The following is a 144,179-nucleotide window of genomic DNA, read 5'->3' as shown; positions in this document are numbered from 1 at the left end:
AGGCTTTACACAACGCCCTGGTTTTCTAAGACACCTTGTCTGAAGCACCCTACCAGAGAAACAAGTCCTTTAATCTGATCTTTAAATCTAGTTCTGTACTGAATATAATTTGTTTATGGATACAAAGCTTCCATTGAGGTTTTTAGAATGAAGCTTTGAATGTTGTCCCTTTGAATGTCTATCTTTAGATGTAATCATCCATAAGGACAAAAAGAAAAATCCTGGAAAAAAAAATCCATAATTTGAATAAAGTGATACATCTGATTAAATGAGTGTTGTCTTTTTTTAATAAAAAAACGCTCTTTAATAAATACAGAACTATTGCGTGCCTCCCTTTGTGTGTGTCAAAGTTGCTGTTTAAAAAAGGTTTTATAAAGGTGTTGGCTGTGTGATGATGACAGCAAAGCCATTGCTGTCATCATCTGCCCTCCTCCTAGGTTATGTTTTTCATTTGTTTGATTCATTTGGTTTGGGTTTTGGCTTTGAGCCGGTAACATGGTTTTGAGTTATTGAAGTATCAGCTGTTTTCAGCAGGTGACATTTTTCCAGTCGGGAACAAATTTTTCCGTTTATTTAGACACCACATGAGTGCAGCATTATTTCAAAATGTTATTAAAGTGAAAGATAATTAGGTGAACCAAGCCAAAAACATAATCTCCTTGGTGGAGGTAACTTAAATATTGACCGAAATCTAGCGGATGTGTTTTGTTGCCGTAACGCACCGTGATTGAGGAGTTGTTGTATGTGTGTTTTGGCAGGCAGCTGCTGTGCCCTCTTCCCAGCACTGCATGCCTGCTGCACTGAATCTTTTAGTGGTAAGGAGTACCAGACCAGACCAGCCTACTTTCACCCCTGCTTGTATCTCAAACACAAATTTGTATTTTCGGTTCTTAAATCTACTTTGTTGTTAGCAAGGATCAAGACCATTGTGTGGTTTTCTTTGACTGCTGGTTTATACACTCATGTCACCCATTAGCAAGCAGCATGAGCATTATTTTTAAGGCATATTGTTCGTGTTTAGAGTTTGTTCCTCACTCATTAGCGACCACCACAACCATTATCATTTAAGACATTTAAGTCACTCCTGCTTCCTGACAGTTTGTGGTTTAATCTATTGCAGGCTGGCAGGGCTAGATCAAAATGGGACGAGACCCAGCAGCTAATTATGCTCTTGTAGACCGACATTAAATCTGAGGCTTTGTCGAAACAAACACATTTAAGCAGATTACACTGGTGATAACGGCACTGAGATCATTTCCGGCTTTCTGTGTATGTGTGTCTCATTAAAATGTTATGAGAGCCTGTGTGGACATTTTAACTGTGGAGTTTGAACGCTATGCGCACAACTTTAAGATGGAAAGCCCAAAATGAGACAGAAAGCCAGGAGGAGGCCGGCTCTGCGTAGATGATCTGATGTGAGGAACTTGACCACCAACAAAAAGGAATCGATCTCAGACTGCTGGGTGGGCGAGTATTTCTCAGTCTGACGAATGACCCATCCAACACCCACTTTATAGTTGAGTGTCTGTTGTTTTTTCAAGGTGAGAAACCAGTGATGTATTGAGGATAGAAACACTAATGGTGCCTTCTAACAGGAAGTGGTTACGTTGTTGGTCTATATTTTGACAGCAGGGCGCTGTAGCTAATGGCTACATCAAAGCAGACCAGCCCTTAGCAGCACGAAAGGGTACAGCAAACCACCCTCTTATATACAGTGGTGTATAGTAACGAAGTAGAAATACTTCGTTACTGTACTTAAGTAGTTTTTTGGGATATATGTACTCTACTTTACTATTTATATTTTTGTTTACTTTTACTTTTACTTCACTACAATTTGCAAAGAAAACCGATACTTTTACTCCGATACATTTCCCCTGAAACCTTCGTTACTCGCTACAAAATCAAATCTATCTTCAGAAGAAAAAAAACACATCGGGGTATGTAGTGGAACACAGACTCCACCAAGCAGGTTTTGCGAATCACAATATTCTGCATTTTCCCTCTACATCCTCTAGTCCAGCGATCACAAACCTTTATGCGCCACGGACCGGTTACGTGACGACAATATTTTCACGGACCGGGTCCGACCTCGGGGAAACGTGAGCGGCTACACCCGACGTGTGTTCGTTATGTCCAGTCTACTCCTAACTAAATCTTTAGTCCAGTCTACTGCTTAATTTATAACCCACTGCACAAAGATAGGATGTTGGAATGGAAGCAGGTTTTCTTCCTTTTTTGCGATCTGGAGAATTATGATGATAAGTTCATAGTAGATGCAAAAGTATACAATAGTATACTATATTATGTTGAACATAATATATGTGGATGGATCACAGCCAACCCAGTTATTATCAACACAACTCCTTGTCCGGTCCTGGTGGCCATAGCACTTAAAAGAATACACTTCATAATTCTCAAAATTCTGACCCTTTGCTTTTTTATTAAAATCATGTACTTGTACTTTTACTTTCAATACTTAAGTACATTTTATATCAGAAAAATACTTTTGATACTTAAGTACAGAAAATATCAGATACTTTAAGACTTTTACTCAAGTAGTATTTTAATAGGTGACTTTTACTTTTACTGGAGTAATTTTCCAGTATGGTATCTTTACTTTTACTCAAGTACGGCTTTTGGGTACTTTATACACCACTGCTTATATATGGTGGGTTTAGCTCAAAGCACATCTTTCTCACCGGAGCTGCAAGCATGGCTGTAGATGCATAGACTTGTTTCTGATTCATGGATTATCCGATTGCATTCTCATGTCATTTACACATGCACATGCATCTTTTGTTTATAATATACCGTTTTAAGATACAGATTGCATGATAATCCGAGGTCTAAAAAAGGTCTTGGTGCATTTCATCAAAGCAGACATGTGGGCTTTAGTTCAGATTTCTTACATCAGTGTTTGAATGCAGATTGGCAGGGTTCAGTCAGTCCCATCAGGGCGGTATGTTTTTGCCACCACTGAGTGTATGAGAGCATGCTCAGGGGTTGTTGGGTGGAAAACATGGGTTTGGTTGAAAAAGAACTCCTACTGCTCTGAGCAGACTGCACTGGTGCCAGAAAGCACATTGACTGGTTGTACTGCCAAAAAAAACTCTTGTGAAGGCTATTCAGACCATGCACCCCCATGAACCACCACCACTGTGTTCTCCGGTCATGTCGACTGCGGTCTGGTTTGGGTGTTGGTCAGTGTTTTGGGGAATTCTGTTCACCAATAATATTTAACAAGCAGCATGGTAAAACCTGCCATAGATTTAAGCTCCAGTATTATTTTGTTGCACCATAGGATAAGAGGTGTCAATATAACAAATACATATTTTGGCTTGATTTGCTTTTAGGTGTTCCTGAACATCTGTGAATCCTCATTACATTACTTTGGTTCTAAATAAGTAGATACTAAATCAGGTTAGTTCTATGAGAAGATTTAGCTCTGTATTGTAGCTCCATATATTTACGGTTTAAAAGCGGTCTAGTTCACCACACGCGCCTGTGTAGTTGCTACTATTTTTGCGTGAGGGTGTGGATGCAGAAGGGTTGCATGGGGTATTTTTGTCTGTGAAGATGGACGACCGCGATCATGTTGTGGTCAGACTCTCTGATCGGAACAGACAGTTGCTCACTGTAGAAAAGAGAAAAGTAAAAAAATAACTGGAGAAAGGAAGACGTAAGAAGACCGGAAAAGAAAGTAGGTGGAGGAAAGGAGAGAAGAGAAAACTGCAACATTGTTTTAATAGTTTTATGAAGTTCCTTTTTTTCTTCGTGTTCCTTTTCATAAAAGGTTAAGAGCACGGTCATCAACATTACATAACACACCGTTAAACACCTTGAAGAAATGGCACATGTAAACAGCCAACTGCGCTGGTGACCAACGCTAAACACTAAGCCACATTTTGTAAATCATGCAGTATAATCATCTTTTCTCCATAAGCACTGACTTAGTGACTCACAGGTCAAACAAGACTTAAGCTCTATGAGGCTGTACTTAAATGTCCTCTGGTAAATGTGTTGAATGTGCTTCTCAGTGACCTGGTTGAGTTCTCTTTTAACAACAAGCCAGCCTCATGTCATACACAGCCTCACTGTGGTGTCTGATACAGTATCATTGTGGCAAACTCTACATTGGCCACAGGTTCCTATCTATTGTTCTCCAAACATAGAATATAAAGTGTGGCGGCTACTGTCGGAAAACCCCTTCTTTGTGCTTTCACCAATTCTTTGTGTTACGGAAAATCAAACAAGGTCAACAGACCTGCAGTGAGTTGACTGCACGAGAGCGTCTGTGTCTATTGAGGTTAAAGTAGAATTACTGTCAGATGGATGAAGATTAACTGATGGCTCACATGTTCCTGTAACAAATCAGAAATTGTTTTATACATTCCAGTACCAACAGGTACGATACTGTACGTCTCAGAGTCCGCCCTGCTCTTGTTTTGACCCCGTGCAGCAGAATACAATGCACGGAATCTTCAAATTTCCAAAATGCTCATTATTGGAATTCTAAATAAACTAAATAAATAATGGTTGGCTGTGTCAACAATTAGAGCCTCTCATATCTGGGTGAATATGATGGTCACGAGATTTGGACAAATTCAGGAAATCCTACTACTGGCTCTCTTTCTGACCCTCTCTAGGTGAACCATGCCTCTGGCCCAATAATGAGCTGGGATAGACTCACCTCTCCTGCATACTAAAGAGAATGGAGGGGTGAGGTTCTCTGAGGCAAAAAGGGTGGCATGGTGAGTTTATTTTATGTGTACCAGAGGACATACAAAAACATGCCAGTCATGTTTTCCTCACAGGAAAATAAAAAAAAAAGAATGTATCCATTGTTTTGCAGTAATATACTCACAAGCAGCCATTAAATGACTGGGCTAAACCAGAAAAAGAAAACATTAGTATGTTCAAAACGTATGTACTTTCCATAATTTCAAAGCTATATATAGAGTCCTGCCTCATGCACTGACGTAAATGTTTGGTTCTCAAACGTATTTACGTTCTTTTCCAAAGTGACCCCAAACCTCTTTAATATTTACACAAGGTTTCCGGCTAGCTTCTGACCCATTAAATTCATTAATTTATAATGAACAGGGTGTATATGTAATATCTGCAGTAAAGCCGACCGCTGCGATGTAGTAAATGTGGTTTGTGTGGCAAATGTGATGCTGAGCATTATAATGACAACAGCATCACAGCTGATACAATGCAACTGTGAGATCAGAGACCCGACAGTGTCTCACCGCGGGATCGGCAGTTCTCTTATTTTCTTTAATGGTCGATCACTGATGACTTTTCAGTGTGTGTCCTGTCAACACGTTGAAATGTATTCACATGCAGCCCAGGCATCCATGTGCTCGGTTCACAGTAACACCCCATTCAATGATTTACCTGCTGTGTTTGTGAGAACTGTTCAAAGTGAGGAGAAATGAAAAGGGAACTAAAATGGACTACATAGTCAAAATATCCAGAGAAATTGAAAACGGTTTCCCCATTTTCACTCTGCTGCAATCTGATTGGATAAACTTTGATAGTTTAGCTGAAAGCGTAAACCTTAAACTGACTTAAACCTGAAATTTATGATTTTTTGACCACATGGGATAACTTATTCAATCAGTTGTAGATAGATAGAAAGCAACATTTGCCTTCACAAGAACTCCTTTTTAATTGTTTACCTTCTGAGTCAGTCCAATATTTCCTCTCTTTTAGCTCACTTTGGGTCTCCACCAACTCCTGGGTACTATCTGGCTCTTCAGCTGCTAAATACTCCACTATTATTACTAGATAGTCTTCTCCTATAAGTGTCTGCCGTTTGGTGCTGAGCAGGGAGTGTACACTGGGATTATCAGACCTTTTTCACTGAAAAGGGCAACCAAAAATGTACAACAATAATCAATCAGTTTCTTTTCGGGTATTGGGAAAAACGCCTGTTAAAGAACAAATTACCTTTAACAGGTCATTGTTAACAGGTCAGTGCCTTAAAAGATTACCTTTTCTTAATTTCTTTCAACACAGTTTGGTGTTAAACTGCAGTACGTTTGCATCGTGCAGCAGCAATTTCCCTATAAATCAAGTCAGTTGTTAAACCTGTTACAGCTGTTAGCATGTGGCTACGGCAGCACACAGACAGAAAGGTGGTGGTTTTAGGGCAAAAGCACAACAGCAGCTGTGACCCAGCCCTCAGAAACCAAAGTGAGTGGGCTGAGCTTCCCACTTGTTTACATCTATCAGGCCAGTCCTAGAAGAAGAGGCTGAGAAAAGAGAAGATTTCATTACCAAGTGGTGGGTTTTCAGAGAAAGTCAGTTTTGCCAAATATGTTTTGCGAAATTGTTTTTTTCAGAAAACTCTTTCAAATATCCATTAAAGGATGCACTGCAAGGACTTTTACAGATATTATAGAAAAAACAATCATGATAAAAAAAAACTCAAAAGATTCTCCCTCAGGTTTCCTCAGTACTTTAATTGAAATACAGTATGTTTCCATTCCTTCCATTCCTGATGATCTCAATGTGTATGTTTTTTTCCCACAGACACATGACGTGTTGAGAATGACACTGCTGTTTTAAATGTGTTTCTAATAATATCACTCACACAGACACACACACACACACACACACACACACACCTACACACACTAAACTCTGGGCTCAGCCAGTGATTCCATCTATTTCCATCTTTACAAGCTCATAAACCCTTTGTAACCTTATTGCTGTCCGCAGCATCTTCATTTATTGTATCTGTTATTAAATACCCACACAGAGAGACAACGTATGCGGACAACTGTGTAAACTTAAAATAAACCGGGTCTGAAATAGCCCCACATTCGGCCTGATTGAAAACAAATGGATGTCAGAATTCCTGGCCACATTAAATGTTCATGACTGTCACAAAATAACCTTTCTACAGGGCTTGATGTTATATGTATTGAGTGTGCCAGTTACAGGCCGCCATGGATGAAACGAAAATTATTGTTATTTATGCAGCAAATGTTTGGCCCGAAACTTTCTCTGGGTTTGAAGTTAGAAACATAATGTTTTGCATTGTTTGACATATAAATGATGCGCTGCGTAAATATATTTGTGTTTAAGAGTTAAATTACTAGTCTTGACCCTCCTATTTGCAACATGCATGAATATGTGTGGCTGTCTGTGTGTGTGTATGATGATATTTTAAACAGCATCACTGTCTCAGTGGTTCAAAGTCCACTGCTTGTGGTAATAATACAGAAGGACAGAAGTGTGTGTGTGTGTGTGTGTGTGTGTGTGTGTGTGTGTGTGTGTGTGTGTGTGTGTGTGTGTGTGTGTGTGTGTGTGTGTGTGTGTGCGTGTGTGTGTGTGTGTGTGTGTGTGTGTGGCTGTGTGGTCAGTGACACATGACAGCAGACTCAACCACTTTCATGAATCTGCGCCCCAAAAAATGCACAACACCGTTAATGTCAACTTTATTTTTGTGAACTTTGAGATATTTGTCTTTGTTGTGTGTGCAAGCTTCCATGCTTTTGTGTGTGTGTGTGTGTGTGTGTGTGTGTGTGTGTGTGTATGTGTGTGTGTGTGTGTGTGTGTGTGTGTGTGTGTGTGTGTGTGTGTGTGTGTGTCATGCAGGTGTCATGCTTGTGTATTTTTGTTTGCAGTCATTCGTGTCCTCATTCCGTGCCGTGAGACATGACACAGCCTGCATGAGTAACATTTTATGAGGTGTTGTTTCATATTTTGTCGGTAAAATACATTATTTGGATCAAACTGAAGGATTTAATCTATTTAAAACTTCCTTCATGTAAAACAGATTCCCTAAAACATTCATAAATATATATAAAACATTTTTAAACTCAACAAAATGTTGAAGTTTAGACAACATTGTTTCTTTGCTTCTTTTCAATTACAAATATACTGAAAATAATAACGTTTCACATCCATCTTAGAAATCTGATTTGAAAATGGACCGACTAAACAGTAACACTTTCAATAATGAATTGGCCGTGTCAGATCACATGAAACATGTTTTATCATTGTTGGGTGGAAGATCGTTCAGATGGCTCCTCGGGTATTCGGCTCTTCTAAGGATCCGTAGTGGAGTGTGATGAACAACAGATTCAAGGTCCACTTCCTGCTCATGGTCGATCAGTATCAAAGCTGATCTTTAGGCTGTTCATCTTGCCTCGATGTGTGCCTGAAGAGCCTCATTGAATCCGACAAACTAAACAACCTGTTTTTAAATGCACGAGGATTCTCCCTGTTTTGATCTTCATGACCTCATTAACACTCAGTCACTTCATGCATCTTGGGCGGATAGGATAGCTATCTGATTTCAAAAAAGCTTTGTGTAAATGCATACACCTCCAGAGGTGGTTTGAGACGATATTCTAGCCAGATGTTGAAAAAAAGTGCAAATGCATCCGTCTGCCCAAGAAGCATACGTAATCTTTACTCCTCCCGTAGTTTTAACTGTGTCAGAGAGCAGTCTGTGGAAATATCCACTCGCTGTCTGGTTTTCATAATACATTCATGGTCTGTCTGCTCTGTCCTTGGGATAACGGCAGCTGAAGTTACAGATATCAACATACAGTATGTGTTAATGAAAGTGTCTTGAATCTCATCTGGATTTTTTATGTCACTGGAAAATGACAAATGTGAATGAGGCCCATGTTGCTGACTGTTCCATCCTCACTTCAGATTGTATCAGCTGTAACAACGAGAACTTCACTTGTGTTGTCCACAGAGCTGCATCCTGAAGTTGTGAGATCTATTGACCTACGACTTGCACGCCTTTGGCAAAGTAAAACACATCTTTTAAATTTAAATTTTTTATAAAATAAAGATAATAGCACTTAAATGGCACTTACTTATAGCACTTTGTGAAGAAATTGTACTTTCTTGATTCTTGTTGTTCTGAGTTTGTACTCATGCTTGAATGTACTTATTGTAAGTCGCTTTGGATAAAAGCATCAGCTAAATGAAATGTAATGTAATGTACAAACTGTGTTCACTTTACTACATCGGCCTTTTGAGCCTTCAATCTGAGGGAAACTTCCTGAGCAGTATTCAAAACTGTTACAGTGACCATTACACAAAGCATTAGAATAACAAACACTGCTGTTAAAAACTTGACTCACGTCAAACTAACCTGGCCAACTCAAAAAGTGCACTGCCATTACTTTGTAAAGCTAGATTAGATATAAAAGAGATAAATGGGGTTTTGTACAAGCCTGACTCTGACTCTTTTTTTTTTTTTGCTTTATGGTCTATTATACTCTAAAGGGGACAATCATTTAAGTAGAGTAATTTTCTCAAAGACTTCTATGTCATTAGAAAGAATGTAAGTTTATGGCACTTCTGCTTTGTCTTCACTTTTCAGAACCGGAGGTTGCCGCCTGGCTGCCATACAAACTGTTATAACGACTCCTCACTCTCCCAGTTGTCACAGGAGCTTGAAGACAAAACAGCATTGCATTCATCCGGAATAAGAAATTATGGTCTTGTATATAAATAAAAATATGCGTTGTGGCTTTGTGGATTCCATACCATAGTACAGTTAGGTTGAGGGTCGGCATTTTGGAATTTTCTACAAAAAGGAAACACAGCAGCTATAATCACGGCATGTAGGCGCAGAGGCACTCCATAGGTCCAGCGTAGCTCAACGTGGCCTCAAGAATGTGTGTGGTGACCAAAGAGGGCCTCCCTACACTTGTATGTGTGTGCATCATCCAAAAATAATGCAGGAAGTGAAGGAGCCATTGCCTTTCGACTTGCAAGTGACCTCATATAAACCTCATGTTTTCACTCACTTATGAGACCGGTTTCGCAAACATCCTGTGCTGCCAAACAGCTTTCAGGTTGGTGGAAATATGTACGGCTGAACCGCGATACGCTGAGCAAACCAGCGGAAAACACAGGAAATCAGACGAGCCTTTATGGGATTAAATTCTGCGAAATTGATAAAGGATTTGGTATCTGCAGATGGAGAGGCACAAAGAAGTAGACAGAAGGAGAACAAATGTATCAATCTTTGTTTTTGGAAGTGGTGCTGTGTTGCATGCCTGACTGGTGCTCACTTACACCCAGAGAGAAGGCAAATGTTAAATTGCACTTGTTTTATCTGCTACAGCTTATTTGCTCTGTAAATAATGTGTCCTGTGTACTCCTTTGAGAAAAAAATATATATAATTTATTTTTGCGTATCAGTCAACTTGTATATACTGTATATATATATATATATATATATATATATATATATATATATATATATATATATATATATATATATATATATATATATATATATATATGTATATATACCATATCTGGACTAAGGAAAATTCTGACAATAAATCGCAATCTAATAACAAGTCCAGGCTTCAGACTAGATAAGACCAACCCTCCAACTTACAGTAAGGACCCATGTCTACTGTAAAGCTAGCTGTTCTGGGAAATGGCTGTGAAACCCACTGATACAGCTGAGACTGGCTCAGCTGTGACCCCATTTACCCCAGACTGGTCTCTGTACTGTCCCATGGTTTGGGACGTTTATACATTTTCAGACCTGCTGTAAATGCATCAGTGAGGTTCATACACGCTTTGTCATTTACCACTGACCACCACAGTGCTGAGCTGTGCCTTCAACGACCAGTCAGCACATTTCTACCAGTATAACGGAAATGTGACGCCCACCAATGTGTTGACACATGTCTCTTAATGTATTTTGCTTTCATGTGCAACAAACATGTTTTTACAGCGTGAGCACATCTACATTCTAGCTATAGTTTTATAAATGACTGACGTGCCTTCACTATGGATGCTATGTACATCTCAGCCTGTGGTCAGCAGGGGGCAGGGTTGCGCCTTACTTTGCTTTAGGCAGGCCTTACGACCGAAGAGTGATTTACGGCATTAACGTTGCTATGCCATTGTTTTCCTAATTCTGCTGACCTACAGTTGCACTGGCTGCGGTCAGAAAGTCCCCAAATGACCTCCTACCGTCTATTCCTCACCACCTTTCCTTGACCTCGATTGAAATGTCAAGAAAAGTTAGGAACCTTCCAAAGCAGAAGGGACTTTTCGACAGCAGCATCGGTCTCATTTATTTGTCTTGGGGGTAAAATGAATCCACGTTAAATGAGTCTTGCTCATTAAAAATATTGTTTTAGTAGCTGAGTAACCGGGAAATAGATGTATGTGAGGTTAGAGTAATGTGGGTGTCTGTATGTGAGTAGCTTTCTTTTCCGGTGTGCCGTGTTCGTAAAGATTTGTTTTTTATGTCAACCATCAAAAGTTTTATTTTTGGATCCATGAACATTTCGGTTGTAATATTTTGCTATTGTGTAAAACTGTGAAAATGTTTTGGTAGATTAGAAAAAACGTTGAAGCACTTTGAACAAAATAAAGAGTTAAAACTGTAAGTTCATGCACTGAATGGCCATATACTAAAATCAGCAGTAAGCTAGGTTTTTAATTTTCGTTTACATGAGGCAACCTAGAAGTGTAGCAGTTATTGCTGATGTTTTATGTTGGTTAACTGAGCTAACAGAAATGTGGAAATAGACAAATAGATTGATTTTGAATTCTGCTGAGCAAGGCTAAACGAACATAAGTAAAGTTGTCCTGTCAAATGTATTTGTCCTGTTTGCAGAAACTATCTATTTGGTACCAGTCGGTGCTGTAACATAAAAATGTGATTTCTTTACATTAAATCTCTTTTCTGTAAGGATCTAGGACTCAATATTATTCTGCTTCAATCATAATGATGTACCCATTGTGATTAACTCTCCCTTCAATTGTGGTGGTTTAAAGTGAGCTAGTAACCCCAGTAAATACACTCCCCACATCCTGCCCATGTACACACATGTACATGTACGTGCACATGTATGTAACATGGGCATGTGCAAGTGTTAGCATATTATATGCTTGAGCATGGTCTTCCTGTGCATGTGTGAACATGTGATTACATGTTTACACATGTGTGTCCCAGCTCTAATTTGAGAGGTGTTTGGAGGAACTTCCTCTACATCTGCACTAATGCTAACGTGGCTCTCTGAGACTCCGGCCCTCATTGGACCAACCTACAGTAATTACAGACCACCAGGCAGAGGACTGGCACTCCCAGTCGGCTGGCCCAGCCAGGAGGCCCTGTTTCAGGGGGAGGAAGTGACCTTACATGGGCACTCTTCTGGATCTCTGGCCTGTATCTCTCCCCTTTGGTTCCCTGGAGCTGCTGACCCACAATAACCTCACTCTGTGAGTCTGTGAGCATACAGGCTGAGGTGATGGTGTGATTCTGGATTGAAAATGTGCTATTCATAAAACAGAAAAAGAAGTTGCAATGATTGAAGGAGTAGAGAAAAGAGGGTGCGAACAGTGCTGCCAACTCCATTGGCTCTGAAAAAATGTTAGTCTACATTTGAAAATCAATTGACAAATGGTTGGTCACTTTGATCAAATTTGGGCCTAATGTGAATTGTCTCCAGAGAGGGAATTTGGTAAATCACAGTCAGTTTGACTTGATTTTAACAACATACACAATTATGTTTGTTTTTAACACAATTTTTAACACAATTGTTTTCCACCAGATCAGTTTTGCAGTGCAGGATAAAGCAGGACTGATGTTGCTCAGGTGTTATTTTTACCCATGTAGGTAACAATTAAATGTGTCAGCCTTGGGACGAACATAAAAAACAAAAAGCCTGTCGGGTTCAGGTCTGGGTCGGTTACTACTAACAGACTCAGGTTGGGGTTTGAACAGAAAAATGCGCCCTTAGCCGCACTCTAGTGAACTTTTACAGACACAGTCACAAACATCTAAGCATGGCAGTACAGTTTTACAGTCTTGTTTTTTGCTGAGAAATAACTACCGGTTTGATTGTGGTGAAATAACGCAACCATTATGTAACACCTAACATCTCATTGGTATGAGTGCGAGAAGAAAAGACACAGTCCATCACACTGAGCTAAAGTTAGATTGTTTTGGCATCTTCCAAAATCTCAAACCTGGCCAGCAAGCTGGGCACGAGTGAACAAAAACAAAGTCAACTTTTCTACTCCCATCTGAAACTGAGAGAATCAACAGTATGAGAAGGAGAAGGAGTGAAGAGGGGGGAAAGATGGTGAAAGAGAAACAAAGGATGAATGAAAGAAAAACAGGAAAACACGGAGAGAAGGAACAGACAGTGATCTATTTTCTCGATGTTTAGGCCTCCACAGATGATGAGATGTTTTCCATTAACTGTAAATCCTTACCTTTGTTTATGTGAGCGGGCGGTTGTGATCCTGTGTCGTCAGCAGAGGTTTAGGTCAGACTCGGGGGAAGAGTTTCCTCCCAAAAATACTTAACTGGAACAACATTTTTTTTTAAGATGTCACTTCATGTTTTTGCTGGTTATTTTAACGAAATCAAAGGTAATTACATTACTTTGAATGCCATCATTATGTGAGAAATAGCATTTAGGACTGCTGCCAAAATGACTTTCCCAGACAAGTCTATTTTAAACTCCACAAGTCATTTTGAGGCCGTAGGTGTAAATCTTTCCCGGCAGTATAAAAAAAACTATTTAGAGAGTAAAAGAGAGCACAGTAATAAGAGAATGAACATTTATGAATCAGCTTTTCATCCCAAATACATTCAGTGTGCTTCATCCAGGACAATAATCTAAATGTTTCATGAGTTTATATGATTTTCCATCATTCATTATGTTTGTTGGCATTTGCTTTGCAATAGTTTTATACATTGATGTTAGAGCAATATGACATTTAGTAGCCATATGGATGATTAACATTACCTGCATTATCTATTGTAGTGATACAGTGAACGTTAGCCTCAGCTTGGGAGCTATTCAGCGAGGTGGTTGTTTGGCCATGAGCGTTGGTGCCATGCTATTGTTCTGGTGACGCATTAATCTGAAACTCCAATAGTAGGAAAAATGGCCCATTGCAGCGAAAGCCCTTAGCTACTTGTTGCATTCATGGGTTTGGTTGGTTAGGTTGAGGCACTAGGAGTGAGATAGCCCTGGTTGGGGTAAGAATATCAGTGTGAACCAATCAGAGGCAGAGTTGAGCGGGTCGTGTCTTTGGATAATGGGCTTCCGATCCACTGGGACATCTTTCAGACTACTGGGGTTTTGAAATAATATGCCGTCGCAAAAGTGGGCACTCCCCTGAGAGTTTTCAGTTAACCTACTGTTGCTAACAATATTTTATTTTTTTACACTACATATTATTATTTAACGAACAAAATAATGTGTTGATGTAAATTTACATTGTATGTTTATATGTTAGTTTCAGGGCTTCAGACCGTATATGATGTTTGGTGCTGACATACACAGCTAGTAGGGTCCCATGTATTTATAAAGTGTGTGTTGGACTAATATTAAATTCCTAATTTACACACTGAGATCTCACTAAGAAGACTTTCCTCTCGAGGGTCCATGCAGAGGTCCCTCAGGGCTGCCTGCAGAGGTTGACATGAGAGTATTCCACAGACGGAGAACTAAACATACACTGCGTAATGTCAGGTCTGAGTCTGGACCTGTGAACAGCCGGAGGAAAGTTTGGGTGGAGGCCACGCACATCTGCCCCCTACTACTACTGTGTGTGTGTGTGTGTGTGTGTGTGTGTGTGTGTGTGTGTGTGTGTGTGTGTGTGTGTGTGTGTGTGTGTGTGGTATTCTGGCTTCAGGACAAAGATGAAACCTCACACTTTATGCAGGTTGAGGTGAAGGTGATCTAACATTGTTATGTTTGAATGTTTAAGATCTGGTCTTCAAAAAAAGAAAAATCAAATTAAACACATCAAGTTACGGAGGAAGAATTAGAGTGTGTGCAAATAAGTTACCTATCAACAGTTATTAGTAATTTTCTCTACTTTCCATCACATTATTTCTGTTAATTGACAATTATGTCATGTTATGAACTGCTCCATGCAGTGCAGAGTGAGAGCTTTGCAGAGATCAGCTTCCTGCTTAACCCCAGACAGGTCACACTGTAATGGTGTTTATAGGACAAACTCAGCGTGTAAAAGTTTCATTAGAGGAAACACTGTCTTTTGTTGGTGGGTTTTAATGGGTTTTTTACATTTTATTTGTTGCTCTGCTGGCTTTACAAAGCTACCATTTTATTCACGATGGCTTTCTAGTTGGGCTTTGTTCAATTTCCTGAGCTTTAGCAAAGCTTGTAAAAAATCTGTTTTTAAGAGCTTGAGAAGAAACGAGGGAAAGGGAAAGAGAGAGGGAAATAGTGAGGTTGAAAAAGGGAGAAATGGATGGATCTCATTTGACACATTTCAGGTGCTGAGGCCAGTATGTTTGCAATAAAAGTGAACGTCGAGGTGGCGTGAGAGGAAACCACACAGGTCAGTGAGATTCGTCCTCAGGGCTCGTAGATGTCTGCATAACATTGACAATCCAAAGTAGGGCGACCAACTGACATTGTTACCTATAGCACCACGGCTGGCTGGTTAACTGGTTCTAAAAAGGCCATTCGCCACAGCAAAACAAAGTTTACAAGTTATCTTTGAAGTAATTATTTTATAATTTGACACTTATTGGTATGTTTTTTTGCCATATAACTCTCCACGTCATCCCAGGTCCAGCCTCTCCCTGCTGTCCTGCAGTAACCCTTCTCCCACCAGACATGCCCCGCCCACTTCTCAGCTGCTGCTCGTTTACTAAATTAGTCCTGCAGCATAAAGCCAACATTAACTTTTACTCAACTCTTCTGACGGTCTCTGTGTTGTGCATTGGGATTCAAGTCCGCTATGTGTACAATAGTGTTGTTATCTTACTTTATTTTCCTCTCTGCTGCTGTTGTAATCTAACATTTTACTGTTCCAGCTCATATTCTTTTATCAGACTATTCTGAAGCTCTGTTAAGTTTTGTGTTTTGAAATGGGTTCTTGAAGTGATGTGAATGTGAAGAAGAAAAAAACATTTGAAAGCAGTGCACTTATTGAGGTCTATCTATAGCATAGAATTTGCAGAGTATACACAAATAAGACAATATGTACTGCCTGTTTAAATTGAGTGAATAATTTAACAGAGCACTCTGCATGAAGTATTAAAGATGTGGAATTATAGATAGTTTGTATTTCATATAATCTACCACTAGATGGAGCTGTGTTTTTAGTTTTATATTGACGTTTTCATTTTCTCTTGATGGGAAAGCCTCATTCTTTTGGCCTTATACCCCATTTGCCACCAGAGGGGAGCATCTTCCTCTTCACAGACCTCAGTAACCTGCTCAAACAAATCATGTGGGTTGAATGGACATTGTTACTCAGAATGTATTGTCTAAAAAAACATTATTGGCAATAACTTCCCTTACTTTTGTCATGTTGCCGGTGTGAACATGAGTTTCTTCATGTGTAAAGTTCATGTCGTGTGAGCATACTTATTTTTTTTAACTTATTGGAGAAGTTTTATTGTCTTAGGTTTCCTCCGTCAGCCTTATCGTATGATTGTAAGTGCTGACGAAAGTGAGCCAAACATAGAATGTGAGATCAAATCCCAGATAGGGAAAAGGTTTGTGAGTATTTGTGATTTTATGCAAGGAAACACTAAAACAACAACTCAAACCTCTAAATATTTACCTTTTTCTCTCTTATTCTGTTAATCAGTGTTAATACAATCGCTAATCAGAAGGAGTATTCATGTTGTGATGCTTAAAACTTCTAAACACTGATGTTGAAATCATGGGTTTAAGGTCTAATATGTGAACATTTGAATTTAAGTATTTATGGCGTAGAGGGACTGGCAGAAATGCTGTCCACCACATGTATAACGAGGTGGAATAAGAGTTTACTATCAGATGTGTTTCATATGAAGAAACCTTTTTTCGTGAGCTTAGAATGAGCCCTTGTATCCACATTGAGAGCAGCTCCTCTTTACAGAGTGCTCTGTGTTTCACCGCCATGTTTCTATTCTTCAAAGGCAGCAATTTAAGGATCAAAAGTATAACATATAACAGTTTACACTCAAAGTGTATGCTCCTGATGGAGTCCTATTTCTCTCCCTAATGAAAAAAAGCACATTACTTTATTTAAAAACAAGAATAACATAAATATCTGCACCTATAATCTGTACTAATACACCTGTAAAGTGTCAAAGAAAGACACAGTTCCTCTGCTGGGGACTGAGGTAGCATTTGTATTATGAAAATAAGGAATATTTGAAACACTCGTGTATTGCACTGTACAGAAACACCAAACAAATAACTTCCAAAAAGGCTCCAGGTCACAATAGGCTAACTGAAAAGCATGAAGCATGAAATTCAAAATACCGAAATGCAAAAAAAAAGGATGCACAAATAACTTAGGTGACCTATTTTAGAATCAAAATGTTCAAAATGGTGCATTTCTTAAAGGGAGGAGTGAGTGGAGGGGTATTCAGTTGGTTGGCAAATGAGAAAAAAGTGTTTCCAACATTTTAGCTCGCTGTTGAGCACTTAAAATGTATCTTTTTTTCTATTTAATGCTTTGTGCACCACAGACCAAATTATTTTTGCCTGCATTGGATTGAGGTGGTTAGCACTGTCTTAGCTAGAAAGCACCGAAAATGGATGGATGGATTTATCCATGTGGCAGCAGAAGCCTCACAGGGCGGATATCTCTCACTGTCAACAATCAAGGAAGTACAGTGAGTGAGAATATCAGGGGCATTTTGAGTTCCAGTAAAAGAAACAAGGCAAACAAAAAATAGATGGACATAATGCATTAAGACAGATAACAAGACTAAGGGGGAGGACTTTCAGAAAAACAGAAAGTCACAGAGGCAGAAAGACAAAGAGAAAAAGAGAGCTGGAAGGGCAGAGCATCAGCCAAACAACAGAAAGGAAGAGATGAGTCAGAGACCGAGACACAAAGACGGCGAGTGAGAGTCGGCTGAGTTCGCTGGTGTGGTTCAACATGTTTCCTGTCAGTGATAATAATAGCGCTGTGTGTTCCTCTCTGCGAGAAGCGTGGGAGGAGGAGCAGCGATGTGACGACGTGGGACGGCCGCTTGTGGCTGTCACTACAGGGGAAACAGCAACATCCCCTTTCTCACACACACACACACATTTATTTTTATGCAACTTCTTTGGAATCCCAGAATGCTCAGTTTGTTTCCTGAATGCATCATTAGTCAATTAAAGGAGCACTACACAACATCGGTAGGGTTAAATGAACGTAAAGTAGTCTTCAAATGTATTAAATACGTTAAATCACACGTGTAAAGAACGGGTTTAGAACCAGTTTATATTCAGGCACCTGTGTTGGGAAGGCCAACGCAGAAGAAGAGGAGCCTTGCTTTTTATCGGCTGAAGGTGGTTACACTTGTAAAAAGTTTGCTGCGGTAGTTGACTAGCATGTCAAAAATGGGCAGGAGAGTATATAGTGTTATGGCATTGTTCTGCTTGGGCAGCTTCATTTAGGCTGGAGTGAAACCTGTTCTCTGAGGTAAACCAAACAATTGAATCAACCTGAAAAGTTGGTTCTCGGTCTGGTTCCAAGTGGCAGGTTCTTGCATTCTAGGCTGAGGTTAACAACGCTGAGGTTAATTTTTTTGCACATAACGTAAGCCGTGGTTCCAGATCGCTAAATCACCGCCTACATTATCCGATTTGTTTCAGTGATTCAAACAGAGAGGCCAAGTCCTGATGTCCCTTCCTGTCAGTGCAATCTCTCATCGTGCATTTATTTCATTGTTAAAAAAGCGTGATCATGGTGTTTATTTCCCACAATATAAGACAAATTGTTATCCCCTTCAGCAGTTGCTGGTTGAAATCTTTGGGATTTTAGTTAAACAACAATTACTTTGTTAAACTACAGACTGTACATAAGAAGTGAAAATAGTCATCAAGCTGTCACCCTTTGGTTTGTGGACTGCGGATCCAAAGTTCAGCATTTTGGCCATTGCATTCTTGTGTCGTGTATTTGTGGAACAAGACTTTCTTTTTTTGCTTGGTGAAAGACACAGAGGACCAATCAGGGTTTTGTAGGCAGGATTACACGGCTAGCTAGCCACAACTATGAAAAATAGCTGCAGAAAAAATGTCCACAGAAAACATAGCCACGGAAAAATAGTGTGGATGAATTGTAGGTTGACTTCAACAAAAAAATTACTTTGATTACTTAATCGAGTATTAGAAAGAAAGAAAGAAAGAAAGAAAGTATCCTTTATTAATCCCCTTGGGGAAATTCTTCTCTGCATTTGACCCATCCCTGGATAGGGAGCAGTGGGCAGCGCTGAGATGCGCCCGGGGAGCAGTTAGGGGTTGGTGTTGCTCCTAGCAACCGCTATTGCAGCTTCCGTGTCAACTGAGAATAGCCCTTCACAATAGTTCAGAATCAGAACCATTCATTGTCATGTATGTATTTGTCCTGGCAGGAGGTGCATAACATTTAACATTTAACAATGAACATTTAACAATAAACAGAGTGCAATAAGTGGGAGCATGAATATTTACAATTGAATCTACAGTAGAATATTCAATTTAAAATAAAGTGCATGGAATGTAAGTGTTATGTGAAAGTGACAAGTGTAATGATAAAGTGGCAAGTGTATTTAAATACGGAGGGATGTGCAGGGGAGTGGGAAATTGTCTGGGAGTGACAGAGTTGGTTGATATAATGAATAATTCACAAAAACAAGGCTGACTGGAACTTGATTTTATGCTGCTCTTGGAGCTACATATTGTATCTGTTGTACTATCTCTCTGAACTTTTTGTGTTTCAATTTTTTTTTGGGGGGGGGGAATATATATGCATATGCATAAGTTCACATGAACTTAAGATGGACGGATCGATAAAGACCTCAGTGGTCAGAATGTGACACAGCAGACATGTTTGCATAGTGTTCGAGCACAGGAAGTCAACAGTTCTGTGGTTACTTTTGTGCCGTATGTCTTCTTGTGTACATGGAAACACTCGTATTCAACCACACAAGAATACATATATCATCCTGTCTCTCCCCCACCCACAGAAATGACCTTCAGATAACTAGATTGGCATTAAATATACCTTGTTAAACGGATGCCGATGTCATCACTTCCAGCCGTGTCAAAATATTTTGAAACTGAGGATGATTTAAAAAAAATGATTATTAATGTTAGTTCAAAATGATGCTTACTCAAATATATTTAACTTCCCATTCAATTCTCAATGTTTCTTTCTTCAACATAATCTAGTTTAAAGACTTTGACAGAATTACAGTATGAGTTTATTTTGTGTTAAATTTAAGAATGGTTCAAACTGTCTTGACTGTGCAGCTACTCTATGAGCAAGTGTTCAGCCATATAAATTAATGACAACAGCCATAAAACATGTCAGCATTGAAATGGCAATCTCTGTAATAATTGTTCAAGATGTGACAAAAAAGCAACATGTACACGCACAGAACCAAGGTGGTTCATGTATGTCATGTATGTCATGTTCATGTATGTCCCGGTGGTGTTTAAATGTCAGAACTGGAAACCACGACTATTTACGTTTAACAGTTCTACCCTAGGAGGCCACAGAGAAGGACTTTCGGCCATGAAGATGGACTTTCGGTTGGCCTCAAGGAAGTTCTGGCAAACTATCCGATGGCTCAGCAAGGGAAAGCAGGGCCTACCCCAGGCTGCAACATGTCCCTTGGAGAGGCGCCTGAAGACTTGGGGGTGGTTGCACCCATATCCCTGGTGGAGGCCACTAAGGTAGTCGAAAAGTTCCTTGGTGGCAAGGTGCCAGGGGTGGATGAGATCCGCCCTGAGATGCTGAAGGCGCTGGACATTGTTGGGCTGTCTTGGCTGACACGCCTTTTCTGTGTCGCATGGGGGTCGGGAACAGTGCCCATGGACTGGCAGACCGGGGTGGTGGTTCCCATCTTCAAGAAGGGGGACCGAAGAGTGTGCTCGAACTATCACACTCAGCCTCCGGTTACGGTACGGTTACAGGGATGTGTAACTGAAATCCGCCGTTGTAAGGGTTTTCATGAAGGTTTTAGTGAAACGTTAGAATCGCTTAGTCATGTTAAGGAGCTTAAGGAAATATTAAAACTTACCTTTTTTTTTTTAATGTAAAACCAAACGCCTCTTCTCACAAGGGTTACTGTACTTTAGCAATTTAAATGAATTAAATCGACATTGTGGATGAGGAGATAGCACAGTTTTAGTTTTGAAAAAACACAATTCTCATTTTCGGGAGAAGAGAAAAAAGGGCGTCGGGTTTATAAGGTTAAGGTTTAGGCTACACAAGTACTTGGTTAGGTTTAATAAATGATCATTGTTTTGGTTAAAATAGGTTGTACTGACAATTAAGCCCTATTGAATCCATTATTGTTAACATTGAGAAATTGTAGAAGTTATCTGTCAAAGGGAATAAAAGGTAATCCATTTCAAACCTCTTGCAGCACAAACAACATGGGAGGACATAGTTATGAACTGTAAAAAAAATAAATAAAATAAAAAGCTTTTATAGTATCATTATATCAACAGATTTCTGTTAAATGCTTAAATAGTGAATTGTACCATGCACGAATAAACAAAGATGTACATAAATCATCATCATAGTGCACAAATACAACAACAATGAGAAACCTGAGCAGCTTCTCCACCCATCTGTTCTCCTACAGTACCTCTACATACCACCCACCTTCCCACGTACATCCACCACATGTTTGCACATACACCTCCACCTTTCTATCTCCCAGAGCCCCTTCTTCAGAAGAAAACTGCAACATGCAAATCAGTCATAGCATGGTTACTCCCACACAGAAATACATTTGGTTTTAATCGTTCCAAGCAACAATTTATTTGAATACTGTCATAAAGAAGCAGTACTCGCATCACGCCCCCAAGACTCCCATAACAGGTGTGTGGTTGACACCGACCTTAATCCCACTGCAGACGATTTAAACACTCAACGTGGGAAACTACATCAATTACTTTGTGCATTCAGAAGGTCGTAAACGCTAAATGGAGGAAAAGGGTGATCTGTGCTGAACGGATGACCATGACACCAAACCATCTGAGATGTGATGTAATCACATCTCAGATGGTTTATTTAACCAGAGGAGAGAAAAGATCGGGCTGTTTTACTGCAGTCAATAAGGGAACAGGATGGATGCACAAATTATGGAATAACAGTGATTGTACATTGTTACATAGGATTCGGACATGTGGGTTGCATTCAAAGTAATTAAAACAAATTACATTTGGGTTTGTGTATGGACTTTGTAATAGTTAAAGGCCAAGAACATATTGCGTCTGACTGATATATCTATTTATTTTTAAGACTTGGCAACCTTGAAAGGGGAACTCCACTGGAATTTACACATCGTAGTCTGTTTACAGGTCTGGAGGGGGATAACATTTAATTTAACGAGTGGGTTTCCGTAATACAGCAACAAAGCTTTGTTTACCTTTGCAATATGTTGGAAGTTTGAGATTCATCAAACTGCAATTAGGACTTGTCGTCTGCAGTTAAGAATGAGGAAAATGTGGCTAAAGAAAATATGAATTCACTCCCTGGTTTTTTTATTTCGCCCCAATAGTGTTCAAATTACTGTGCAACTAGAGATACAGGCAAAATATGTCAAAATAAACTGAAAACTGTGAGTCACTTGAGTCACTTTGGCCTTGATTGTAGTGATTTTTTTTTTCTTTTTAATGTAAAACACAATGTTGTGCTAACTTTGACATTCTTTAACCGTTTGGCACCAACAACATCATTTAAACTAATATCAGAAATGTCTATTTTTGATTGTTAGACCCTTGCATTATGGATTTGGATGAAAGGTTTTAAATGATTTATTAGACTGTTGGACTGCCAGACCAATGTGAAGGTAGAACATGATATTTTTAATCGTACCTGGATAATTAATTTATAAACTGACCTCAATAACAGAAGGAGTCCGATCAAATGATTAGCACAGACAATAACAAATCATTTTTCCTCAGGTGTATACAATTATTAATTTCAACAAAAAAACAAATATGTAAAAGGTCATTCACATCTTATCTTTCTTATTACCCTGTGACAGCTGTATATTATTATCTTTAACCGCTATGCAACACATGAACAAAAATATGCACATCACATTTAATAAAGTAGGATGTGTGTCTGTATTATGTTAGCATCAGCGACTAGATTGGAAATCTGGATTATTCATATATTTGCGGTAAAAACACAACACTCCTGTGTGTGAATACCTTAATAATGATTGACAACCCAGCCAAAAGTAGGTATGCTTGGAATGTCCCTGTGTGGGGACGAAAGTAGGCCCAAGTGTTCAGTCTTTCTTGCTTTCCCATAAAGGCTCGTTGCAGACACACAGCAGAGAGAGCTGTGCACCAAAGAGGGGGAAACTAAATAAAACTGAGAGGCTTGTGGGTTACCACTTTAATTCTGAGGTAGCGAGGTTCATATGGTGGAGTAGACTGGCAGACGTTACTGCAGAGCCGTAGGACATATAATGACTGGTTGTTATGCCATGTGCTGTGTCTACTCTGGTTGGTCCGGCTGGTTCTGTTGTGGAGCCGGGATGCTGTTTTTTTCCAAGTGGATGAACGAAAATGAAACCGTTCCAAAACCACAATATTTTACAAGGGTCGTCGGTAGAGCTCCCACAGAGCAAACAAGATAAGCCAAACCAGAACACGTGACGGGTAACTGCAGGGGAGATTCTTAGGTGTACTTTGCGCTTGCTTTTTAAATTTCTGTCCTTTTTTCATTGGTCCTAAAACAGCCGTGGTGACCATGCCGTATGGGCGTGTCCATGGTTTCCTCCAGAAGTCTCTGGCTTTCTGTTAAATCAAGCAGCTACATGAGAAAGGAGCTAAAACTCAGCAAGCCAGTATTTGCTCATCCAAGCCAAGGTATTTAAATCTCTCATTTTAGCTTGTTAGCAGTTAGGATTTTGTGTTTGTGTGAGTGAGTGAGTGAGTGAGTGAGTGTGTGAAAGAGAGAGAGAGAGAGAGAGAGAGAGAGAGAGAGAGAGGTAAATATGGTTTCAAGTCAATATTAGGGTTTGCTTGGCATCCGCAGCACAGTAGCTTGACTTTTTGTTTAAATCTTAGTGTTTTAGAAGATGGATATGTTTATCTTGTGGTAAAGTGATCCAATTTCTCCAAACCAGCACAAAGGCCAGAATAGACAGACGCCACACTCAGACGAGCTGCGGTGGGGAGAGTTCAGCTCCGTTCACTGTAGCTCCCTTGTGTGATTACTCCCTGTGCACTGACAAAGAAGTATCCTTCTCTGACTCTTCCTGTCAAATGACAGATGTTTTTATTCTACAGGGACAAAAATACCCCAAATGATACCCCATAAATGCTACTTAAAAGATGTGGAGACTGTCTTTCACACACACACACACACACACACACACACACACACACACACACACACACACACACACACACACACACACAAGCTGTTGACAACACAGGAGAGATGATTAAACATAGTTAAAAATGGGCCTGGATCCATGGATTCATGGTCGACGCAACCGGTTAAAGTTCTGAGGAATTTTTTAACCGGTTATGAAACCGGTCTCAATTTAATACTGATGCCTCTTTAGGACCTACATAAATACACAAGACCACCAAGATTGACTGTTTCTATATAGCTATTCTTAATGCTTGCCATCGGTGCCGCAAGGTGACATTACGCACAACATTACACAACATCATGCATTTATTGTTTTCTGAAAGGACAACACAAGACACACACACAAAAGTACATGCTGTTTAATTTCAGTTGGACTTCCACTGAAAAATTTAGATTCATGCTCCCTAGAGGATGAACCTCGCTGATTTTGAAAACTATCGTTTTGCATTGAGGTTTATTAGTCACCACACACACACACTTGGCGTACTACAGGATAACTATTGTGTGTGTGTGTGTGTGTGTGTGTATGTGTGTGTGTGTGTGTGTGTGTGTGTGTGTGTGTGTGTGTGCGTGTGCGTGTGTGTGCGTGTGTGTGTGTGTGTGTGTGTATGTGTGTGTGTTTGTTTGTGACATAATTGCTGACCAGATGTGAGAAGGAGTGGTCCGTCTCCACTGCAATGGGGAAGTTAGTCATGATGTTCTGGCTGCAGCCAGTGAAACTTGATCCCCGTATGTACAAAATGCTCTCACAGCTTTGTGGTATCTGGTGAGGATTCAAGTCACCTCAGTAACTAAATGGGACTAAGCAGGGTAATTCTAACAAGATAAAACAGTTAATGCAGCTGAGGAGTGCTGTTCGTCCACACTTCTTATTTGTATGCTCAATGGTTTGTATGTCAGCCTGTCTGTGTTTGTAAGAGCGCTGCAGTCACTGTCTCTTGTGGTTGAAGGGAGGGTGTCATGACACTATATACAGTAGCTCGGAAGCCACGGCAGGAAGTGAACCGGACAGAAGCCTGAAGCGCAGTTCTGCAGCCGGGCTCAAAACCACTGGTGACACCGGCAGACACAGAAGAGCTCCACAGTTGATGCAGCACTCCATGGGTGAGTTGAATTAAAATTAAAATTTAACAAGACTTCACCCAAGACGTGTGCCTTTTTATTTTCTGTTTGAATGGGTATAGCTGCAGGGCTTCTAGGTCTTCTCAAGCACTCGCTGTGTCAAGTCTTTCTTGTTGTAGTTCATATGTGTTTTTTGTTTTTGTTTTAATGGACCAATTCATGGATCCGGAGAGAAAAGCTAGACAACCAGTAAAGCTCGGTGGACATGTCAGTCCTGAACAAGGCTTTACTACAACTCCCCAAAAATGTGGCCGTTAGCTAACAATATGCCAACACTTAGCCTTCAATGTATGGCTGGCTAAACACACTCTTGTTTTGGTTGTATAACAGGTGATTTATTATTCACCATCAGACCATCTCAAGTGTTCTCATATCAAGTATCACTCAGAATACAGCTCCATGCACGTCACTTTGGCAGGCTAACCGGGAAGCGTTCTGTCATCCAATCCACGCTAATGTCCAAGCTCACCGACAGACCTGAAAGCCTTCATCAACATGGTTAATAACTTCAAAACAAATACAGTGGGATATTTATTTGATTTAATCGGCTGTCTTTATGCTGTTTGTGCTTGACTAAATGCGACAAAAAATAGACTTCAAGTGTAACAATTGATTGGGGATCTGTTAGCTTGGATTAAAAACCCAAACACAACAGGCCTACCCTGCCTTGCTATGGATGCCAACATAGGAATGGTCACTACAGAATGGGGTTTGGTTCCGATTATTTTATTTTTTTACACACATTTATCACACTGTGTTAAATATTGATATCACAAAATATCCTTGTTAAGATTCTGCCAAGCCCTTCTGAAGCGTCTCTCAAAGCAGCTTGTTTGTTTCCATGCTAAATAAACTATGCTGGTGGAAGCACTGGGGTCCCAGTTGTGTGTTGATCTGTTTTCCACTCTCTTTTTTTATTGAGTAGTTTGTGGTAAGAAGGTTATAAACTTCTGGTTCATATGGAGCCACGTAAAGCGAGTTAGAGTGCGGTGATGTCTGTGAGTTGGGCTCATTCTGTTGCTGTCTCTTTTAAAAATGGAAGTCATAGGCTTTGTGGCACGTAGACCCTTTTCTACATGTGAATATTATTAAGTGGTAAAATATTTACCCATTAAACCCTGCTGCGCCAATATAAAAGACTTCATTGCATCATGAACCCCAGTAGACAATACGAAAAAGCTTGAGCGTGTGAGTTACTGACAGTGTGTACCAAAATAATCTAACCTCTCAAGTCCACTTTCTGAGCTTTCAGCCACGTCAAACTGTGGAATTTCAGTCACATGATAAAAAGTAGTTGGGTACTGTATTTGGATGGGAATCATTAGCCTTGTCCCTGTTCATTCATGTTGGATGCGGTCAACTCAACTCCTGGGCAGTTAATGCTGTTTAGGTCTGGACAGTTTCCGTCCAGAATCTCTTCCGTGAAGTTAAGGTAACGTTGCAGCCTCATAATGAATGGCCAACAACAGTAAAGCATCTGGACATACCAACTGCTGATTATTTTTTTACCCTGTGTAGTGGTATCATAGTGTCAGTCATCCGCCAACCTGCATCCTCACGATCGACAACATGTTTCCCTAAATGTAAACATAGAGAAGCCGAGAAGAATGATGCTGTATTTCATTGAGGCGGGTTCTGTGTGCATCCTCCAGCTGAATCAGGTGCTTCTCGGTTCGAAGACAGCAAAGCAATGTCCTAGTCACAATAACAATGTATGCCTCTATGATGGCCCAATGTGACCTAGTGCACCTCAAAAGGCAAAACAAAATGATGTGTGTGCTACACATACCGGTAGGAAAAGAGAGGAGGAAGTAAAGAGGGACAGTAGCAGGCCAGGTGCAACAGAGAAGATCGATTAAAAGGAAGAAAACAAAAGAGAAACTGAGTTCAGTTCAGTCAGCAGGGCTCTGTCACCTCTAACGTTTTGTCACTCTGAGGTTCATATGTTGATGATTACTTTCTGTATTTTCACATTTCTGTTTGTTAAAATGCAAGACAGATTTGACAAAATGCTAACGAGTTTAACGGCTTTTAATGGACTGTTGTTTGAGGTTTGAGATTCTCAATGAGCAGCGATAGAGTGGAGAAGGGACACCAGCAGGGCCGCACAGCTAGCTTCTTTTCTGACAAACATAGGCCTTGTGGTTTCAGACTGGGCAGATGACTCGCTGTAACAGGAACCAGTAGTCCTCACTAATATGGTATATCATGTCACACCGTACACTCCATATGTGTGTTAACTGCAAATCTTCCTTGTGAGCTCATACTGTATAGACTCTGATATGAATCATGACTGAACATGTTTACCTTTATTAGTTTGATAGTAATAAATCATAGATAATGTGTAGCAGCCAAAGCATTTCCTGTGAGTAACCAGCAAACGTGCCGGTTTCACACTTAACAGTTGAATTGTCAGATAAATAAAGCCCGAGGTACTTTTGCTTCATCGATATCGGTAAAAATTTGCTGGTTGAGGCTTTGTTTCTGATTTTCATCTGAATGATAACCACTTCACTTTACTTGATGTATAAAAAAGAAGCTATAACGCCCAAATATGGGCCAGCACTTATTTACCAAATATGGAATTGTTTAATTGATGACTAGCAGATCAACCCCCTCCAGCTCCACACCAATCTTTACAAACTCTAACTGAATTTGAACAAGACGATTGGGCAGCAGCTTCTTCACACTGCCTCTCGATCAACCACCGTACACAAATGCACCACAGTGGCTTTTGTACACTTGCATTTGATCAGGTTGATTGTCAGCAACACAAGCTGTGAAACTGTCTGAGTAGTCGCTGATGATCTTTACCAGGTGTTACCGCTCACGACCACATGAGCTAGATACACAATGCAACCACACACAGCCGTGCGAACCTAATAAAGAAAGGTTACACATATCACAGACTTTCTTCTTTTTCTTCAAAGATCAGAGACACAAGCATATTCTGCAGTTCCCAACTGATTCACACTGTCATTTGAGAACTGTCAAGTGGAGAAGGAAGGACTTGTTTGGCTTTAAACTTGCAGTATTCTGTATGTAGTCTGTACGTCAAGTCTGGTTTCTGAAACAAAGGGCGCAGCGAGGCACAGCTGGAAATGAAAGGTTCAGTGATGTCGTCCTCCAACAGGATTCTCGCCGATTGGTAAGGCATCATGCTTGTTTGGGGGGGTAGTTGAAAGAAAAGAAGCATCATTTTAAATCAGATGATTTAACTGAGTTAAATTATCTTTCAAACATCTGAAAATTATTAAACGTAACACGTAATTAGTCGACTCATGATAGCGTCATCAATCCTCACAAGACAACCCCACATTGGATGAGGCTTCTAATCTTTATGTGGTTTAAAATTCTAACTTTAGTTTAACACTTCACAGTTTCAGCTAAGACAGTGGTTAGAGGTCTTGCAAAATAAGACTTTGCGCTGCTGCATTGTTCTTTGTCATTTAACAGACGTCCACTCACAATGTGCAAACGGCAAAAAAAAAACGATATGAATTCCATCACACACACACACACACACACACACACACACACACACACACACACACACACACACACACACACACACACACACCCAGTAAGCACAATGTCAAACTGGGTCAATTAAACAAACAGACTGGACTTGCTGTAGTCTTCTTCACACTGGCATTCTGCCTGGGATTCAGTTTAAGACCAATGGTCTGCCAGCCTCTTGACTGCATTCTCAGTTTTTTAGGATGTTTTGGATATTTATAAGTTTGTATATGCTTTTAAAATGTTGAGGGTAAGGTGTACATAAGATTATTTGATGCATATAAGGTAAGGCAAGCAGCAGTTGTCATTCACAGTGCTTAACACAAGACAGAAAGACAAGTATCTACAATATATAGAAAAAACACACAAGGCAATTTAAAGATGCACTTATAATAACAGGATTTAAAAGGATAAAATACAATAAAAATATCAGACTGGAACTAAAACAGAACTAAATGGATTAATACGTAGAATACAATTTCAGTGTCGTGCCGGACAGCAATAAGCAATTTAATTTGCCTTGATCGGACGGGATACCTGTCTGTCTAACCGACCTGTGAGCTCTCGCCACAAGCTGCTAATTTAACAGCTGTGAGCACTGATAATAGCCATGTTCAATGTTTCTATTCATAGTGGTTTTGGAGGGAGGCCTGAAGGGACTGGCTGACAGTGTTGCTGACTTTCTCAATATATTCTCATGCCTAACTCGTCAAATACCGACACTTGGTCAATGGCCCTACGCTTCAAACTACGACGCTCTACTAACCCCTCTAGCATCCGTTTTGGACAGTTTCGACGGGTGTCTTTTCAAAATAAACAGAAAGCCGAAGTACTCATTTCAGATTTCACGAGTTCTCCTGCAGCCTAACGCAGTTACGTTTCAGGTCATATTTGTGGCCACGTCAATGTGAGTGTGTGTGTGTGTGTGAGTGCGTGTGTGTGTGCAGGACCTCTGTATTGTTCCAGTCTTAAGGGATGGAAAGTCCCCCAGCTTCTTTCTCAGGTCCTCTGTGTCCGAGGCGTGCGAGTCGTGTGTGTGGTGGTGTGGGTTGTATCCGGCAGCCAATCACTTACGAGCTTTGAGGAAACAGGAAGGAACATGCTGCAGTCTGTTGACCAATGAGAAGTCAGGGCTTCAGGAGGAGGTGCCTTCAGGAAACCACTGGCAGAGTATCAGGGGTTCAGACCTCCAACAGACTTCCTTCAGACAGCAGACCAACGCGACTCATTGTCCCAACTTCCCGTCCATCTACTACTTCAATTTATTGTTCTCTTTCCAGTCACTCTGTTCACATTTACTTCAATCTTTTCTTGCATGCATCTGTATTCTTGTTCGTCCTTCCACATCTTGCCGGTCTAAACCCTCTAATCTTAACTCTGCATCTCTATCCACTCTGCCCTCTGTCCAACCGTGCATCTGTCCACTTAAAAAGTATGCTGGTAAACTGCGCCGTGCTGCCGCCGTCATGTCCGCCGACATGTTCGCCGCTCCATCCGTGAGGAAGAAGAAGTCATTTGCTCGGAGCTACAAGCCAAACGTCAGGATATGTATTCGAGAACAGAGGGATGTCATGTAAGTTCAATCTTCACTTCATCTTTTGTAGTCTCTGCTGTGCACTGGTTGTTACTTTATGTATGGATGTATTCCCAGAAAAGCCGACTGGAGGTTGTCCTTAACTGCCAGTTTCTGTCTCTCTCAGGGATGATAGCTTCTGGTTTCACATATCTGGCCTTTAGTGGTTCTTTGTTGTCAAGTTATATACATGGTGGGCTTTGCAAAACCACTCCGCTGGAGTTTTACGTCATCTGTATTAGTAATGGTTTGATTTGGTAAAGTTGTTTCCCCTTTACAAAAGTTCAATGAAGCAACTGAGGGATTTCCTGTCTTAACCTGTTGATTGGCATGGGAAACCTGTGAATTCTAGTTTGAGATTCCCCTCGGTGAAGTCATCTTTAAATTTGTTCACATCATCCTCGTGTGTGCTGCAGCTGTTGACCTAAATTGTTCATTTGATGGCTGCGGTTTCTAGTCTACAGTATTGAGAACCAGACCAGCCTTTTACTGCTTCATGGATCGTGGCTATCTGGATCGTGGACCATGCCTACTACTCATTATATGAATAATTTGTCATATTCATTGAATGTGCTGTAACTCTGTTACGTTGTTCATTCTGGTCACATGCCATCTATTGCTTCTGTCCATCCGGGGAGAGGGATCCTCCTCTGTTGCTCTCCCTCAGGTTTCTTCCTTTTTTCCCCATGAAAGGGTTTTCTCTATTTTTTCTCTATTTTTTTCTCTATTTCCTGATCCGATGTGAGGTCCTGGGACAGGGATGTCGTATGTGTACAGACTGTAAAGCCCTCCGAGGCACATTTTAATTTGTGATTTTGGGCTATACAAAATAAACTGAATTGAATTGAATTTTACAAAGTCAGGTGGTCAAAAGTAAACATGCACGCATTTTCTCACGACGCATCTGGAATAGTGGCATGCTGACAGCTTTCACTGGACATGAAACTTTGGTCAAAGCAGTGCTGAGCAATGTTCATTTCAAGCAGGCTGAAGAGCAGTGCCTGCACTGCAGCAACAGGGACACAAACTGTATTAGATACACTCCGCCAGGTTGGAGACAAGCACACACACACACACACACACACACACACACACACACACACACACACTGTATAGAAACTAAAATAAAAGGTTATGGTCAAGAAAAGTTGATTCTTTTTTTGTTCCAAAAAAAACTCAATGGGCGAATGGAGGAAACGGTTTGGTGGTATAGGCGCCATTGATACAGCTGCAGCAGAGCGGAAAGGCACAAACACAAAAAGAGAATTGAACCTGTGTACTTTTAGGACATTATTCTGAATGAGGCCTGATTCCAGGAGGCCACATTTGATATAACCACATTGCAAAATGTGTCATTACGCACACAAATAAGCTGTGCAGTTGGTCACATCCTCATTTTGTAGGTGCCAGATGTTAGTGGACACATTTCTGACTCGTCATAATTTTGTTCTGCCCTGTCTACTCCAAAGGGACCCTTTGCAAAGGGGTAATTGCATATTCAAAACTGGAATATCTAAACAAAGCCTGAGGCAGGCATCAGACGCAAATCAAGTCTGCCTGGTGGTTTTTCACTTCAAGGGCGCATTCATTTTATTTTCCAGTGAAGATAAGACGCCACGATGGGGCTCCAATCACGTCAGCTGTCAGTTGTTGCCACTGTAATTCCTCAGCAAGGTTCATTTATGGGAAATGATCTCATTCTCGACCCTTTGTGGGGGTGGGGGGAGGATGGGGGGGGAGGGGGGAGTCAGGACAAAATCTCAACGCTCTTTCCCTCTCGCATCCTGCCTCTTATTCTCTTCCTGCCTGTTTACAGATCTCTCTCTAATTTTTTGTCAGAGTATTTTTGTTATCTTTGTGTGTGTGTGTGTGTGTGTGTGTGTGTGTGTGTGTGTGTGTGTGTGTGTGTGTGTGTGTGTTTGTGTGTGTGTGTGTGTGTGTGTGTGTGTGTGTGTGTGTGTGTGTGTGTGTGTGTGTTTAAAGTCAAATTTAACTGTTTCTGTTTCTGTTCTGTTTTTGTTTTTTCGAGAGAGAACCAAAGGTTCCCAAACCCTGTCGGTCACTTGTTTAACGGTCCTCTGACCTTCACCAGGTAGAATTAATTCAGTCAAACGGCAGCGGCAGCATACAAACTAGAGGTACTGAAGGTTTTTGCAAATAAAGCCCAACACCAGAGTCACAATTTCAATTCTTCCAAAATTTTGCTGGCACAGATTGGCGGAATCTGTGTATGTTTCATGGTGTTATGACTGTTAATCAACCTACGTCGTCCTTTTCTTGTTTGATGAATTATCTGACTCATAACCACATGGCTGAGAGTATACCTGCAACAACAATGATAATTTTCAATACCATGGAAATATATATTTTTTTAAAGTAGATATTCAGATGTATCTTATGGGTTCCCCTCAATATCTTCACCGTGTGGCCTTTCTGTCACAGCGTTGTTCATCATCCATCTGGATGAATGAACCACAGTGAAAGAGCAACCACTGTAAACCTACTAGTCCCTTAGTTTCTATTCATGTGTTCAAAGTGGCAGTGAATGTGAAACTGAACGGCGGTGCAGGAACCGTTGTGGTTGGCCGTCGAGGGGGAACAGGAAGAAAGCGCACGCTCGGTAGGGGGTTTCTGTTTCCTCGGCAACACAGCAGTCTGTACTGCTTGCGCTCCAGCTCGGACAGCTGTTTACCTTCCACCTTTAGATCTGCTCGGGGGTTGTGTGATTTTGGCGTGTTGATTCGGTGAAGCAGTGGGGGCCCGATGATCAGCTTTCAGCCCTCAACACACACTTACACTAAAAGGGAATTGGTTAGACATGCACACACACACACGCACACACACACACACACACACACACACACACACACACACACACACACACACACACACACACACACACACACACACACACACTGTCAGCTGTGTGTCATCACAGATGTTAACCTGAAATGTATGCTTGGCCCATAAGCAATTAGACTTCAAATCACAATTAGACCTCTTTAATATACACACAGTTCGGAGATGCTAAGCACCGCTACTTCAGAGCTTTAAGCCGCACCCCGCAGACTCAATGGTGATGGATCAGTTGTTTGGCATGACATGTCAGACTTCGCAGGAATGTATATGCGTTCTGCAGTTTTCATGTTTTTAATGTCTATGCTGATGTTTCTCCATCACTTTTACAGATAGAAACTTTCTGAGTTTTTAAAATGTAGTTTTTTTATGATGTACTTCCAAAAAAAGTGCTAGAATCAGTTCAAATCGATTTCTGCAGACCTCTATTTACACATTTAAAATTGGAATTATGAATTGGAGTAAATTTAAATATTTTTTGTGATATGTTGGCTATATGTTGTTTTGGCTTTCCATCACACAGCTGGGTTTCTATTTCACTTTTTCTGGTCAATCAGTTCTTCCAATCCGGCCCTCCTCCTTCTTTGTAAGAGACAACGGACTTGTCACGGTTAAGATGAGGAGACACGTTCTTTAAAAGCCTTTTTTCAAAACATAATATCACTGGGTTGTAAAGTGTTTCGTTGCCTCCGTAGAGCTCTTGGGGACGGGACATCTCAGAATTTGAGGTTTCTGGAGTCTAGCAGCTTCCGTGATCTGGTCAGAAAAGCCCAGGAGGTTACGCTCTCATGTTGGTCACCCCCACAACACCCACAACACCTGTTCGTTATTGAACAGCTGTCATCGAAGCTTGCGCTTCTTCAGGTCTTGTTATTACATTTAACCAGTCGTTTCTGGACGTCTGCTCCACAGCCACATTACATTGAGTTAAAAATCTAAAAAATGAACGCCACTTTAGATCCCTGTTGAACCCCAGACATTGTGTATACTCTCTCTGCGTGTCCAGGGAGGAAATGTGTTTGAATGGGTCTGGTATGTGCTTCCCTTCCTGACAAACAGCTGCTCTCTGATTAGCATCTCTCGCTCACAAACTTCAGTTCAGGGTGGAGAACTTAAAAAAGAACAAAAATAATATTTGTGTGGGGAGAGGGTTCAAACCCTTAACATACTTTTACACTCTTCAAATAAAACATCAACAAACCAAACTGCAATTTAGATCAATGATTTTCAACCTGACCCTCAATGGGGTCAATCGTGAGATAATGCGAGATGAATAAAGATATTATAGACAGATGAGTGGCTCTAACGTTGTGGTATTATTTGCCTCAGAATATACTTTATTGAGTGTGTTTGTGTGATCAAAAATATCTATTCTGGAGGGTCTCGAACACAAACCTGATCCTTCTAAGAAAAGTAAATGCCCCACAGTTGAATGAGTCATTTCCTGCTGTTGCTGTTCCCTTCATGGAGTTTCTCAGCATATGCACAGTACTCTTGTAAAGAGAAGTAAATGTGACCCATGGAAAGTATAAGCTTTGCGTGCAGCAACTTCTCATGTTGGTGGCTTCATGATGCAGAGAGAGGAAATTGTTTGGGTAAAGAAAGACCCTACTGACAGAGAAAGGTTGTCTGTCACTGTTTCATTGAGCCTTTCCTCAAGTGGAGGAAGTGACCTCTTCTTACACATGGGCTTATTTGGGCAAACAAGAGTGAATCTACTGGATGTCAGTCACAGGGTTCCCTTTTCTGTTTCCATCCATCATTTTTTCCAAGCATTGTTTTTTTTTGGATCTTTTTCTGTGGGGTAAAAATAAAAGTTTTGCATGTTGACATTTGTTTAACACATCGTGCTCAACAGAGAATGTTCATTGAGATACTCAGTGCTTTTAGGACTTTTGTAAAATATATGTAGCTTTTTGTGAAATTACAACTTTACTTTTTATAATAGGAGAACTACCAGGACAACTGTTTTTAGACAAATGTGTTTCAGTTGAAGCACTGAAAGGGATTGAAAGATCAAAAAGCAGTTGAAGTTGAATTTCCCCAAAGCATTTGGAGTTTGAATTTAAAGGTTAAGTATGGAAACACTGAAAGCAGCTGAACTGTAAACAGTGGAAGACTCTGTAATGTAATCAAACCTCCTCCAGAGGTCCCTCCTGTGTATACCTGGGCAGATCTCTCTCCTCTGTGATGGAAAAGTTGCTGAGACGTAGACTTTCAGGCCACTTCCTATAGAAAACATGAAAGTGCCCGTTGCTTCTCTAGGACTTCAGGAAATCCTTATATCGATGATAAGCAGCTGGTGGACTTTGACCTCCTTCCCTTCTACCAAAATGAGGTTTACATTTATCTGTGTGTGTGTGTGTGTGTGTGTGTGTGTGTGTGTGTGTGTGTGTGTGTGTGTGTGTGTGTGTGTTGTGGCCTGTGTTCACTAGTTATCAGTCGCTAACCCACATGATAGCCTCTGCATATCTTGAAGTCCACACACACACACACACACACACACACACACACACACACACACACACACACACAGTTAAACCGGGGTCAAAAACAAGCAGCAGCTCCACCCTTGTGATTTACTGTGTCTTTCTGTTCCCACTCCCTCTCTCTGCACACACTACCATGTTTCTTATTTCGTTCTCCCTCTTTTTTAATTCTCAAATCCTGATGCAACATTGCACGTAGGGCTGGGCAGTATGGCCAAAAATTCATATCACGGTATTTTGAAAGATTCTGGCGGTTTCACGGTATATCACGGTATTTTTTTTCCAAATAAACACATTCATTTATTGACGCCGAAAAGGACCGCCATCGTAATTCACCACACGCTCGCGATTGGTACGTAGGGAGCTAATCTGGAGGGATTTAGGACCCAGGGGAATCCCTTGATACTAGTTGTGCATGCGCGGCCGTAACTACTATTGTCATTCTTCAGCAGGCAGCAACATTTAAAGTTTAAAGTCACAGATACTTGTACAGCCGTCTGAGCTACTTACGTCTCACGGATAGAAGTTGACTCAGGGTGTGCAAGAAATGGCATCGCCAAAATGCATGATGGGTAAAGCCCGCCCACTTTGCTGCACAGGAAAGGACTTCTTCCTGCACAAGAAAAGTCTTCCTGTGTGGGCGGTGTCATTTACCCAGCATGTCTTTTGCCGATGTCATTTCTTGCACACCATAAGTCAAGTGAGTTAACATATGACACAAGTAGCTCGGTCCGCTGCTCCTTCAGCTTCAAACTGTGAACATTAAATGTTATTACCTGACAAACAGCAGTGACTGGTATGATGGTATATGAAAAATTCATACCGTACGGAAAACTGAAACCGGCATTTGCACGTGTTTCTAACAACTCAAAATGAGAGTGTTTGGTGGCAATCTTTGGAGCAGGGTATAGAGAACATGTGCAACATTGCTTCTTTGCCAGCCAGACTTGGGGGAAATAAGTGGTCTGAGATGTTTCCATGATTTTGATTGCATATTCAGTATACAGTGCATGCTAAAGTTCAAAACAGAAAGAGTATTGTCATTGTCAGCCGGCCAGTCACCGCATGTCAATGTCACTTCACACGTGAAGCAGGTGTGGAGAAGGCAGATGTGTTTGAGTGCACTGAGTACCCAAACAACCTTCCCTGCAGATATTTATCAGAGCAAAAGGGAGTGGATTTTGGCAAGAAATCTGGGTAAATGTGGAGTTCCTCATTCCTGGGTTTTATACACAGACCCCTCCCTCTCTATCCTCTGAGGTCTATAGATGCCGTTGATAGACTGGAAGTAACACATAAACACATCACAGGATGAAGAACTTCACTTGAGATGTTTATTTTGATTACAGCTCTCTATGTCACACACACACACACACACACACACACACACACACACACACACACACACACACCTAGTACTGCAGCTTTGAACCCATGGTGTGTTTCCTGTCTAAACTTTCAATAATTGCAAATGTCTCAATAATTGCAAATGCACACAGAAAGACTCACAAATGCGAACAGAAAGATTTACAAATGTGTGTATGTGTGTTCATGTAGAAATTTGTGTAAATACGTAAGTACACTATCACCGTTCGAGTGTGTTTATGTGCCAAGGAGGGCGAGAGAGATCGAAATCAGCCTGACAGAGAGAGAGAGAGAGAGAGAGAGAGAGAGCGAGAGAGAGTGAGAGATCAGCCGGGACGGAGAAAGCATCAGAGAGTGAAATGAAAAGAGAGCGTGATCAGAGGAGGCAGAAAACCAGACAGACAGTTCCCGTCTCAGCGTTTGTTTTTTGATGAGATGCAACGGTGAACCCAGTGAGGACAGAGAGTAAAGGAGTCTGATTGGTCTCCTGCATGGATCTACTGCCGGCGTTAGTATCCGCAGTGTTGGCCTCCACAGTCAGCCGGTTGAGGGAGAGCGCTGCCATTCAGAGCATCAGCAAGAGGCTCAACAGGAGGTAGGCAACACCTGAAGGAAAAAGAAAAAAAGGGACGTCCTCAATTGCAATCGCTTGAGTTGTTTTTTTACTCAACATTTAACGATCAGCTGTTTCCGCTGTCAGGCGCCTAACCTGCATTTCTTTAAGATTTCAAAGTTTGCTTAAAATTTGCTTGACAATTATTGTAAGATAGGGCATACTTTAAGGTTTTGACTTCTTTCTCTTATTTTAATCAAATATATGTAGCTTAGCTGGTTTCGGGGACAGAGTGGTTGCGGGTTCGAATCCCCTCTGGATCTTCAAATGTCTTGTTTTTCTCATTTTCTCCTGACAATGTTGTGCAACTCCTGAGCTGATGGCCTTAAACTGTTCGATCTGTCACGCGGTGACATAATAATAATAATAATAATAATAATAATAATAACAACCGCTCCCGTCTTCTCCTCTCTGGCAGAACCATGTCGTCTCAAGAGATGTGCTGGCCGGTGCCGATGCCGGCCATCGGGGCTCAGAACCTCCTCACCATGCCAGGAGGAGTTTCCACTTCGGGATATCTCCACAAGAAGGGAGGCAGCCAGTTCAGCCTCATGAAATGTGAGCTCACAATAACACGATCAAGTGTGGGTGGACAGAACAAGCAGTGCGTCCGAGAGTATGTTGTAATCTCCAATAATTGTGATGCCTGCTTTCTGTCTCACAGGGCCACTGCGGTACATCATCATCCACAAGGGCTGCGTGTACTACTTTAAGACCAGTACCTCTGCTGCTCCACAGGGGGCGTTCTCTCTCAACGGCTACAACAGGTTGGTGCAAGTCTGCTGAGAGTCCACCGTCAGTAATTTATAGTTTTTCAGCATATTGTGTAAGTGGTTACCGCTGTATACCTGTATACAAGTCTCCACAACATCAATACTCGTAATATCCTTTTATTTGTTTTATGTGACTGTACATACATACTATATTGAATTCATATCAAATGAGCTTGGCTTGAGTTGAAGTGCATTCACACGCACAAAGAGTTTCAGGCGTGAGCTTGTGGGTGTGTTTGCGTTCAGATGTGAAGGATTCAGGCAGGGCTGTTATCCGAAGCGCTTTAAACATTTTTGTCTGAGCATAACACATTCCTCCTCTTCTACAGGGTGATGAGAGCAGCAGAGGAGACAACGTCCAGCAATGTGTTTCCCTTTAAGATTGTCCACTTCAGTAAGAAACACAGGACGTGGCTTTTATCTGCAGCCAGCGAGGACGAGAGGAGGGTGAGAACAACTGCACATTTACTCACACAGTATGAGAATCATTTTAAACTGCCCACAGTAGCTCTTAGGCCTTGAATTATTGAAGCGAGTTGTAGCCATACATCAGCCGTTATTGGCTCATAGAGTGTACAGCGGCAAAGGTCACTAACTGTCCTCTCATCTGTGAAAATAATCTTTATACTATGTATTGATATTTCTTTTACAGAAATGGATGCGACACCTGCGGAGGGAGATAGATCACTATAACGAGAGAAAAGAGTCCCATATTCCGAGGTAATGGCACACTGTAGACTCTAAGTGTCACACTGTGATACAGAAAGTTGTTTTATTTGTTTGTTTGTTTGTTTGTTTAAATTCATAACACATAATGTTATAAGGGACATTAGCAGCTCATTAAATAGCTTTCCATCATATTGTCTGTGCTGCCCAGGGAGCCTTATGAAAACAAAGTCAAGTGTTCTCCCCTTATACCATAGCTAAAATCTTTTTTATTCAAAGTTTCCGCAATTTGACAGAAATCTGTTTTGAAAAACTTGTTTTATACGATATGATGCCAACATGTATTATAATAGCTGAACCAGCCTTCATAAAGTAGTTCAACATTAATGAATTACATGTTAGCTTTTGGCTAGTTGATGTTAGCTAGCTGATGTTGGAAGCTCAGATAACTAGCTACCTCAAAAACTAGCTTACAGCAATGGCGGCTGGTTTGAAGGAGAAGATGGGCTCATGTGAAAAAGCTGTCATCTTTAACTTTAATTCGATGTCCCAACCTTTTTCTGAATATCACATGCTCATGATAACATTTTCTTTGTCGCCACAGTGACTCAGATTCAGATGCAGAGAGTTTCTACGGCACGATTGAGAAGCCCATGGACATCAAACACCACGTCGATAAAGCAGAAGATGGTGAGACCATCGAAACGACTGCATGCATTGATGTGCGCGTTGTACTTGTGTGTCATTACACTGTGTTCTTCTGTTCTTCCTGAGTGTAGAATATGGAGAGGATGATGACGATGACGATGAGGACGACTATCTGGAGCCAGACAGTGACTGTTCGTCGACGTCGACCTCTTCAGGTCGACCCGCGGGTCCGCCCCCCTCCTACCCCCCCTCCCCCGGTGCCGGTATCATTCCATCTCCGTCAAGACTCCAGTCCAGGTTTCCCCAAAGGCCCGCCTCCTCCCATCCCGCCGCTACACAGGATCCCGACCAGCCCGCTCCCCAAAAAACCCCCGTTCTCTGTCCCCCCTTCCCTCATACTGAAGGACCCTCACAAGGGCACGCCCCCTCTTCTCCCATTCGCCCCCCACCTGCACAAGTCCGTGTCTCCCACCCCCCCGCCTACTCCTCCCCCCAACGCAAACAGAGCGTTCCAGTGCAGGGCGACATCCGTTGGGGGGCCTGGGAACAACAAGAGAGACTGGAGGCCTCTGCCGGCCATGTCAGTCCAATCCCCCGCCACTCTGCCTATCTGTGACCAATTAGAGACCAGGATGGTCTTAAATGGCCCCGCCCACTGCTCCCTTAATGCTGCAGGGGGTCAATCAAAAGGCAACAACCACCACGGGGTGATGAGCAACCACCGCAGCAAGCCGAGCCTACCTCCTCAGTATAACATCGGAGGGTCCTACCTCAGACCTGTGATGTCAGACTCCCTGTCCTTCAGCAAGACGTCCTCCAGTCACCCACCACTGCCGGGGCCCCCTCCACTCTCTCCTCTACTTAAACCTGGACTTCATAACAAGCCAGTGATACCCAAACCACCTCCGCCAACAGCCAAACCCCCGCTGCCTGCAGCCAAGTCCAAGCCGCCGGGATCCCCGCTGCAGTAAGTTGGACTCAAATGCACAAAACACAGAATTATTTCCAGAAGGTTGGTCAGGTTGAAGCTACCACACTAAAGCGCATTTCTCCTCCAGAAGAGCATCTCCGGACGGACAGAGCTTCCGTTCGTCGGGAGACGAGACGCCCACAGAGTTCAGGAGGAAACGAGACTCGGACAAGTCTGATGACGACTACGAGAACGTAAGAGAGACCGACGTGATGTCACAACTGACAATGAATGACCTGCAGGCCGCTCAATCACTGTGTGTGTGTGTGTGTGTGTGTGTGTGTGTGTGTGTGTGTGTGTGTGTGTGCATGTGCGTGTGTGTGTGTGTTATCTCATATCGGCATATATCTCAATATCAAGATCTCAATGGACCTTCTTTGAGCCAGCATCAGTGCTCCAATGCATGTTTAACCAGGTGTTTCTTTCTATCTGCAGATGCAGCTGCCAGACTCTGTGTTCATTGATACGACTGAAACCAGCTTCATAGAAATGTAAGACATTTATTTTGCAATGTAGAAGTGAAATCAAAAATATCCCTTCAGTGGGTCACAGCTCTGCTGCTTTGCAAAGCATTTCTGCCATCTAGTGCTTTGTTTCATTTGTTATTTATGAAGCACATGTGCCGCCACATTAGTTGCTAAATTGTTCTATCGTTCTTATTTGCAGCATTAGTTCACCACAGATCAGACCAATAATGTCATTTGAAATAAGAGACACAATACGTAAAGCTTATCTGAAATGACGTGTTAGCGGCATGTGTCTCTATCGATAACCTGTAACCTGACATGATGTGTGTACCCACAGGTTGTTCAGAGAGCGCGCCGTCCCTCCACAGGACGGACTGTACTGCATCCGAAACTCAGGAACCAAAACATCAAAGGTAAAAAATTATAATACAACGCTACAGTCAGCGACTTTACAAAAATCACAATATGATAAGTTACTAGATATGGATGGGACTTCTCTCAACCACGTAAACAATGTGGGCTTTATTATGTAATAGCTTTAGATAAATCTACTAATGAGGGGAAATCAAGATAAGACAAAATCAGCGATATGCAATAATCCAATATTTGTTAGTCGGACCTTCTCAGTCTAAGGTCATACAGTTTATACAAAATGGGACTACAGGTTGGCAGAATCAAGACATTTTATGTTCTGATATCTTATATCTTAATAATTAAAGTCAGTGTTACTAATAGGAAATTTAAGTCAAAACATAACCGGATCCTGACAACTAATAAACTCTTTCTGGTGTGTTTCCCAGGTGCTGGTGGTGTGGGATGTCAGTATAGACAAAGCCAGGAACTACCGACTGTTTGAAGAGGTGAGCCCTGCTGTTAGCCCGCTGTTATATTAATATGATTATAATCTTGTTCTGTGCAGAGTTGAGGCAGAACGACGACGGAGCCTTTTGAAGTATTAAAGTATTCTGTTCGCTGTGGGTGTGTTTTTTGCCAGGAGGACTGTATGTTTCTGGACAACGAAGCCACCTTCCCCACTCTGTCGGCTGTGATCGAACACTACTACAGCCATCCTCTTCCTCACCACGGTTCGCTCTGCCTGCAGCAGCCCTACACACGCCTCTGATCAACGCTGTCAAGCCAAAGGGGAGCAGAGAGTCGGGGCCTTCTCTGCAAGTGAAATCCGTCTCCGTCAACCAGCGGGAACGTGGAGATAAACTCACTCACACAGATGAAATAACTGCCACAGTATATCAGAACAGATCGTGCCTCTCACTGTTCAGTGGGACAGACCTGCTGCTGCACCAGAGTACGCCATAAAGCTTCATGTTAAACAGCAACCACAGTAACCGTATTAGAATTCTGACTATTGAGGTAATTATTAGAAGAAGAAAAAACTTTAGCAATCAACAGTTAAAGAAACATTATTTACCTTACTTTAACACTCACTATACTCTTATCTTAACACAGCAGCCTAATCCTCACGACAAAGACAAACTTGTGCTGGATTTCTTTTCCAGAATACGCAGCTTGGTTGCTCCGGACACCTGCTCTGTTTCTGAAACATTTCTGCTGCTTCATGCAAAGTGGAGAATCTGTGTCATCGGGAAAGTGTATTATGATAGAGATGAAGTACAATCCAGGAGCCAGTGTGATTGTCCTCAAGGGGGCGCTGGGACACCATATGGCAAGAAGAAGAAAAAATCCATCCGGCTTCATGTGGGAAGTGGTTTTACCTGCGGTGCCTTTGGGCCTGTCCCGTTGTGCGACTTGTGGAGAAGTCAAGTCCCTGTTTGTGTGACGCATTATCAACTGCCAAAAGCGTGTTGATGTGACACAGCGATACCATTTCGCCACTGGGGACAAAACACGGTTTCATTTCATTTTTACAAAAAGGACAACAATTTAGGTAGAATCCATCAATAAGCATTACTGTTACATTCAAATGACAGTGAAAGACAAACTAACATTTAGAAATTTAGAATCATCTATGTGTCTGTGTGTATATATATACATACATATATATATATATATATATATATATATATATATATATATATATATATATATATATAGACACATAGATGATTAATATATATATATATATATATATCCAGAAAGACCATAGTATCCATGAAACTACTACATAAAAAATAACAACAAATCCATATAAAAAGAAGAATATTAAGAAATATATTACTCAACCCAAAAAATGAAGACATAACATTCTTTTTGAGGTCACATTGACTTTTGAACCCGAATTCGAATCAGTTAACCTACTGTAATTTTCAAAAGGATGTTGGTGACACATTTGTAACACACTTGTAATTCCCATCTGGAATGGCCGACAAGAAAGGAGTAGATTGTTCTGAGGGAGGTCATCTCTGACTATGAGATTGTGAATGTTTCAACCTGATTGTATACAATGCGTGGAGAATATTTTGAACACAGGATTTGAAGATTTGGATCAGAATTCCAAAAATGTCAGTCCAATCTCTTTTAATTATTTTCCCAAAGGAGAGTAGTTTGTAAGGCAGAGGATGCTTACATTATCTGAATCATTCCTTCAGACAAGAATAATGTTCAGGCTGAATCCAACATGTCATGAGGAACTCTTTTTTATTCTGTTTATTATTGACATTATTGATATTTATTGAGTGTGCAAAACACATGCACCAAGTCCAAAAACTGTAATTGCGATTTTCGCATCCCAGGGTCTTGTAATGCTTCAATATGTTGTACTTTTTCTTGCAAGTCCTTGGAGGGCAGAAGACATCTCAACTATTTACAAGAAACCTGAATATAAATGGTGCAAATTGTTGGATTGATCATGAAGAAATGTATTTGTATTCATTCTTAACTGCTAAAATGTTGACATTCTGCAAATACAGTTTGTTCAGCACTGACTTTAATGCTGTAAATCACTATATTTATATGTAAATGCTGTAAGTACTGTAAAAAAAAACATGTAAAAATGTAAATATATTGTTTTCTACAGATATATATATTAGAGTGTATGAAGGATTACTCGGAGCCTCCTGTCCATTTTTTATTTGTGTATCTCAATGTTGAGATTGCAGCTTCCTGCGTGTCCTGAAAGTGCCAGGTTTGAGCTTCATAATGCACATAGACCGCAGACTGATCTTGAGTAAGACTCCACTAGTAACTTGTCTAATGATCGAGGGTCCTCGGCTGGCCTCAGATGCCCACCTGCTGGGACTGGCGATGGTCTTTGAAGTCGATACACTGCTGTTGCAAAGCGGATTACGAGAAGCAGGCTCACGATATGGCCTTGCACTTCAGGTCTTGATCAGTGGCAGAAAAAGAAACAGTACAAACACGAAAAGATGTAGAAAAAGATGTTGTATGTTTTGAAATGACATTTGGGTAACACATGGTTAATACACAATACAAACATGGCAATGTGGCTACACGGTGGGCCTGGTCTTGAATTGTCCAAGTTTTATGACTTGATCTGGTCAGGGTCTTCTTGACATTTGTTTAGAAAGGAGAGAGGGAGGTGAGAGAGAGGTCGTGTGTGTGTGTGTGTGTGTGTGTGTGTGTGTGTGTGTGTGTGTGTGTGTGTGTGTGTGTGTGTGTGTGTGTGTGTGTGTGTGTGTGTGTGTGATGAAAGGCCTCAGTTAATCCTTGAGGTGTCTTCACATCCTGTTGTTGACGTTATCTTGTCTTGAGATATTTTTCTTCGGGCTGTGGAACGTCACGTTTGTCACCTTTTACTGCTTAAAGTGTAAGAGTAGCATCTGGTCTGTGGGAAGAGTCTCTGAGAGAGTTTATTCAAAATTCCACTGCAGTGATGAAGCCGTTCTGAGACACCAGGCTGTCTCTGCAGATCTTCTCTCAATGGTTGAATCTGGGCAGCTTGATCCAATCTGGCGACAGCAGTGTATGGACATGTGAAGACACATTTCCTCTCATAAAACCAAAACATAGTGGGAAACGATACTGACAGTAAAGCATAAATCATACATTTGGGCGGCTTGTCCAGGTGTGATCCGTGTGTGGCTTCCTCTCCGCTTCATTCTGGCGCAGTAAAATCACACTGGGATCATTGCAGACCCCTGTGACCGGAAAGCAATACCCATACTAATACACTATTTATTATGCCCGAAATGTATTCAGTACGTCCCAACACTTAGGCAAATGGAAATGCAGAATGTATAAAATACCAGGATGTCTTACTACATCCGGTCGCAATTATGCAAACCAGCAGAATGCTTTTCAGGCCATTCTTGCTCTGCAGAACAGATATATAAGCAAGAGGGTCAAAGTTCAAGGTGCCATGTTATGACAAAGTACTACGTCAAACATTGATGCATGCAAGAGTACAGACTTTTTAAGGGCAGCTGCAGTATGTACTGAAAGTACATTGAAATATTTCTGTAGCTGTGTTCCAAATTGTGTACTTTTTCTAACGAAGAATTGTTGCGGCTGTTTTTTCCTCCAAAATCTGCCTCAAAGTACAGGCGATGAGTCCTTTCCCAACTCAAAAAACAAAGTTGGCAAACTAAACAATCATGAAATGTGTGCATCATCAAAAGCATTTTCAAACAGAATTTTTTGTTTTGAAAAGAGAAAAAGCTTGGATGAGCGAGGATGAGGACTAACTGAATGGTTGGGTAAATGCACGTCTTCACTGGTAGAATAGAAACACACTGTCACTGAAAACATACTGACATGAAGACAAACAATCAGAAGATTGTAATTGAAAAAACATCCGAATGCAAAACAATTCTTATATACTTATATTAGAAGTGCATAGTGAAAAAAGAATTAGGTGAGTTACATTAAACATTTTTCTTTTACTCTTATTTACCTTTTTTTTGTAGAACTTTCACAGTGCCAAGACAACTATTTCTTAAATACAAGGGATTCAATGCCACCGAGTCAAATTCCGTGTATGTGCAACGTACTTGACATTAAACAATTCTGATTCTGATTCTGATCTTTCCTTTTTTTAAGTTCAGACTTTGTTTTCAATTGCCAAATTGTATTTTGTAATGCCACAAACTAAAGTCAGTGTCCTGGCTGCATACATAAGACCACCTCCACGGGGAGCAGCTGGAAGCCGAGGATAACCTCAGAGAGATGGATGTTCCATGGTGTCTGAATTGGCATGAGGCAAGAAAACGCAACAGCCAATAAATACCAGAAGGGCCATGTTCGGCATGTTCTCACACTGCTGTGAGAACATGCAGCCAAGGAACTTGACTTCAGTTCCTTGGCTCTTGCTTCATTGAGAAGTTGCTGCAGGCCGAGAAGATGCCAGATTGTGGAACCGGCTTTGAGTGTCGCTGTCTGTGGTGCTGAACGGCACTTTTGAAGCCACAGAGATCCGAGCAGGCTTCCACACTGATCCCAATGAAACGAATGAGCAGATTAGCGCGCTGAATATGTCCATTAATTAAACTTTGTGGATGTATAAGCATCCTTGCTTTCTATGCTTGTTTATTATTCTGACAATATGTTTCTGTTTTATTCCACCTCCACTGTGCTCTTTGGTACTGACTTCTTGTTTTTCTTCTTTTTTGATCTACTCATCATTTAAGTGAAATGCATTACTTTATATACTTCAATGCTACGGCACCAATCATTGTAATCATTTTTTTACAAGGTTAAGGCTCATTTTGGAAAAGATGAATCAGTGATATTAAGTCCCCAGCAGAATCTCGTTTCCCTTCTCTGCCGCCGTCTCGAAGGGCTAAGTAGAGGAAATACAAATCCCCCCTCCCCACAGAGAGATAAAGAAGCTCCCCCTTTGGGCACAACCATCTTCAGAAACCTGGCCCTGATCTGGGCGTGATTAAATATCCGCTTGCAGCCAGTAGCGAGAGCCCCCGCAGCTACCCGGTGAGATGAGGATAAAGCTGTTTGGTCTGGAGAAGTGTTGATATCTGTTGGCTGTGTGCAGTTCTCTGTCTTGAAAGTGTCGCTTCACTGCTGGATTTGAACATGATGAGCTAAAACCCTGCCAGGCCTGGTTTTATAATCCATCTGCAGCCGAGTTCCTTCGTTCTTCTTTTTGTTCTCCTTTTGTATCAGACGGCTTGTTGTTTTATATAACCAGCCATCAAGCTGCTGTTTCATTGCACATGCTGGACACTTACTCAAACTTGTTCTCTGCCCTCCTGCTGGGAGCCGCAAGGGTATTACAAAATTAACTGTTTCCAAGTTCTTATGTGTAAAGCCTTGATGCCAATATATGTTACAATGGTGCTTTGCAAAGACAGCATCACCTTGGTGACTATAGTCCTGATGTAGGAACATTGTCATCTAGTAAATAACTAGGATGCAACATAGAAAACCAAATTATTCTCTTTCTGATCCCAGATGACACTGCCACAAATTACAGTTGAACATGCATGTGACACGGAGCCATCTGGTACTGTAAATGTTCATCTTTGGTTGTGTGCAGGTTGATTCTATGCAGTGGCATCTAGCTGCCATCTTTAATTAGAGCCTTTTGACAGTGCACACACATCATTAGCTTCTCTAAAGCAACCATTCAGCTTGCAGTCACCACAGACTGGTAGGTCACAGTGGCATGCCTTCAAACTCATGGACTTAATACATTAAACTGGGCTTTCTAAATTGGATTTCATTGCCTCCGTTTTACCTTTGGCAACACACGCCCACGCACGTGCTGATTTTGTTCTGAGCACCCAATCAATGACAAAAGAGGGGTTGATTTTTTACTAAATTCTGGTTTGTTTACTGATCAACAACTGCATCTCCCCTAGAGATATACTGTGACCATTTTTTAAATGGGAAATAAAAAGCTCTCTGCTCATTGTTTCGCCAACGCTATTATTCCTCCCAGCAGTTACTGCTCTTGTTATCCAGTGGAATAAGAGCGGGTGGATTTAGATTTCTAGACTCATCTTCACTGTATAGGTCTCTGTCCGTGAGCTTGCAAATAAAGATTTTCCACAGTTGTATTTTCATGAAAGACTGGATTTTGAACCGTTAGATATGCCATTGGTGTGTGTGTGTGTTTGGAGGTGACTGCAAGAAAAAGACAGTGACAGTCAGAGAGAGACGTAGACATTTCCTCATACAGAATTTTACAGCAGTTTGTGTGTGTTTTTTTCAGGGGATGTAAAAATCTGGGACAGATTGAGCCTTGGGGTGTATCAGCAGGCATCAGCTATCACTGAAGATGAGGCTCAATCCTCTGATAAGAACTGATGGGAGCCTATGAAACCTGGCAGCACGCGCAGCCCTCTGGAAAATCCAAAAGGCCTGGTGATCAAAATGGGGTGAAATGGCAGACAGACAGAGGGAAGAACATGCAAGAGCTGAGTTTGGTTACGAGATTTTCACTCCTTAAAAAATGAGACATCTGCTCTCACAAGATGATCGTCAATACAACCAAAACTAAACAGATGGTGCTTTTGTACTGTTATGGGTACGTGTATTCAATAGTTGCCAAAATAATAACTTGATCTTCTGTACTTTTGATATATTAATGGTAATTGTGATATTTGTTCTTCTTATTTGTATATAATACCTGATGAAGAAAACGTGTACCTTTGTCCAGCATTGGCTTTGATGAGTAATAGAGTTAAACTCAATCAGCCTCAGTTGTCTTTACTTTAAAGCATGGAGAGCACACATAGATACGGTCTCCCCCGACACAGTTCAATTCTTTCTTCCACTTGTTTCAACTTCATACCGAAGCCTTGAAGAAATCATGGCAGACACAGTGTCTCTGACTGCCAAGACCAATTGCTCTCATCCTGTTAGGAAGGTGTTGCATCTCCAAGGTCTCTAGCTCTTCTGCCAGACAGCCTGAGCCTCCTCACAAGAAGAGCATCTTGGGAAATGTAAATTGTTTGTGGCCTTGTCCTGTAATTAACATGACTGGTCACATGTGGCCACTGTTTAGCAAAAACATTATGGATCACTTCATTGTGGTTAGTTATGTTCATGTTTGTGGATGTTGCAGTTTTAAAAAGGAACTGAAGTTATCAAATGTGGAGGAAATGGTTGTTATTTTTAGAAAACTAATTCTGTCCTGGTGGCGCTTTAGTATGCAATTACAGTGCAGCATATTGCTGCTGTGTGAAAGTTTACAGATTTTCACCACAAGTAATTACACCTTTGTGGCTGAGGGTGATGCAATGTTATCGGTATGTAAATCAGGAAATGAAAAAGGTTCCTTTGGGTAGGAGCAGGTCATCATGCCCTGGTCCTGAGTAACTGATACACATATATAGTATTTACTTAGATTTATTTTAAGATGTTCCCTATCAGTATGTCAATACAGTGGACTTCATCATGGTATTATTTCATGCGGATGGTGAAGGGTTAACAATGTTCCAAGACGTAGCCTATACTGAAGGAGGTATACGAGCCTCAGCTGTGACGGTCTCCGTGCAGCACCACTAACAACCCGGTTACCGGGGCCACTCGTCACCGACAACTTTTTAGGAAATGGATTTCAGCTCGAGAGGAGCGAACGGGAGCCCGGGCGGCCCCCACGGCGCGTGATTGTAGAGCGATCTCTTAAAGGCGCGTGGTCTGCGCGACGACCGCCTCCGTTCAATTCGCACTGCCCCTCTTTGAGCACAGTTCTCGGCGCGTGCTGCTCGGTCGGTCGGTCGGTTGGTTGTGTCTCACAGGAGCCGCGGGATCTGTTGTCTGCCAGTGTGGTGTGCGCGTGAGCCGACCGAATCAAAGACGAAGCAGGCCGGCGCGTGCCAGCAAAGAACGGGCAAGGCAAGGCAGAGAGGCAGCCCGCGAGCGCTCAGCTAGCAACCGCACGTTACGCTGCGAGAGATGGTTACGGCCGCTCCGGGGATCCTTCTGCTGCCGTTGCTAATATGTCTCCAGCACTGCATTAACGTCCACGGTGAGTCTCGAGTCCTCCTAGTGTGTGGTTGTGTGTTTCTTCGCTTATGTGTGTGTGTGCTTGTCGAGAGATAAGGCGCTGTAAAACACTGTCCTGTGAGGTTAAGCTAACGTTACCCAGCTGTACACCTGTCTCTGCTGCTCCTTGAAGGAATGACCGCGCTTGGCTACACCTTGGGCTCGGCAACCTTGTGCCTCTTCTTGCCCCCCAAAAAACCATGACTAGCGTCTTTTGGGGGGCTAAAATGAGACGTGGTTCGCTTTTGTTTGAGATTAACATTTTATTTAAAATTAATGTGTTCGTCTTTTAAATTAGTAATTCATTAGACTTGAGTGTTTTTGCTCGGTCTCTGGTAATGAAATGGGGAGAGAAAGGGGGGATGGAGAGGCCCGTGTGTTTTGTGTCGCCTGCTGAACAGCTACTGCTTGTCGCCACTCATCCATGGTCAATTAGCCCTCCGGTTAATTATTTTACCCTGAAACGGACACGCAGATTTACGCATAAACCCATGCTTATTGTACTGTGTTGGCGTCTATGAGTGTCCTGATTTCTCTCCTCCGCTTCCACTGTGGGGATTATCTGCTGCCTCCTCCACCCCCAGCGAGGCTGGTAATTTATTTATTTATTCCTGAAGTGGAAGCCGACAGAGGGAGAGGGATGGCAGTGAAAAGGGTTTACAGTGGCTTGATATGGAGCTATAAAACAGGGGTAGGTTGGAGCGCCGCAGTCCCGGTAGTGTGGAAACAGCTGACGGCATGCAGGGGGAGGAGTTACAATTACTGTCCGCAGGTGACCCCAATGAGGGCCTAATTGAGTGGTCAAGGTTGATTTAGTATTACCAACTGGTGGTAATTGAAGAGCATTCCTAGATGGCAATGCTTTTCATTTTCAGGGGGAAAAAATATATATAAAAAGAACTCACTCCTCAACTTTGATTTTGTTTTCAAGTATCTTTTATTTTTATTTCTGTTGACTAAAATTGACTTGTTGTTTATGCAGCGCTTCAGAAATCCTCACATTTGAGAACCTGGACGTAGAACATGTTTGATGTTTTTAGTCAGTTTTTTTTTTAATTGAAATGTATTTGTACATGATTAATTGTTTCAGAACAAATTAACATCATTAAACTTTACTCACCTTTTTATATTATCAGTAATGTCATTTTGCTGGCTAGCCCAGATCTGGAACTCTTTATGGCTTGGTGAAAAAGACATGCTTTTTAGTCCCTGTAAATTTAGGACATCTTTTTGGGTCTAGTTGAATCATGATTTTTAGTTGGCTTGCGCTCGCCTGTCATTTTAATTTTTTTCCACTATCTTGTGCCAAAAAGATTGCCCACAGTCCATTAAGTTTGTTAGTGCTGTAACACATTTTTTGAGCTGTTCAGCGACTCAATATAGGAGTTTTTGGAGATGGAATTGCAGGACCGTGATATGTAGTATGAAAATCCTTGCTCGGGCCGATTTGCTGACATTGTGGAGGCTCCTTTCTGGCCCCCAATACGTGGGCTGTGTACAAAACATTGTCATGTTAAGGCAGTTAATAATCATTTCAGTAGTAGTTTTGCAGGCAGGCTAAATTATGAAACGGCTCAGAGGCAGAGGGTTGTGTTGGGCTACTTGTGTCTTGCAGAGGTTCCAGTCTCTTGAATTCCTGTGGAAAATGGCCTTTTGGAGGAAATGGTGAATCAAAACTAGGGCTTGTAATGTGCACACTCTTCCCCATAGCATACACCCACCACCTACTTCTCATTCTCAGCTCCAAACACACAGAGATTGTGTGAGCCCATTTGAACAAGACGCAACACAAATTAGTAGCAGCAGCAACGCTGGCCTGATTAAAATGGATGTATTTTTCCTCCACGGTTACTGTGATACCATGCGAGACCCAGATCCTCAGCTATATTGGGGGGGGGGGGGGGTCGCTTGATTCTTGAAGTGGGCGGAGTGGTGGACAGAGGGAGGAGGAGTAAGGCGCAACCATTTCTGTTACTGGGGAAAATTGCATCACCATGACCTCCAGTGTGACAGCATTTCTATAGCGCACAATGATCCCACTATTTTGGGAGACTGTTCATTGCAGCTCCACGCCTGTTGAATCTATGGTTTCAAACCCACACGGAATACTAGCGGGAATAATTATCATGTGAAATGAGCTGTGATTTTTTTTTTTTTTTTTTTTTTAAACTTGCATCTTCCGTTAATAGCTGTATCAAGATAATTGGCCTTTTAGGTTAATAAATACTTTTTGATCAACACCTTTTGTTGCATGCAACAGGGAGTCTACGATGGTCAGCAAGAGGAAATCTGATTTCAATGATTGGATTTTGAGTATTTATTTGTTTTAAGAAGTCAAAACATTGCAAAAACTTAATATTTCAACAAATGCCAGCATATTTTGTGTGACGCTGATACTATTATCGCAGTCTTGCAATATTCTTGCAATTATAATGACTGTAAACACACAACAAAAAAGACAAAGAAAGAAATTGAAGGCATAGTAGCCATGCCATTTACCATGCTTTGTGTAAGACAAAGTGGTGAAAAGCTTCCTCATCTTTATTGTGTGGCATCACTTTGTACAGAAAGAAAAGTCCAGCCGAGAATTGAGTCTGACACTGCAGGGAAAGGGGAATACTATAGTACAGGTTTATATATCCTACTTCAAGGTACTATTGAAGTCTGTTGTGCTGATTGGATCAAAGTGCAGGGTGTGCAGTTTTCCAGACAGCAAGTCAATGGGTTTCTGTAGAGACACTAGGATAGTAACCCCAGAGAATACACCCCTTTTTTTTTCTTTTTTTTTTAAAGAAAGAAAACATAGTACCTTAAACCGTTCTCTGCGTCTTGGGTTCTCGGTTACAGTGGCTTCGCATGTTGCACCTTGTTCACCACAGCTCGCATTTATCCTACTTGTGCAAGCCACGCTCTTCCATTAGGCTGGATTTATAGATCCACTTTTCAGGACAGAAAATTAGTTGGTTAGTTAACATCATTAGGAAATGTTAGAAAATACATGGCATACACGGCATGTATTAAAGGTTCAGAATATACATTATTTGTACTTGAGGAGCATACACGCTAGGATTTTAAGGGTAATGTCTGTAATTAAATGTAAAGTTATATTGGGCGACATACTGTCAACAAACCAGAGTTTAATTATTGAGCTGTATGTCTCACTTAAAAACTTGACACTTTTATTGTAACTCCTATTGATTTTTTTTTTTTTTACCAAGTTGCTGGTGTACCATTTATTAATTTAATACTTCAATACATGTATATCTATTAATTTGTTACACAAGAAATTGGTCAAAACTTAAACAGGAATTCATATTCTGGTTCTGTATATAATGTCCAATGTCACAGATACCTGATCCAGATATTGTTGTCTGTATCTGCCTGATATCGATATTGGTGAGTCTTAAGTCCAGTGACTTCATATCTGCACTTTAAAAAAATAAATAATTGTGTACTGACACTCAGAATCTATGATGTTATACTTTAACTGTGATGGTTTGTTATTTAGACAACATTGTTCCTAATTGGCTGCTTGCATTTAGACGACAAACATTTTTGAGAACTGTCTATAGTTAAATGAAAGTGTTTCGTAAAAAATAATAAGTTGTCAAACTATAGCTTTGTTATTCATCCAAAAACTCCAGTTTTCTATTGGCACAGCTCTAATCGCTGTCCTTGTGAATATTGATGGTGATGATCGACTCGGCAAAATGAACTGCTAAGAAAACTGACCATTCGTTTCATCTGAAAAGCCTGCTTTACCTTTACGATACTTCTGTAGTTCACATGGTGATTTTTGTTTTTGATCAAGACAGGACTAAGCGGTCACTGGGCGCCTGAGGCTCTCTTTATATGATCATTATCGCTCCGTCAGCATTAAATGTGCGTCAGCAGTGAGCAGTAGGTCAGGCTGAGATGAGTCAGGACTTTTATGGTTGGTGTGAAATATTTCCCTTATGTAACAACTCATGACGACAGGTGTGTTTTGCTTCTGGCTTTTCTAATTAGTGTAAGAGTTTGTGCCTTTTGCAGCACAACTAGTGTAAGTGGTCCCTTCCAGTTCCTTTCCTCCGTTTGTAGTTTTGTTTCTGGCTTAATTGCATCAAGTGGTTAAATCGTCTGGCACAACCAGTGTGCCACAAGAATGCTGGATACGCGAAGGGAGCAATCATGCACATTTGAACACCGTTAAAGCGGGTACTCTCACCACTTGATGAGCAGATTAGTTGTTTTAAAGGAATACAGAAAGCTTGAACCTGAAAGAAACACGCAAATCAGGATTTGATTAACTCCGTCTTGTTTTACATCTAACAGACTTAAGAGGTTGACATTTAGTTTTCAAGGTTTTTGTAGAATAAAAAATTGAATTATGGCATTAGTGAAATGTAGATTGCTTCTGTGGATAATATTTTGAGCGGTATCCCAGTGATTCTGGCACCATGGCAAACTTGGTCTCAAATTCTCAAATGTACATGATATACCACAGTTTTTAATTGGCCCAGTGTCTGGGGAGGTATAGATCATTGTAAAACCATAACAAGTTGCTGGACAGGGCCCAACTTGCATCAACAGTGGGATGCTCTGATCAAAAGCCTGCAAAACTGTACTTCAGTTTAATTACTGCATCATTTTGTTTGGCAATGCTTTTTAAACATTTTGTTGAAATCCCAGAGCCCCTCCGAGCTCAACCCACTGCATGTATAGCAGTGAGGCTGTCAAAGCAAAGCACTATTTAATAATAGTCTTGTTTTCCTGGTCGTCACAAAATAAAGGAAGTTTCTAGTTGTGCCTTGACTCATTTGTCTGTTTCCTCTTTGCATGGTCTTGGTCAGATACTTTTTTTTTTTTTTCCTTCTCTTTTATGAAAAATCTTCTAATAGTTTAAAATGAGTTGTAGTGGGATGAATCTTTATGTTTTAGCTTATTTCCTAAAATGGGGAATCTTATTTTAAATTTGCAAACGCACAGTTGTGCTGTATGGATGTTACAAGAAAAAAATGTTACGGGAGATGTACAAAATGAAATGCATTAAGGCAAGTTTATTTGTATAGCACATTTCAACAACAAGGCGATTCAAAGTGCTTTACTTAACGCCATTAAAAGCCTTAAGAAAACAGTCAAAAAGCTAAAAAAAAAAATTTAATAAAGGTTGCAGTTTAAGAAGTGAAATGCAGTAGTGAGATGCAACAATTGAATCTGGATCAATTAAAGGCAACAGCAAACAGAAAAGTCTTCAATGTGGCTTTAAAGGAGCTGAGAGTCTCAGCATACATGCAGCTTTCAGGGACCTTGTTCCAGATATGTGGAGCAGAAAAGCTCAATGCTGCTTCTCCATGTTTAGCCCCTGCATCATTGTACTTATCCTTCCTTAATGGTAGGATGTTGTTGGTGTAAAATGAAACCAGGCAACGAAGGGTTGGGGGTGGAGGGTTAGGGGTTAAATAACCCAGTTGACTCAATGGCATCTTGGCTCCACCCAGCCGAAGACCTGAGGTTGTCACATTGAACAAATGATCATCAAATGGCCATCATCAAAAAGTGAATTGTTCTTATTGTAAATTAAGTAATTAATCAAATGACAAAGCAAATGTTTCAACTTATCCAGTGTCAGTTTTTAAAGATGAGAATTAAAGGTGAAAATACTATTTATTTTTGACTTCTGTTTAGGATATAAGTAAGCAGTTAGAACACAGCTTCAGGAATGTATAATGGGCAACTCTTGATATTTGTTGGAATAATGAAAACCAGCATTTGTTGCAACTGCAGTTGGCCTGTCAGTCAGCCATCTTTAGCTGCAGCACTCTTTGCTATTGAGTTTCTTTACTGGTCAGAGGGTCACATGGTGAGCAGTATGAACTTTCTCACTGAGAAGGGTTTTCCTGAGCTATGGAGGTAATCCACTTGTTTGGTATTGTCTCTCTCCCCATTAGCTGTCTGCATGTCAGTGGTTATTTCCTTTTATGCGTTTGTCCAGATTTAAAACACCGTAATGCGTAGTGCTTCGATTGTGGCGATTTGAAATGGTTAATGTGGACGGAAGGTCAGCGCACTCTCTGCTCTGTAACATGACCGTAGTGTGCAGCTGGTGTACTCTTGGTTGACTGGAGGTCTGCAGGCTGTTGGCACTGTTGGCTGCATATCTACCTCCTCCTGTGCTGTGAAGTAAGTGGACCAGCCAGCAGTCCAAGACCCAAACCTACTCTGGTATTTGTGAAGCTGGAACCGCATTATATGACTGGCGGTTCCAAAGTGGCTCCAGCTACGTGGTCGGTAGAACCATAGATTGTATAACTTGGGCACTATTTTTATTTATGCAGGTCTTCAGTTGTGTGTTGCCAGCTCAGTTAAAGGCCTGAGGCTCCTCAGGTTCAAATTGAATCAAGAGAGAATGTTTCTCTCCCTTAAGGAGCTGCTGACCCAGTTATAACAGTTTCCTTCATAATGGTGTTTTAGCGACTAAATGCAGTTTTAAAAAGCTTTTTCCATCCTGACAAGAATACAAATCTATTGTAAAAACCTTCTTAAATCCTTCAATGGCACAGTGATTCAGCTGCATCTGTGAACCCTCTTGGGTTTCTATCCTCACTGTGTCCACACTAAAATGTCTGTCAAGGTCAGACAGTGTTATTTCAAGGCTGCGCTACAAAAGCTCCCTTTCTTGTTTAAGGGGAATTGCATCTTGTGACAATTTTGTTTCTACAGTAGTCTCACCGTTTTGTATTTAGCAGACAGAGAATTGAATGCTGACACACTTTGACTTCAGCAACAATTGATGGGTGCTGTGACTCATATCTTTATTTTGCTCGACAATAGCCGTGTATTCTTTCCCTCCTTGAATATTGTTTTTAATCCCCTTGCTCTCCTTAATCTTCGTTCTTTTACCATTCTAGTCTTTGGTATTCATATGTTTGGTTTGCTGCTTATTATTTTCGAACACCGCCTCGCTGTTACGATGGTTTGATCTATTCCACCTTAAAGTACAATGAGTAATCACTAGAAACGTTTTACTTTAAGTCAGGCAAATAAATTGTTTTACATGGTTTTGGTTAATGTGGAGGAATTCCAACTAGGCTCCCCTGTTTTCTCTATGCCACTTTTTCTGCACCCTTCCAGACAGTTGAACAGATGTCAGCCAGTAGACATTTTCAGGACACTGAGCTTTAGTTCCCCACTAAAATATTGATGTTTCGTCATCTTCAGCAAACACAGGGGAGTGTTCAGACATCAGCAGTGTGTGTGTTTTTTAAGTGCTCAAACTGAAAAGGAGGATGTTTTTCTCTCCTGTGCATTGGGTTTATAAATGACTGGGATGTTTCAGCCAGTAGGTGGTTAACAGGTACAGTTGTGAAATTGTAAAGCATATTCGTCAAGAGACGAGAAGAACTTTCTGTGGAAATTCAACAAGGAGCTGCCTCGTGATAGCTGAGATCTGCTCTGAGTGCCAACTAGTTATTTTAAAACCAATTTGTTTCTGTTTTTTGTTGAAGCACTGCAGGGAATCTTGACAGGAGAAGCAAATGACATGATGAGAAATTATGACTACCTTTTTTTTCACTAAACACTTGCGGTTTCCTCACTCTGTGTGTCTTCCTCTGCAGGTACTAAGACGGAATGTGAGGCCAGCCAGTTTCAGTGTGGAAACGGTCGCTGCATCCCGTCCGTCTGGCAGTGTGACGGAGACGAGGACTGCACCGATGGCAGTGACGAGAACTCCTGTGGTGAGATGCTGAACACGCGCTGCTCGCACAGTACTCCACATGTTCGTGTATTTCCATGAACACACACTGTCGTATAATTAGTCCATCCTACATGCACCGTCTCGCTGCTGTAAATACTATTTGGCTAGAACACCAAATGTGTATTCAACAACTGAAAATAGTCTCCGTCAAATGCATTATTTACTCCTGGTTGATTTAAAATGTACAAATGCTGAGCTGCAGTTTTGATTAGTGAGGTTTTTTGGCTTCGGTAGGAACCACAAACAAGGGGGCGCAAGAAAGTATTGAAGGGGACTTACACATTGTTGGTTTTGTTTATTTCTTGGGATTTTTAGACGATAATAAAAATTGAACACCAGCTTTATCCTTTTGAATTATCATCGTTAATGTATCTTAACTTATTTGCCTCTTAAAAGTGCTGACAATTCATGAATGTTAGGACGTTACAGTTTGTGATGTTTTTGTGGATCAGTTGCCTTTTCCATTGCTGCTGTGCCGTACGTGGACTGGAAATGTATCATCAACGCAGTTAATGTGGCCTTTGATGGAGTGTGGGCGAAATAATGACAGTCCATCTTGGTTACCATTGAGCATGGTTTCCTGAGTGCCAAAGCGAACAATGTGTAAATTAAGTTGGAAACTTGTAACTTGAAAGGTCAACTCACAGGCGGCCAGATTACGTTTTTACATTAGTAAGACTGGTGCAAGGAGTTTTTTTCTTTTTCTTTTCTCCCTCTATTTATTGGAGCACCGCAGCATAGGGTCTTTAAGCCTCTTCCTTACCACCAGATTTGCTCTTTAGTCAAAATGTGTGCAACTATCTTGAGCAGCAACAAAGGTCTTTGGCTCCCATTTTTTTATTTTTTTTTACTTAAAACTCAGTCTGTCATAGTACTTAACCTTCCGTTTAGGACCACAGATAATGTAGTTAGAAGCATCTGGTGACTTGTATGCTCGTTAATTCTCACTCTACCAAGTGTGTGTGTGTGTGTGTGTATCTGGCCACCAACACTGAGGCTCTTCAGGTTACACAGACTAGCAGATACAATCAAGTGCATCATGCCATTTATTTACATGTTTTTTGTATTTATTTAATTTAATATCAAATGCCAACACACAGAATGGCATGTTTTCACTACTTCACATTTACACACGGATGTCGGCTGACATTCGGTATCAGAACCCGCCATGTTAGCATGGCCCCATCAGGAGACTTCCCAGCATCCCTTGGGACAGAATGACCTGGTGATGGGATGGTAGCAGATAGAGCAGTGCTAAATTTGGACACGAAAGAGGTGTGTCCAATAGATTTCAGATCTTTCTCCATTTTCTTGTGTCCCTTATCTATCTGGGTCATATGAGACTGGGAGGGAGGAAAGAACGAACAAGTGAAGGAAATGGGACTAAAGCAAGTGAGGAGGGGGATAAAACAGCTGATCATACTGCAGGCCTATAGAAGGTGAAAAATCATAAGCAGAAGATGCCCTCTGATATACAGGATTTCATTCAGAAAAATGCATTTGAAGTTTCCAAACAGTTCCTGAGGTTAAAGTTAATGAAGCTCAATGCCAGTAATTTCAGTAATTAGTGATGTGGAAATTTATGTGACGTGACGATGGACAAACAGATCGTGGCCTTCTCTGCCCATAATCTGTTTCACCCAATCGCACTCACAGACGCTGACATTTTGCTGCGTTTGAGTCTCAGTTCTGGCTCTGTTAGAAGTCAGGGCGTCTCTGATCTCCCATTGAGTGAATAACGGACAGAGACATGTGAAGGATGAGAATCCAAAATGAATTTGTAAAAGAAGTTTGTTAATGAGGCCCGCTGTGACTTGCTGCTATCGTGGTGCACATTGGGAGTTTGTTGTTTCTTGGGTTCCCATTTGTATTCTGGACAGACTGAGGAAGGCCTTGAGGAGACTCCTAAGCCCAGTGTGGACCCAGAGCTGCTGTGAGTGGAGGGGTGTGTTGTATAAACAACTTGAAATCGCTCAAGTTTGTACTAATAAGCTGGAGGGTTTGGTTGTTGGCTGTTAAGTTCATATATATATTAATTATAGACTTATTTACTTGACTGTAGTTAACCTTGAGAGTTGGCACAACAACAAACTCTTGGCTGTTGACTTAAGACCAGGAAGCTTGTAAGCAGTTCAATACTTGGGGCCTAATGGCCAACGGCTAAACGGAGTAGTCAGAATCTCCCATTAACGCTGAAGCACTGTGACGCTAACTTTATTGTTGCCTTAAGCTGCTTCAGTGCCGTTATGACAATAGTGTGATTAGGACAGCCTCCAAATGGGTCGCTAGGATCATATCTCAAGGTTGCCAGATGTTGAAAAAGATTTGAAAGCAGAAAAAAAATCCTTGTTCAAGACTGGGTTTTCTTTTTGTCACTTGAAATGTGTTTTTCAATGATCTCCCTCCTTTTCATACAGCAGTCAAATCTCCAGAGGATAGTTTTGAATGCGTTTTTGAATGCAAATGTGGCGCATAGGCTCTTAATCAGATTGGCAGGTGAAAAGGTCACAAGTTTATAATTTGTTGCACAGGCGCTGGTTGGGTGTACTGCAATTCATGAGGCGTGGCAATTATGGCTTTGGTCTTTTTCCCCTTACTTATTATTCATGCGCTTGGGTTTCTTTGATGTGCGATGTTTTAGTAAAGAACATGATCTCGTCTCCTCTTCTCTGTCTGTATAATGAATCTATCTCTTTTTCTCCCATTCCAGTTAGAAAGACTTGTGTGGAGATGGACTTTGTGTGTCAGAACGGCCAATGTGTCCCAAAACGATGGCACTGCGATGGGGAGCCAGACTGCGAGGATGGTTCCGACGAGAGCGTAGAAATCTGCCGTGAGTAGATGGTTTCCCTCTTTGATGAACCTCACGTGTTTCAAGTCAACTTTTTTTGTTCAGAGTTTATGATGTTTTCATATATCTATCATGCTTGAATATTTTTCTTGTTGCTAAATGTACATTTCTGCTTCGCAAAACTAATTCAGATTCTACATAAATGAACGCATCATCTTAGAAAATGTGACGTTAATGGATAAAATTAGCAGAGCGTGTATGAAATGGAATTGGCACCGCGTCGACCAGTTTGGCATCAGTAATGATGTACAAAATAAATTAAGGGTTCAAAGGGGGGTATTCTGCATAATGAGTACTTTTACTTTTAGCATATTTTGCCTATAATATTTAGCTGTTTAAGTGATATCGGGACATTTACTTCTAAATTTGGTAAATTTGAATTTCAGAGCACATCTATGATGGGGGATCGGCTCTCAGGTGGCAATGGCAGAGCGGCAAAGTAAAGTTCTTCCACAACTGAGATAATATATTGTAAAAACTTTTTCCATGAGGCTGAAAGATGTGTAATACATACGGCTGATTACTCCCGGAGTTGGCTTGGCAGCCAGCAGAGTGCATCGTATAGATTTCATTCGGTTTCTCACCGAAGCAGAAATTCAGAGAGGCACTTAAAAGCGGTGAGGTTGAGTCCCCTGTGAGCTGCCCTGTCGCATATATGTTTAAATGGAACTAAGGAGAGCTGCTGAGCTTTAAATGTTACAGCTGTGATGGGAGTTCTCGCCGGGGTGCTCGTTGGCATCAAAGATGAGAGCTGATGGGAAGTGTTTACTGAAGTCGTTTTTAATGAGACTCGTCTGCGCTGCCTTCACTGTGCCGTTGTCAAGACAAATGGACTATGGCGTCTCCTCAGGTACAGAGAGGAACATCAGACGGAAGATGAAGGCACTTCATCAAATGCATGTTGGTTTGCTATTCATGCTTCCTTATATCTTTCAGAATGCCAAAAGCATTTTTCTAAGTAAACTAAAGATACTGTAAGTAAATACTGAACATCATGATGAAACGAATACCATTGGAGAAAAAAAAAAAGAAGTTGGGCTCTGGAGGATTGATGAGACATTTAACCTGTTTTTTTTATTTTTTTTTATTACATATATCTGCGCAGTAGAAAAGACAAAGCGTCAGCAGCTTTCATTTAAAACCATTTCAGTAGTAAGTGTTTCTTCTTGGGTGCTTAAGCTTTACTGTGTGCCAGTTCAACATACAGCTGATTGAGTTTTTATTATTTACAGTAAAAGACATTACATTACATTTCATTTAGCTGACGCTTTTATCCAAAGTGACTTGCGAATAAGTGCATTCAACCATGAGTACAAACTCGGAACAACTAGGATCAAGGAAGTACAATTTCTTCAAGAAAGTTAAACTACAAAGTGCTATAAGGAAGTGCTACTAAGGTGCTACTTTTTTTTTATTCAAGGTATATAGTCGAAAAAGATGTGTTGACTTGACTGCTTTGGCAAATGTGATTATACTTTTAAGATGTTCACCAAAGTAAACAACGAGTATATGGAGTAGTATACACAATATCTCGAACAAAATATTAAAAATAGGTCTACAATAACATCTTCTATAATTCAATATGGATAAACTGCTCTAAACCACAAAATTCTACGCAATGGAGAAGGTTGCACAATGCATCCATTTAGAACATAACATGTAATTGAACACAAGATGAAATGGTATTTTACAAAACCTTTAGCTGACTGACCCATGTTGTTGTTATTGGAAGTACCAAATGATGCACATTCATTTTTTCTCAATATTGGTATGGAATATTTTCTAATATTGACTCTGGTGTATATTTTTTTAAGGCACCAGCTGGATTTAGTTGTGTGAAATCTAACACGACTCCTTGGTTAGGAGAGAATAGGTGGAAAAGAAGAATGAGAACAAAGACACAGAATATGAAGTAGAACTTGAGAGTTGTCAACTCCATCTCTGTTTGTAAAGTAACAATTTACTGTTGAGGTCTGACTGGGTTGTGCTCCAGCTGTTTTCACAGAGCAGTTCTCTTTGGTTTTTGCTGCAGTGTGTCAACGCAGCAGGTTGAGTGCACAAACTTGAAAACAATGCAAAAATAAATTCTTTACCTCCTGGCAGAAAAGAAAAACAACCTTCCTTCGAGTCGGGGCTAATCCCTCCTGCACTCTTGGAGGGGGATCTGTGCTGCCAAAAATGAGAGCAGTGTAGATTGGGGAGTTGTTTAAGAGTTATTCAAAGCTGTTGGCTGTGTATGGTTGCCAAGACCTACCCGGGTTTTAGTGTGAGAAAGACGGAAGTAAAATGGGTACTGTGCAAAATAAGTAGCTGGTGGAGCAGCAATAGTATTTCTATTCTATCAATATGCTGGATCGTACCGTATCGGGGGAGGAATTTGTAGTAGCCTTGAAAACCTCCGTTCTGTCCATCCTGCTTTCTGTCATCTTGATTTGAATCTTCACCTTTTGAGCCTGTTAATGTTTAAGTGACGGCATGTATGATCCAAACAAGACTCAGCTGATCACCTGCTTGGAGCCATCAGACTCATAAAAGTCCCAGGGACAAAGGATGACCTGATTGTTTAAACCATATTACTTATGAGAAGGCTTTTATTAGTTCAGCAATTACATGACTGTGCGTGGCTTCACCAGCAGCATGAATGCAAAAAAGTAACTTCTCCCAATACTGCAGAGAGTAAGGTTTACTGACTCAATTCACTACAAATATGGCTCTCTGAGTTGGAATTTTGCGTCTCACTTATAAATGCAACGTAAAGGCTTTTATTTATTTGCTGCTTTTGCAGTTTAAATGGCCATGAGATGTAAAACCTAAATAATCAAAATGTCTTCAGTAGGTTAAAGGGTAGGTCTAAAAACTTTAAATTAATCCCAGTTTAAACGACGACAAGCAAAACTAGCCTTTATCAGCTTATTATGCCTTCTGCTGAGAATCTTTTCCAGTTTCCCTCTTCTTTTTTTAAACGCTTGTATTGGGGAGAGCAATAGAGGAGGGATCCTTCTCAGGATGGCCAGAAGTGCAATGGATGTCATGAGTACAGAACTGAAGACAGAGTTGATGCATATGAAAGAAAGTATTCATATAATGAGAAGTAAATAATCTAGTAATGAAAAATTACAAATAATGGCAGCAGTGGATATAATAATAATAATAATAATAATAAAAAAAGCAGTATTGGCAATGCAACTAATATTAATAATGATGGTAGCAGTGGGTGTCGGGTAGGACCACGATCCATTAGGGGTGGGGGGAAAAAAAAATCGATTCAGCATAGTATCGCGATATTTTGCGTGCCGATATTGTATCGATACACGGAAGGGGAATAAATCGCAATACTCAATATATTGCAGTATCGTGATAGTATCGAATCGGGACCCAAGTATCGTGATTAAAATCGAATCGTGGGACCTCTGGTGATTTCCACCCCTACGATGCATTAAAACCTGTGAGGCGAAAGGGCAAAGTCAGTAATGTGCATTGATGTGACATAAGTTCATCCAGAAGGAGATGGATGAGGACAGAGGAGCTCGGTGTATCCTAAAATGTTCCCAGCAGTCTCGGCCTATAGCAGCATATCTAGAGCCTGGACCAGGGCAAACCTGAGCCAGCCCTAACTATCAAAGCGCTATCAAAAAGTAAAGTCTGAAGCCTACTCTTGCATGTGGGGACTGTCTGCCCCCCAGATTTAAAGTGGAAGCTGGTTCCCTAGAAGAGGAGCTTGACAATTGAAGGCTTTGGCTCCCATCCTACTTGTTAAGACTCTAGGAACCACAAGCAGCTCCACTCAAGTGGGGTAAAATGTTATCCTACATTAATTTACAATAATGAAGTTGCCTGCGGAGTACTTCAGAGTGACTGGCTGTGCCATTTGATCTTGCCCTCTTTAGAGGTGTCGACTGTCTAACATCGGTCTGTGCTTGTGGAGATTAAATTGTACAACCTGTGTTTCCGCTTGCACTTGGAAGTGTGTCGGTCAACTCAAAGTCATCACCAGCATTCCAGTTTGTGGTCCACATTGTGTGTATTTTAAGAGGTTGTGTTAAGTTCCAGCCATAGCTGCAGTGGTGTACGTGCAGTTCAACCCAGCTATAGCTGTTATATCACTGTACTGTTTGATCAGCTGTTACGCTTGGCAGCTGGGAATGGAATCTAAAGTGTGTGTGTGGATGCATGCAAACGTCTCCAGGCAGTTTGTGGCGTGCAGGATTCGTGCTGTGGTCGTGTTCACGTCAGTTGTCTTGCGTCAGTGTTGAATGAAGGAAGTGAGCCTCAGCTTCTGTTCACTTAGTCATTGATAGAATACAAGCAGGACGTCTGCCCTCTGTGAACTCTAGCTTAAACCTGCTTTTAGCTGACCATCTGTTTTTGTTTACACAGGCTCCCACTTTTGTCTGCTGAAAATCCTTTCAGTTTCTTTTTTGAGGGGTGGGGGAGAGCTACCAAAATACCAACTGAAATATGTTTAAAGTATAAGCACAAATAAATAAAATGAGACTCAATACCTTTTTTATATTCAATACATAAATCGGCAAACCTTTCTGACTATTTTAATTAACACTGGTTTAACTGGGCAGGTATGCCTATTTTGCTAAACTAGTGCAATGCGTGTTCGGACCTGGCCGATTGCTTGGCTCCTGCAAGTGCTGCTTGCAGCGAGAACCGCTCAACGCTGGTTGACTTCAGCTAAGTGAAGAGTTTTGTTATACGTTGGTATGTCGAGCAGCAGGCCTGCTGCAGACAACCTGCTCAACTCAGTCCTGAAGCACGGAGCGCTATGGCTTGTTTAATCAGAATTTATTAATATTGAATAGTTTTTGAGGTGACAAGGGACACGTACAAACAAACAGAACAAATGAGATTTCTTGCTTTATAGTTGAATGAGAAAAAAAGGTTTAGTCCTTGAGCTAAGGTGTTAAAAGAAAGAAGCAAACTGGTATCACATTTGCACCATATTGAATATTTTTAAATATTGCATTAATTCAATTAATCATTGAATTGGCTGCATACTACAATATGCGTGACCTTAATTTCATCAAGGAGCATGTATCAAGGAGCATGCATTTAGAATAGATAATATGATCAGTGAACTTGTTCGAGACGACAGAAGTCTAATGCAGAAAAGTCCTCCATTGACATATTTCTGAATCCACTCTGGTGTGTGTTTTACAATCGTGTCGGCCTATTCTTACCTGACTGTTATCAACAAAACTACAGCCTCGTGGTCAATAATTCAAGCAGCTGTAGGAGCTACTTTTCTATTCACCTTCATGTAGTGCTCCATCGAGCCGCTCTTATCACCGTGCAGTACGATTTTTATTTATTTTTTTGTGCCTCGCTCACTGCTCGTTATCTCCCTCCACTGTGTAAGATTGCAGGGATAAGAGGCAACCCAGGTCTTGAAGCTGAAATTTTATGGAAACCAGCACTCTGGAATGAATATGTATGCTGAGATAAGTTGTTTGCTAATGATGCATGAACAGCTCTCATTCAACCTCCAGGTGACTTATATTAAAGAAAGATTTGCCCCTTATCTGGACGGAAAATCCTTTTTTACTTTTTAATTGACAAACGTAAAAACTAAAAGGATTTCCTTTTTTTGGGGGGGTTACTGGAGAGAAACGATTGTATAAATGTGACTTTCTCGACCTCAGCTGTTTATGCTCCAGCAAACTGGATTATGGAACAGCTTGCAGTTTTCTGGTTGTCTGGGTATAGAGTTAACAGAAGTAAGGACTTTATGTTCTCCATCACTATCTTTGTGACTAAGTCGTAGCTCAACGTCACCATTAATCTGCCAAATGCTGCTAGCTTTATCCAACACAAAGTCGCATATGCTGTGGCCTTGTTCTGTCCTCTTGTTATTTTTGGCACCGCTATCGTGGGGGGGAAATGCACTCGAAAGGCAACAAGTAGAGCCACTGCATAAGCGTCTGCATAGTTCTGCAGACGCTTATTTCTGCATAAGCGTCGCACCTTTTTAATTTTTTAAACCGAACTATCTGATTCAGCAGTCGGTTCACTTTAGTGTGTGTGTGTGTGTGTGTGTGTGTGTGTGTGTGTGTGTGTGTGTGTGTGTGTGTGTGTGTGTGTGTGGAAATGAAACTGAGAAATGAAACTCCACTGTCTTGGTTAGTCTTTTCAATCACAAACTCTGGTTTGGTCAAAGAAAAGTTTTTCCCCGCAAGCTGCTCGCTTAGCACATGCTCTCACTCGTATTGGTCACAGAGGCAGATTATTTAATAAGTGAAATAAAATGACAAATGTTCTTAAAAAAAATAATAAACAGGCAGTGTACTCAACCAATCTCTAATGGCTGATGTATTTCTCCAATTGTCCTACCCTAGTAGCCAGTAGCAGTACATTGTTTTGTTTTCTCCCTTGCAGACATGAGGACGTGTCGTGTGAACGAGTTTAGCTGCGGAGCGGGCTCCACTCAGTGTATCCCCAACTTCTGGAAATGTGATGGAGAGAAGGACTGTGACAACGGAGAGGACGAGGTCAACTGTGGTAGGTGGACAAGCACACATTAACGTAGGCGGGATATTGGTCCACTAGTCTCTCACCATTTAAAACGGATAATTTTGTATCACTTTAGTTAGTTTTTTAGTCATGATGGGAAGATCTTCTAGCTGAAAGAAGTGAACGACAGTCATTATGTCTTTCCCACTTAATTCTCCATGTGTTGGGTCTACGGAGGACAGGAAGGCCAGGCTGAACCTTCTGCCATGGTCCAACCTTAAGTTGAGAGCACCTAAATGTCCTTTTAGGTTTGGTTACTGTTAAGTCAATCTTCCAAGTTAATTACCAGGCATGCTGCAGTCAAATGACATGACGGTAATTGCCATCTGAAAGCTAATTATTTCCCATATTACAGTAAGGTTGTGTCACCTACAGTTAATACCAATCTAGCGTTGACTATCTGGAATGCCATGTACTTAATAAGGAGTGGCGCTTGTGCCTGGTTACCATTATTTGCAACCTGCTGTGGCTTGTTGATTTGTCCAGGTCATGTATTTTGATTGATAAGCACTTGAAGGCAGAGACATGTAATGAGCTATGTGGTCATGACACTTTTGTGACCTTGAGTTGACGTGGATTGCCTGAATGCACCAAACAATGAATTGGCACCATTGCTATTGGGATGAGGGCTGCAAAATGCTATCCTGCTAATTGGAGAAAAGCAATGCCACATAATTATAATTGCAGCATTTGGACTCATGACATCTTTGTTCCAAAAATGTTGACTTCATAGGACGAGGCCTCTGGATTTGTATGCAGAAACAGAACCCAACTTCGCTGTAGCAGGTTTTTCACTTAATGAATTTCAGATTAAATCATTATGGGCTCCAGCTATAGCCTCCTATTAAAGCTGTGCTGTTTACTCTTCTGTTTGCATTATATTGTCGAAGGAACAGACAACCTTTTGCACAGAAACCAGACTGGTGTGGCTTGAAGGAGTGCAGTGATGTATAGCTTTTTTCCAAAGGTGATCAAAGTACTATTTGGGCACTGAAACCGTTTCATGGATGTGTGTATCAATTACTTCTCATCCTCCAGCTGTTTACCCTAAACACTCTGCAGTATAAACACTGAGCTCTGCCTGGACAAACTGTAAACTAAAATAATTGGATGTGACATGAAACTCTACAGCAGCCTGTATCATGCTGGTAAATTGTCTCTATCCATCCAATTTCTTAGCAAGGCAGTCCAGCAACATTGTATCCAGCACCTCCCTCCAGACGAGGAATATGAATTTCAAATGGAGGAAAAATGGTTGCTGCAGACATGAAAACAAAAATGACAATTTTACTTGGCAGATAATCCGTTCATCGGTAATGAATGGCATGATTAATGACTAACATTGGTTTAACATTTCTGCTGACGATGGAAGATGTTAATCACTTCAATGAATATGGTGTTCCATCTGTAACATGCCAATGTTGAGTTGGTATAAGGAGTTGCATCAAGACTGTTGCCAGCTCTGGTAGATGGTATCTGAGTGTCATCACTATGTATATTTGAATTCTACAACAGCAAGAGACACAGATTAGCATCTCTTCTGGCTGAAGATGCTAATCGGTGTAATCGGCTGCTTTTGGTATGAGGAGACATTTATTAATTGTTGTCTTGTTTGTTCACATATCTCTGTACTGGATATTGTACTGTGGTGTGTATTGTAGGCCAACATGGCACAATCATGGCCTCAAATATGATTGGTATGACAATTACTCGTACAGTGCAGCAGTAGGGCTATGTTCACACTGCCAAAAGTATGGCGACACTAACATTCAGCTAACACTGATCCATTACAAGATATGCTTCAATGCCCCAGTAAAAACGAAGCAGACTGCTAGCAAATGAACATGGATGTAAGCAATGCTAGATTTTAAAATGCAGCAAAAACTGTTTTGGTGACTAACAATGAATGTAAACATAACTTATTTGTTTACATGAAGGCTTTTCAAAAAGCTAATATGCTGCTATAACGGCCTCAACCTTTCACTTTCTGAACCAGAGATATTCTTATTCATCCTCAAGGGCATTATTATCCTTCACTGAGGTTTGTTGATGAGGCCTGGTTGGCAGTTGGTGTTCCAGTTCATACAAATGGTTTTGGATGGGGTTGAGGTCGGGGCTCTCTGCAGAGCAGTCAGGTTTTCCCAAACTGTGAAAACCATTTATATAGATGGTTTTGCGCACAGGTTTTTTTGTTTTATGTTGAAAGGGTCAAACACAAGCTAGGAAGCACACCATTATCTAAATTCCCAAACCATGATAAACTGCCTCGGACCATTATTCCTTCTCTTCCAATATTTACAGCTGGCACTGTTCAGGCAGTAATGTTGTCCTGGCATCTGCCAAACCCAATTAATTCATCTGATGCCACATTGGTGAACACTCTTCCACTGATTCACCATCCAACCGAAGTACGCTTTGCATTGCTCAACCTTGGAATTATGCATGGTATTCTCGAGCTTGTGTGCGGCTGCTAGTCTGTGCAAATGCATGAGATGAAGCTTCTGACAAATAGTCTTTGGTTCTTTTTCGGGCTGTTTGGAACTGTCGTTACTGTTGCAATGTGATTTTGAATTTCTTCAGTACTCGGAAGTCTTGTTTTGTGAGTCCTACCGGCTCATGGCCACTAAAAGCACTTTTTGTATTTCAAATTTCTGCCTGATTTAATCAAACTGACGTATTATATACTTATGAAAAATGGCGTCAGTTTTAAAATGATTTGCCTTCCATTTGGAAAGTGACACTAACTTGTGTTGTAAAACGGCTTAAACGTTGAAGGAGTCCTAGCATTGTGTAAATTGTAACCTGTATACAAGATGAATAGGATTATTTGGAAATTGCTAGTTTAGTCACAAGCAATCAGACTGACCTTGAACAGTTTTAACTCTCATTCGCCTGCTGTCCCCCCTAACTGCCTCCAGGCAACATCACCTGTGCGCCAAATGAGTTCACGTGTGCCAGCGGCCGCTGCATCTCCCGCAACTTTGTGTGTAACGGCGAGGACGACTGTGGCGACGGCTCTGATGAGGTGGAGTGTGCGCCGTCCTCCTGCGGCCCCAGTGAGTTCCAGTGTGGAAACTCGTCGTGCATCCCGGCCAGCTGGGTGTGTGATGACGACGTTGACTGCCAGGTAAGAGGATACATGGTACTCACTCACTCACTCTCACACACACACGCTCTCTCTCTGGATAAACTGATTTACAAGCTGTGGAACAAAATTATTAAGAGAGATCGCGTTCTTTTACCATCAGAGGACTCCTTTTATTTCAGTCATGTAATTATTAATGGCAGCAGATTTGGACTGCAAATATCTGAGAAACCTGATTGGATGGATAACAATAATCACTTATACACTAGGGAGCGGATGTAGGCTCAGCCAGCCTAATTTCTTTGAACGGGTCTTTTTCAGGACCTCAGGGTCTTGACAGCAAAAGCTCCATCTCTTCTGGACTCGACAGACTGCTGCAAGAGCAATACGTTGTCATGTGGGTAGTTTTGCTGAAGGTGTAATTTAAGGTTCAGACTCAAGTTGTCTTTGCAGACTAATGTATCATAAATTACATATTCATTCAATTCCTAAGTCTAACTTTCCTGGCTCTGAATTTTAACCTGAGTGCATCTGGCACAATGTTTACCCACTGGCAAGGTGCATGGCTCGGGGAAAGCTGTTTGACCGTCATCTCTGGTGACCTTCGTTTTACCAAGCAAACTTTTTTATTTTCGTGTCAGACAAAGACTATTGCTCTGGCTATTGTCTGTCCTCTTCTTGGCAGCGCTCTCTCAAAAAGAGCGTAAACTACAACTTGACTGGCTGGCATGCAACCGCGAGGCGGTAATTCTAGTTTTATTTACAGCGTTTACATTTTTATATCTATGAAAAACGCATAGAAAGCAATATGCCGAGTAAAATCCCAAAAGACCTTTAAATAAAGCTGTATATATTTTTTTTTAAATCACATATCTTGATTTTGCCACTTTATTTTTAAACAAAATACTTTATGTAGGTTCACAGAAATGCCCTTCCTCCTTTTTCCAAGTAGATTTTGCCTCACTAACAAACTGGGCTTGATTTCCTGGGCACACACATTACGCACACATACTGGTTCTGCAAGTTTAATGTTCACAACACCCTGTGGTTATTGACCACACGCACACACACTTTGACAGTCTCATCACATTTTCACACATGGCAGAACAAGTTCCTGAGTCTGCAATTTGCCCAGTACCTGTTAATTGGCTGTGTGACTATCACTGTGACGCCTCGCTGGAAAATGAAAAAAAAGTGATGCTCACACCCACAAATATTTAATACACTGTTTTAATGTGAAGGTTATTGTTATTCGCTCTCTTGCACCCAGCCAGTTCTGCGTCAGTGTTCTGTAGCTTCAGACACACACGCACTAATCTGCTCCCACAAGAGTCGGTGACTTTATGAGATGATGAAAGTGTGAGAAACTCATCCTGCCGCTCCTCTTAATCCCTTTCCGTCTGATTGCCCAGTTTAGATACTAATTAAAGTGGTAATCATCTGTGATCCGATTCCTAAAAGCTGTCATTTCACCCGTCAAATAACTTTAGTGAAGCACATTGTTTGGATTCTCTGTTAATGACGTTGGTGCTTGCGCTCAATGGCTGATAACTGTGCAAAGCCTGGAAAACTTTTGAAATCCAATATTGTGAAGACCTTTTAATAACGTTGGCGTCAACATGGTGGCCGCTGAGCCTGCGGATTGCAGCCGCTGTTGGTCGGGACGGCTTTATCGGCTGCAACAGCAGAATGAGAGCAGTGTGGCGTATGGGAGCTAACAGGAGGGCACTCTCACATGAACAAACGTTTGTTTGTTATACTAATGCTGATTTATTTTTCAACAATCAAGTGATATTTTTTTTCTTCTTCTTATTGTTCAGAATAACATTTAGCTTGGCACCTCGTAGACATTAGGGAATCAGAGTCTGGCAAGTGGAGTTGGGCCGACGCAAATAAATGCAAAATAATTTCAAACCGGTTTGATGTGAAGCCAAAGATCAGACCGGTGCGCCGAATTGCTCGCTGTTAAATGGCAAAATTACAAATAACTTAATCTGATCAAATTGTTTTGTTTCCCTTGCAGGACCAGTCCGATGAGTCTCTGTCTCGTTGCGGTCGTCACCCGACGCCGCCAGCCAAGTGTTCGTCCAGTGAGATGCAGTGCGGTTCAGGAGAGTGTATTCACAAGAAGTGGAGGTGTGACGGAGACCCTGACTGCAAGGACAGCAGTGACGAAGCCAACTGTCGTATGTACCGACCGACCAGCTGTCACACTTAAAATCGGGCATTTCAGGTCATAACCCCTTAAAACATTTTTACCACGGCAGCTTGATTGATTGGAGTATCTATTAGTATGTGTTTTGTCTTTCATGGATAATACTTGCCAGATAATTGAATGAGTCGCTGTTGAGTGTGTTAAAGATATGTTTGGGATGCAATGTCGGCCTGAAATCAAAGAATCTTTTAATTTACATAAAAAAACGGAATTAAATTCGGTATCGGTATGTTTAACTTTCTTTTATTGATAAATGCCTATATTACAATGGTTGTTTGTTGCATGATTTAAACTAACAAATTGATTATGCACTACTTTTCATGTGTAACTCAGATGTATGTGTGTCCTTGGCAGCTGTTCGCTCTTGTGGAACGGATCAGTTCAAATGTGACGACGGAAACTGTATCCTGGGCAGCAGGCAGTGTAACGGCCTCAGAGACTGCGCCGATGGATCAGACGAAGTCAGCTGCAAAAATAGTATGTGCTCTGTGTTTGTGTGTGTGTGTGTGCACGCAGCTAGGGCTGTGTGGTATACCGGTTCCAGTTTTCCGTACGGCATGAATTTTTCATATACCGGTCGCCACTGTTTAGCAGGTAACAACATTTAATGTTCACAGCTTGAAGCTGAAAGAGCAGCGGACCGAGCTACTTGTGTCTCATGTTTACTCACTTGACTCATGGTGTGCAAGAAATTACATCACCAAAATGCATGCTGGGTAAATGACACCGCCCACACAGGAAGACTTTTCTTGTGCAGGAAGAAGTCTTTTCCTGTGCAGCAAAGTGGGCGGGCTTTACCATCATGCATTTTGGCAATGTCATTTCTTGCACACCATGAGTCAACTTCTATCCGTGAGACGTAAGTAGCTCAGACCGCTGTACAAGTATCTGACTGTAAACATTAAATGTTGCTGCCTGCTGAAGAATGACAATAGTCGTTACGGCCGCACATGCGCCACTAGTATCAAGGGATTCCCCTGGGTCCTAAATCCCTCCAGGTTAGCTCCCTACGTACCAATCAAAACAGCTGCTGGCCAGTTGCGAGTGGTGAATAACGGTGGCGGTCCTTTTCGGCGTCAATAAATGAATGTGTTTGTTTGGAAAAAAAATACCATGATATACCGTGAAACCGCCAGAATCTTACAAAATACCGTGATATACATTTTTGGCCACACAGCCCAGCCCTACACGCAGCTATGCAAATTGCTTTTATTTCTATTTTGACAGAGTTGGTAAAAAATTCAGTTAACTAAGACGATGCAGAAAGATCTTTTTCAAACATTTTGTTTCTTCTCTTTGGGTGAGTTTCCTTTTTGACATTCTACCTCAGGCTGTCCTGAGGTTCAGAAGCTGAGTGTGTATTTAGTGTACTGAAGATGCTGCAAACATGCAAGTGTAAAAAGAAAAACATCACAATCCACCTCTGTTTTTGTACCAGAGCACAAGCTCAACAAGTGTTGGTTTGATGCCTGAAAGGCTTTTTTCAACAATCCAATGCTGTGTTGTATTTGCGCTCATCCAGAAGAAAATGTACCAAAAAAACACCTGGCTATCTTGTTTCCATGAGTGTATTTGTTTTTGCTCCAGGAGCATAAATCTTTGGAACAAAGTTGTAACTCCTTTAAAGTCGGTTTTTAAAGTAGATTCTCACTCGGGCGCTGAGAGATTACATGTTGGTGAGGCTCAAAACGTAATGGTGTTCTAACTTAGAATATCTTTTCTCTCACATTCTAGCCTGGAAATAGTTTGCCGTCTCGCTTGCTAAAGTTTAGATGAGTTAAAAGTTTGGAGCTTTTATTGAAAAACATTTTTGGGAATGCAGTTGATTGCACAAAAGCAAATAACTTTTTTTGAGTTGGATGAGATCAATACTGCACTAATGTCTTTTGTAGTAGTAAGTACAGCAATGGATCTGTGGGGCGCTTAGCTTAAAGAATGAATGCAAAGGAGAAATGCTTTCTTGGCTCTATACAAAGACAGGAGAGCAACTGCTAAAGAGGAGGTATATCCTGATGTACAGTGACTCATTGGAACCTTGTCATGTGGTGACTATCTGAGAAGGTTTTGTGTCAGCATTTACTCCCCCTTTACGTGTGAAACTCTTTATCTCTCCAGTGACCCAGTGTAACGGACCAGAGAAGTTCAAGTGTCGTAGCGGGGAGTGTATCGAGATGAGCAAAGTGTGCAACAAGGCCCGAGACTGTCCTGACTGGAGCGACGAACCCATCAAGGAATGCAGTGAGTAAAAAAGGAACACTAGACTTTGCCCATGATGCCTTATTTTGAAGATTCTAGAGATTCCTGTCAAGTTCTGTAAAAAAAAAAGGAATCTCCTTCAATCTGATCTTGAAGAACTCTAGTTATTGTGCCTGTGCACCGAACTATAATTTGAATGCCGTGGCCGGACGCATTATGTTTTCGGGTTGTCAGTGTGTCTGTCCCCTTGTCCCCTGGAGGGATCTTCAAATTTGGCACAAACTGATCAGACTTTAGTGCGAGGTCAAAGGTCACTATGACCTCGCACAACACTGTTAGATAATAAACTGCAACTTGACTAGTTGGCAGAGGCATACAAACACGTTTTTTCAATTTTATAGATTATAGGATATAATTGATCCTTTTTACCAACAACATTGAAGCCTCAGAATCACAGTAGACACAACTTGTGCACAAAACTAAAGGTTTTCCTTTTTAATATTGATTATAACACAGCCCCCCCATTTGCCTTAATGTGCTGGAATAATGTTAAGGCAAACATCCGCACTGTGTGAAGCTTCCTGGAGACCTGTTGTCACAGTGAGGATATCAGGTTTTGTTACAGTGCGCAGTACATTTTTTGGGATATTTTGCTCAAGCCTACATGAATGAAGACGAACTGAAGAGATGCAGAGTAGTATGCGTCCACAGGAAATCTTTGTTTTAAGACAAACTTCTGCAGAGGACTACAGATGCTTATTCGAATATTGGCATGCCCTCCGAGTGGCAGAACAAATGGAAACTGATCAGCATGTTTTTTTTTTTTTGTTTTGTTTTTTTTTTAATATATTTGCATTAGTCTGTGTAACTGTGACTGGATGGTCTCGTAGTTTGAGCTATAATCAACCCACAGTACATTAGTCTACTATAATCTGCAAATGTCACTTTAAAAAAAATAATATGATTGTACTGCTTCCCCAGCTGGCAGCTCTAAATGTCCCAGAATGCAGATTTCTGTTCATTGATGCGATAAACCAATGCGACGAATGAAGACGAGCGACTGTGGAGAACACAAATTGCTTTTGTTAGTTAAAAAGTCCTTTTCTGAGTCCAGGAAAGTTTCCATACCTGAAAGAAGAGAGTTTAATTTTGGCAAACAGGGTAAACCTACATGACCTTCTGTTGCACATTGATTTATGCTGATAATGTGTGGATTTTTATATAAAATCCCACCTCGTGCAGCTTTAATGCATCCTGCATTTCAGCGTGCGAGAACGAATAGTACTTCTAAATAATTCTCTTTCATGGATCAAATAACTCAGCCAAAAGTTATTATGCTTTTCACTATTTGAATACTAAACTCCTGAGTCTCAATCGTGCTGCAGCTCAATCAGAAAAAGATGGGCATATTATGTTAAACAATTTAAAGAATCAAATTAAAAATTGTAATGTCTAATGTTGGTGATGAGCTGAATTTCCCGTTATAAGTATTTGTTCACTGCTTTGTTCAATTGAGAGAAGGGAACTTTTTATTTCTCCTCAGTTTGTCAAAGAAAATGGGGACTGTAAGAAATAGTATGTCTTTTGTAAATTTTTAATTTTACTGGATTATATAGAGACTCAATCGGCCATACAAAGTCTGTATGTATGCTTATTGGACCATACTGCAACATCCTTCTAATGTCAGTTTGAATCCACACTTTGAACGTTGTATTATTGCTCGCTAGTTTCCTGTCTAACCTTAATGCCTAAATGAAACCAAAAATCTGTCTCTTGCTTTCATTACCGTCGTCTTGTAGCTATGACAAAGCCCCGTTTCCTTCATGTGTTTCAGATCTAAACGAGTGTCTCCAGAACAACGGCGGCTGCTCTCACATCTGCAAAGACATGGTGATCAGCTTTGAGTGTGACTGCACACCTGGACTTCAGCTCATAGACCACAAGACCTGTGGAGGTAGGGGACCTTTACATTGTCTAACTGACTAATGGGGACAAGCTTTTTTTAATAGGTCCAGTATTGATGGAGAACTCTGCAGAGGGCAGCTGCTAAACGGGCTGTAATGTAATTGCTCAAGGCAACTCCTCGCCGTCGATGCTTGTCCACTAAGTCCTTGTTTTTGCCACCGACGGGCTCGGATTATTGTCTCTGACAACATGATGGAAAGCACCCTACATAGATCTTTTTGCATATAAAAAAACAAATATCAAAGCCTTCTCTGATGTGTTCAGAGTTGATGGAGGACCCACTTTGATCCATGTGGGCACTAGATGTATCAACCCTGTTTACGTTTGGTTTTAAAATGAGTCTTGGGTGATCACATCACCAGTGCACAGCTCTGAATTAAAATGTAACGTATTGGATGCATTTGACCACATCTTCTGGGTAATTTCTAAAATTCACATGTTTTAATTGTTTTATCTAAAAAGATATTCTGCTTCAATCTCTATTTGTTGGCTTTAAGCCTTTAAAAAAAAACAACATTTTCACTGTGACTAGAGGGATAGCAAACTGTTTTTTGACCAGTCATTCCAGTGGAAGAACCATTGGCAACGTTTTCAATATTGCCATGTTTTTAAGACTGACGCCGTTAATTACTTTTTCTGGGGAAATAAATGCCACAGCTCATTGTTGCTCACTGACATTTGTTTCAAGGCAGCCATACACCTCAATTGTATGAAAAGTAGATCAGACAGAACTGTTGACTTTAAACATCACAAGCACTCAAAATGAATCAAATCACAATGTCCTTGTCTGGTTATTGTCCTGGATGTTTTGAAAAGAAAATGAACTGGAGAGACGGACTGAAGTTGTATTTTTTTATTTGTCTTTGTTAGAAATGAAAAATCCAGGCTGGGTCAGACACTGTCGACTGGTATTGTGACTGCGAGAAATTTCACTAACGTACATGTTGTTGTGCACTTCTGGCCTCAAAGGGTTCAGTGTGTAATGTGACTTTTTTTAAGTCGATATCCTGTTATGGAGGCACTTATCTGACATAGTTTTGTTATTGAGCCAATCTTGGCCTCAAGCATTACTTTGGATATTAGGGAATGTGTATAATCCCATCTGGAATGAATCCCACTGGTTGCACAGGCGCTTAATCTACTCCCAGGTATAAACTAACCCCTTAAACTCCTGGAAAACATGTGTATATTTACTTTTTATTCTGATGAGAGCAGCTTGTTGCTAAAGAGCGTTCTCACAGCAATTATAGTTTGGTAGAAATGTCACAGTCTGTCCCAAGCTCATAAACTCACAATATCATGCAAAAGGAATCATGGTGATGCTTCAGAAAAGCGTTTTCAATTGTTTTTGCGTTGCAGCAGAGCCTTGTGTAAATGTCTGATTGCCCAAATTGAAGCGTTCAGCAGACTTGCTTATTGAACATGTCGGATACCAGAGCTGTATTCCTTCAGTTTTCGCTTCCTCATCTCTTCGTGTCTCTGTGTTTGCAGACATCAATGAGTGTATGAACCCCGGCATCTGCAGTCAGATCTGCATCAACCTGAAGGGCGGTTACAAGTGCGAATGCCACAACGGCTACCAGATGGATCCGACCACCGGAGTCTGCAAGGCTGTCGGTGAGTCAACAGCTGAGAATACAGTCGAACTGCCTGAAATATGAGACACACTGAAGTATTGCACTAAATATAAACTTCCTTTCTGTCTTTGTCTTTTTTCTATATACATGATTTCTGCTCAAACTCTAGAATTATATTGTAAATATATATTTTGAGATGTCTTTTAGAAGCGTTGCAGTGAACCGCACCACAATGGCATAGTGCCGGTCTGTGTTTTGGAGATAAAAATGCTTGCTGTTGCATTGTAATGGGTTATACTGAGAGGTATTTGGTCCACCCATTTATAAATGTAGGTAGACAAAATATAACGTGATTTGGATCCGAGCTGTTGTATTCGACTGCTTTGATTCATAACTCTTTAATAATAATTTCGATGACAGTCAAATAATACACAAAGTGTTTGCTTAAAATGTAGATAAGTATCTATTGAAGTAAACCTGCATAAACAGCATATTACAAATAATAATATATTGAGTAACGGAGAACATTCTCATACACTGGTTTGGTAGAAATATTCTTTTAGATATTTTTGACCACCTGATTGAGAACCACCGGCTTCATACACAAAACAGTATTTAAGCTGAGAATTAATAGTTAAAATATTAAAAGCAGCTTTGAAAATGTGGGCAAGTACATTGAAAAAGTTGTAGAAATTTACCTCAAATGATTATCATTAAATGATCAATAGATAAAAAAACTCTCAAATCATCAAAGACTCTGGACTTGTCCTGCTGCTGGAGACGAAGCGGTCATCCTCCTCTAGTGATCACATGCCGTTTGGTCACTTCTGCTGTAAAAGGACCATTGTGCTGCCTGTTGACAAAGACCACCACTGGCTTTTCAAATGATTTGTCACACAATCCCATTAACTCGTCTTTATAATGCGATCAATAATTTGTGTAACCTGTTTTTACTCAAATGATATCCTGGTTGGATGTTGCCAACGGATCGGTAATTGGGTTGCTCCGTTCAAACAGATTCTGGAAAACGTGAAAGGCCCACACATTCAACATGATTTAAAACATTTGAGTATACCGAAGACCTTTCGATCAGAGATTCCTATTTAAAGGTTGCGAATGTCTCAGGCATCAGTGGAACGGAGCAACCAGAGTTACATTTTGAAGTTGGGTTAACCTTTTCTTTCTCGCTCATTTAACCTCGTCCTCCCTGTCCTCAGGTAAGGAGCCCTGCCTGATCTTCACTAACCGCCGTGACATCCGTCGTCTGGGTCTGGAGAGGAAGGAGTACACTCAGATCGTGGAGCAGCAGAGGAACACGGTGGCTCTGGATGCAGACTTTAATCAGCAGATGCTCTTCTGGGCTGACCTTGGTCAGAGGGCCATGTATAGGTAGATTTTACACTCGCTCACAGCAGCAGCATGTGAAGTAACACAACAAAGCACAAATAAGTTGCAGTGTCACGTCTGATTTTACAGTTCAATATGCCGCAGTGGTTTTCTGACATGATAGAAACATGGTGGCATGAAGGCAGTGAAACGTACATAGTCAGTAGTAGTAGTACATGTCAGTAGTAGCCGTCAGTCACCTGCTGTTTCCACTGAATGTTTGACTTGACGTTTTCTTAAAGGCTTTTATTCTTGTCTTTACGTCGCCGTATGATGTGGCTCTGCAAATGGCAGTTTAGTGAGTTGGTCAACATTTAAGTTCAGATGGAAATATATCCACAGCCTTTGGGATGGTTCACTGACATTCAGTACACACGTTCATGGTCCCCACAGCATGAATCCCAGTGAACCATGCCAGCAGCATGATTGACGTTTCTATGACCATGCGGTTGACATGGAAATATAGAAAAAAAACCTGTAGTACAGACTACCATGACATTTGGTACAGATATCGGTGGTCTCCAGTGAATGAACCCTAGTAGCTTTGGCGATCCCCAGACTCTTCAGACGCCATCATCCGGTCAACATTTTAAGTGCTAACTAAGATCCTGAACCGCGGTAGTTAATAGCCAAGTTGGATTTATCAGAGTTTTATATCTGTCTTTTTGAGATGAGGTGGAGACTCGCTCCACATTGTTTTGTGGAAAATAAATTAAGAGGAGTTCCAACTAGTGTGGCCATGTTTTGAATCAACTGAACTTTTTTCCTCGCAGCACTGTGCTGGACAAACGAGGGGACGTCGGCATCCACAAGAAAGTGATCGACAACGTCCAGACTCCCGTTGGAATCGCCGTGGACTGGATCTATAAAAACTTGTACTGGTCTGATCTCGGCACCAAAACCATTTCTGTGAGCAACTTCAACGGAACCAAGCAGAAAGTTCTGTTCAACAGAGGACTCAAAGAACCGGCATCCATCGCTGTGGATCCGCTGTCTGGGTGGGTGAAAAAGTTTGTTTTGATGTCTGGTGAAAACCTTTTTAACTTTAATAAACGCTGTAATTGTACCACTTGCTCTGTGTGTTTGTGTTGGCACTGTAGGTTTCTGTACTGGTCTGACTGGGGTGAACCTGCCAAGATTGAAAAATCTGGTATGAACGGAGTGGACAGACGGGTTCTGGTGGCAACGGACATCCAGTGGCCCAATGGCATCACCCTGGGTGAGGAACACACAAACAATGACTCGTCCACAAGTGCTCATACATCACACCACATTTTCCTTCACTGCTGTTCCAACAAAAGACTGGGACCATTCCACCTAATACTGTTAAACAGCAGCTATAGTTCAATCCCATGATCTCGTTCCAGCCTCTTGTAGCTGCTTTTCAGCTAGTTTATGCACGTCACTATTTATCAGCAGTTAGACTGCAACTAATGTTTGGACTCTCTGGCGTATATAAATTGTATCTGCCCCTTCCATTTATTTACTTTTTTTTTTCTTTTTTTAAACTGCCACTTCAATTAATTGCAGTCTTAATACTTGCAGTGATTTAAAATTAAGACCTAAACTATTACGCTTCAACTTCAGTATTTAAATTGTATCCATACCATCACAATGCTCTCCTTTGTTGGGTTTCTCTTTCGCCCTCTTCGTGACTGAGGAAAAGCCATCGATTTGTCCTCGTTAATGAAATGTTATATTGATTTTGATTTCCTTTCTCCCCCTTTTCCTTTATCCTTATCTCTACCCGCCATTCCTCTTCTGTGTTCTTTCATCCCTCTATTCTTCCACTCCTTGGTCTCATTTCCTGTCAACACCCTTTTATTCAATGTTTATCTGGGCGTCTCCCTTGTATCACTCTCTTACATTGTGTAATTATTCTGTCCCTGTCTTTTTCTATCGTCGTCGAACAATCCACCCTTCTGTTATTTCTTCACTCCATGTGTCATATCTTGCCTTCTCTGACGCTCGCTTTTTTTACGCTCGTTTTTTTTTACGCTTCATCTTCCTCACAGATCTGATCAAAGGCAGGTTGTACTGGGTTGACTCGAAGCTTCACATGCTCTGTAGCGTCGACCTGAACGGAGACAACAGGAAGAAAGTACTCCAGTCTTCGGAATACCTGGCTCATCCCTTCGCTCTCACTGTGTTTGAGGTACTGCTGCTATTATATTCTCTTTTACACGGGACCTTCAGAATATGTACAGCGGCCCCTCTTGAAATTCCTGAGTCAGAGCTGTGCAAACAGTGAAGCGTGTCGTGAGTTTCTTTTTTTCCTTTTACTTTTTTTGCAGAACTCACGAGAGCATTTATTCCAAAACATTTTCTCTCCAACTGCCCCATTTCCTTAAATTAAAACCCAGAAATTGTCATTCAATTTCATGACTGACAAGTTATTTACATTTAGCATTACAATGATGTAAAATGTAATGTCTGACATGGCATGAACTAACGTTAAAGGTATCTAATCGCAGTGGGCTTCAGACTCGGTTGTTGATTAAAGTGTTGAGTTTTGAAGTGGTTACAAGGTCGGGAGGCAGGCGACGAAGCTGGCCCTGACTGTTCAGTGACATAAAAGCCTGTTGTGCGGCGCCACTTCTCGAAAGCTGAAGACACTATCAGGCTAAATGCATTGCTACATCAATCTGGGATTTACCGTCACAGGGCCAGAGCAAAGGCAAGGTGGTTCTTTCATTGTTACATTGTTGGTCTCTACAGTAGAAGGTGGTACTTGGGGATCGTTGGTTGAGTTTGGCAGCTTTTGGCTACAGCTGCCCTTGTGTGTGCAGTGATAGGTCATGAAGGCACTCTTGTTCACTTCAAAATTGAACTTCATTTGTATGCGCCAAGACCAAAAACTCTTAAATCAACACTGTGGAAAGCAGCTGCACTTGGTGGGTCACATCTTGTATCTGAAAACTATAATGGCCTAATGTTAAGGATAGGCACACTAACAATGATATATGCTGGTTAAAACCTGGCTTTTCATATATCAGTAGTGTCTTTCACATCTTTCTGATTCATGGAAATGTGCCTCTATCGCGGTCTCGCTCACTTCCACCCACTCGTACAACTGCTACCTCGCTCTCGCTCAGACAGCTGACACATTTGTTGCAGACACATGTGCTTATGGTACAGCTCCAGCCTGAACACTGTAGTGCACAAATGTTACATTAAATAACTAAACGGTGTACAGTGACACTATAGTTATAGCTTTATTAAAACCCTTTTTAGCATCTTCCTAAATTCAGCTAATGTGATACTCCTGAGCTTAATATGTATGCTCTACAACTCCATCACTCCCATTTGTGAGGGGAAATCATCCAAACCTAAGAAGCTAATGTAACCTAAATGGGATTTTTAAAAAGACAATACCGCTATATTCTTTTTCTCAAATCTCTTGGAAATCACTTTCTCGTGTTGATGAGGAAAATGAGCTTTGCCGTGAACGAGCTGTCTTGGTGTGGTTGTGTGACGAACAATTTCTGTGAAGTCTGTATTACTACATAAATGGTTGATTTGTAGTGATGAAAGATAACTGTATTGACTGGTTTTGGACTCCTTGTTTGATGCAAGAGATACAATGTTTAAATATGCCTCACGGAAACTAATTTAAATTCCAAAGAAGCCAAACCGTAAGGGATTATATCAAACTATTGGAACTGCAGCACTGACTCTGTCCTCGGCGTAGACTCTACTGTCTCTTCATTGCTGTTGTATCTGACCGTAAACCTGCTGATGGCTATAGGTTTTGTGCATTAATCTACAGGCTGTGTTCTGCGTGCACCAGACCGTGAACCCCATACTGTGACGTTTACACCGTTACAGCCTTAGTATTTACATCATGATTACGTTAAGCTGCTGTAAGTTACGTTGGTTGGTAAAACCAATTGGTATCGATACTTATTTTAAAGCCAAAAGAAGTTTAACAATGGATGACAGTTTTCAGTTTTGATAAATGGCCATTGTGGAAGAATGCCTTCTGTGGAATCCTATATAAACCGTTCCAGTGCTGTAGTTATTGGCCATGAAATGGACAATGTGCTTTCTCTTCCTGTCCTCAGGATCGAGTCTTCTGGACAGATGGTGAAAATAAAGCCATCTACGGCGCAAACAAGTTCACAGGCTCCGACGTGGTGACGCTGGCCAGCAACCTGAATGACCCCCAGGACATCATCGTGTACCACGAGCTGATCCAGCTGTCTGGTAAGACCCTGCTGGGAGTGGAACGAGTAGAGAGGCAGGGGGAAATAATGGACATGAATGATTATTGAGCTGGAAAATTGTATTATTGGAGTCCTGCAGGCTCTGACGCCAGAGCAACCTCAAATTCAGAGCTTTTCAGATACTCTTTTTCTTTTTTTCTTTTCACCATCTGCTGCACTGATTTAATGATGAGAAATTACTGTATTACCCATGACGCAGGTACAGTAAGAACTGAGTACCATTTTTGTTGTAATGGAAGGAACCAGTAGGTTTTTGCTTTTTTGAAAAACAGTCTTGCGTGCTTTCTTGCTATCACATGCTCATCAGCGTTAAGTCTATTATTTACTGCTATTGAACTGTAAATGGTCAAACTTTCCATTTTTCTGTGTAATGACTCGTGTGACAAATGTAGCAGAAGCAGTTGAAGACGTTATCATACAGGCATGCAACATATCTGCTAACTGCTGTACTACAACTTGATTGCAAATTTTCTAATGTATATTATTAAAATAATCTGAGCTGTTGACACTTGTGTGCAGGCACTAACTGGTGTGCAGAGAGAGGTGAAAACGGAGGCTGTGGCTACTTGTGTCTGCCTGCACCGCAAATCAACAAACACTCCCCCAGATACACCTGTGTGTGTCCAGAGGGGCAGGAGCTGGCTGCTGACGGCCAACGCTGCAGACCTGGTGAGTCACAGCACCACGCCGATGAAAAATTATTTATTTTGCTTATTTATTTGTCATGTTTTACACCTGAACAAGGACCACAGCAACGCAACATGTAAGTTATAATTTGCAACATTAGATTTTTCCGCCTTTATTTAGACGGGTTTCTATAATCCAAACAAATGCCATACTTGTGATCTATTCATGACCATGTAAGAGTCTTTGTAGGACTCGCAAATGTATTGCCCATTTGTGAGCAACAGTATTTGTGAAGCAGGACGCTCACCTTGCCCGTCGTGGCGAGAGGAAACTCATTAATCCAACTCAAATTGCAATTTACAGGAGAAATATCTTTTGTGTGAAAATAGTTGAATTCATTATATTTTAGAGGGACGTTGTCATTTAACATTGCTACAATGCAGAGCATGAAACTGAAACTATAAATAGCTGTAAACACACAAACAGCTTATCAAGCTCCAGTCCTTTATGAAAGCTGTACATTTTGAATGACATTGAATATATAAAAGCCTAACTATCATTAAACTATAATATATGGAAATGCTAAAATCTAAACATGCATACATACATATACCACACCTTCTATACACCTGGAATATTAATAATCATAGAGAATCCTGACGGTTTATAGGACCAAAACTGGAAGTATTTCAAGAAACAAAATAGAAACTTAAAGGATAAAAATTACCAATAATCTGACTAATCTTTAATTAGTCTTTTGATGCCTTTAGGACATGTGGATGCCATCATGGGGAAAATGTTTGCCTTTTTATGTTTGAGGAGGACAAGCCGGGGCGGGTTGAACCACCGAACGCACGATAAACCTGTAGCTGCTCAACGTGCTAATGTGCATTATTTCAATTACTGTACACAACGTCAACCCTGTGCATTCCCCTCTGCGTCGTCTCCCCTTTACTGCGCTGCTTGTCTTAAATGTGCCTCTTGTACAATTGCTTTAAAAGCAAAAGGCAAAGGGGGCTGGGCTTCATGGTGGATCTCATCCCCCAAAGCACCGAATAATTTGTAAGAAACGGCATTAATTGAATCTAATTCTTTGGGTTAAACTGGCTTTGATGCAACAAAGGAGACTTATTCTCACTCCCTCCCTTTTTTTCCTCTGTTTTCGAGCCGCTCAAGCATGTTTCTCTGTGAGTGTGTTCCCTCTGGCAGCAACAAACCCAGCTGTCTGTCTGTGTTAGTAGTGTGACAGCTGAACAGAAGTGATTTTTGCGATCCAGTTTTTCAGTGTCTTTTTGGCAAGTCTTGACACCGTCCTTGTTCACATCTCGGCTACAGCTCTGCCCTTTCAAGTCTTCTGTTTTGGGAGGGTAAAAGAGTTCCCCATAGGTTGATGCTCCTTCCTCTGAGGTACCTTCCATTCCCTGGACTCATGAGTGAGATGTGACTGCAAACAGCCGTGTGCGAATGTTGAACAAGGCATTCAAAATACTATGGAAGATCTTCTGCAGCAATAAGAGCCTCCACTGTTCTGGGAAGGCTTTCCACGAGATGTTGAAACTTGACTGCAGGGCTTTGTTCACTGTAGCCAGCCTGGCTCTCAGTCAACATTCCTGTTCATCCCAAAAGTGTTGGTTGATTGAGGTCAGTGCAGGAAAGTCAAGATCTCACCAAACCGGGAAACTATTTCTTTAATACTTAATGGTTATTTGTCACTTTTTCCCTGAGCGCTCAAGTGTGTTTTCTCTGACAAAGTACTTGTTACTACCTTCCATGTTGCGTTCAATATGATCAAATTAGCGTTCATCAATCTTTCTCTTTGCTGTGAAAAGGTTGCTGTAAAACGTTGCTCTCTCCCTGATCTGCTTTAGTTGTTTTAACCGCCCAGCTCCTTTCTGCACTCCTAAAGATTAGCCTTTTCATACTGAAGCAGCGTCAGATGGGAACCTGACGGCTGGATTCAGTGCACATACACTCCTAATTGGACTCAAACTGCAGAGCGAGACACTAGTGTTGACAGAGTACTGGAACATCTCCCTGGAAACTCCGTCCCTCCTGCCCTCCTGAGTGAGAGTCTGCCTAGTTAGCCTCTTCAGTTTTCTTCAAGACTTCTCCTCTTTACTTTCTTCAAAGTGAGAACTGAGACTCCGTTTCCAGAGTTTCATGACTGTTTGTGCAGCCTGTCTCCATCTTTTTTCTGCACCAATTATATCTACCTCAAATGTTTCTCAGATTAATTTTTTATATTGGAGAAATAAGTAAAAAAAATGTGGGTGTCTTCTTTTTAATACACTTATATGCAGAGTAAATTTTGACATTACTTATTTAAAATAGTCCAACTATTTGGAAAATATGCCCCTGGTTGTACAAAGAAGCTGAAGGTGACGCCGTTCGACATGCACGTCAGTTAAAGCATTCAGACGCCATACTTCATTATTGCATGCATTTTACCACAACACCCAACCCATTTGTATGATTAAAAAGTAAATATAATCAGGAATAGAGGTATGGAACCAAAGTAGGGAGAGACTAACTCTCTGCACCAATACGAATGTGCCTGGTCCAAAGAAGTGTAATGGTCTTCGTGTAGTGAAAGTCCCTGCAGCCTGACTCTCCTCTTCATGGGCTGTTTGGGAATCTAGAACTGCCTCCAGGCTTTTTACCACTGCTGTGATAACTCAGTGTACCACCCGGACAGTGTTTTTGTGCTCGTTTTTATTTGTTATTCTCTGCAGGAATAAAGACAGTCACACTGCTCTATTTTATACAGCTTGTGAGTGCATGCATTCAGCTCTCGGGTGCGTTTCTAGCATGTTGATTCATGCAAACTCCTTTTATTTTTATCCAAGACTCTCAGTGTGGGCACTTCTGCACATTTCCGTGCATGCTCAGGTTGTCTCGTGAGCGTCTTTGTGTGCATGTGTGTGTTTCTACAGTTGTGTTTACATGCCAGTCTGTACCGTTTTTGAATGTGCGAATAGTGTGGGAGGAGTTAAAGAGGGATGCCTGTCACTGGCTGAATGCTCCTAGTTGGGCTGTAGCCAAAAGCCTCGGTGCTCTTTACTGAACCACCAGCTGACATATTTATCCCATTTTACAGCCGTTGCAGCTGAAGCGAGTAGGAACTGTAGAGCATTGTGCGGCTGCAGCTTTGGCCGGCTCTAATCTCGTTAGTGAAAGAAGTAAAAAGCAATGCGCTTCACTTCATGGGTTGAACCTGAAACTACCATTGAGGGATTAAAATAACCGCTTTCAGAGGCAAATGGGGAGATCTTTCCTTCAGTCTAAACAAACTCTGGATAAAATAAAGGATGTTGGGTCTCCACTTAGTTCCACACTTCTATGATAGTATTCATCATTAGTCGAACCTGTAGGTTTTTAGATTGAGGGTTTCAAACTGGAAGAAAGTGTGGAACAAAACGGATGATCTCGCTGGTTCTGCTGCATAAACTGTGATCCTGATATCTTTTTTACTTGTCCATTGTGTGTCGGACAGTGTTATAGGAGTACAATGCTAAAATGTTAGAGTGCTCTTAATGTTTGCCTTTTTTGCTTGATAAATAACTGAAGGTTTGTCAATTTATTTTTTCTGCTGCTCAGCTTACTGATGACTTGCTTCAGCGCTTGTTTAGTGTCCTGTAGCTGCAGGCTTTGGAAACCGTGCTTACTGTTGTATTGTTTGGCAGACAGAATGATGTGCATTAATTTCCAACTCCTACACAGGAGACCTAGCGGCCCTGTGGTTTTTTTTTTTTTACACTAAACACAGCAACACTTCGCTGCCTATGCAATCAAGGCTGCATTGATTCGCCTGGAAGGATTTTATTGTTGCTGCAGCTGCCGGTCGTGATTGTAGCGCTGCTGGTAGAGCTGATGTGATCAATACAGTTTCCTGTGCAATGTGGCTTTAGACCCGTTAAGTTTCTTCTGAATGTCGTCTACTCCCCTTCCCAGCTTTTGTTTGTCTAACTGCAGGGAAAACCATTAGGATTGTGTCTGTCGATTTGTAAAGCTGCTTCCGTGTGAATGTAGGTCTTTGTCTTCGCTTGGTGATGGCTGCGCTCTCGCTGAACAGAAAATGGATCCTGCTTTTCATCTATCGAGTGTTTATTTACTACAGTCTCCTGAGATCTGGTCTATTTTCAAAGCCTACTTTGCGTGTGTACAGTTTAAAAATGGGGCAACTTCTGTAGCCTGTTTTGATATCAAAAGCATGACTCTTGGCTCTCTCTGTGACAGACCATTCTACCAAAGGTCCCTCAAAGGATGATGGGAAACCTCTGATACGCCCATCCCCAGGTAACACCGTCTGCTGCCTGCCTTCGCTGCCTCGCTTTAAAGCATGTTGGGCTTTGTTAAAACATGAAATAAGTTGCTCTTCTTCCTTAATATGGAATCAAGTGCCCTTTTTCTATTTTTTATTTGTTAAACTGGACATCTATTCCAACTCTCCTCTGGTCTATGACTCGGGCCTGAAAGTTGTGAGCCATAACAAGTCTATAATGAAACTAAATGTTTTCAGCTTCGCTTCGAACTTTTGACAACCTGTGGCTGTTGAGAAATCCTTGCTGGTGTGCTTTTTTATTAATAACATAGTATTATGTTCTTTAGATATTACTCATGTTTTTCCTCAGGCTACATTTTCCCTTTTCTGTTTTTGAGATTTTTCTCTTATCTCACTGCAAAAATATGTCATGAATTGCTTTCTACACATTTCCCTTTGGATTGTATCCTAATTCATGTGTAATCTATTCAACGATCAAATTAACACATGCTTTGTGCCATGATCGGAGTATAGCTGGGGAAATGTTTTGTTCATGTTGTTGTGCCGCTGATCTAACCAGAATCTAATCCGGGAGGCTGCTCCTATTTTCTCATTAACGATTGATTTTTGTTGCATTGTGCATGTGCTGTGTGTTTCTCTTGATTCAAATTTGAGGCTTGACTTCAGCTGTATGTAGATTTAACCAGAGTGACCAGTCCTGTAAACATTTCAGACTCAAGTTTTTTTTTAAATGTGTTAACCTGTGCTAGAAGGATGTGTTTCCTCTCCTAATCCTCTGAAAAATGCAGTTGGTTGAAACGGGGACCCTGATCAGCAACACAAGGGTGGCTGATGAGTTCTTGTTCGTTTCTGATTACAGCATTACATTCTCATGACTTTAATTCAGTTAGTTGCACATGCAAAACTGTAGACTTCTTTGGATGAATCTGCACAGTGTTTTATGTTCTGATCCATTGTTACTGTAGAATGAGCTGCTGAGGAAGATATTTTAGTTTGGCATCAAACTCTGCACCAGAGAAGTTTGTCTGAAAGTACAGCCCGGGAGCAGAGCAGCACCTAGTGGCCGACCCTGGGAAGTACAAACAGCCACCAAAACCAAGTTCCACTTTGGTGTGTGTGTGGCAATACAACATTCCATGGAAACTCAAATTGCAGACCTTGATTAGTACAGGGTATACAAATGTATAACCAAAAAGGTACTAAAACATGAAAATTAAAATGGATCATCAGCAGACTTCTACTTTCTTATGGTGAACACATTCTATGAAAAGACCAAAACCAGCACTGAACTGAACCTAGTACTGTGTTTGTGTGCATCAAAGCCTGATCTTCTTCCTCTGTGCCATGGAGCTCCTTGTTAAAAACACATGAGCCACACTGTTGCACTGGTTGACGTGTTCCTTTTTTAATACAATGAATGCAGCGTTATTTGATTCAATCCCACAAACATCGTCTTGCTGCTGAAAATATGTACTAAGCCGCTGCTGAAAATCCACAATCCCATGCAATGTTTTACCCTGTTTGAGTAATGCTGGATAAAAAAAAAACTATAGTAAAGTTGAATTTCTTTCAAAGCCTTTGTAATTTCCGGTGAGCTGTTCTGTAAAGATTTACTTTCACAGCAGGAACTAACAGGCTGACTGACACAGGTTGGGTCTGTTGCCCATAAGAAAAACCAAAGAGTAACCGGCTCCTTTTTTTCTTTTCTTTTTTCAACGAATTAGAATTTTGTAGTTGCCGTGTTGATTACGTCACCAAGGCATTTGGCAGCAGACCGACTGGCAGGAAGAACATGAGTTAACAAACACAGTTTTTTGTCTCTTTGTCCTGAAGTCTTTCAGCCGAGCTGTTTGCCAGTCATGTCACTCACTCGTCGCTGACACCGAAACACTCAGACTGGGTCATGTTGACCCAGCGGAAGAAAAATGTTTTCATATTATTATTTTTTTTTAGATGTATTCATTTTATTGTCTATCTTAACACATGTTCATGGTTATTCCAAAAAGAGGGCATTTGAATATCCTCTGGACTCATGATGGCTCACGGTCATTGTGGCCCCGTTTTCCCAGTATCCCTCAATAGACGTCCTTCACTTGAGGCGTTTTGGTTCAGCTCTTTGTAGTAATGATCAAGCATACACACACTAGCCATCTGACATGGTATGTGTCAGTCTAACTTCTGACTAAACCTTTTTTTTAACATGTCCTTCAACTGAACTTGATGTCCTGAAAAGTGTGTATTGGGTGTAAAGTGTTGACCTGTGCTTTGTTTTTGTCTTTTTTTTTCTCAGAGGCAAACGTGAGCACGTCGATCCAGGTGGACGCCACAGCCAGAGGGTCTACTGCTGCCTGGGCCATACTGCCTGTCTGTGCGTACAAAACTCACTCGCACTCACTCTCGAGACTATTGTATGCTGTTACGCCCCGTGGTGGCTCGGAGTGGGACGCAACATAAAAACAACAGATTAGGACAAGAGCGGGTACAGTCACACTTATTTACAAAAAACGCAACACAGGGAACAACAAGGACTGTCAGTGGCACCAAAGAAAAGAACTTAACAAAACCCCATCGCCCCCCATTGACAGGTGCTTTGCACCCAAAAAGTACAGGGGGTGGTGCTCACTCTAACCTAGGGTATTAACAACAAGTAAACCTACGTGTGTGCAAGATGTAAACCCCAGGGTATCTTACCTGTCCTCATTGACCCTGTGCGCACAACCAAAGGAAGTAACAAAGACAATGACAAAACCAAACTAGGCTGCTAACAAGAAATAGTTTACACAAAGGTGGCGTCACTAAAGACGAAACATAAACAAGCAATCAAGCACTAACAGCTAGTCAGCGCTCAAACCGAGCTCTGACACAACTCAACCTCAGAGACCCGAGTGCAGCATGCAGGGGGGCAGAGAGAGACGTGACAAAACGGAGGACTATTAACAGGGGGACTGTTTGATTGGAGAACTGGAACAGGTGGGTTGATTGGATGACTGGAACCAGGTGTGTACATCTGTGAAGTGTGAGAAAGACAACAGGAGGGGGAGACAAAACAACAACAAAGCAACACAAAACAAGCACAATACATGGGCGCATACCAGACAGGACACCGCCCGTAACACTCCCCCCCATAAAGAGTCAGCCCATGGCTGACGATACCTCAAACCATCCCTTAAAACCAAAAATCTGCTCACCAGTAACTACTGACCTACAGTGGGTACATACGAGACAGAGCGTCCGCAAACACATTTTCTGTGCCCTTTTTGTGGCGGATCACCAAGTTGTAACCCGTGATAATCAACGACCAACGCATTAGTCGCTGGTTGTGATTGTGCATCCGATGCAGAAACACAACCAACGCATTAGTCGCTGGTTGTGATTGTGCATCCGATGCAGAAACACCAGCGGATTGTGGTCTGTGTAAATCACCACAGGGTCCGCACTAGACCCAACATAAACTTCAAAAAACTGGAGCGCGAGTAGTAAAGCCAACGTCTCCTGTTCTATGGTCGAGTAGCGCATCTGGCTACTATTGAACTTTTTCGAAAAGAACCCTACAGGGTGGACCAAACCCTCAGAATCCATTTGAGTCAAAACTGCACCAGCACCAATACCGCTCGCATCGACTTCCATGGAAAACGGTTTATCAAAATCAGGAGCACTTAGTACTGGGGCATTACACAATAGTGCTTTACAGCTTTCAAAGGTGACTTGACACCTATCTGACCAGACAAACTTTACCAATGGACTGATCAAGTCAGTCATTGGGGCTGCAACGGAAGAGAAGTTCCTACAGAACCCTCTGTAGTAACCAGTCATTCCGAGGAATCGGCGTAACTCCCGCCGAGTGGTGGGTACTGGGAAAGACTTGATAGCTGCGATCGTGGCCTCCAAGGGACGCACCTGGCCTCAACCCACCTGTTTACCCAAGTAGGTCACAGTTGCCTTCCCAAACTCACACTTCGCGAGGTTCAGTGTCAGAGACGCATCCGCCAGTCGCTGAAACACTGTTCTTAACGAGTCCACATGAGCAGGCCACTCTGCAGAGTGTATTACCACATCATCCAAATATGCAGTACAGTTAGGCACACCACTAAACACAATATTCACCAACCTCTGGAAAGTGGCCGGAGCGTTTCTCATCCCGAAAGCCATCACTGAATACTGCAAAAAATTATCAGGAGTCACAAAAGCACTGATGGCAGAAGCCCGTGGTGAAAGGGGAACTTGCCAATAACCTTTCAATAGATCTAGCTTTGTGACATAGCGAGCTGATCCTTTGGTATCCACGCAATCATCTACGCGGGGCATAGGAAATGAGTCAGGCACCGTGACACTGTTTACCTTTCGAAAATCTGTGCAGAATCTGTCAGTCGTGTCAGGCTTTGGAACCAATAAGCACGGAGAACTCCATGGACTGGAACTGGGCTGTGCTAAATTATTTTCCAGTAAATAATCAACCTCTTTTTTCATTCGAGATCTTTTGTATGCATTTACTCTGTATGGGTGCTGTTTAATAGGTCGGGACTCACCCACATCAATGTCATGCTGTAGCACCGTAGTGCGGGTAGGCACATCTCCAAACAGACAATGGAACTCGGCGATCAGGCCGAGTAGGTCAGCTTCCTGCTCCCCGCTTAAATGATGCATTAAGGATGGAAGTTTCAACAACACCTCTGAGTTTGACAACCGAGGGGTCTGTTGCTGGGCATTGCGCAAACTCAAGCCATCCTCATCACTCACTACAGTAGGACTCACCGCTACTGACACCGCGCCACAGTCGCTACAAGAGGCGCACCGCGTGTTTCAGACTGGACGTCGCCTCTAGTGTAATACTTTTTCAACATGTTTATATGACATACTCTGGTTTTTCGCCTTCTATCAGGGGTCCTGACCACATAGTCAGTTTCACTCAACCTCCTGTCAATAGTGTAAGGACCTGAAAATCGAGCACTCATGGAAGTACCTGAAATGGGCAGCAACACTAACACCAAGTCCCCTGTTTGAAGAGAACGTGGAAGTGCTTTCTTATCGAACTGCCGCTTCATACCCTGTTGTACAACAGAGAGACTCTCCTTAGCAATACGGCAAGCCTCGTGCAGTCGTTCTCGGAAGCGACTCACGTAGGTCATCACATTTCGCTGGGTGGGCGAACTCTCACTCGTTAGCTGGTCCTTTAAGACTCTTAAAGGGCCTCTAACTGTGTGACCAAATACCAGCTCTGCTGGACTAAACCCTAGTGACTCTTGCACTATTTCCCTAACTGCAAATAAAGCTAAAGGGACCCCTTCGTCCCATTCCTTACCGCTCTCCATTATATATTTGCGCAACACTGACTTAAATGTCTGATGCCATCGTTCGAGTGCCCCTTGCGACTCTGGGTGATAAGCACTAGAGACTCTGTGTGTTATCGACAGTGATGTTAACACCTGCTCGAAAATACCCGAAAGGAAGTTGGTACCTTGGTCGGTTTGCATGATCTTAGGGAGGCCGAAAGTAGAAAAGAACTTGATCAGGGCCTTAACTACTGACTGCGCTGTTATACTCCTAAGAGGGATCTCTTCAGGGTACCGGGTAGCAACACACATGATGGTTACCAGACTTCGTTTTTGGCAGAGGGCCAACACAATCCACCAAAACGTGCTCAAACGGTTCCCCAATAGCCGGAACCGGGTGAAGCGGCGCAGGCTTAATAACCTGATTAGGTTTCCCTGTGACCTGACAGACATGGCATGTATGGCAAAACGAAGACGCATCTCGCTTCAATCCTGGCCAGAAGAACTGCCGCAGCACTCCGTCATAGGTCTTTGTAATCCCTAGATGACCAGACCAGAGATGTTCATGAGCCAGAGATAAAACAGACTGTCGGTACGGTGTAGGCACAACAATTTGAAAGACATTACTCCAATCGTTATCCAAATCAGCGCGAGATTTCCATCTCCGCATCAGGAGATCATTCTCCATGAAATACTCCGTTTCTTTATTCTGAGCACTCTCTGGAGCAAGAGCTGCAGCAAAACATTTGGCTAAAGTAGCGTCCTCCTTCTGAGCAGCAATAAGATTACTTCGAACCATTGGCAACCTAGCTGTCTCTAAGGTGGACTTATCACCCTGAACTTTAAGCGGGACACTCGGCTCAACAGTGGACTGAGTAACCACAGGTGGGGAAACAGTCTGCCCAGACAACTCAGTCGCGAACAGAGTATCCGACAAATCAACTGTTTCACCCAACCTACATGATTGAGCACGGGTGACCACACACGCTGGGAACACTTCAGGGAAGTCCTGAGCCAACACATCAGGCTGCAAAATCTCAGGTCGTCCAAGAACTTCTAAAACTGGCATAACTTTTCCACCAGCGATGTCATTCCCTAGCAGAAATGTGACACCTCTAACGGGCAAAGATGGGCGCACGCCCACTTTAAACACACCATTGGCTAGGCCGCAGGATAAATGTACCTCATGGAGAGGCACAGACACAAACCCCATCTCAACGCCTTGCACAATCACACTAGAGTCACTGACAGTGTCATCACAAAAAAGGTAACACGTCTGACAATATAAAAGACTGAGAGGCGCCAGTATCCCTAAGTATGCGCACTGGACACTGGTTCAACCTATCTGCGCTGAGGGAAACCAGCCCATCGAACATAAATGGCTTATAACAGGGGTCCAGGGTATCACCCTCCATCTCTGGGGCTAGTGACACTGGACCCACCAACGTTCGCACAATCCCAACCTCTTTTGGTCGTTGGCTTGGCTGTGACAGCTTGCGTTTTAACATAAAACGGTCACTTTTTATGTGACCGTTTTAACATAAAACGGTCACTCTTTATGTGACCTGTTCGGTGACAATAGAAACACTCCCGTTCCTCCGTGGAGCGGAGTGGCAATGGACGTGGCGGACTAGTCGGCATTCTAGCCGAGGCAGAAGGAGTAAAAGACCTACTCTCATATCGGGGCATCCCAAAAGTTTGCTTGTGCGATAACACAAACTCATCAGCAAGCACAGCAGCCTGCGCTAATGTCCCTACCTTTTGCTCATTGAGATACGTCACCATTCGATCAGGCAGACTATTCTTGAACTCTTCAATGAGAATTAATTGTGACAGCGTGTCAAAATTAGTCACGTCACTTGCCTTGCACCATCGATTAAACAAAGTCTTCTTCTCGCGGGCAAACTCAACGAACGTTTTGCTAAACACTTTTTTACAAGTCCTGAACTTTTGTCTATATGCCTCAGGCACTAGTTCGTAGGCACGAAGCACAGCTGTCTTAATAGTCTCATAACATAAACTATCTTCTAGAGACAATGCAGCTAAAATCTCCTGCGCTTTTCCTGTCAGTTTACACTGAAGCAGTATTGATCAGACCTCTTTTGGCCATTTCAGTGAGGTAGCAACTCGCTCAAAAGCAGTAAAATAAGCATCTACTTCAGCCGGTACCAACACTTTGCGGTAAATTGCGGTACCAACACTACATTTCTGCTCACCTCAAAACCTCTGGTAGACGTGGAGGGACCAGATTGTATGGACCCCGTAGGACCAGGAGACGGAGCTGAACTTACAGCAGCAGCTTCCAGTTCTAGGCGCTTTAGCTTCACCTCCTTTTCTGCTGCTATCTCTAATTCTATTCTCTTAAACTCCATTTTGCGGTTAGAGATGTCCGCCTCCATTTCTAGCTCCATCTTCCGAATCGCTAACTTGTGACTATATGCGGCATCTCTCTCTTTTTCCTGAGCCTCAAGTTGCAAACGCGCTAAGCGTAGCTTATGGCGGGCATCATCGCTTACCCTAGGTAAAGAAAAGGGAGAAAATCTGGGCACAGTACGAGGAGGCTTCAGCTCCCCATTAGAAGGAACTGACTCATCCTCAACCAGCTCTCCCTCAACTACCTCTCCCTCCTGGCAGTCCTCTGTACCAGACGACAACAATTTGGGTGGAATAGTAGGCTCACCAGCCGTCGCACTGCTGGCTGTACCAAGCACCTTATTTTTTACCAGCTGACGTACAACCGCTTCTTTCAAGTCAGCCTTTAGCAGATTTGCTGAGACCGCAAAGTCAAAATGTGCCGCGATGGCATACAAATCCGTTTTTTTACAGTGATCAATCTGTTCCACAGAAGGATCACTAAGAAACCCAGCAATATCAAACGTACTCATTATGTCTTAATACAGCCTTAAGCCGAACCTCAACAAACCTAACCGACCCTATCAGCCTACTTGATGTGTGCACTGCACACCAACACTCATCAAACCTGTTGCTTAAAAGGATCAAGGATCCCGGACGAACCCCCAATTTATGTTACGCCCCGTGGTGGCTCGGAGTGGGACGCAACATAAAAACAACAGATTAGGACAAGAGCGGGTACAGTCACACATATTTACAAAAAACGCAACACAGGGAACAACAAGGACTGTCAGTGGCACCAAAGAAAAGAACTTAACAAAACCCCATCCCCCCATTGACAGGTGCTTTGCACCCAAAAAGTACAGGGGGTGGTGCTCACTCTAACCTAGGGTATTAACAACAAGTAAACCTACGTGTGTGCAAGATGTAAACCCCAGGGTATCTTACCTGTCCTCATTGACCCTGTGCGCACAACCAAAGGAAGTAACAAAGACAATGACAAAACCAAAGTAGGCTGCTAACAAGAAATAGTTTACACAAAGGTGGCGTAACTAAAGACAAAACATAAGCAAGGAAACAAGCAAGCAAGCACTAACAGCTAGTCAGCGCTCAAACCGAGCTCTGACACAACTCAACCTCAGAGACCCGAGTGCAGCATGCAGGGGGGCAGAGAGACGTGACAAAACGGAGGACTATTAACAGAGGGACTGTTTGATTGGAGAACTGGAACAGGAGGGTTGATTGGATGACTGGAACCAGGTGTGTACATCTGTGAAGTGTGAGAAAGACAACAGGAGGGGGAGACAAAACAACAACAAAGCAACACAAAACAAGCACAATACATGTGCGCATACCAGACAGGACACCGTCCGTAACATATGCATTGAAACAAACACGGGTTTCCATGTCATGTAAGGGTTGTAGTCGAATACTGTCGTAAAGGCTTGAAATACAATTATGGTAATATAACGAGACCCCATCTGCCAAGCAATTTACTACAGGAAAGGTTTCATACAACCACACACACGCCTGCATATCAGCCCTGATGCTGAATATTATGGATTATCTGACTGCCTTTGTCCCTCTGCTCAGTGCTGCTGGTGATGGCGGCAGGGGGTGGCTACCTGATGTGGCGAAACTGGCAGCTAAAGAACCAGAAGAGCATGAACTTTGACAACCCCGTCTACCTGAAGACCACAGAAGAAGACCTCAACATCGACATTACCCGGCACGGCGCCAACGTGGGGCACACCTACCCTGCGGTGAGTCAACGACCTCTCGGTCATCTCCCGCTATCAGATACAGCACCTTTTAGAGCCCTGTGCCCTAAAAGCATGACAAGCCCTCTCTAATGATAAAAGGTTACCCTCAGAAAACGGCATAAAATCCCCAAAAGGATTTCCTTTGGATGTTGTCAGGGATTCCCCTTTGATCTCTTAAGTATTCAGCCTTAGAAGGTCCTTCAAAAATATTTTCCTTAGAATTTTTTAAGGAACCCATACATTCTCTTAAGGGTGAAATAATTTGTGAAACATAATGACAATGGCTGAATTTATGGTATTTGAAGACAAGGAGAGGCCAAGACTTTTTTTTTTTTTTTTTAGGAAAGGGAAAACCCGATGGCCATCCTTTAGTTATTGTCAACATTAGCACTGTTGGCGTTTACACAAACAACTTTGTAGCTCTGTCGTGTATTAACATTAGTTAGCTTTCTTTAAAAGATTTCTTACATTTATTTGGTCGGTGACATCTTGCCACATCTTCTGCTGTGTGTATTTGTAAGGTTGAATTTACTTTGAGCTTTTCATAGTCTTTGGACTGAAGATAACAATATGGTTCTCAGTTTTCTTTCAGTTTTCTTCTTTGATTTAGTATTCTCTTTGTTGTCTATTTTGGAGGAACTAGCTAACAAGCAAAGGTAAGAAATATGGTGATGTGAGTGAGGGGTAACCATGGCAACTGAAGTGCACATGTGCTGTAATATGACTGACAGCCTGAGGCTGAACACTTCGGCAAGGAGACAATATAAGAGGCTTTATGCAACGCTCCTCAATAAACTCCTGACTTTAGGGAAATATTTAGCAAAAGGGACAAATTTAAGTTTTACATTTTAAGGTAGTTTGAAGAACTGGGCAGTTTACATAAATTCAATCTGCCACAGATGCTTGAGACTAAATGTCAATGACCTCTACTCTCCCCCTGACCTTGTGGCCTTCCGTAATCCTTAGTGCATTGAGAGTACATCGCTCTGTACACAGATTAGAGGGATTAATCTAAACCCAGACAAGATGGACACACGCATCCCTCCTGCAGTCGCCTCACAGCTGCAGCAGATTTCTCTTCGTTTGCGATGGTAACAATCAAGATGCAACATGTTGAACTTTTAGAGGAGTTTTCACTTTGGACCGACCCATGCTGCTCCCAGTCTTAACTGATGACGCACAAACGGCCACAAAACATTTGAATAACCTGTTCTTTCTCTCCTCCCTCTCTCTGTCTGCAGATTTCGATAGTGAGCACAGAAGACGATTTATCATGATCGTCTTTGGTTTTTTGGAGTTTTTATTTGACGGCAACCGGTAGCGTTGCATGGCGCCACCTCGTTCCCATGCCGGCGGTTGTCCGTAGACGCAGCCCTTACAGTCCGACCACATGCCTTCTGAAGTGCATTATGTCATTATCTGTGGAGAGGATGACTTGAGGAAATGTTATTTATTATGTGAATACTACAATGAATTACGTGTCGATAACTGTTTTCACTCGATACATCAAGTGTTAAGGTTTATTGGTTTTGTCCTTTGTTATCTTTGGGACACCGCTGCCTGTCTTTTTTCCCCCCCCGTCCTCTCAAAGGATTCCGACGCCGTCTTTTCACTACAGTTGAGAGAAACGTGTGAATTTCCAGTTTGAGCACCTCTTGGTCTGGACTGGGCTTTGTGTGTTCAAACTGAAGTGGGAGACTCGGCACGTTTCTCTGCAAGCGGATCGACTGCTGGACAGGATTTAAAAATGGCTGAACAGTCAGCATCCGGCATGACTCGTGTTAAAGACGGAGCAAGACTTCCCTTTGACCATATTCAGAGTATAGAGGGGTCAAGGGTCAGTGAGAGGTGAGGCGTTCATGGGGAATCTTAAATCAAACTTTATTTTCTTTCTTGCTTCCTCTGATCCAACAGGCTCAGATGTACGATTATTTATGTACGATCAGGATTTGGGCAGTAATATCACGAATTTGTTGTTTTGTATTTGCTTTTTATATTTTGTTTTCCAACAGTACCTCATGGAGTGTATTCTTACAAGCTTTTCAGCCAGTGTTTAACATTATTATTATTATTATTATTATTATTATTATTATTATTAAAGCTGCGTAAGGATCGCCATGGACAGAATTTGTAAACATTGTATATATTTACCCACCTTCCTTCAAAGACATGACCGTCAATCAGGACTCTTCAATGCACTTTGATCAAATGTTCCTCGTGTAAATAAGATTGTATACATTTGACTTTAAATCAATTTTTTGCTATGGTTAGGCATCGTACCGGGGTTAGAGTTCAGATGTATTTAACTAGAGAAAAAGCTGGGGGGGAAAACAACACAACTAAATTTGGTAAAAAAACAAACTATTTTGTATGTTGGTGTGCTGTTGCTGTGAACTTTTTCTAGCCTTGTACAGTGAGGGGATACTATTACAACTTCAAAGCTCTGTATCTGTGAAGAAACTGATTTGAAAATCACTTGAATTAAAACTTAATATACAACGTTGTTCAAAATATGGCGTCCTGTCTTTAATGTCGTGCGTGTGCGTGTGTGTGTGTGTGTGTTACAGGTGTACCCACATGAAGCCAAGTTTTAGGTTTCTTCGAATGAAGAGAAATCTTAATGTTACCGTGATACTTCAACATGTTGCTTACTACTCGAGTAAAACTATTGATTTAAAAAATCCTACTTAAGTCGAAGTTTAAGTATTAAAATGTTGATGGCAAAAATGTGTTGTGGCTGATAAATTATTCTGTTGCACGATTCAATCTTTGAATCTGGTGTGTCTGTGTGTGGCTTTCTCTTTCGGAGGGACCCAACCTAGCCAGCTCTACAGAGTCAACCTATAAATCTGAAGCGTGATGAGATTAGAAAAGTAAAACCTTGGTTTAATTTCTATACCTTCAAATTATACAAACTTTACAAAAGTCTGAAATGTAAACTATCTGAGAAGTTTAGCGGGGAAATGTGTCCTTACTTACAACCCGTCGATATCTGAAACCTGACGAGACTTTATATCTTCCAAACCCAGAGACTAAATGTTACGTTATAAAGTGTTTAATGAGGATGAGTCAAAAGTCGGGAACAATTCAAACACCAAACCAGATGCACCTCAAGGTTCTTTATCCCACTTTAACTGCAGCAGGGTCAATCTCCACCTGCCAGACTGCTTGAGTCTTCACTGGCACAAAACAAATAAAATGCACCCTTGGATTAAGGCAGATGGCAGATGGTTCCCATAATGCATTCCACCCGATTGACTGCATTCAACCACAGCCTGCAGGAACGTGATTGGTTAATACAACTTGGATAACAAACTGAAACAGTCGTGTCCCGTTGCCTGCAAGAAAACCTGATTGCTTTGTCATTTAGAACATGGGTCAGTGACTCACTCGAACGCCTTGAGACTCAAATCCGTATTACAACAAAATAAAATTCACCTAATTAAATTATAAAATGAAGAGCAACTGAGACCTTTGTGCACCTGTTAAGTCAAACAGGAGAAAACAATTGTACAAAAGTGCTTCCGTACGACAAAAACCAGAGTACAAATGTCATATCTCAATGAGTCAACAGCTGCAAAAGGTAACTGGTGACGAGGACCAGGAGCAGCTGCACCAGCTGTTGTGTTCACCAAGTGGAGATTTAATTATTATGGGTCGCATCACACAAGCTCGTTCTTGCCTATGGTTTATCACCCACCATGAGGTACTTTACATTTTGCTGATAATATACATTTGAAATAACGGCTTTCAGAATACTTCATTAATAAAACAAAGTCCTGTAAAATGTCCTGTGAATTAATTTCTTTTGATAGTCATCCTTAACTGGATTATCTTGACAAATGTATAATACATAGTATGGCTGTAGCATCTTGTTATAGTTCCTTCATTCTGCCACTTCGTTGCAATTTAATGTGACAAATCATTTAACAAAAAACTATATCAGTTTGACATTGACTTCCTCTATACCGTCCAACCGGGATAACCACATTTGTAAAGTTCTGAGTAAGTAGGAGGAGAGCGGGAGATCAAGAGATGGATATAAGAGGATAAGCTGCTGCAGCCTCTCAGTCAGCTGATTGGAGGACGAGAGTCATTTTCTACTTTATTACTGTGTGTGTGTGTGTCAGCTGTACGCATGTTAACATGATTTCTCTCTATATAAGTGTGAAAACGTTTCCCATCCTTTCATGAATGTTTACTCATTTCTCGTCTACTATGGTCTTGTCGATGTGTGTGTGATGAAGGTTTTGTGCACGTCTGAGGCAATGATGTCTCTGCTAGCAGGTTCATTTGAGTTTTAGATCCAGGAGCAAACCATGTTGACCCACCTCAGAGCCCGAAGCAAGAGTGTGTTCTCCAGCTACAAGCCCGGCGGGCCGACTCAATCTGTCCAGGAAGCAGACGACTATCTGGACTTCATCAACACCTTTGTGAAGCCATGGAACTCCATGCAGGTCAGACTCTGAATTTATTCACCAGGGGGACGCCAATCTGATTACAGTCACATTGTGGGGACAAAATGCACGTCCTCATAACGTAAATTATTACGTTTAAAAGTGAAGACTTGGTTTATAGTTAGTTTGAGGGAAGGGTTAGGCTGCTTAGCGTTTATGGTTATGTTTGGGTAAGTCTGCAGAGAATTAATGGAAGTCGATGTATTATCCCTAAAAGTCCTGAAAACAAGACTGTGTTTTTTTCTTTTCATTGATCTTTTTGTGCTTTCTCAAAGCAACATTTTCAAAATGCAAGGTTATGTTATTGTAGATCCAAAAACTGTTCCAAGATCAAACATATTTTTTTTACTGCCCATTATTGATTAATGTTCCAAAGCCAAAACAAAGCCAGAGTAAAGCAGCAAATTAACATATTAGAGAAGCCGTGAGAACTTTTAACTTTTTGTGCTTCATAAAAGATTTGTATGAATAAAATAATAAAATTGATTTAGTGACACACCGTAGCCATAAAAGAAAAAGAGAATGCCTGCAGGTAGCGTACCGTCGTTGATCACAGATATCGTATTTGAATTTATTTTAAAATATTTGTTTGTTGATCATTTCTTTCTTCTTCGTTTGGCTTTCTCATATTCTTTCATTATTTTATATCGCATGAGTCCCACTTAACTATGTGTATGCATGTTTTAATCTTTATCACAGTTTTTCAGTTGTATCCTGCTTAATTTGATACCTTTGTTTTAGATTGTATGCAAGCTTGAAATGCTGAATTCATCACCAAAGTTGTTGTGTTGTCTGCGAAGGATCTGGGCAGAGACATCTACGATGTTTACGCCGAGTATGAAAACGAGGAGGAGGAGGATCGACTCCCGGTGTCTCCCTCCAGCCTGCTGCGCTCTCCGACCAAACACTTCACTCTCAATATCAACGTTGGAGGAACGGTAACTTCCCTCTATTCTCTACAGACATACTACTCGGCTGGAAACGTCGAAAGCCAGACTGATCTTTTTATTTGTAACTCGCAAACTAGCTCATTCGCAACAAACAGGCTGCACACTCTCCACCAGGGGGAGCTGTACAGGTGTACAGCCACCTGTAGGAAAGTAGACTAGCGGCACCTGGGGATGCTGCCTCCTACAGGCAAAGAAAGACATAGCTCCCCTTTAACTTGAACTAGTGTGCCACCTGCTGGAAATGCGTGGTACAGCTGCAGTTTTTTCTTTTTTTTCTTTTTTATCGCTACCCCTTTAAATTGATCAAGCAAAAATATCAAACCAGTTCCTGGTTCCAGCCTCTCAAAGGTGACGATTTGCAACTTTTCTCAGTTCTCAGTGCCGTTGTAAATGCAGGGGGATTTGACAAAACAAGCTACACAGGTGTAATCTGCAGCTTTTATATTACATGTGTGCTTCTTCACCCTCAACAACTATTCAGGGTTCTTAAGGTCATGGAATTTTAAAATGTTATTTCTAGATCTGGAAAAGTCCTTGAAAAAAATGAAATCCCAAATGTTTTGGAAAAGTCATGGAAATTTGTTATGTTCATGTCGTTCATTTACGCTGAGTTTGAAATAATTAATATGCTTTTAAAAGACGCTCAAAATATAAGCAGATATGCGCTCCATCTATAAATGTTTATTCTTGTAATCAAACTATTGTCTCTCATTCATTTGTCATTTAAGGTATACTGTATGCTTTGGAATTCTCACTATTAGTTTAAATACTACATTTTCCCACTTTTTTATGTAAACAGAGATTTAAAAAAATTAAAAAGTCATGGAAATCCATTGGTCAAAATGTGTATGAACACTACCTATTATAAACGCCTCTTTGTCCAATAGTTCAAATGATCCTCTTACTTTGCCATTATGAATATATTTTCAACCTATATTATCTTACTTTATCCTCTCCTCCAGGTGTACTCCTTGCCCTACAGGTTAGCAGCCAGGTATCCGAAGACACGGATCGGCCAGTTGGCCACGTACACGGACCACAGCAGGAAGTTGGACCTGTGTGACGACTACATCGTCCAGAGCCATGAGTTCTTCTTTGACCGGGACCCCAAAATCTTCCAATACATCTTCAACTTCTACAGGTAAAAATAAAATGCGCAGTAGGATGAAAGAGGAATGGGATTTTCCGACTCCTTGGAATAAATCTGCACCTCCTGTCTCTGTCCTCCTCGTCAGAACTGGAGTGTTGTGCATTAAAGACGAGCTGTGTCCGCGCAATTTCCTGGAGGAGATAAACTACTGGGGAGTCAGAATCAAAAACAGCCAACGCTGCTGCCGTATCTCCTTCGAAGAGAGGCAGGACGAGCTGAACGACCAACTGAAGATACAGAGACAGCTGATAGCAGAGGTGGGTGATAGAAGCACGTGGCCAACCCGTAACTCTGGAGACCTGCCGAAGACGAAGCCAGGGTCCAGATCTCTGGATTATTGTTGACGCGTCCACGCGTTTGGCAGAGAAAACCTCAAGTGATGTTCTGGTAAATGGCCCGGTGCCCCAGTTGGAGAAATAACCCAGATAATCTGATTTTTTTGCTCTCCGCGAAGGATAAATAAAAAATAAACGCAGCTCATATTGCTGGTGATGTCATAATGTCGTGAAATGTGCTACAGAATTTCATGGTCCCCTGCGGGTGTACAGCAATGAGATTGGCGATTTACTTTTTAATCCGGCGACGTCAACATGCTCATGATCTAATACCTGAAAGCTATAAGGACCTTCCCATCAGTCACAGCTGTACTTTGTGTTTAATGCTAGTTAGCATTATGCTTGCATCATAACGCGCTCAACTAAAATGGCAAAAAACGGTAAACAATGTTAGCATTTTAGGTTTGCATTTTAGTTTTCGTCTCGGAGGTGAGAATACATTTTGCATTATGTTTCTCACTTCTCTTTAGTGTTATCCATCAATACATATAGTTTGGGTTCTATTCTTTTGAGAGGCATGTCTACACCCAAAAACAAGGTAGGGTAGTACAATGGGTTGTACAAATTAATTTGTACTACCCATTAAAAAAAATCCTAGTGACTATGGATATTCTGCAGGACACGCTGGAGGCAGTGTTCAGTGGAACTGAACAGTTCCTATGAACTATAGAATGATTTTTTTTTTGCGCACTTCTTATTACCCCTCTAGACCCCAAAACTACTGCAAATAAAAATGCCAAGAAGTCATCCCTTTTCCAGCTTCAGTGGTTCAGCAGTTGATGCTTTTCTATTTGCACCTGTGAGATGTTGTTGGTAATCTTCTGGTTGACCTAAATTATAAATCACCGCTCTGCTCTGCCGTCTTAACAGATGGAGAGAGGAGAATAAGCTTTTTCTTGGCACAGATTTAGACAGATGTTTCCATCGGAGAGGTCCCACTCTGATGCAGTTTTGTCATACCAGTTTCTTCCCCGCTGTGATCTCTCAACATTCAGTTCTCTCTTCTCCACGTTTAGTTAGATTTTCTTTGTCTGTCCTCACTGTTTTTGAAAGAGTGTTTTATCCTTTTTGAAAGTTAATTCTAAAAAGAAAAAATCATTTAATTTCCATGACTGGCCATAGTTGGCAATACAAATGTGTATATATACAGTATATACATTTTTTTAAAGTGGCTATTAATAAAACAACTCTTCTTCTGTTTCAACTCTGTGGATGGGATGCATTTCTGTCCCGCCTCGTCCAGCTGGAGATGGAGGAAAACGAGGTGCTGTTTGATGGCTTGGCCTTCGGGTCGACCCGGAAGAATATTTGGAACCTGATGGAGAAGCCGTTCTCTTCGGTCATCGCCAAGCTGATGGCCGTCGCCTCCTCCATGTTCGTGCTGGTCTCGCTGGTCACCATGACGCTCAACACCGTGGAGGAGATGCAGTACAAGGTGTGTATTCTCCCTTGAGTGTGTCTGAGAGGGGAAGAATATGTACTGAGCACATTAATGAGCAATCAGACAATACTCTTATGCCAGTAGAGCACAGTATTATAAATCATACATATTACCAACAGTCAAAAACAGGGCTCTTTCAATCCTTGTTCGTTTGCTCTTCCAGACTGCGTCGGGCCAGCTCAGCGGCAGATTCTACGGCGAGTACGTGGAGTCCTTCTGCATCACCTTCTTCACCCTGGAGTACCTGCTGCGCCTGGTGTCCACCCCCGACCTCAAGTGTTTTGCACGCAGCGTGCTGAACATCGTCGACCTGGTCGCTATCCTGCCGCACTACCTGCAGCTGGCGCTGGAGGGCTTCGAGGGCGAGGACATGCACCTGCACTCGGGGGACATCGAGGCCGTGTCACGTGTTGGAAAGGTAATAGGAGGGGGAGAGGCGAGGATGAGATGATTTGATTTATTTGTCATCCACGTACATTGGTTCTTCTCCTGTCGTCTGTTCTCTAGGTGGGTCAGGTTCTGAGGATCATGCGTCTGATGCGAATCTTCAGGATCTTGAAGCTGGCTCGTCACTCCACAGGCCTCAGAGCCTTCGGCTTCACACTGAGACAGTGCTACCAGCAGGTCCGACTGTACTTGTTTTTTCGTTTTCTTATACTTGGGTTCAAGTGATGAAGAAAGTGTTGCATACTCCGTTCAAAATGCCAGAGAATCTGAGTGGAAACGGCTGTGGCCTGTATGGATGGATACTGATGAAGCTCAGACTTCCACGCCTCAGTCATGAGCGAAACCATGACGTTGACGTTCAGGAAAATGCTAAATAATGTGTTTGTCTGCGTGCAGGTGGGCTGTTTGCTGCTCTTCATCGGCATGGGCATCTTCATGTTTTCAGCCATGGTGTACACCGTGGAGCGAGAGGTCTACAACACCAACTTCACCTCCATGCCGAACGCGTGGTGGTGGGCCGCTGTGAGTCCACAAACATAAACATGCACACACGTTCAAGCAGCCTGCCAACCATCCTGCACCGTTACTTTCAGTGAGTTCCATCACCTTCAGCTAGTGAGTAAAACAAAACACATCAGAGAAGTGGCAGCATTGGCGAAATGCTTTTCCTGAGCACCTGAGGAAGGAGTTGCCGTAAAAGTCGGGTTACAAGCCGCTACTACCTTCGGTCAGTGTCCCCGTTAGCTCCCTGCTGTAGCCAGCTAGCGCTCCTGCTAGCGCTCCGCTAGCTCCCCGACAACCACTGAAGGTAATGGGACCAGCCCCGGCTCGAAACTTGACACGGGCAGTAGCAGCAACTAGCCAGCAGCTGCTAGCTAACGCTGCTGCTAGCTTGCTACAGCGGGGACACCCACCGGAGGTAGAAGCGGCTTGTAACCAGACTTTTAAATTTAGACCGCCTTGGGCCACCCTGTTGCAGGTCCAGACCTTTTCTCAATGGTTGATGAATATCTGCCCTTTATGAGACCCGTTTCGTCCGGGTGGATTAGAAGAGATGTGACTGGTGGTACTTTGAGATCACAATTAAAAAGGAGAAATGAGCGTGTCCTCAACATCTTATTGTGCCTTCATATTAAGTATTTTCTGGTTCTCCCTGTCTGAGTCTCCTTTGTCCTTTCAGGTGAGTATTTCCACGGTGGGCTACGGCGACATGTTCCCCGAGACCAACTTGGGCCGCATCTTCGCCTTCGCCTGCATCTCCTTCGGCGTCATCCTCAACGGCATGCCCATCTCCATCCTGTACAACAAGTTCTCGGACTATTACACCAAGCTCAAGTCCCACGAGTACACCGCCATCACCAAGGCCCGCGGGAAGGTGCGCTTCGCCAGGAGGGCGGCGAAGAGGCTGGCCGAGTGCTGCGAGGACGTCCCGCAGCCGAGGACGTCCCGCCTGCGGTGATGGTGGTAGATTATTAAAGTCTCTGCCGAGATGTGACAGGGATGTGGAAATAACCTGTGGCATTCTGAAGAGGCCATTTTAACATCCAGACCCCGTGGCGGCAGGAGTCACGGCGGTTTGAACCAACAACCTGCTGAGGAATCTGTAATTGTCTGGACCAGTGAAGACAATTTAAAATGTCAGCCCACGGTCCATACTATTATTCCTCTGGGGACATTGATAATGTATCCTTTCATACATCCATCCTTCATACCCGTTTATTCTCGTTAAGCCTATCCCAGCAAGCACTGGGAGAGGTAGGGAATGAACCTCTGAAACGGTGGAGTGTGGAGCAGATAAGAAAATGTCTTTAATTTCTTACTTTATTTGCCAAAATGCTTTATGCTAATGCTCATTGTTTTTAATCTATATATTGTACCTCTACGCTAAAGGGGTCTGTTGCGCCATCATCACCGGCCGTTCCTCTGTCCATGTTCAATAGTCTTTAAAGCTCACAAGTAATCCAGGATTCAAGAGCGAGCGGCAAGAGGACTGAAATCATAAATTGAAGACCCGACATCTGGACGATGGATATTAAACCCGTTTATTTTTCCCCATACGTCTCTCGCTCTCCAACATTAAAGCTTTGTCTCTTCATCGTGTCGTCATTAAGCTGTGCAGCTCTCTCCCTCCATTTGTGTGCATATGTAAATGTAGTCAGTCATCACTCCTGCAGGAAATGTTAAACACTGCATCCCCAAGCGGGACTGATAATACTCAAGTCAGTGTCATGGGATCTGTAGTTTTTAGCAGCTGTTCTGCACGGTATGTGGTTACGTCCTTGTTGAGAGCTGAAGTCCAGTTTGTAGGACTCAAGTGCAATGGCAGTTCACGCGAGGACACTGACAAATGCTTGTTGATGGAGTTTTCATTTGAGTTCTGACAACAAATATTTTTTTTTTTAGATTTACAATAATCTTTAATTTGCAAACATGTTCTTTTCAGCTGATACAATTGTCACTCAGAAAGCTAAATGAAATGTTAGAATAAAAATCTGAAAATAAAAGATGGCACAAACAGCCGGAGAGTACTGGACAGATAGAAATTGTTCATTAAAAGGGCCAGTTCACTCAAATTACCACAAGAAAAACTTCAGGTTGTATTATTTAGCGATAGTTTTCTTTGTCCAAGCTTTTAATGTGGAAAAAATCGAGTTTGATTGGATTATGTGCACTGTTGCTGCGGCACAAGAGGCATCTGTGCATCTTTTAACCTGTTTTCTCGTAGCATCACCTTGTCCCGATACCACCTTTATTTCATGACTCACAGGTACAATTCTCAACATTTACACACAAATTCACGTCCACTTCTCCACATCAGGGACGGACTTGACAGCGGTGCGTCAGGTTGTAGCCACGCTCGCAGTCTTGTCTGCGTTTTCTGGTAAAAAAAAAAAAAAAAAAAAGCTGCTGCACAGGAAGTGATGCCTTCTCACATCACAAGTCTGTTTTGGAATCAAAAGTCTCTACTTGTTCAGCTTCTCCAGCAGGATTTCAGCTCCTTTATTGTTGCCGGTGCTGCCGAGCTCTTCTTTGATGGACTCCAGCGCCGCCTTCACCTCTGCGGCCACAGACTTGTCGTAGCTGTTCAGGAGGCTGCACACAGAAACGCAGGGAAAGGTCAGCTTAGGGCCAGATATCCAATATATGTTATTAGTTGAATGTAGGAAATAATATGTGATGTTGTAGCTTCGTTGTTTGATTTGGTTGTTTCCCATTGCAAATTAAAGAGTCAGTTCACCCACATATGGTGCTCAATCGGTCTGTTGTTGTGCAGCGCTTAACATTTGTTTATAATTCGCTATATTGTGGTCACTTTGTATCCGACAACATTATGGAAAAGCACTCGAGAGAAATAAAACATTAGCATGGGTACAGAAATGCCAAAAGTGTCCATCTGGGTGAACTGATCCTTGATGGAACACCAGTGTATGATGTAATCAGATTGTCCTGTGTGTATATTCACACTGACCTGCAGAGCACCATGGCTCCTCTGTTGACTTTGGCCCAGGTCTTCAGATTGTCTGTTCCCACCGTGTCCACCAGTATCCTGCCGAACCGCTCTGAGAGAGACAGGAGACACGGTTACTGTTGAACTCATACTTCGCTCTCTTTGTCTTGAACACTACACTGTAGTGTTTCAATGGACTCGAAAGTTGAGGCCCTCTTGTGGTCATTAAATAAAGCTCACACACTCTTACCTGTATGTGTGGCATGGCATACAGGCAACGCTTTTTAATATTATTCCTCGTGTTCGGGATTCTATTTTATGTCACACTGCCAAGAGCAGTAAATAAAGTAATTTTTTGTGAGTTTTTCAGTGACTAAGTCTTTCCAGGTTAATTGTCATAGCATGCTGACACAATCGGATCCAAAACCATGATTATAATGAGCACTAAACTGGCTGGTAGCCGTGCCTTTACCTTCCTTGCCGGCCTCCGCCAGCGTCATATCCTGCTCCATGAGCCATTTCAGCACCAGGTGTCCTGCTGGATGCTCTGCCATGTGAAGCTGCAGCAGAAACAAAAACGCAAGAGTGAAGAACTGCCCCTTGTGCTGGATTACATTAGTTTGAGAGGAAAACCTCCATCCTACCAATAACACACACACACACACACACTCTCTACCTGTCCGTCTATCCCTCCTGGTACCAACTCGTGGTTGGCCAGCTGAGCCACGGCCGTCATGGCGGGCCGCAGGTCCCCGCAGGCCGACGCCAGGATGTCACTAATGGTGACGCTGGACGCCTTGTCCGTCACCATGGTGGCAGCGTTGTCACGGAGATGGTCCAGCAGCGCCGGGGAGACAACCTCCAGCAGCTCCTTCCTCCGAACTGCCATGTCCTTTTTACTGATGGGAGGAACACAGAGCCGATCATTCGCTTGGACCTTGAATACTCTCTGCCAGCTGAGTCATTTCCTTCCCTTCAGGAGGCCGTTTGAGTCAGCTCATTATAAATTAGCGCTTCAGAGGTGCTTTTGTTTTAGATGGCCCTCGGCTTGAGGTGCTCAAAGTGCCGAAAAATTAAAAGCATAACTCATGACCCAGTTACACAACATAGAACTATTTTCTTTCTACCGAACAACATCTGCCAACCGGATCACCACGCAGAAGAGCCGTGCGTCTACACTCGATACCGCCAGCTTAACTACAGTAGCACCACGGCGCTAGCTGGCGCCAAGGTCGGCCGAAGAGAGCGTCAATGTTTACATTATGCTCCGTTACGAGAAATACAAATACATGGCAGTGAACATGGTATGGAATGGAAGATAGAGTCCGTTACCTGTGTGGGTTTCCGTCTCCTCGCTGCAGCACCTTGATGATCTCCGGCAGCAGGTGAGCAGGGTCTCTGGGAGACAGCAGGTACAGCAAAACCTTCTTACCGTATTTATTACCGATGACCTCATCTAGAGACAACAGGATCTCCTGAACAGGTGAGACGAGATTATTATTATCATTTTTGTTACATTAACTTTTCTCACTGACCTGACGGGTCACATCTCAATCATCAGGACTATCGACATGACTTACTGCGAGCACGGCCTGTTTGACAAGCTTGGTGTCGTCCACGCAGTCGAACATGGCCAGAAGAACCAGGTGACCAAACTCTCCCTGTGGACAAATGACTCTTGGTAAATAATCAGCACTTAGTTTCTGATCTTTAAAAAAAGAGCTAACAAAGCATTGAAAGCTCAGTTCTATTATGAATGAAAGGAGGAGCCTTGAGAACTCACCGTGGCAAACTTCACCATGTAGGTCTTCATAGTTTTGATAATGACTTTTCTGTCCTGAAAAATGTAAATTAAAAGATATCACGCCGTTGAAAGGCCAAATCCACTAATTTAAAAATCCTCGCCATCTTTTATGTGGATATCTAATCCGTGCCGATAGTAAATGTTGTCTTTAGAAATTCCTCATTGTGTGCCATGTAGACAGAGAAAGCAGAGTTCGCGTCGCAATCTGTTTTTCTTCCTGCACCCAGCTGCGTTTTTGGGACGTAGTTGGAACTACTGCGTTTTGTGTAAATATTTATTGGAGCTATTGCTTCAATTGACTACATTTACTATCAGCACTGGTTGGACACCCACATGAAGGGTGGCACATTTTTCTGTGTGTGTGTGTGTGTGTGTGTGTGTGTGTGTGTGTGTGTGTGTGTGTGTGTGTGTGTGTGTGTGTGTGTGTGTGTGTGTGTGTGTGTACACATACCTTAGCCGTCCCATGCCAAAAACAGTGCATTGCCACTCGTGCTCCGTCGTGTGTGTGAGCCATGTAGACGACAGACTCTCTGATCGACTCGATCATCTCCTGCTCACATTGGAAAAAATACAACGTGGTAAATACAGTTATTGAAGCTGTAATATTAGTCTTCTTCGTGGGTCTAATTTTGGCTGATTTTTACTGCATTTTGATTTACAGCCTTCATAAAGTATTGCTAGGGAAATAGATTACTAATCAAATATTTACATCATCATGTGAGGTGTCAAAGGGCTTCTTACCGTTTTCGGTTTGTCGGGTGCGAACAGGAAAAAGTCCAGGAAGACTTTGTGGACCAGAGTGTGCTTGATCACTTGTTCTCTGAAATGCAACAGAAAAAGTTGTAGTCGCATGGTTTAAAATTCTACATTGAAGCAAATGGCAATCAATAGAAAATATCAATTATATCATATCAATTCAAATGACAAACTAGAATAGGAAATGGGGGAACGACAGGAAATAAAGTTGCATACATAGTTTCTCATTACATTAAACTTATCCAAGAAATAATAATGAAACTTCAAACTCGCTTTTAAATTTGTTCAAATCTCAAAGCAAATGTTATTACTTCCACCACATAAATATTGTGAATCACATTAGTCAAATCCTCGACTGTGGAAATCCCTCATCTCTTCTATGTCGGTGCTACGTTTACCCGACATGATTTTGCTTTGGACTCTTTTTTTGTCTCTTATTCTTCCGTTTGTCACCCGACACAGAGCTGCGACTGACAGTGGAAAGATTCCCTCCAGAAGTGCCGAGCGTGCGACTTTGCTTTTGTTTTCTCGTCTTACTTCTGAGCCATGGGTGTGAGGGTCTGCTTCATCTCGTCGATGATGTTGTTGAGCTTGTCTGGGTTCGCCTCCGCCACTTTCTCGATGGTGTTGCACACAGACGACTAGACGCACGGGCAGAGATACATCCACATCGGTCAGCCAGCAGCAGATATTACACACACAGTTGATCCAAAACGGTACCATCGACATTGTCAAATACCGTGGTGCGTAATCGGGGAGCGGCCCAACGCTATTTCACGTGTGTGTGTGTACCTTGCAGATGGTGAAGGTGTTCCCGTACAGGCCCTGGGTGAGCATGAGTCTCTGTGCGAGCACGGCTTTGTCGTTGTAGGCGTACTCAATGATGGACGAGGCGGCGGCGTGCCGAAGCATCGTGCGCACATGACCCCTGAATTTTTTCATCACAACTGCCACCAGCTCCTTGTTCCTGTGGAGGAAATAGATACACACGTTGCCTCAATAGCATTGATTTATTTTAACTGGACCAAACATGGGTCTGATTGGAAAGTGGATGTTTGCGCAAGAAATCAATCCGAGCCGACTCACCCATACATCAGCAGTTTCTTCACCACATGTTTGCCGTACTGCGACTTACACAAATCGACGATGTCGTCTGCGGGAGACAACCAAGCACCCGCGGTTAAGATTAGTTAATTAGCTGCTCTAATTGTACGGGGAAAAATATACAGTGTATACAACCAAAACGTCACCATATCGATACAAAGGTATCACAGAGGAAACTAACCACAGCGGGCTGATCCAATGCTTGTTATGAAAAAAGCACAATGACTGCCATCTGCAGGTTGTCAAACTGTGTGTAAAAGTGTTTCCATAATCTAACACAGTTTTAAAACATGGAAATCACAGACATGCAAGCGGACTCAACAACAACAGTACACTTACAAAGGTAGCAGATGAAAAGGCAAAAAACTTGAGACTCACCTTTGATCTCCTCAAACACTTCCAGTCTCTGCTCGTGGCTGCCGAACTGGATGAAACACTGCAGCACTCGCACCGAGTCGTGAGCGAACGCCATCTGGAGGCAGGAGGGCACAGTCAGAGATGATGGCCCAAAAGAAAAGCCAAAACACAAGTTGGGTCATCATTTTCTCCCCATGTACATCAGGGTGTGACTCTGCCTTTGTTTTATGACCCGTCAGACTTTTTTTTTGTGTCTTGTGTTTCCTCATATCTCAGCTATTAACTTGGTGAATCCAATGTTAGAATATAACTGATGAACAAACCCATGAAAATAAAACCTGAGTTGTAATAAACTACAATTATCCTGCCTAAAGTCAAAACACACCCGTTCTCTTGGTACATTTGCAGATTTGTAAGTACCCACGGTTTAAGTGCCCACGGTTGAATGGCATCAATAAAAATGCATCATTATAAAATCTTAAGACAGTCCTGTCCCAGTGGGATCGACAGCTCATTTGTGGCCCTTTAGCGTAAAACATGCTGACCCCAAAAAAAGAAATTGTTCCACTCAAGGGATTCAGTTGCGTTAGTGTGCACTAATTCCTGAGGGAACACACAAAATAGCAACTCTGCAGTAAACGGATGATGAAAGGGCAGAATGAGACTCACCTGTTTGATCTTCCCGCGGACCAGATCGTGAAGCTCCGTCATCAGTTTAATCTTCAACTCGTTGTCGCACTTCTTCCTGTTGACGCATGCACACCACCACCAACATCATCATCAGTGACCAGCCTGCACTTATTGTTTTTTTTGTCATCGCTACATCGTGACACCAGAGAGTTAAAGGTTCACCTCTCACTTTACGTGTGCATTTGTGCATACCTCCTAAGGTCTCCCCACAGTTTTTTGCACTGACAGATGATCTGGAACATGTCCTTCCTCTCCGCGTGCTGTCTGCTATTCTTCAGATCCTTCTTTATCTGCTGCCTGTTCTTCTTGAGCTCATCCTCAGTCTTCTCCTTCGGATCAGACTCGCCTTTCTTTGTCTTCTTGGCCACCGGACCTGCACACGTGCAGACACAGAAATTCCTTAAAATTACTTCATAGTTTAAGTGTAGACACGACTGCTTTGAGCAAAACAGGCGACCAATCACAAGCTAATGTTTGTTGTTTTGATATTTTTAAAGTGGATAGTATTTCAAGCTTTATTGGATATTTACTGTATTATTTCAATTGTTACTAGCAAGCCGTTATATTTAGTGGACTGTCATGTGACATGAAAGCACAAGGGGATCCGTCAGTGATAACGCTAACTGGCCAAAATGTTTAGCAGCAATGAGATGTCTAGGAATGAAATATGCAAACCCACAGTGTAATCTGACCAGGAAGTTAAAAAAAAAACAAGCACATTTCTTTTTCTCACCTTCATCCTCCTCTTCTTCATTTTTGGCTTTAAATGGAGTCGTTCTCTTCTCCATGCCGGCTTTGGAGAAAGATTTGTGTTCTTTCTTGCCGCCAACGCCACCCATCGGCCTGCCCTTTCTCTCTGTGTTGTTGAACGGTTTGTAGGGCTTCTTACCGCCCGGCTTACCGCCAAGTTTGGTCCCCATGGAATCTGGACAGAGAGAGACGTGCCAGTGACAAACCTGGTGGAAAGTGATGGTGTACATCGCTGGTTGATGTAAACTACGACAGCTTACCTTTTCCTTTCAGCGGGAACTTCTTTCCATCTTTCGGAGAATAGTTTTTTTTTGATTTAGCCTCCATGCTAGTGTGCATCGCAGAGGAAGATGGAGACGAGGACAACAGCAGAAAGACAGACATAAGTAATCAGAAGCCTTGGCTCCAAAAAAGCTTTCACTGACAAACATGTTTTCAGGCCTATTTATTTAGAGTCTGAGCAGTATGTCCAGCTAAGAAGAACTCAAACACTATAATACGTTACAAGATCAAGTTTCGCAGTCGTTGGTGCTGTAAGTATCTTACACTTAAATAGTTGGACAAAGCTTGCTGGAGAGTTTGATTGGATTTTGTCTGCATGCCAGAATGAAGGGATGTCGAGTTATAGAAAACCGGACTGTTCCTAGCAAGTAACTGCATAAAATCAATACAAGCACATTAAATATAATCAGTTTGGGCTTCATAAATCACATTACAAATTTATTTTGAAATTAAGGATCATAAAGAAGTTATTTAAGACAATGTAATGCCATACACATGAGTAGGTGGGCAATCACAAAACCAAAATCAGCAGTTATCGTTAAAAGTAACGTTACATACACTCAAATGTGGTATGAAGTCAATGTGCATCTGTTAGTGTCTTCAACGAGACTTCGCAGAGGGAGATTTAAGTCGCAAACCTTTCCAGTTTCCTACAATAAGAGGCACTGTTTAAAAGCCACAGACAACAAGACTTTACCTCTGTCTACTGATCAACGTCATCTTAAATGACCCTGGAATACGGTAACACCCCGAGAAAACTACGGTGCTTACTTAAGCACGTTTTGCTGCCAACTCGGTGACGTTACTTGTCATGCTGTAACGTTAATTTAGATGACATCACGACTTTACCTGGGCAATGTTAGCGTTTAAGAGTTTGGGTACTTTTTTTCCTCCCGGAGCTATAACCTAGCTTCCAGCAAAAATAAACAATGCGTTGGATGTCAACAAATGTCATTACTGTCGATAAAGCCAATCTTTGTTTTTTCCCCGCACCAGTAACACGAACAATAACACAATACACGTAAGTTTTACCGGTGTAACTTACATTTCAGTCGTACACACACACGATGTCCAAGCTCAGTCCCATGCGTTCTGTGACCGGCGCAGTTTACGGCACAAGACGTCCAATCAAACTGAACCTTCGCTGTCGTAAAGCGTAGGTTGTCGTAACCACGTAGGACGCTTTCTGAAACGTCTCAGCGTCAACGCTGAGGTGGAATATTAACCCTTTACGGGTGCGACATGTTTCCGCATTTCCCTACTTTGCCTCTGGTTGTCATTTTTATCAAATCACAAGCAACTCAAAAAGACATCTGCAATGAAACAAACAAACACAAGGTTGATAACTACATTAACCAGCATGCTTTGCAGAGGTGTGACTTTCCTTGTTGCTTGGCAACGCCTCCAAACTAAAACGGACTAGCGGACGTTAATCAAGTCAAACTTCACGTAAAACGTTTTATTAATTAGTTAGTTCAACACAGAATAACTGAAAGGGCAATGCTAGCTAGTTGCTAACGCTGTATTGTGCTTTATTATCACGTTCAGTGCCTTTTGGTCAAATTGGAGAACAAGCAGTTGATTCAACATTACCAGCGGAAATGTTGGAAGAAAACACAACTTCTGTTGGTGAGCGGCCGGAGAGCTCACCTGCAGAGTCACAGGGAAACGTTGAAGGTAACGTTCAGGGACCGTCTCCATCACAGCGGTTGTTTTTCCCCCAATTATTATTTTCAATTAGAGCGCTTTACGTAATGCTACAAACGACAACAATTTGGGCTGAGTGTATATTCGGCATTCATTTTATATTTTTCTAATTGCCGAATAACTTTTGGTAAAATGCTCCGCTCGTTACTGTCACTTTTTACCTAGCCGTCCAATCACAGTTGAGGAGGGGCGGGACAAATAGCCGAAGTGATCAAATTGTGTTTTATTATGACTATGTTGTGGACTTATTGTGTGTGTATTTTGTATTGCCTTGGACTTTATAGAGTGTCTGGAATTAAATGATGGTAGCCAACTCGCCGAGATGGTTCCTCGCCCACACAATCTCATTAACCACGTCTTCTGCCCCTTCCTGCTTCGTTTAGAGCGAGGTCAAGAGGTTATCTTAGCAAGCAGACACAACCAAAGTCTATCAGCTAAAAGAAAACCCTGCTACATTCCGAAAGAGGAATAAACCCCAGTTAATGCATATACAAATACCTATTTTCAGTTCTAGAGGGAAAAATGAACATGATGGGGTCTGGAAGCTGCTGTCAAATGTTTCCTCCTGTCCAGGTCTAACAATAAAGTTGCTCTGCACACTACAAGTGTCAGAGGAGTTCTTCAAATGTTTCTTCTCTCAAAATGAACACAAGTGAAGCAGCAGAAGGGATCGAAGGAGCAGCGCTCTGCAGACATGTACTACAAGTATGAGGAACTTCACTCCAGACCGTCCATCACACCTGACTCTGAAATCCCGGAGAACCTCCTGCACCTCTCGTATCCTTCTTTGAAAATTAATTAAGTCTTGATAAAAACAATTGTATGCCACATCTCCTCTGACCTATCTCATCGTGCTTGGCAAATAATTTGTGAGAGAACATCTAAAGTAAATCTTGTGTGATGCTTTGGTGAATCTGATCTTGATCCTTAATCCGCCGTGCATTCAGTCACTCCTTCGGCTATGACAGTGGGCGCAGGGGTAACCTGCAGCTCCTGGATGACAGGACTCTGATCTTTATAGCAGGCAACCTGCTCGTCCTGCTGGACCTTTCCACCAAGGAGCAGAGATACCTCCGCTCCTGCAGCGGAGAAGGAATCGGCTCCATCACGGTAAGATGGCTGCCAAACTACACCTCGAGTGACAAGTGACCTCTGAGGTGACGCTCCAGTGAGTGAATACAGGAGGCGCTAATAAGATGGATAAACAGACAGGCCTACTCAAGAGCAACTTTTTCAATTGTGGGAGTAGCATTTCCACTCCGACTGCTGTATTTTAGAGGAAAATACATGCAGTATCAACCTGCATGTTTTATAGGCGTAATTGCAATACTATTATAAATCATAAGGCATTGCTAAAGTATCAACTAGGAGGATCACCTAATATGTACTTTCTTTTTGTATTTTATACATCAATAAATTGCCATGTAGGTCTATATACTGGTCCTCGCTATTCTAGGTAGATAGATAGCATGACTCAATATTTAAAGAGTGCACAAATTGATAATTATACCATCATGTAAAGCAATGGCTGTCTGGAAGTGTGGGTGCAAATAGAGTTGGCTGCTGGCATTTGAAAATAGTCAGCAGAATGTATAATGCTGTATGCATGATTTATGGTGCACACTGGTATGGCTCTTAAAGCAGAGACACTTCAGGTGAATAGGGGACATTGTAATGTACCACCATGAAACTTCCCTATGTTGATCAAATACATTCAGATGATTGTTTTACATTTGATCTGAAATGTTACATGTAAATTGGAAAACAAGGCATTATGTTATACATGTGCCAATTTTCATACATTTCCATACATTTCCGTAACAGAAATCTTAACATTGGATAAAGTCAGGTTCAAAATGCAAAATGTTTCATTTTGTTGTTATGCAAGAGTCAAAGGTTTTTATATCTATTTTTATCATTCCATAAATCAGAAAAAAAACTAGTAACAGCTATAAATGAATTAGCTTTGTAAATAAATGTTTTTTTTCTACCTTTAGAATATAGTTCGGAATAAAACAGGAAAGTTTGGTGTGTACAGCGGTGGCTCAAAGTGGGGAAAACTAAAGAGGGGAAAAATGCTAATTTTGAGAAAACAGCATTTAAAGATATATATTGTAAAATACCATACACAAGACACTAAAGAGGAAAACAACCAATAAATATCACCATGAAACTTCCCCAGTTGATGAAAATGTATTTTTATATTTGGAAATATGGCATTATATTGATTTGGTTTTACAGGTGCATGTATGACCATCCCAAAGAGTATGCTCAGTGATCCCGCCTACAATATATGATATGATGTGATGTACGATTTAAAATGATAGGTTAATCATTCAGTATCATACAATTTCACAGAAATGCCCATATACACAAATGTTCATCCCAATTTGGGATATGCTGCATTAACATGTATTTAAAGACAAAATGCATCACTGATTATTGCTTTAAAATATAAATAATGTGTGTGTGTGTGTGTGTGTGTGTGTGTGCGTGTGTGTGTGTGTGTGTGTGTGTGTCAAGGCACATCCTAGCAAGGAGTACTTTGTTGTCGCAGAGAAAGGAACGCAGCCCAACATCATAGTGTATGAATATCCCTCGCTACGACCGTTCTGCATCCTCAGAGGTAAATTGGACCAAGATCCTTTGAGATCTACTTTTTTTCAAATGTGATGTTTTGAATCGTTTAACCTTCCTGTGTGTAGGCGGTACGGAGCGGGCGTACAGCTTTGTGGATTTTAACCCTGACGGGAGCCTGCTGGCCAGTGTGGGGAGCGCACCCGACTACATGCTGACGCTGTGGGACTGGAGGAAGGAGGAGGTGATGCTGAGCTGCAAGGCCGTTTCTCAGGAGGTCTACCGGGTCAGCTTCTCCCCATACAACCCGAGGCTGCTCACATCGTCAGGATCTGGACACATCAAGTAAAGGGCATACTGAATCCTCCTGAAACCATGCAACTCTGTTAAAACACTGCTATAAAACATTACTTCAGACATCCGAAGAAAAAAGTTTGTTTATGTGTTTTCAAATAAGGTGAACATGTCTTCTGTCCTTCTCTCTGCCAGGTTCTGGCAAACGGCCAGCACATTCACAGGCCTCAAGTTGCAAGGACGTATGGGACATTTTGGGAAAACTGCAGGGACTGATATTGAGGGCTACGTGGAACTTCCTGATGGAAAGGTCTGTACCCTGCTGGTCTTTTTTGTGTGCAAAAGTTAGGAAGGCCCCGAAATGTATGGAAGACTCTCACAAAATCTGACACGTTGCAGTGAATAATGATTTCAAAGTCACACAATAACACAAGCAAACTAACCAATCGAGGCAACGGCAAACCAGCGACTCCCGTGTCCTGCAAGGTAAAATGACACTTTTTTTCATAGGAATCTGATCTTTTTGACGAGAGCATAAATGGATAAGAACGGGCTGTCTGAAGGCAAGGGGAAGCGCTAAAACATATTCTAAATATAACGCACACTTTACCTGATAAGGATGTCTTTCAGTGGACCTTTCATTCCGGTGGCTAAGATACGGTTTGCTGCTGCTCCTGTCCACAGACGTTTATTAATTCGTTTCCGTGCTGGTACTCCTGTCGGTTTCTCCAAACTGTAGATAATACACAGACTATGGATGAGTACCTCATACAAAAACCCAGTTACATTTTTTATTTGTTTATTTGTGTGTGACAAAAAAGATTTGCCGCAGCTTTTTTTAGTATTTATTGATACATAAATTGATCGAAAGCTCCTGAACAACAACTGGTTGGACTTTGTGGTGGGATTGTTCTCTCAAACATATTTTGGATAAAAAAATTCTCTGTAAGACTCAAGAGAACTAACAGTTACTTCTGACCCTCAATGCGCTTTGCCTCCTCCTGTCAGGTGGTGTCTGGCTCAGACTGGGGCAACCTGTTGCTGTGGGATGGGAATAGCATCAAGGTGGAGATTTGCCGCAAGGAGGGACTGAACTGCCACATTGGGACGGTTCAGCCATTCGCCCTGGAAGAAGGACAGCTGATGACGATTGGCTCTGATGGAGTGGTCCGGGTGAGATCCTTGCATCCTAAAACATGTCTGTCAAGTTTGTCGTTAGATGTTTTTCAAAATTGGTTGTTTGGTCATCATTTCTCCATTATTCGTTTTATTTGTATCCATTTGTATTATTTTTTTGTCCAAATATCTTCTGAAGGCGGTCACATTATATTGACATGTATTCTGTGGCCAGAAACATTGTGATATTGCACTTAGTCCGCTGCTCCTTTTCCTTTAGGGCTTGTCTTCTTTCTGTATTGTTAACAAATTCCACGAACACATCAATAGCAACAAAGGCCCTTCTTCCCTGTGCAACACAGTAATTTGGTTCCAATATGAAGAGGCTTTGTATTTAAATTAGATCATTTATTTGTATGCCTTGTTGGCATTCCGAATGAACCTAATTGAGCAAGGTGATCCAAAATGAACTTTTCTGTAACCGGCATGACTTTGTATCCCTCTCCCCTCGGCCCCATGCAGGGTTGGGACTTTGAGAGCATCGACACTGCCGACAGTACTGGCGACGGCAGCAGGTTTGAGCTCGAGCCCATGAATGAGATGGTGGTTGGACACAATGTCTGCCTCTCCTCTGTGGTGAGGAGCTCCCTGCCCGACTCCTTCATCTGTTTTGCTCAGGTCAGATGGCGAAAGGTCAAAGATCACTAATTAAACCCATTTGCAATACATGATCCGGCCGTAGTTTGATCAAAAAATTCCAAACCTAATCCCTCCACTGTGTGGTTTAATAGGATTCCAGCGGAGCCATCTGGAAACTGGATCTTTCATTCACCTACACAGTGAGTTTTGTTTGATAGAGTCGTTATGTTAGTTTATTTCATTTTCATTTTTGCTTTGTATGAAGCGAATTATTTCATTATTGGCCAGCTAAGGTGTCACTTCTAACATTTGTCCTTCTATGATTGATGATCTTTTCTTTTCTTTTTTTTAAATCTTCTCTGAGCTGTGCTGATTGTAAGAACAACTTTAGTATGTGAGGAGAGAAAATTGTTTATATTGATCTGCACCTTTATAAGAAATTAGTGTATTTATCGGTGAATAACGAAAACAGGGTATACCATGTATATACCTTTTCTTTGCATGACATTTTTCTGTTGGAGTGTCGCGTCACACAGAAATTCAGTCAGCAATTTGGGCCACCGTCCAGACAATCAGGATCTATAATTGGACCGATTGTAATGAATTATGTCACACAAATGGAGGTGAATCAACAGGAGAAAGGTAGTCATCATTGCATTTATTTTTACTGAGGCGAAGACAAGTTTTTGAGTTTTAACTCAAAATGTTCTCCGATACAATCAGTAATTCAAAATGTAGTCAGTAACATAATCCAAGTATCGTAATGTTAAAGTAACTGGACCAGAAATCCTGTGAGAAGCCATTGTGTGAGACTCGTGTTGAAATGTGCGTGCATGTGTATGTGCATGGTATTATATCCTTTATTTACTTTATTAGTTTATTTAAGTATACATTTTTAAAAGTATTTTTGAAATTGTAATGCTGCCAAGAATCTGCATATTTACTAAACATAATTTAATTCTGATTACTTCTTTCTTTTCTGTAACTGTAAAGGAATACAGTTTCCTTTTTTATTTTTTTTATCCTAATTTCGTACTGTAGCACCGTTCCATATATTCAGTTTCTCCCCAAGCCTGATAGCAGACCATAACGTATGTCATGATAAATGAGTACGATGAATACAATCTGTGTGTGCAGACTCCAGATCCAGAGTGCCTGTTTTCCTTCCACGGCGGGCCGATCCAGGGCCTGGACGCGTCGAGAAAATCTCACCTGATGGCCACGACCACGCTCGACTGTGCGAGCCACACGCTTCCACACCTGCGCACTACCGTACAAGTTTGCAAATACACAGACTCAAATACACACACACTGTATATATAAAAGCTACTCTGTCTGCCTCTGTCCCTGATCTCCAGGTTCAGTCAAAGTTTTTGACTTCCTGGCCAAAAAAGAGCTGACCAGCAGTCGCTTCAATCAGGGCGGAACTGCTCTCAGCTGGGCTCCACCTTTGGTGAGTGAGTCGATGTGAGAATGCCACTTATGATGAGTGAGTACGCACAGAAAACTGACCCGTGAGGCTCTGGCATTTTGTCTTTAGGTGAACCAGAGTGGAAGTTTACTGGTGACGGGCTTCGAGGATGGGGTGGTCCGGTTACTGGAGCTGTACGACCCTCAAATGCTGCACGTGGACACCGGGCGCGACCCCAAAGGAGATGCCAAGCTGCACCTCAAACAGGCCTTTAAACCCCATAATGCCCATGTAACTGCTGTTGCATATGAGCGAAATGGAGAGATTTTAGCCACGGGGGTAAGAGTTTTTCTGAGAAAAACACCTGGTTTTGGAAAATGTGTGTTTTGAAATAGATCTTTTGAGTGTTAACGCTCGCTGCCTGTGAGCTTGAAGGGCTTGTATTTTGCTCCTTCGTTAAGGACGACAGCTATGGTCAGCCTGGACTGATATTAAGCAATATGTATTGTTTTTCTTGTGTAAAAAGAAGATAATTAATCTGACAGTTTATGTTGATACAGGTGATCTCAGCCTGTGATAATGATGAATATGATTTATCTCGGTAGAGAAACAATGACAAGCTCTTGATATTGCCTCACCTTCATTCTCATAATGGCATTAAACACACACGGATGTCATTGGTCAAACGCTCATTTTGACGGAAATAACACAATTTCCGTCTTTATTTTGCAAGACGAAATAAAAACGCAAGGCTTAAACAACTTGCTTGGTTTTGTGTGAATATCTAAGTTCACATAAATTCATACTTAGGTTAAATGATCTCCATACTATCAGTAATCTGGTTGACATAACTGCTGGTGGAGTGGTTTGAGAAGTTTACATTTTTCTTTTTGTTATTCCTCTCACCTTTATGACCTCTGACCTCCCCCCTCCCCCCTCAGAGCGCAGACTGCACTGTGTTCTTCTTCACCGTCGGGGAAAAATACAACCCCATCGGCTTTGTCCAGGTTCCTGGGCCGGTGCAGGCGCTGGAGTGGTCCCCTCATTCCCATGTAAGTCGGGTCTCCCATCCTCGTGCACCCAAATGTCTCTGTGATGGAAATCATGTATTCAACCGATTTCTTTTCCCATTTCACCCAGACTGATAGCAGGCTGCTCATCCTGTGTCAGAGCGGTCACGTGGTCGAGATGCACAGTCCTGATCCGGAGGCCCAGAGGCCGACCGAAACCTTCCAGCTGCCTGAACTGCCCAGCAGATCCTTCAGGTTCAGGAGTATCAAATCTCGAATCAAGGTCTGGGCTTTGTCTGTCTTAGATTTCATTTGTAGGGTATTAATGGTTAATGATAATGTTATAGTGTATGTTTTGTTCATAATCAACACCATAATTACTCATTGTCTGTCATTCAAGTATTTTTATTTCGTTAATTTACTCTTAAATTTAAAAAAAGGATATCTGCATGATATTTTTGGGAAATAACCAACTCCATGTCAGGTTTAGATCACTCACATTTTAATTTGTGTGTTTATTTATTTCAGAGACAGGAGGAAATTGCAAGACGTCAAGTCGTAAAGGAGAAGAAGAAGAAAGAGAGAGAGGAGAGGTTGAAAGAATTAAAGCGGCTGAATGCAAAACCAGAGAAAGAAGAAGAAGAGGAGGAAGACGAGTTGCCCGCTATCTACATCCCCGACCCCCCAAGTCCTCTCTACTGTGGCTTCTACTCACAGCCTGGCCAGTTCTGGCTGTCCATGGTACACACACGCGCACACACATGCACACACGCGCGCACACACGTGCGCACACACACACACACACACACACACACACACACACACACACACACACACGATATCTCTCACCTAACCTTAACCACTGACCCAGAGATCTGCTTTTTCCCACAGCTTTTGTCTCTGAAATGTGTCCTCGAAGGACACAAACTATGTATTGCCTGTCAATGCGCAATTAATCTCAAAATGTATATAAATAAATATGAACTGTAATAACTAATAGTAAAATAATAACTAAGATGTTCAAAGTACTTACATATAAATGTTCTGTTATAAGTCACACCTCTTTTGCCTCCAGAATGCCGGCATGCTCATAACTCACAGTGGGGCAGCATTACTGTATACTGGCAGTATTTGGTCCAGTGTAATGAAGTAAAGTAAGCGTATTGGTGGATCTTCTTCTTGGCAGTATTGCGCAATCTCTTTGTGAAAGGGACTTCTGTGTCACTTACACATAAAACCCCACGGTTTAACACCATGGGCATCAAACCTCAATACCTTTCTTTCCAACCTGAAAATTGTCCAATTCCCAAAGTATTCAAATATTTGGTCAAATGTTCGGCAGTTGTAATCTTATCTTCACTTATCTTTGATCCGACATTTCCTGATTTTATTCAGAACCACACATGATGACTGTTTCCAACAGCTTGCATGAGAGATTTATTTTAAGTCTCAACAGTCATAAATATAAACATAATGAATGAGTACATAGAGTTCGTACATAAAGTTTGTATGTAGAGTTGGTCCTCATGGAAAATTGAAAGAAAAAAAATGAAGAAAAAAGTTACATTTGGATGAGATAGTGGGTGGAGAGTTGAGAGAAGCATGGCCTGCAATCTGTGCAAAGAGAGCCGGATGAGAGAAATAATCCTCACACTGCATCATTTTATCAGCTGATTGATTCAACACCTGTTTACCCAGACTCCAGCATTTAATCCTACTTGGAAAAAACTAATTATATATCAAATATACCGCCGATAAGATACCCAGGCCCACAGTTGAATTGAAACAAGATTAAATGATAATACTTTATCACAGAAGCAATCGCAGAGGACATTTGGTTTTCCCTTAAAGATGTAATCCATTTCTGCAGGGTGGCTTTGACTCAGGTTTCCTGTATCACTGTAAGTTCTCTGAGAAGCAGGACGGGGATCCGAACCAGCGGCAGGATGAGCCGTTTGACTTCGTGCCTGTCCACAGCAGAGATGACGACCCCATTCGCTCTGTCACCTTCAGGTAGCCAGAGGAAAACTAACAAATCCGTAATCTCTATCTCAACTATGATTCCAAGATCAAATTACATTTAATGTGAAAACAACATCAACTCTCAGCCACTGCCTGTTTTAGTCTCTTATCAACCTTGAATTCAGCATCAACGGGCAATAAACTAGCTCTGATAAACACACAGTTGCACAGACAGACACAGTTACTAAATAGCTGGTGAAGACAGCGTGAAACATGTTGCTGCTAAAGAGCCAGATATATTTTACAGGAGTTTGTTAAAACCAAAACGCACCAAAAAGGAGAGTATATATTGGACTTATTTCGTTTCCCTCCTGGTGTTTTGCTGTGTAGCTCCAACAGGCAGCTGCTGCTCTGCGGCATGCACTCAGGCTTCATCAGGGTTTACCCTCTGCAGCCTGGCGACAGCAGCCTCACCTCCATGCAGGCCTACTGGGCTCTCAGTGTCCACGACAACCAGTACGGACACCTGCGACACATCTGCTGTAGCCATGACGACAACTTTGTGCTGACCGCGGGAGATGACGGCAACATCTTCTCCTTCAGCCTGCTTCCTCCAGAGGAGCTACAGAAAGGCCTGCAGAAAAAGAGGGCCAAGGTTCCTTCACCCAGGGTCAGTCTACATTGTATTAACATGGTTTGCATTGTGGCTCTATGGATGAACAAAGTCAGTCTCTCAGTCAGTCGCTCCACCACTATTGGATGGACCGACGGACATAGCATGACATTTTGTAGACGATCATGTTCCCCAGGGGTTGAATCTTGGTGACTTTGATATTTATATATATATATATATATATATATATATATATATATATATATATATATATACATATATATATAGGTCAAAATGTTCCGTGGTGAAATATATCTACACATCCTGGATGAATTGGCACACAATTTGGTGCACACATTCATGGTTCCCAGAGGATGTATTTTAATAACGGCAATGCCATCGCAATGGGGACATTTGTGGTTTTGAGCTGCATAACTATGTGACAGATTTGCATTAACTTTTCATCTTGCGCTGTCGTCAGGTCAAGATTAATGAACAGCCTCAGCTTTTCTTTTTGTTTAATGCCAATCAGCCAATGTTAACATGCTGAGCCAAGATGGTGAGCAGGGAGGACATACCTGCTTAACATCAGGATGTTACCATTGGCATCGTGAACAGCATGGACTTTTTTGATTTATCTACACAGATGCTCTATGAACAGAGGGCGTCACATGTTGTACAGATTGATATATATAAATTAAATTGACAATGAGCTCCTTCTGCATGAGGCAGGTTACGATTATGTGAGCTTAAATATTAGTTTGTTCAATGTGAACTTCAGCAATGATATGTATTTCCTTTTGTAACAAACAGCCTATATACGATTAGTTTTCTGTGTCTGTGAAAATCAAGGACAGTGATGTATGTAGAAAAAGTGTTTTTAAACTGCATTAGTCTACCACAGAGTAGAAGATGTTGATTGCTGTTGGGGCCTAAAAAAGCTGTTTTGGACGGAGCGTTGTTGGTTGACCAAATGAATGTTTGTAAATAAATATCAATGAAAAAAAGTAGTCATCTTGTTTCCATAATATTCTAACAGGTGGGTCTTGAGAATGAGGCGTTAGCCCAGGACATTGAGGACCCAGCTGCCTACAGGTGAGCGTGAATGATCTGTTTAGGGATCATTTGGTCCTCCTCTTTTTCTTTTGTCACTTTATTCTTGTCTTCTATGTATCACTGTCACACTTTCTGTGTCTCTATTCATGGCAGTTATTTGTCTAGTCAAAAACTGTATTGTCTCTTTTCTTCATTTTTTATTATATACTACATAACAATGTAATGACATTGAGCTTCATCTATATTTAGATGACACTGTAACTCCAGATAAACACTAAAGTTCCATCTCATCTAACCCGACTCTCCCTTGACTCCCTCCAGCATAGAGACGGCCAAGCAGAAGCTGGAGAAGGACCGTCTGCATCGGGAGGCCGGGCTGAAGATTGCGGCGAAGCGCAAGAAGCTGGCCAAGCTGCAGAAGAAGTTTAAACAGCTGTTGAACGACAACCAGAGTCTGCCGGAGCACGTTCGCCTGAAACCTGCGGTACAGACGCACACGTCATGTGGTTTGCCGTTGCAGCTGCAGTTTAGTTTTAGTATAAAACTAAAAGATCTTATTCCCATCAGCCCTGACCTCCACGACCTCGCTGTACTCAATACCAGCTGTCCTCTCAGCAACTAACATCAGAAATGCCTCTCTTGATCTTTTCACTTGGTACAAATAGTGGAATTATTTTAAATACGCGAAAGCGTTCTTCCATCCATGTGGTTATCTTTACCTTGAGTAAGTCTAGCAGAGGGACTCTGGTTTCTCTATTCCCCTCTCCCATATGGACAACTTGTTTCCTGTTGACAGGAAAATGAAACAACTGCAACGCTGTTACTTAAGTGCACGCAAACACACTGATTGGGGTCACCTTTTAATGCGGGATAAAAAAAGCTGGCCCTCAAAAAACTAAACCATTACAGTTTTGGATTAAGACCTGGTTTGTGTGTGAGGTTAGGGTAGGCATTCTATCATTAAGGTTTGGATAAGTCTGCAGGGAATTAATTTATGTTAGGGCAAGGTGCTCAATTGTGTGTTTGGCATGTGTGTCTTTGTGTGTGTAGGAGCTTCAGCTAGACCGACGTTTCAGTGAGCAGGCAGAGAGGTCCAAGGCCCAGCGGGTGAGGGAGGTCAGAAAGCAAATGGACTGGGAGGAGGAGCGCTGCAACATAGCACTCAGCAAACTACAGGACTGGTACTGACGAAACACACACACACACGCACGCACACACACACACACACACACACACGCAAAAAGACATCTAATTAATCAGATAACTGCCGTATCATTAACCTAAATACAGTTAATATTAGTTTTATCATTGGTGGGGTTTCTTTTTTTTTGATGTTTGTATGTTATTTTGATCATTTGAAACCTTTCTATGTTAAGACTTTGGTAAATGTTTCAACTGAGTCAAGAATGGAAGAAATCCATGGAAGAATCCATTTCTTTGGATGGCATCATCCCTTCTTCAGAGTCAACAGAAACAGAGGAGATACAGACTAGCATCATAAGACGTTGGGATTTTATTTAGATTTTTAGGTAGAAAATTAGGAGGTGGATACAACCCGCCTCCAGCCTGAAACCCTTAGCTATTGTGTTTTTTTTCCAGGTTCAAGGACTCTCTGGAGGCCAACATGGTCACTGTGGTTGCCATCGGCACCGACCATAGAGTCTCCACTTACTGTCTGCCGGCACTCGCAGAGCCTTCCTCCCGACTCAGACATCAGAGGAGACCCAGCTGTCTCGACGGACACAAAGCTGGACAAGAACGCAGAAAATCCAGATTTGAGCCTACAAAAGACAGCGGCATAGAAAGTAGGAATATGTTTGTGTGTTTGTTTCATCTCTCAAAAACTTGCATTTAAAAACTTACAGGTACAAAATATGCAAGTGCACTAGAAGTATCAACAAATACATTTTTTAGCTGAAACAATTACAACGATATATGATGAACGAAAATAAAGTCCAGAAATAATCAATCAAAATGTTCTAACAGTGGTAGGATATAAATAAAAGAGTAAAAATGTCCCCTGGCAGAATGCAGTATATAAGGTTGAAGTATGTGGAAGACAAGCTTGATCCATCGCCTGTGTGTGCTCTCCAGAGGAGGACGTGCTGCGCTGCATGCAGGCTCGTCCATCAGGAATAACGCTGACAAATCGGCAGGTCGAGATGCTCCGAAAGGCTGCAGAGAAAGCTGAGCAAGCTCAAGCCAAGATCGAGAAGAGGAAGCAGGATTGGGCCCGACTGTGAGTGTCATGTCCAACAACACCGCCTCAGTCCTCTGGGATCAAATTCAATGTACATGGCATCCTTCATTTTTGTTTTTGGTCATGGTGCTTCCTGTCTTCTTAAAAATGTATTAAAAAACATTGTAGTGCCATATTAACTCGCTAGGGGGCGATGGGGTTATATACTGTAGCTCTTGCAAAGTTGTGATGGCTTGTTGGTGTCTCAGTTACGCAGAGAAGCCAAACAAGGACAGTGAGGATCCGCAGGATGTTCAGGCCATCCGCGAAGCCAAAGAGACCATAGGAGACTTAAAACTGAAGTCAGACAAAACCTTTACGGTGCCGGAACACCTGAGGATGAATGCTGAGAGGAAGATAGCACAGCTGATCGGCCTGGAGGAAAATGTACACACACACACACACACACACACACACACACACACACACACACACACACACACACACACACACAATTTAATGAATGATGGTTGAATGTACAACAGATACATTTACGGACTCCGTCCATCCCACTAGATCTGTGAGAAGCAGGTTGAGATGAATGGATGTATCCTGGCGTTGCGGGACTCCAAGGTTCGTCTCGTGTCTCAGTTGCACGCTCAGGCTCAGCAGGTCCAGAGGGTCCAGCAGCGTCTGGCGGCCCATCTCCACCGCCCTCCACCCGCCCTGCCCACTATACAACCAGAGGAAACCCCAGAGAAAAGGCTGCAGTACAGCCACGCCACCCTGAAGAGATACAGGGTTCTGAGGGAGCAGAGGTACAAGATCCAGGTTCACTTTATTTTCAACAAAAAACATATACATATAGTGAGTGTAGGAGGGGGTGACTACATAGAAAAAATATTTTTAAAAAATGGTAGGTATAACCTTAATGACCCTGGCCCGTTTTGGTGTCATGACAGGTGTGATCACAACTCAAGATGGCCTCTAGTTTATTTGAGAAATTCATTGAAATAATCTGAACTGTAGAAATCATCCCTGATACTGCACTTAACCCCCAGTTGAACCGGGTCTGCAGCAGGTTTTAGTTCAACCTCAGATACAGTGACCTCTACAAGAGTTTAGGCAACAGGCTCATACTAAACCTCAATCATCAGTGATCATGTGACTTTAAAACAGACTTTAAACCTGTCTTTAAACCAGAAACCACAGCTCAGCTAATGGCAGAGCAACAGCCCCAGGATGTTCTGATTAGCTGCTGATTGTGTAGTTTTAAAGGAACTTTTTTATTTTCAAACAGGTTACAGACCATTGAGCAGGAGGGAGTCACACATTTACTGGAGGAGCTGGAGAAAGAGATGGAAGAAGAGGAGGGGAAAGAGACAGAGGAAGAGACTCCAAGTCTGCCAGCTTCATCTGCAATCAGAGAAGACGAAGAGACGGCAGAGGAGGAAGGCACAGAGCTGAGCGAGCTGGAGGAGGAGCTCCGGATGGAGGAGGAGGTCAGACTGCTGCACGAGCAGGACTCTCTGCTGGAGCAGGTCTGGTTTCCTTAAATGAAGCCTCTTTGATCAAATATAAGCAATTAATGTGTCAATATATAATCAAGAGCAAAATATCTTTCTTGAACTTCCTGAACATCTCAGGCTGACAGTATATATAACATTGTGGTATAATCCGTGGATGTATGTTTTTCCCCTTATCAGATGGAGAGTTCGGTGTGTCGGTTTGACGCGGAGCTCATGCTGCTGCGTCACCAGAAGCTGTGCCTCGACTGGCAGCTGAAGATGGCCGACCTCCGTCAGCTGACGCTCTACCAGGAGCTGCTGATCCTCAAGGAGTTCGAGAGGAGGGAGGACAGCCTGCAGGAGAACCTCAACGGACGCATTCAGGAGGAGAGCAGCATCACGGTGGGAGAGGGTTTATGTACTACTGTACTTTTTTTCCACTACATATACACAATAAATGAGTATTTCAATTACTGAATTATATTGCAGCTGTGGAGTAATTAAGATTTTTTCTCTGTAAGTATATTTTAAAGAGAGTTTTAAAGTAACAAGCACTGTTTGATTTTGAACAGACCTGGGAAAAGGCGTATCAGGAGCATTTTTAAGTCGTCCGCCGTCTGTCTGACCAAAACAGATTTTCTTCTATTTGAATAAATCCAGCTGTCACAGATAGATGGGATTCAAAGCAGGTTTTCATGCTTCCTGGATATGTTTCCTCCGTTTTGTAACTACAGTGATTGTGCGTGAAGGGATCTGAGCGACTTGCACTAAATGTTGTGCGGGTCCAACACATCCTGTGCAAACAGATTCTCATGTACTTTTTCGTTCCATCCTCCCCTCTCTCTCCTGTCAGTCTGACCTAGAGGAGTTTAATGAAGAGCTGAACCGCAGGCATGAAGAAATAGCTCAGCTGCACGAGAGAGAGAAGGCCCTGACTGCTGCCTTCCAGACCTCACTGGGCAAAGAAAACAAGTTTGAAGAGTTTCTGACCAAAGTCTTCAAGAAGAAGATCAAACGCGTAAAGATTGAGGAGCAGACAGGAAATAAAGGTGAGCGGAAGTAACACAAGTGAGATTGTGTGACGCTGTGTGTGTGTGTGTGTGTGTGTGTGTGTGTGTGTGTGTGTGTGTGTGTGTGTGTGTGTGTGTGTGTGTGTGTAAATGTGTCCTTTATGATCCAATTGGGTGTTTGCAGAGGAAGACAAGGACAGTGATGAAGACGATGACTGGGATGATGATTATGACGACAGCACAGAGGACGGAGGAGCAGCTCTAGACGACAAGGATTGCCCACCAGGTCAGTACTGTGGTGGGGAAAAAAGTATTCAAACACACTATGTTCACAGTAATGTGTGAACCTTTAAATTCTTGAGTTAAAGAAAATGCCTTTCGAACTTGAAAAAAAGGATCAACATGGGTAGACTGGGCGGGGGGGGGGGGGGGGGGGCGGGTTAAAACACACCGGGTCGCGTCTCTCGTCATATGATTGGCTTTCCGTAATTAGTATCACTACAATCCCAACCCAGTACAAGCTTTTGCTCTCTTTTCTGTGAATCAGTGTTGGTCATGAGTGTTGTGTGACTGGCGACCAGAGTGCTCTCACGCTGTCACTAGAGTGTGCAGATGAAGCATCAAGTTGTTGAATTTGACTTAGTCCCGTGCAAAACTAAGAAGCTAAATTGATGAAGACCTTTGTGCTCAGACAAAACTGTGGATCACACACTGAGGACAGTCGCCCGGTACAAAAATGTATAGCTAGGTTTCAACCAAAGTTTCATCCAAAATGCGGTCAACCCAAACAGACCCAAATAACACAGTACATGTCATTGTTTGGCAGTACATCTGGACCCAACCTGAGCAGAATACACTGAATATTATTTTGGCCTGTCCACACTATACAAGGCATTTTACGGCGTGTGTTTCAATTTTATTCTTTAGTGTTTCAACTAAATGATATGTATGAATTTGTGTGTGTGTGTGTGTGTCTCAGGCTGCGATCCAGAGTTGTTTGAGAACACACTGCAGTTGCGTGAGCGTCGGCTGGACCTGGAGGAACTGCTGGTGGAGGAGAAGAAGAGTACTGAAGCTCTGAAGAAGGAGTGCGACACCCTCATCAAAAAGGTCATACTCTGCTTTTCATCTTCCTGTCTCCTATATATACTCCTATATGTGTGTGTGTGTGTGTGTGTGTGTGTGTGTGTGTGTGTGTGTGTGTGTGTGTGTGTGTGTGTGTGTGTGTGTGTGTGAGTGAGATTTTTCCTTGACATATAAGTCGCACAAAAATCAATGCTCAAAACCCAACTTAAAGATTCAAAATGGGGGATGTCTTTCCCTCACTAAATTTCTAGATTGTACTTTCAGTTTAATTGACCAAGAGTTGTTGTGTGTTTGTTGTTTCTGCTCGGCTCTGCAGGAGAAATCGGTGAAGACTAGCCGGAAGGCAGCAGAGGACGACTTGGAGTTGATCAACAGGGAGAAGCAGCAAAAGATGAACGAGCTGGATGTGGTTGTCCCTCTCAGACTGCACCAGGTACACAGCCCAAACCTGTGGAGGCTCCCTGGTGACAAAACCAAAAGTTCTACTCAATATATTTGTAATCGCATTTTATGGTAACCTCGGTGAGCAGTGCAGCGCGACGGAGTAAAACCTCAACGTGAAACAAAGCAGCATTTATTTTGATGATATTATGTCACCGGGAATGTTTAGAAGCTCTCGCACAGCGCTGTTCATCTTGTTTTACCAGCTGCCTTTCAGCCGTTATATTCCGTTGGAGGTGTTCCTGTGACTTGGCAATTTTTTTTAACAAGCTTGTAACAAGTATGAACAGGAAAAAAAAAAAAAAAAAAAAGAAAAAAAGCCTGTCTTGTAACTCCACCACAATATCGTTATTTTCAAGCATTGTAAAAAAAATAATCATTACAGATAAATTTGTTGATACTTTTTGGCCAAGAATGTCAGAAAATGTAAAAAAATCATCCCATCACAATTTCTAAATGGACAGTTTGACATAGTAAAATAGCTACAGTCAATAAATAGTTTAATAGTTCAAGTAATAATATATATCAACATGTACTAACATTGAGATCAGTCATTTTTTGTATTAAACGTTTACTGAAAATGTATGTTTAAGTATGTAAATGAGGCATTCTCTTATTACATTATGTAACATTTCCAGAACAGTAATCTAAACATTGGATGAAATCAGGTTCGAAATTCTTCTTTCATTTTGTTGACATATTAGAGAATTTTGGATTATCACTCCATAAATCAAGAAATATTGTCAAAAAACAGCCTATAAGAGAACCCCTTTTCACCATGTTTTTAGGAATAAAATTCCTAAATCTCTCAAACCTTTAGAATATTGATAGGAATGGAGCCAGAAATGTCCACTTCTGTAGCACTGACATGGTTTTCATGGCAGCCTTATATCCTTATGTGTTAGTGGCTTTAACTTTATTAGGCACAATAGAATTTTAACTTAACTTGTCACACTTTGTTGTTTTCACCTTTATCATCAATTTCTCCGTCCATCTACCTACCAGATCAGGTTTTTTCTAAATGGATCGGTGCCGTCAGACCTGAGCCCGGCGTTGGTGCTGGACATGACGGAGCTCAACAGGCTGCAGGAGCGCATCAAGCAGTTGCAGGCTGAGAAGAGTCAGCAGAAAGATCTGTACTGTGAGGCACGCAAGCATCACGTCAGGCTCATCCATGACCGCACGATGATGGACGCCAACATCCAGGGTGAGGTCCCCGCAGGCCGACACATCTAGTTTTACCTGAAACCTCTGGTTATGCGTTACAAGAATGATTATTGCCAGCGTCAGTAAATGACATTGTTGCACGCTGATCTCTGTATTGTTGTGTGTCGGCACAGTGCTGGAGAAGCAGTGCAAGCAGCTGATGATGTTGAAATTTGGGAGGCTGGTGAATCTGGAGTCTCTCCAGACGCTGTCAGGGAACAGGACGCTGGAGGAGCTTAAGCAGCAGAAATTCTTCCGAGAAGTGGCATACGACAAGGAAATCAAACAGTGGGATGTACGCTGACCTGTGTGTGTGTGGAGAGGATATATCTGTTTTGTTCTGATCCTAGACCTAAAGTTAAACTTTAAGCTTTTCATTTTCATATAGTTGTAAAAAACAACTTAAATTGGAGTAATTGTATTGATCCTTTGTGTGTGATATTCAGATGAAGGTAGAGGAGGCACATCAGGCTCTGATGGAGGTAACCAGGTGTAACACGCAGCTTCTCCTCTCCATGACCAACCTCTTGGACCAGAAAAGGGAACTGGAGAATAAACTCAACGCCAGGCAGAAGAAAATGGTGATTTCTGTGTATTGAAGTTATTTCACATGTAATATTGATCAAAGCTGGGAACCACAATGCCAATACGGTAGATTTATACTTCCCTTTCACTGACCTTGCTTGTGCTTCCGCGTCTGGACAGCAAAAACACGTTTTTGGCCATTACTCAATAATTCGTATGCTAAGGTGTTAAGTCTGGTTTCTAGTTGATTTAGCAGGCCACAACCTTTGTTCAAACTGAATTTTAGTTACATCATGAATCCACAAAGTCATGTGATCTATTACATAACATTAAACATGTAAAAATACATGAAATTGGTAGTTTGTCAACAAGCGATCAACATGTTTAACAGGACACATGTTCTGGCAGTTATCACATCCACTCTGATTTCTGTTTATAACATATAAGCCATATTTTATTCCCTACATTTTAAAAAGTGAATCAGTGTTTTTTCTATTAACAATGTGAAATAACTGCATGTTATGTGATGTGGTTGTTCCAGGTGATGAACCAGCTGTGAAGCTCTACGGAGCATTTTAGTGTCTTTTTGCTTACACAGCACATTTCTAGCTGATGAACGTAGCTTGTTCTGCAGCCGCCAAGTGCCCAAACAATCAATATGTTTTGGCCACTTTTACCATTGTCCGTCAGATCCGATGACTATTGGACAAAAGTTCTGGGTCACATTTAAACCCAAGACGTCCTGACAGCCCTTTAGCCTCGCTGCTTCCTTCTATTTCTGTGTGCACAACGTGAGTGAAGGTGGATTGGTGACTATGCAGCTTACTTATTCACATGCACTGTATATATGCACCTTTGTTTGTGTCTGTCCATCTCTATACTGCATGTTTATTATAACTATCTGTTTGTGTGTATCCAGAGCAGACAGTTCCAGGATGACAGGAGACGTGTGGATCAGGAGGAGATTCTGAGACTCAAGGGGGTGGTGAAAACCCAATCGCAGAAGGCCGAGGCCCTCAGGAGAGAGATTGGCCTCTTGTCTCGTCAAGGAGGCCACGTCCTGCCCCCAGGCCGGGCCCCGTTGCCCCCGCTCGCCCCCTTGCCCACCCTCAGAGTCCGCACCCACACTCGCCTCTTGTCCCGTCAAGGAGGCCTCGTCCTCCCGCCCGGCCCGCGTCCGCTGCCCCCGCTGCCCCCGCTGCCCCCGCTGCCCCCGCTTACCCCCTTGTCCGCCATACCCACACCAGCAAACAAGGATCATACTGTCTGTCCAAACAGCTCGAAGTCGTCCAGCAGACAAGAAGCTACTTAGCTGAGGACAGAAAATAATGGCACTTTCTTAAGAATTATCGCTGGTTTTAGGATTAAAAAATACTTCAGTTGTTCGACTGCTGTGTTTGTTCATAATTCAAAGCTTTAAACAGTGAGAGTGTTTGATTTTGTCTTTACTGCAAGCTAACCATTGGAGTTTTAAACCTTTTTATACTGTTGAACCCCATGACTTTTTCTCTCATTTTCCTCAGCTAAAAAATACAGTTTTACATTCTATCTTGAAAATAGATATTAGTCATGTCAGAAAATGCAGGGATGCTAAAAGTAGTTAGTTAAATGTCTAGCGGCCTCAAGAAAGCAAACTCTAGACGTAGGATCACTTTAAGTGATCCACCATCTTCACTACGTTTCCACTCAACAGCTCTGAATTCTTAGTTGTAGATCAACTCTCATTTACCCTGCTTCTTTCATCCCTTTGAGCATTTTCAGTCTGTGTTTAGTGTGCTTAGCTGCACCCTAACCAAATGGTTAATGATCTACTTCTCTCAGCTGACTCCGGTGAAGGCTCCAATCTTAAATGTTCCATTTCACACACACACACACACACACACACACACACACACACACACACACACACACACACACACACTCACACACACACACTTGACACAATCATAGCTATTCGTAATCATTCATCATGCCTATATGATCCCTCTTTGGGGCCTAAGTGGCGGTTAATTCATAAATCCCTCTCCTGTGTGGGTGGCGTTCAGCTCTATGTTGCTATAAATCTTAATGATCATTCAGAGCTCTGCATTGACTGTGTACTGCTACATTTTGTGTTCCGAGCCGCATTCACTGTGTAGTGTTTTGTGTTCGTTCACTACAGCCAGTCCCATGATCAAATATTTATTTGTGTTTGTTGGTTGATTGGCACAGCCCACTGTACAACAGTGTTCATGTACCGTGTTTAAATTAAATCGACAGATACGGGCTACCTATCCTCCAAATTGGCCGACTTGCTGTTGAGGATTACATTTTTTTCTGTTGCCCGGTTCAAGTTTTACAGGCACCTTCAACCGAGTCTTCGTACAATCAGAATTTGATCCATCTGGTCACAGAGAGCAGGAGGTCCGGCCGCTCAACCAGAGGAAATACACACATGCTGCTCTCCACCCGCTCGGTCAGACAAGGTTGTGTTTGAAATCGTATACTAACCCACAACATTTTTAGGATTGCCCCCAGAGGCTTATCATCGTCAGACCCGTAGCCAAGAGTTCAGAGTCTGCACTGAAGTAAACTCAAGCAATATGTCTTCTCTGCATCACGTGACTGTATCTACGGCGACGTTACTGGTCCGAACTCCTGTTGAATTAGAATGATCCCAAATGTAAATCAACATTACCTCTTCTTCCGTACACAAAATCCAGTTAGAACGCACAACTGTACGTACTCAATGGTATGTCATGATTAGTTAAATAGTATGCTAGTATCTTTCACATCCATGTTTGGGACACTGCTTGAGCCGGGACTTTTGATATTTCACAAGCGCACAAGAACACACACAAACACAGACTGAGAAAGGCCATTCCATTCCATCCACTCCTTCGATTGTTCTCGCTAATCAGGGCAACAACCCTGAGGCAAAGTGTTGTGAAGTATGTGAAGAGAACCGTGTCAAGAAGTGCCACGTCCCGCCCAACATTTTATGCAATGTTTATGACAGCTGCTATACGGACAACATGATAACATATAAACCTTGGGCGAGAAGCACTTCATAGAGATATCGCTTTCTTTAAGGCAGCTGTATAGAGCTGAGAAAACACCAATAGAAAAATCAATATGAATGATAAAAAAGTTGTAAAAACTGATATTTTAAGTGCAGCAAAAATACCATTATCCACTATCATCAGAGAAGAGAACTGTTGGTAGGATGATCAGTTAAAGAAGACCCAGCTGGTTGGATCAGCAGGACGCAGCAGGCAAGTTCTAACTTGGTAATGATTTTCAGAATGAGGATAGATAGGCATGAAGTGCAAGAACACCCACCAGTTGTTCCTAACCCATCCTCTTTCTGGAATGAAGCAAAACTTGAAACCACTCCCTCTTCCTTCTTGGCATATTGATATTCACAAACGCACTATCACTGAGAGGGGAAATGGCACAGCGAGGAGATCAGCTTGAGCGGAAAAAACTCTGCTGTTTCATCTGTCGGGATCTAATGAAGGATCCAGTGATTATTCCCTGCGGGCACAGCTACTGCATCAGCTGTATTAAAAAATGCTGGGATGAGGAAGATCAGAAGGGAATCCACAGCTGTCCCCAGTGCAGAAAGACCTTTAGACCGAGGCCTCCGCTGGTGAAAAACACCACGTTGGCAGATTTAGTGGAGGAACTGAGGAAGACGGGACTCCCAGTTGCTCTGGCTGATCACTGCTTTGCCAGACCTGAAGATGTGGGGTGTGATGTCTGCACTGGGAGAAAACGGAAAGCTCTCAAGTCCTGCCTGCAGTGTCGGGTTTCTTACTGTGAGACGCACATCCAGCTTCACCATGACGTTCCAGCAAAGAAACACCGGCTGGTTGAAGCGGCGAAGCTCCAGGAGAACATCTGTACCCAACATAATGAGGTGAAGAACATTTTCTGCCACACTGATAAGCAATGCATCTGTTTTAAATGCCTAATGAAGGAACACAAAGGCCACAACACAGGGGTGGCCTCAACAGAAATGACTGAGAAGCAGGAAGAGCTCAGAAAGAGCCGACAAGAAACCCAGCAGAGAATCCAGAGCCGAGAGAAAGATGCGGAGGTGCTTCAGCAGCAGGTGGAGGCCCTCATTTGCGCCGCCGATAGAGCAGTGGAGGGCAGTGAGAAGATGTCTGCTGAGCTGATTCGTCTCATCAAGAAAAGAAGCTCTGCTGTGATGCGTAAGGTCAAAGCCCAGCAGGAAAGTGAAGAGAGTCGGGTCAAAGAACTTCAGGAGAAGGTGCAGCAGGAGATCGACTATCTGAGGACGAGAGACGCTAATCTGGAGCAGCTCTCGGACATAAAGGATCCAACCCAGTTTCTGTTCAAATACACCTCGCTGTCACGTCTCCCTCATTCTACCGCCTTACCCGTCTTCAATACGGGCCCTTTGCAACACTTTGAGGACGTGACTGCATCTGTATCAGCGGCCGGAGAAAAGCTGAAGGTCAGTCATAGTGAGGAATGGAACAAGATCTCGAAGACAGTGGCTGAAATATATGTTTTACCGCCCCAAGACCCCAAGACGAGAGCCGACTGCTCACAATATGCAGAGCCCCTATTTTTTTTTAAAATTGATAGAAACACGACGAGCATGCAGATGGTATTATCTGAAGGGGACAGAAAGGTGACGAGAACGAGAGATCCACAGTCATACGATGATCACGCAGACAGGTTCATGTCCCGGTCTCAGGCTCTGTGCAAAACAGGTCTGACTGGACGTCACTACTGGGAAGTGGAGTGGAGTGGCTTAGGAGTTTCAGTAGCAGTCGCATACAGGGATATTGCCAGAACAGGAAAGAGGAGTGTATTTGGTGATAATGACACGTCTTGGGCATTGGAGTGTTTGGACCAGAGTACTCATATCACTTATAATTCCAAACATAACAGTATCGATCGTAAAGAGTTAATTAAACCCCCTAAGTCCTTCAGAGTAGGAGTGTTCCTGGACCACAAGGCAGGGCTTCTGTCCTTTTACAGGATCTCTGACACCTTCACTCTCCTTCACAAAGTCAAGGCCAAATTCAGTCAGCCACTCTATGCTGGTCTTGGTGTTTATTATTTTGGATCTACAGCGGAGTTTTGTGAAGTCAAGACTTAGAGTGGATGTTTTGAGGGCTTTGGCAATCTGGATAGAGGTTGAGTCACTGTTGTGACGGCTCATATAGTAATGAAATGTGGTGGATATGCTCCTATTTGTCCTGTATTTGCATTGTTGTTGTGATTATTAATTGCGCCTTAATTGAGCAGCGTGACATGTTTTCTTTTTCTTTTAACTTGCATCAGTGTATTCAGCAAAGTGCAGTTAAATTTGAATCGTTAATCCGTTTCATCATCGGATTATTTTCCCCCAGTGCTGACATACTTGCCGTACTTTTTGTTGTGTGTAAAGTGAATATGTGGATAACAAGATACAGATTGATAGTTTTGTGATTGAATATGTGAACAAAGTCCATCAGTAAAGTTGATGAAAAGCGTTGCAGATGATAACTTTTACAGCTACATGTTTCAACAGAGTATTCAGCAAAGAGCTCAAAGGACATGTCCAATTAAAATGTTCCTGTCTCAATGTAACACAAGTCTGTGACACTGACAACATAAATACAAATTAAAAAAATACTCATAAAATGTAACCTTTTGTGTGTGTTGTATGTGGTGCTGCTGTTTAGATATGTGAAGTCAGACGGTTACGTCAAGTACTTGCTTGTTTGTTCTATGCCTCTGTGACATCATCAATCTGCTGACAGCTTTATTGTTTAATGGATAACAGCAGTACGTTGATTAATAAGGAAACGGCTAGATTACCGTATGTCCTTTGAGAGAAAAAAAACCACTGCTGTCAGTGTTGGTGAAACAAAAGCAGAACGTTTAAGACAAAATGCAGATATTTTGACTTCGTAGGAAAAGCATACATGGATTTAATAATATTAACGATGGGCCCGTTCTTTCCCAGTAAGCCGTACTAGTGTGTCTGTGTGCCCTCACGCACTATACAAGGACCCTGTCACCTAACCAGCAAAATGGAATTCAGCCATCCTTAATTCCCACCTGTGCTTTTCCTTCTGTGACGACCCTCCTCCTTCTCCTCCCATACCTCGGTGTCCCTGCTGCTTTTGGTTGTCCATTGCAGGTGCTGAATTGGATCGTCATCTGCTGGCCTGAAATACCTTCTTCATTTGGCAGCCTCGATCTCTGGGAGTGAAGAGCTTTTGTGTTACTGGCATGACACAGTGGCCGTGGTTTATGGTTTAGTTATGGTCTTTTTCCCACACTGGCATACATCCATACACTTCTCAACTGATACCTCCATGTTACAGCAGTGACACTTTCAGATTTGGCTCAGTAACTATTATCACCTCGAAGTTTCAGAACTAAAGTTGAAGTGACGGTGAGGTCTGTGTGGGTCACAGTGTAGTGACAACAGGTGGTTTATTCAACAGTATGCAGAGAAAAAACACCTCATGTTGAATAATGCTCCTTCAAAAGAAGATGTCAGGCTTTACAAACCTGGGATGAGACAAGGTAGTGGAAAAACACAAAGCAGCAGAGTGAACAAATGACGCACACACGCACACACACCCCATTGACAGTATCTACAGTAACACCTGTTAGTCCTGTTAGTGCCACACGTCGCTCAATGTGCTCAGCAGCCTCTGACTCAGTGAGATTAAGACAAGGTGAGATGTGACCCAATTTAAGATTTGAGTGTTTCCGCCCATTAACCATAAATTACTTCAAATTTCACACCATCAGCTTTTCCTTCCAGTTAACCATCGATTTCCTTTATGGGTGGGTTAACAGCTTACATCACATTATGTAGCGCTAAAACTGAATGAAATAGCCTAACACTTTACTGTATAATAGTTTATAATATGTTTCTTTTGTCACAAAAGAGCCGAACAAAAACTCAGATCAGGAACTAGCTGATTAAAAGAAAAAAAACAAGTAAGCAAAACTACAAATCTGAGCAGACTTTGGAGCTGCTGTGGGGACTCGAGCCGAAACAATGAGTTGATTCATTTATTAGTTGCAATTTGGTAATCAATACTGATTACCAAATCAATTATTACCTAATCAATTATTGATTACCAAATTGCCCCCCCCCCCCCCCCAACAAGGTCCTGGTTCCGGCTTCTCAAATGTGAGGATTTGGGGTGTTTCTATTTTTCCATCATTGTAAAATGAGCATCTTCATTTTTTTGTAATTGACATGTTATGCCCCAAATGATTAATCGAGGAAAGTGAGAAAATACTTGGCAGTTTATTCGTAAAATAGCGATTTAAATAGGAACAATTTATAATCAAGAACACGCAGCCGATGCCCGCTCTTGGTATTAAGACGGGTTTCTTTCATTCTTCATATTATGAACACTTTTCGGTTGGTACAAAACGGAAAAAGAACCTAAAACCAGCAAAACAAGAGGTCCGCTTCCTATTTTTTGTCGACAAAAAAAAGAAAAAAAAAGAAAACTGATAGTCTCCTCAGTGTCCTCGCGGCTCACATGGCCGCCAGCT

At 42.0% G+C, this 144,179-nt stretch overlaps 7 protein-coding genes across 9 annotated transcripts in view; 5 read left to right on the top strand and 2 right to left on the bottom strand.

The window, feature by feature from the left end:
* Positions 1-25,422: 25,422 nt before the first annotated feature.
* sh3bp2 (SH3-domain binding protein 2) lies at positions 25,423-42,526 on the top strand. Its single transcript, XM_079234699.1, is given in 13 exon segments — positions 25,423-25,440; positions 38,292-38,431; positions 38,538-38,640; positions 38,976-39,093; positions 39,299-39,366; positions 39,917-40,002; positions 40,092-40,204; positions 40,206-40,927; positions 41,019-41,124; positions 41,366-41,421; positions 41,735-41,810; positions 42,198-42,257; positions 42,392-42,526. Coding segments are annotated over 12 exon segments (1,773 nt in total). The 5' UTR covers positions 25,423-25,440; positions 38,292-38,295; the 3' UTR covers positions 42,521-42,526.
* Positions 42,527-50,193: 7,667 nt separating this feature from the next.
* On the top strand, positions 50,194-99,734 carry vldlr (very low density lipoprotein receptor; the record flags this gene model as incomplete). Of its 2 annotated transcripts, XM_079235566.1 has the most annotated exons (20): positions 50,194-50,266; positions 57,882-58,001; positions 60,732-60,854; positions 67,257-67,379; positions 70,310-70,518; positions 72,500-72,662; positions 73,046-73,168; positions 74,807-74,929; positions 76,722-76,841; positions 78,344-78,469; positions 79,647-79,818; positions 80,589-80,813; positions 80,916-81,034; positions 81,831-81,970; positions 83,880-84,021; positions 84,561-84,710; positions 88,905-88,964; positions 91,241-91,318; positions 98,166-98,335; positions 99,577-99,734. In XM_079235566.1, the coding sequence occupies 20 exons, from the start codon at positions 50,194-50,196 to the stop codon at positions 99,610-99,612; spliced, it is 2,595 nt and encodes an 864-aa protein (XP_079091692.1). In that variant the 3' UTR covers positions 99,613-99,734. The 2 variants fall into 2 exon arrangements, with proteins under 2 accessions (XP_079091692.1, XP_079091693.1); XM_079235567.1 differs by lacking the exon at positions 88,905-88,964.
* A 2,920-nt stretch (positions 99,735-102,654) lies between these two features.
* Positions 102,655-108,574, top strand: kcnv2a (potassium channel, subfamily V, member 2a; the record flags this gene model as incomplete). The annotated part of the gene is made up of 9 exons (XM_079234917.1): positions 102,655-102,792; positions 103,593-103,730; positions 104,705-104,883; positions 104,978-105,149; positions 106,471-106,662; positions 106,832-107,086; positions 107,176-107,292; positions 107,512-107,637; positions 108,296-108,574. 9 exons carry the CDS (start codon positions 102,655-102,657, stop codon positions 108,572-108,574), a joined length of 1,596 nt encoding a protein of 531 aa, XP_079091043.1.
* A 575-nt stretch (positions 108,575-109,149) lies between these two features.
* Positions 109,150-117,413, bottom strand: pum3 (pumilio RNA-binding family member 3; the record flags this gene model as incomplete). Of its 2 annotated transcripts, XM_079235583.1 has the most annotated exons (18): positions 109,150-110,208; positions 110,585-110,675; positions 111,036-111,123; positions 111,240-111,462; positions 111,896-112,038; positions 112,144-112,224; positions 112,347-112,400; positions 112,819-112,917; positions 113,109-113,187; positions 113,661-113,764; positions 113,916-114,090; positions 114,210-114,276; positions 114,606-114,699; positions 115,254-115,329; positions 115,467-115,647; positions 116,008-116,199; positions 116,285-116,352; positions 117,352-117,413. In XM_079235583.1, the coding sequence occupies 17 exons, from the start codon at positions 116,349-116,351 to the stop codon at positions 110,079-110,081; spliced, it is 1,944 nt and encodes a 647-aa protein (XP_079091709.1). In that variant the 3' UTR covers positions 109,150-110,078. The 2 variants fall into 2 exon arrangements, with proteins under 2 accessions (XP_079091709.1, XP_079091708.1); XM_079235582.1 differs by lacking the exon at positions 117,352-117,413 and having other exon boundaries at positions 116,285-116,363.
* Positions 117,414-118,707: 1,294 nt separating this feature from the next.
* cfap44 (cilia and flagella associated protein 44) lies at positions 118,708-137,958 on the top strand (the record flags this gene model as incomplete). Its single annotated transcript, XM_079234916.1, has 33 exons — positions 118,708-118,790; positions 118,961-119,123; positions 120,537-120,639; positions 120,719-120,935; positions 121,080-121,194; positions 121,893-122,057; positions 122,523-122,678; positions 122,792-122,839; positions 123,777-123,876; positions 123,998-124,092; positions 124,180-124,389; positions 124,992-125,102; positions 125,191-125,343; positions 125,589-125,801; positions 126,931-127,073; positions 127,413-127,692; positions 128,675-128,730; positions 129,013-129,175; positions 129,742-129,872; positions 130,291-130,496; positions 130,786-130,930; positions 131,140-131,317; positions 131,447-131,688; positions 132,171-132,411; positions 132,577-132,780; positions 133,232-133,427; positions 133,573-133,674; positions 134,368-134,498; positions 134,791-134,907; positions 135,921-136,122; positions 136,256-136,416; positions 136,568-136,702; positions 137,566-137,958. The coding sequence occupies 33 exons, from the start codon at positions 118,708-118,710 to the stop codon at positions 137,956-137,958; spliced, it is 5,358 nt and encodes a 1,785-aa protein (XP_079091042.1).
* Positions 137,959-140,100: 2,142 nt separating this feature from the next.
* Positions 140,101-142,288, top strand: LOC306751711 (E3 ubiquitin/ISG15 ligase TRIM25-like). Its single transcript, XM_079235331.1, has one exon. It carries the CDS (start codon positions 140,140-140,142, stop codon positions 141,763-141,765), a length of 1,626 nt encoding a protein of 541 aa, XP_079091457.1. The 5' UTR covers positions 140,101-140,139; the 3' UTR covers positions 141,766-142,288.
* An 808-nt stretch (positions 142,289-143,096) lies between these two features.
* The window catches only part of brcc3 (BRCA1/BRCA2-containing complex, subunit 3), a 1,869-nt gene continuing 786 nt past the window's right edge, over positions 143,097-144,179 (bottom strand). The window contains exon 1 of the mRNA XM_079235498.1: positions 143,097-144,179. This exon is cut by the window's right edge and continues 786 nt beyond it. Within this exon, the coding sequence (XP_079091624.1) occupies positions 144,163-144,179 (17 nt within the window). The 3' untranslated portion in view covers positions 143,097-144,162.

Source organism: Taurulus bubalis (genome assembly GCF_910589615.1).
Source record: "Taurulus bubalis genome assembly, chromosome: 19".
NCBI classification, from domain to species: Eukaryota; Metazoa; Chordata; class Actinopteri; order Perciformes; family Cottidae; genus Taurulus; species Taurulus bubalis.
The sequence above is the reverse complement of the archived record's forward strand: the minus strand, read 5'-3'. Positions and strand labels throughout refer to the sequence as shown.

Coding starts and splice junctions, on each gene's coding strand:
- LOC306751711 (XM_079235331.1), top strand. CDS start 140,140: ATGAAGGATCCAGTGATTATTCCCTGCGGGCACAGCTACTGCATCAGC.